Source organism: Chamaea fasciata, unplaced genomic scaffold (assembly GCF_029207755.1).
Source record: "Chamaea fasciata isolate MVZ Bird 193981 ecotype frontalis unplaced genomic scaffold, bChaFas1.0.hap1 SCAF_1, whole genome shotgun sequence".
Taxonomy (NCBI): domain Eukaryota; kingdom Metazoa; phylum Chordata; class Aves; order Passeriformes; family Sylviidae; genus Chamaea; species Chamaea fasciata.
In genome coordinates, this window is record NW_027094086.1 from 132,717,371 (window position 1) to 132,839,266 (window position 121,896).

The 121,896-nt window shown below is 40.6% G+C and overlaps 1 protein-coding gene across 1 annotated transcript; it reads right to left on the reverse strand.

The window, feature by feature from the left end:
• Positions 1 to 15,828: 15,828 nt before the first annotated feature.
• On the reverse strand, positions 15,829 to 119,782 carry RSU1 (Ras suppressor protein 1). Its single transcript, XM_066198404.1, has 9 exons — positions 119,690 to 119,782; positions 119,329 to 119,440; positions 112,357 to 112,407; positions 97,012 to 97,132; positions 93,502 to 93,620; positions 91,934 to 92,016; positions 91,548 to 91,662; positions 78,398 to 78,530; positions 15,829 to 16,284 (listed from the first exon to the last, which is right to left on the reverse strand). Exons 2-9 carry the CDS (start codon positions 119,435 to 119,437, stop codon positions 16,182 to 16,184), a joined length of 834 nt encoding a protein of 277 aa, XP_066054501.1. The 5' UTR covers positions 119,438 to 119,440; positions 119,690 to 119,782; the 3' UTR covers positions 15,829 to 16,181.
• Between the last annotated feature and the right edge of the window lie 2,114 nt (positions 119,783 to 121,896).

The following is a 121,896-nucleotide window of genomic DNA, read 5'->3' on the forward strand; positions in this document are numbered from 1 at the left end:
GTGGGAAGAAATATACTGTTGTGCTGCCAAGCATGGACACTGTGGGATTCAGCCACCTGAGAGACTGAGTTTAAAGACTTTGAGTCAGTTTTCTTTTTATGTATTTAATCATCCCCTTGGGTTTTATATCCCAGATATTTTTTCTTTACACCGGGTAGGTATTTCTTTGGCATTTAACATATAGCTTTTATTAGGTATCTGTTATTAATTATATCCCTATCACACCTCCCCACTCAATCTATTACAGCTTTTTTATTTTAAAGTGCTAATAAACAGCTAGTCTGAAGCCAGAAAGTGGGTATCTCAGTGAGAGCATCACATCTGGGCTTCCCTTCCTCTTGGCATGTTCACTGGGCAGGTGAAAATATGGTTTGGCTTTCTATTTTCCAGTCAAAATAAACTGCTCCACCTCTGTGATTTCAGCATGTCATGTTGGAATAATCTCCTTCATCTGCGCAGTTTCCTTCATCTGTGCAACTTCAGAGGAGGGGCACAAAGAATAAACGGAGCTGCCCTTGCTGTTTCCTTCACAGGGTTCTCTTCCACTTGTACAGAGGTGAGATCTCAGTGCAGAGGAGGCTGCTGCCAGAGGACTGAGGGGATGGCAAATGCAAAACCATCCCCAGAACTCAAGTCACTTAGAAGATTCATGTGCCTCCACTCTGGACAATCACACCTGCTGTGTTCCTGTTTATACAAGTGTTAGTGCCGGGTTTCCAGAGTGAGAGCGCTTTGAATATCAATGAGCCCATGGACATTATCCCGGAGTCAGGTCTTCATTCCCTACAAATGCATTCTCCTTGTGCTGTTTTGTGGTATGAAAATGTAAATAAACTAATTCCTAATTGCTTTAAGGCAGGCTGTAGAACTGTGAAAAATACAGATAAAAGCTCTCTTTTAAAAACCTGCAGACAGATTTGTCACTTGGCCCCACAGCCTTTCCCACTGGCCACCGGCTCAGGGCAGAGGGTGCAGCATTTCTGCACCAAGGGGCATCCACAGTGCCAGCAGAGAGCAACAGAGAAAGAAGGATAAGTATTTGTCCTGATGAGTGCACAATTGCCAGGTGATGCCAACTCTCAGGTAAACTAGATGCTGCAATGGAGGTGCTCTGCTCTGCAAAAAGGCATTTGCCAAGCTCCACATGAGAACTCTGAGAAGTGGAATGGAAAGCAAAAGTCTGTGGCTCATCTTGCTGAATGGGACAGATGGAAACCCTTGCCAAAAATAGATTTGCTAGAAGTAGAACACATGGTAAATTGCATTAATTTTAATAATTGCTTTTTATGCTTTGATAAAAACTGGCAAAGACCTAAAGGATCCTCTACCCAAGATAATTAGCATAGTTCTCCTTGACTGCTCCCCTTTAAAGAGAATGCTGTTTTGAGGCTCTCATGGCTCACAAAATTGAGAAGGATGAGGCTGCCCACTTGTGCCAGGAAAGCAGAGTGCTCAGTAGTATGTGGGGACCTACCAAAAAAACAGTGTAGCTGCTGATGCATCAAGTAGCTTGAGGCCATTAAAGCAGCCTTGAGTCTGCAGCCTGGAAATATCCAATAACTCTCTGGCCACATGGTCTTGCAGAATCACACTCTGAAGGTGAGCAGACCCACAGTCTTTAAAAAAAAGATCAGCAACCGCCTTTTTCCAAAAGGAAGGGCAAATTTTAATTCCTTAATTTTTGTTTTTCAGGACACACAGGATTTCCTAACTGCTGTAGGAGAAAGAGAACAGGCACCTCCTTTGCCCCCTGCAAACAGGATTTTCGACTACCATGGTGCCAGATAGAACTGTCTGTGTGACACATGAAAAGGGATAATGGGAAGAGCATGCCCCCGCTACTGCTTCTTACCCCAGTCACTGGTCAAGATTTAGGGATGCTTGACTTGAAAAGAAATTCTCATATCAAAGTAATCTCCACTGGCAAGGGTGCTGGCTGCAGTGTCAGAGAGCACCAAGCACCCCATTTACTCCAGACAGCTCACCACTTTCTCCAAGCTGGTTTAATCTTCTGCCTATCTACAGTTAAACCAAAACACAGAGCTCCAGCTGCTGGCAGTGTCCAGGCCAGTGACATCAGAATCGGCTTCTAATTGATCTTGTTAATACATGGCATCTGCTCTTCAAACAGCTCTGAAATAACATTTAATTACCTGGGGGATTTTGGAGCCACCAATGCCTGCATTTCTGCCCAGTTCTCGGGAATGCACAATATGCTTCACTCAGGTGCTATACATTTTTGTATGAATGAAATGTATTCTCTTTTACAGCTAAAAAGTGTGCTTGTCAGTCCAGATCCGAGTCAGTCCAAGACACAGTCACAAACCTGTCAGAGTCAGGTATGCAAGAGCACAATATCTAGGAGTGGTATTTGTTTCTATTAGACTGAGGACACTCATTGGAACTGCAGTTTTGTCCCCAAAAGAGCACTCTGGGACTGCAGCTGAATGGGGTTGATTTTCTTCTTCCTGCCAGGGCCAAGCTCAGGCAAAGAGACAGGATTCGTGCCACATGAGGGGAGCCTGGGCAGCACTGAGTATGTGATAGAAATACACAAATACAGAAATATAAACTTGTCTGTGTGCAACTAATGCCCCTAAAGGACACTTGAGCTAAACGTTGGTTGCTTGGGAGTGTGATTTGGATGCACTAAACACTGATTGTTAAAAGTCCTTGGGCAGATAGACTGAAAAATCCTTTTAATTCAGGTCTTCTCCAGCCACAGAAGTTATAGAAGTGAGCAAACTCGTTCCTGTGCAAAGGGCCTGCTCCCTTCACATGTGGCATGGTTTGGCTTTTTCCTTCCCAAGCCAGAAGTGAAGAACATAGGCAGGAGCTCAGCAGGGTCAGAGGGATGCTGTTTCCCAGGTGGGAGGCAGCTGCTGGCTGGCAGGTTTGTGCCGCAAAGCTCAGAGCAGGGATGGCACCAGAAGCAAGAGCTTCTGCACGCTGCTGCACCCTGAAGTGCCTCCCCGCCTTCCCATGCCCTCCCCCTGCACCCCAAGGATCTGGTCCTTGAGCATGTGAGTGCAGATTGTGCTGCTGATGCTATTTGTATCCAGCAATTTTTTAAAGCTCAGTGATTTAGACTGACAAATATATTCTGATTTCCTAATATGTTTTCTTCACATCTTTGCTGTGTTTTTCCATGAGAATTATTCTGTTCAGCAGCTTGAGAAAAAACAATCAACAGCTAGAAGGTATATTCTACTTCAGAATTTTGTAATGCCTCAACTTTTTTTTTTTTTTTTCCCTGAAAAAATGCATTTGTCTCTGTGTTTCCTCCACTGACACTTTTGTGTAGCTCTCTGTTTAACCTGATATTCTGTCACCACTCCTGTTTCTGTCGATGTGTCTCTGTGAGGTTGGTTTGTCATGCTGACATTTTGCTCCCACTTTTCCCCTGCTGCACTGTTGTTTAACAGCCTCCTCACAGAGCACCTCGAAGGCTGATGTTAGTGATGCTGCAAGTGCTCAGTGAAGCCCTCTTCAAACACAGCCCCTAGCTGAGAAACACCATGAGGGGGGCACAGAACTGGGGAGAAGTGGACATACTTGAGCAAACACTGCAAAAGGGATGAGATATTCTGGAGCTGCTGGGTTGAAACATTTGACTGCATCACAGCCAGCAGATGAGGACAAATTTTTGACTTTTCTGCAAACCTGTGGGTTTTGTCTGTAACTGAAGATGAATGTCTCAGTGTGTCAGGAGATGAGAAATCTTAGAAACACCAACAGAATACCAAAAGTGCTGCAAGAAAACAGAGCTGATTCAGTTTCTTGCCTTACTTAGTAATCAAAGAAGTTGCTTTTGATAGCTTGCTCGTGAAAAAGGCTTTGTCATTTTTCTTCCAGAAATTGGCAGAATAAATTCCAGATTTTATTTGAACTACTGTCAGGATGCCAAAACTATGCAGGGAGTGGGACAACTGTAAAAACTGTATTTTGGGGGCTGATTAGGGGAGACCAAGCCCCCAGCTTTCTCATGGTTTAATCAGAGCCACCAACCTGTGCTCATAAGTCCCAGAAATACAGAAATCTAGCTAGGCACTGGTGGGATTTTTGAAGACTGCCCAAGAAAGTGCTATTACACTCATACTGGTTGTGTTGAACAGGTTTGAGTGACAGCAGACAAGTCATTCTACAGTGGCTAATTAAAAGGATTACATACTGGTGTAGAAGGAGTTTGCATGATGAGTGAGCTTAGCTATCTGGGAGCTATTTCCAGCATGATGGATACAAAGTTATCTGAGCATGCTAGACAGAAAATTCCCTTTTTAATCCATTATATGAATAGGCTAGATTGTTTTTTGGGATGGTGCCTAAATTGCTGTTTAGAGCTAAGTTTCTGTACTCTACAGAGGGACAGATTTTACCTGTGAGATCAGGATGGATGTAGACTTTCTGTTTAGGAGGAAAGATACAGAAACAGAGCACTGATTTGTGCTTAATCCCATTCAAAGATTCTTCACAGTCATCCAGGTCTTGTGGCCAATTCAAAAAGCGAAGAGGGGGAAGAAGAGACCAAGGCCTGGTAGAAGGCTCTCTGCTGATATGGCTTGGCTGCAGAAGGAAAGCCTGTTTGTTACCAGTATAAAAAAGTTATTAGGAATTTCTTCTGGACCTGAGTGTTGACACTCCAGTGCCCAACATCCATGAAAGCTAAGATTCTCCATATGTTAAAAATATGCAGAATATGTTTTCATAATATGTTTGTCCATTTTTCTCCCAAAATGTTTTAGGGAGGCCAACCTGCAGAGAACTGAACAAATCCAGATTTAAATCTTCCTTGCCTCAAATGTTCTAATGGTGCTTCTCTGACCTCTGCTCCCTGGTTTATGTGCTAACCTCTGCTCTGAAAAATTACTGACATTCTTTCTGAACTGTGCACACCCACCACAGCTCTGTTCATTTACTGTGCATATCCCACCGGTAACCCCAGGAATGTAGTGGCAGGTGACAGCTGAGTTTGCTTACAACTTGTTTTCATTTCCTATAGCCCATCTGCATGCACAGAAGGGGAAGTCACTTCCCAGGCTGCCTGAAAGGGGCATTGTGACTGATGGAAAGAAGAATACAAGATCCATACCAGAATACCAAATCTCAGATTAAAGCATTTTGTACTGCAGAAGCAGTTTGACATACTTTGCCCAGAAGGAAAGTTCACAAGAAATCTGCCAGGCTTTTGGAATCATGAGGGACATGCTCTGTGAAATAAGGGCAGAGGATTGCCACTGCCATGCTATTAGACCTTTTCAGACATCCACACAAGAGCCCTGGCTTTCAGAAATGTGGAAACACTGCTTTTTGCCACAGACCTTGGATACAGAGGAGTTCATTTTGAGGAGTCCTCAGTGCCCAGACCTTGCAGAGGTAGCAGCAGGCAGGGCACCCACTGGGGTAGGCTGTCCCTCTGCCCCTGCCCAGGGCATCACACTCCCTGTCCTGGCCCTGAAAGTTTATTTCTCTTCATAGTATCTTGCAAGTCCCATCAGATGCATCCACCTTCATCCACTCCCTTCAGAAGTCTGAGCCTTTGCCCTGGGTTTACTAAACCCATTTTTTTGGGGGGATGGTACGACCTGACTCCTAAGCCAGGCTGAGAAACAGCCACTTCTTCAGGTCTCTCAGCAACGTGGTGAGTTCAGTCTTGAAGACAGATGAGCCTTCTTGCTGGCTGAAACACTGAAATGGAAAATGTTGACTGAATGAGACTTACTGTGAACAGAACTTGAGGATTTCCTACTCAATCACACTTGTGGTTTTTGATCATTGATGCTACAGGTTACAAACATATCTTCCATCCGCCTGGAACAGCCACCAGACAACTTGTGAGGCGAGAAGGAGGAAGGTAGGAAGCCCTATCAGTTTAAAAAGCTAAGGCATGAGGCAGAACAAATGTGCTTTGGGTTTCATCAGTAGTTTTGCACCCAAATTGGGCCTGATGGCTGTTACCTGGACAATGGTCTTGCATGATGGTTTCAGTCACTCTTCAACCTAAATTCTGGGTAACCTTTATTAGCAGAGTGAGCTCCTGCAGTGGCTGCTGACATCTGCTTCTGTCTCCCGTAGTGTCACGTTGTGTTCCAGCAAATTGAGGCACTGCAAAACCTTGAAAAAAGGAGTTGTGATCTCTGTGAAAATGTTTAGAATTTGGGCCTAATTTAATTTTCTTTCCTGGTAGGAAAAGTTTGCCATGGCACCTGCAACCAGGAGAGCAGGTCTGAGTGAAAAAGGACATTCCTTTTCTTCCTTTATAGGGTCAATAAAGAAAAATGACATTAAACAACGAGAAGGTAGGAAAACAGCTGATTTGAAATGTGTAATAGATACATGGTCTTCTTAAAAATCCCACAGGAACTGATTATCTCTGTTTACAACTAGTTTAAGGCAAAATGCAAAAAAATGATGAGGCTGGCCCTAACCATCACTTTAGAGGGGTATTATTCTCATTGTTTCATAGGAAGTGGTAAATTACTACCAATTACTGTCACTCACTCTTGTAAGGGATTTCTCTCTGCTGTGTTTGCAGGGGCAGTCTCCTCTTGCTGCTGTCCTCCAGCTCACTGCTGCAGTCCTGGGAATGCTGGGCCTTGGAGCAGGGCTGGGCCACTGGACAGGCTTTGCACAGGTTGGGATGTTTGAAGACGGGTTGGCCCCATCTCCTCTCATGGCTATAACCCACCACATCTAGCCCCTCCTTTGCTTGGCTGAGCCTAATTGCAGTTCTGTCCTTCCATTCCCCACACCAGGGGCCCAGGTAAATGTAGGGAAGGAACCTCAGGAGAGTGGTGGGTGGCACTGAATCCCCCATTATGTGTGCTCTCAATCCTGGCCAGGACTGAATGGCCTATCCCAGGAAAGGCTCTGCATTTGTGAGAGGGGCAAGCTCTGTAGCAGCTCCTCTGCCTTGCATTGCCCTCTCCCCGCTGCCATCTGCTAGTCACCTCCTCCTGTCACAGCTTTTTCCTCCCTTCCCCTGTCGTTGGCTTGAGGAACTCCCATTGACCTGGCTGATTTCAATACCATAAAAAAATTGGCTTGAGACTCATCTAATTATTCACCTTATTATATTTCTTCCAGTGTCCAAAACCCATGGGAAGAGGGGAAAGGAGAGGTTTAAGACTGAGACCAGCTTTTTTCTGTGATTGCTACAATGCACCTCCCTGAAGACTTGCGCTCACAGGGGTGTGAAGACCTTTATGTCCTGCGATACATCACAAGTGGCTGCTGCCACCGAGTCCTCTGTCCCTCTGAGCCAAGCCCAGGTGCCTGCACCCTGGGGACGGCAGCAGCCCTACTTGCTGCCTTTGAATCTCATTTGCCATGGTAGAGGCTTACCCTCTTGCAGACACGGCCCTGTGCCTGGCTCCAGGGCCCCTGCATCACCTCCTTGTCTGCTGGTCATGGGTGGCAACCTCTCACATGTGCCAGTGATGTTCCAGTGCTGGCATTACCTTGGCTAAGCAGGGCATCTCAGGAAGTAGGAGCAGTGCACCATGGAACTGCAAATAACTACTGTGGAGAGGAAACAATATTCTCTTAACTTTTCATCTTTTTCTTCAAAAGCCCAGATCCTGATTCTCTGGACACCCTCCTTAGTTTTGGGAAGATCTGGGCATTGATGAGACAGAAACAGTTTGACTCACCTTTCCCTCATAGATTCAGACTTTTATCACAAGTCTCTTATTAATGACAATAAAACAGCAAACTCTAAGTGTTTGCCATTATTGGGGGATTGTTTTGCACTTACCAATGTGGTCTTTTTAGTAAGGACTATTTCTAAGAAAAATGTGGCACTGACTCACCAGAGAGACCTGTGTGCAGCTCCTAAGGACTTTGGAGCAGCACCTTCCTGCACTGAGAGGAGATGCTGCCCATTGCCTGGTGTGAATTTCTTTTTGCAGTATTTGCCTCTTACCTTTCATTTTCCAGAGGGCTTGTGAGCTTCACAAGCACCCAACGAGTCCCAGAGTTCTTCTTGCTACCCTTGCAATCCCTGCTCCAGAGAAAACCTTTCTCCCTCTACTTGTCACCCTGAAAAGTCCTTACTACTTGCTAAGCTTTCCCTTACTCAAAAGCCCTACACGCCGAGTGTGTTTGTCAACGTGCACTTCCACTCTTGCATTCCCCAGGGTCCTCTGGTCTCATTTCTGCCTTGTAAGCTCTCAGGCTGCTGTAAAAAAAGGTGGTAGCGCCAGGCTGGGATGTCCAGCAGTGTTTGTTTGCAGAGACACCTCATAGGTATTCAGGCTGCTCTCCTCCTTGCTGGTGAGCCTCATCTACAGAGTTTTCCAGCATAAAAAACTGCACATGTCAGAGGGGAAAGACAAATGACGATAGCAATAATGTAGAAGAACATCCTCTGAACATCTGAGAGGGCTGAATCATGAACCACTTTTATCAAGGCGTACAAGAGGCACTTAAATATTAGTTGCTGCTTGTAAATAATATTGGTATGTTAAATACACACAGTTTTTCACAGTTTTATAAAGCGAGTGATCTCTATTTGCTTTCAATTGGAAATCATAAGGTAAAAATCAATGAGCTTATATCAAGCTTGTATTATGGTCCTTGAAGAGCCAACTGACTCTATAAAAATCACTGTTTTTTTCTAACAAAGATATAATTAATTGGATTGAGTTGGCAAAGTTTAAGTGCCTTGTCATATTTTGACTGCTATGCAGTGCTTATTGATTTTATAGAACACCCTGTAGATAAATGTAATGATTAATTTCATTTGGTTTACAAGAACAGAAAACTTCTATGCAAAACTGGATGTACTGCTCTATTTTTTTATAACTGCCTGTACGTGGAGGGAGCATGGGTCTAGCTGTGGAGCTACACCAAGTGGCCTGGCCTTCCCTGGTTTCTTACTTACTCCAAAGAAATTCCATTTTTTTCTCCCAAACCTATGGGGTTTGTCATTTCAAGGATTTCAGAGAGAAAAATTTTCAATATTTATTACTTGTGTGCTTCTGTTTTCTTTCTAAAATAAGGAATGGTAAGTTTTACCCCACGTTTCCTGGTTTGCAAAACCATCAACCCCAGGTCCAAAACCCAGACCCAGCTCATGAACCCACTTCTAAGTCAGGGCTTGCCTCGGGATAGAGAGGGTGGCTCAGGCACCTGGTCCAGAGCCCTTTGTGCCTGGGGGCCCCTGTGCACCTCCCTGCTCTGCCCCAGCAGTCTCAGCCCCACGGCAGCTGGGGGCTCTCCCGGGGAGAGGTGCAGAGGAGCATCACTGCCCTCAAATCCAGCAAGGCCACGACAGCTGGCGGGGGGGGGGGGGTCTGGCTGCCTCCCAAATGGGGCAACCAGGGCTGTGATCCCCTTCACACACACCACAACGGGGTTCGCCTTGGTGCACACTACTTGGAGCTGTTTTTCCCGAGGCTTTGGGGTTATTTTTAGCCATAGCTACAGCAGTCGGTGCCACATGGCTGCCTCTGAATTATTTGGTTGCTTAATTGGCGGAGTTGATGTAAAAGCAAAGTGAGGGGAAAGGAAATACCAGAAGCCTCCCTGGGGACACCCTGCCAAGCCTGGGGGTGACAGTCGTGCTCACTGTGAACTGTCTCGGCATGTTTTTGTACCAGCAACACGGGGGATTGAACAGGATTTCAGGCCCGAGTTTCAGATCCGCTCCGGTGTTCCCTCCCTCTCCTCTCCGGCTGTATTCTTGCCCCCACTGCTGGTACAGGCGGAAAGTGCATCCCGAGGTGCTGCCGGGCATCCTCCCCGGCTGCACGGGCAGCCCGGAGACGCTGGAAGCTGGACCCCAGGCACACACGGTATCTGCAAGGTACCCGGACTGAAATGAAAGCTTTGATTTTTGTCTCTGCCCTCAGAGCGGATTAGTATTGAATGTCTGATCCACAAGGTGTTTAATGAGTCTCTGGGTACAAGCTGGCAGAGCAGAAATCTTTCGAGTAGCCTAAGCTGACCAGAAATGAAAACAGGAAAGTCCCGTTGTACAGTCTGGATGGAAACCACTAAAATCATATCCCAGGAACCTATGCGCTGTATTCCTCCAAATCAGTGCTCTCTTCCATTCCAAACACAAGATGCTCATTTCTGTGTGATGTTGAGAAATCACATGTGCCAGGCGTGTTTGAGTAGCTGCCTAAAATAAAGGATCTGGGTCGATACGAGAGCAAAGTGGCTGAGAATGTTCAAACCAGGCCGACAATACGGTTTCTAAACCCCACCGCTGTGAGGGGGCAGTTGAAAGATCACCAATTCTCCAAGCCACTGCTGTTACACCCTAAACGACACGGTTGGAGGGCAAACAACATCCAGCATTAAGTGAAAATCCACTCTCCTACACAGAATCCGAGCCACCCACCCCCAGCACGACGCACTCCCTCTCCAGCAGCGCTCCATGTTGCAGGTGGAGCCTCAGAGCAGCTCTTCGGCTCTGCTCCCTTGTGGCTGCTCCTTGCCGAGGCACTGCCGTGCTGAGCCCCGCAAGTGGTTCCTTCCCAGCCCCAGTAAGGACGTTTCCTGCGGCACTTAGTTCCCGGGCAGTGGTGCTGACCGAGCTCGGTGTGGCTCCCGTGGGTGTTGGATTTCACGGGAGGATGGCAGGAGCCATCCCCAGGGCAGGAGGTGTTCCTGTTCCTCAGGCTCTGCCTGGCAGTACCTTCTGTCGCTGGGAACTTCAGCGCCAGCAGACCGCAATTTCCATGCGGGCAACGCAAAGATTACCAACCAAAACCACGAGGAGCACAGCATTGCCCGGGCTCAGCTACAGGACAACACTGGCTGGGGACCTGCAGGATGGCTGCCCTGGGAGAGGGCACCCCATTTAGATGATTCCTGAAACAGTGCGGGTAGTTCAGTCCAGTGCTTGCAAAGCACCATCTGCAGCCATGGATCACCCCAGTCTGGATGTGCAGCTTGTCCTCCTGCCAGCACCCAGCTGGACGCAGCCATGCTCCCACATGCTGCTGCTTGCCTTGGGGGCTGCCCCAGCACCAGGCCATTTGAAACATTACTTTTAATAACTGGGATATCAGGAAAATTGTGAATGTACATTCTGCCTGGGGCTCATCCCTGCTTGGAGGAGCACTGGCTGTACATTCAGGGCTGCCAGTGGCACAGGAGCAGGGCGGAGCAGCAGAGAGGCTCTCGCCAGCAGCAAGGGAGCCAAGGTGAGGAGCAAGTGCCCTGGAAAAGCCACCTTCCCCAGTGCTTTGCCCCCAGTCACACCTTCCTGCTAAAGCTCCCTCTGACACGTCCATCAAGCTGCAGGGGTGACTCCTGTGACTGGTACTCGCGCAATTGCCATGCTTCTTGATCTAAAAATATGGTTGAAATTTTGCTCTTGAGACACATTGTAAAAATGTCACTTTTCAGGGCTTTCTCACAGCAGGGACACAGTTCCTTGTGAGCTGTAACTCAGCTCCTACTCCACGGGGGACTGGAGTGGCAGTGCCTTGCCTGAGGCACTCACAGGTGAGCTGGAAGGGGAAGCAAGAGCTCAGCTGTGCCAATGGCAGCAGCTTTGGCAGCAGCGCTGGATGGAAACCAACCACAGAGATTTATAAATCACTGCTCTTTACAGGCAAATTACTTCCCCTTAGGTAAGAGGAAACAAAGTACCCAGGAGAGGAATAAAGTCTAACTTTTGGGAGGTTATCATGGTTTCATTCCAGAACACCTGCCAGCCCTGGTGTCAGTGCAAGGTAACCAACACATGGCATGAATCTGTGAGTGCAAAAGATGTGTCATTACAAGAAGGAGTAGGAGGAAAATAAAGCAAGTTGACAGCTCACATCCTGTGCCATAATCCTAGAAATTGTTAATATTTACAAAATTAACTAATATAACCGATGACAATCTCACTCCTCCTGGTTGTCATGAAGATATTAACAGTTACCACCCGCTACAAACTGGAAATATTCCCCGTCTCTGGAGCTCCTGCTGCTCAGCAAGCGTGGGGATGGCACAGACTTGGCCTCCCAGCTTTTCTTACAAGCCCCAAGCCATGAGCCAGTGTGGAACACCTAAGCACTGCTGGAGCTGGAAGTGCCTCCTGACCTCACTCTGCTCCCTGGGAGCAGAGGGTCAGGCAGAATAGGAGGAAGATTTTTCTCTCCCTGGCTCCTCCAGAAGCCCAGGATCCAGCCACATGTAGTGATGGTGGGGAGAGCCCAGAGGAGGAGGATGAAGAGTACAGACCGTGCTGGAGGGAGGAGAGGTGAGGGCCACACTGGCTTTGGATCATACCTTGAACAAGCTGCCAGTTCAGGAGAAACTCCCATACTACTGCTGTGATTTGCCAGGTGTCAGGATGGAAGCTAATGGATAAGCAGATGCTACTGTCATTACCTTAACATGAAACACCTGACTAAAACCAAAATAAAGGCACTTGAACACCAGGGACTCCACAGAAAACTTATTCCTAGACTAGCAACCATAAAAAGGTGAAACTTTTAAACCAGAGTTGCTGTTCCTCACATATTTTTTAAGTAAAAGAATAAGAGCAGTACTCATTTTCTGAGAAGTGAGGAGGTTTGTTTTTTTTTATAACTGTTACCTGTTCATCGTGAGGACTGCAGGAGGCAATACAAAGTTGACACCATTAAGTACAAGAAAATTGTGAATGGTGCCTGCACAAGCAAGTCTACTGGTTTAATTTTGCTCTACCCTTAGCAAGGAACATTAGTTCCCTAGGCCACTCTTTGCACAGGCACAGCATGTCAGGTTTACAGTAATTTTAAAAGGTTTCCTCTGTCAGGGTGTATAGTACGCAAAAAATTTGCCATACTCTTTCCAGTTCACAGTACGCAAAACAAAACAGAGAATTACCAGCATAACTGTTTTCAAAGAGCTCCCAGGTACAGGAAAGCTGTAAAAAAGCAGATTTTCTCTTCACAGGAATAATTTTCTCCCCTTGTTAGGGGCATGCTGTTGGCTGTATGAGAGGGTGGCTCAAAGAGGCAACCTGAACAAGTGACCCTGAATGAATGAATGAATGGATGGCAAAGATGCCCTCTTGAAGGCAACTTGGGTTCAGGGATCTCATTTTCAATTACGCCAGTGAAAAAGTACTGATCAGTGGAGCAAAGAGCAGCTTTTCCAGAGCTGGCACAACACAAGTGCTCACCTAGGTGCAGCAACCAAGGACTCACTGGAAGGGGCCTCAGTCTGACGGATCCTCTGGAGAAATAACCATGGGGACCATCATGAGCTGCACTGCTCATTAAGTGGTTCACTACAGTAAGATACAGCAACACCTTTCCTTGAGTACAATGGGGAAATATATGTGACCCAGTAAAATATAACATTGTTTTAAAATATTAAAAAAGGAATCACCTTAGAGAACAGATACATAAAATCATCATACTCACATTAAAACTGTTGTGTAGTTTGTTCTAAGAAGTTGGCACAGTTTTAGAAACACTAAAACCGTAGCACATTACATCCCAGATAGTTTGCTTTTCTTTTCCTCATCTTTTATTCTGCCCTGCACCTCTGAAGAGCATTCCTTTACAACCTATTTTTTTGTTTGTTTGTAAAGCTTTATGCATTTCAGGTTTTCATCATCTTCTGAGATCATTATCTTATGTTTTCATCTTTCTTTTCAAGAAACTTCTTTTTCCCCCCATCTGCCAGCATCTTCAGTATAGTACTTCTCCCTTCAGATTTCTTTTATCCTTCTCATCTTTATGCCTTTCACTTACTCTTCCCCAGGCCCTTCATTCCTGCTTTTGCTTGTCAAAACTGTGTTTCTTCCTCCTTCATGAGGGAAGAAGTGGGAAGGTTGGGTGGATTTTTTTGCTATGAGCACACAAGAATGCTCCAATCAATACTTTGCAATCCTGCAGAGGAGAGCTTGCATGACTCTTCCAACACTTTCAAAATTTGCAACTGCAGTTAATGAAAGTCTGACTAATGCTTGAAAACCATAAGCTTATTTTAAAGCAATGCTGTAGCTTCCCACCAATAACAGCACCAGGCCTTCCCCAACAAGCTTTGAATTTTACATTAGAGACACTGCTCCATGCTTTGAAACACTTGTAGGCCTGTAACAACTTCTTTTTGCCTAAACCCCAGGACACAGAGTGGGTGATGGACACAGTATCAGACATCACCTGAACCTTCAGCCCTGGCTGGATTTCTGCTCAAATTAAAGGAAAGCTGTATTGCCACCCCACTCACAGAAAGCCATGTCTGCGTGTACCCAGGGAGGTTTTGGAAGACTAGTGAATCCACTTCAGCTGGAAGTATGTAGAATGTCACCAAGTCTCAAAGCTGGCAGCTGTCTGGAGAGTAGTGGTGCAGCCCTGTGGAAGTGCTCTTGACCAGGGCTGGGGTAGCATACAGTCCTGGGGAAGGATCAAGACCCTCTTCACCCTTCACTCTTTCCTGATAGATGTGCCCTTGCTATTTACTTTGTTCCAAAACCAATCTGCAATAGTAGTTTGGGGAACTTCTGACATTTAATTGACATTTCTTCAGGACTTTTTGTAGCATGATTATTACTGTCAGTAGGCCCTCTCACGTGTTAATACCTACACCACATTTAATTGTGTGCATTCCAGATGGGGCATAGTTTTTGCTGTGAAATCTTAACATGCATCCAACCCAGCACCTTCATGGGCCTGTTTCAGTTGGACCTGTTCCCTAGGCAGATCACTTAAGAGGTCTGGAAAATCCTCTGCAGAGCTTGCAACACATAGAATTGACTGTTCCTGACAAGTCTACCATTTTTACTGTTCTCCATCTGCCTACCAAGACTGCCCCATTCTTCTGAAGTACTGAAGACCACTTAAAGTGTGTCTAAAACTTGATGCCAACTTCTTAGCTCTGCTTGCCAATTCAAAAAAATCTGTTGCAAAACATATGTCAATACATTTATTCACAGACTAAGGCAACCGTGTTACCTAAATGCTGGGGCAATCCTAAACATGCTTGAGAGGCTGGTGCTGATAACAGAAACTTCAGATAGGCTTTTGCAGCAGGCATCACTTCTAGCATGAGATATTTAAAACCTTTTCTTTTCCCACTGAACACAACAGGCCTGTCTTGGCAGTCTGGGCATGCTTCCCAGCTTGCTGTCCGGATGGGATGGCAGCTGACACTCGGCAATGGGTTGCTCGGGTATGAAATTCATTAAGTTGGAAATTAAGGGCAGGAAGGTCTTGACACAAGCAATCCAGGTATGAATATCTGTTCTTTTTCCTTGAGTTCCCTTGTTGCTCTCCTAAGAACAAAGTTCTTTGGGAAACACTGTCTGTAGATTTTAGGTTTTTCTTCTCCTTTGGTAAAACCTGAAATTATTTGAGCTGTTAAACCATTTGCAGCTCCTGAGCCTGGTTGTGGTGCCAGCTTTGTATAGATAAATATAGAACCCGTGGCATTTTCAAAAGCCATTTGGAATAGCTCTTCAATATAAGTACTTTAAGCAGAGATTAAACACATTATTTGGGTTTTCTGCCTAAAGAAAAAAAATCACTTGAAAAATTGGCAGAGGTACCAGTTTCTTCAAATGACAAAGTTCTCTTCCTCAAACTGAGTCTGGCAATTGGCAGCTCTCTACAAAGACAATTTTTTTTCCTCTCTCCCCTTCCCTACTCCTTGATTTCAAAATAACCTTCAAGGCAAAAAGAGCAGTCCACAGCAACATAAAAAAAGAGAAAGAAACTGATTAAAATGTTTCACTCCTTGAACAGAATGCTTTGCATTTTAACTAACTTGGATCAGATAAAATGCTACGACATTCCTACAGAAGAAATCATCATATTACAGGAAACTGGACACATACATTCCTCAAAGAATTTCCTATTCAGAAGTCCTACTGAAGAAACTAAACAACAATACAAATAAGAGTTTTATTAAAATCACTTGGAATATCATATGAAATTTAATATTGTGTAAGTGCAAACTCCCCTATATTAAGAGGATGTGACACGTGTGAAGAGAGGACGTTAATATACATATAAATAGAAAAGCTAAAATATGTTTGACAGTGATATATTAAATGGCTACATCAATGTGACCGTAGTTAGGAGCATATGTAATTTTGTTTCCCTCTATCAGTATCGTCTAAAGCATTATACATTGTAAATTGCATTTAATTCTAATCCCTGCTTTCTTATATGTAATAAGAGATGTGTAGAAATATTGTAGGCACAAGCAAAAACAATGCAACAGAGGCAGAAACCAGGCACTTATTTGTTCTTGGCTGCCAGAGGTTTACGGCTGATCTTCTTTGACTTGTCATTGTTCTTCTTTGGAGGTTCAGGGTTCGCCTGCATATGTCGGCCATAAAGACTGTAAGGAAAGGAGAAAAAAAAAAGTGATACAACCATTAAACACAGACTTTTACTCTGCAGCACATTGAACAATGCATCTAGTTACTAGAAATAAAAAAAACAGGTCTTTATTTTGTTTCAACACACTGAATTTTCTATTAGGTCTCAAGCTGCAGTCATTAACATTTGGTTTTTTGCGACTTTTCAGGGGAGTAACATCAGGGAAGAGCAGGCTTTTGGAGCAGTGAAGGAGCAATCAGTTTTGCCTTCAGAAACTAGCAACCTTTACTCTGCAGTTATGGGACTGAGGCTCGGAAGGCTGCAAGGATGTGTATTCAAGTAGACAATGACAAAAATTGGGTTGAACTGGAGAGATAGAGTGCCTGCTTAGAGCAAAGTGAGCATCATCCCTAACCAGAAAACCCAGGGGCTTGATAATGTGACAGAGAGCAATGGTGTCACAGCTGCCTTTGCTGCTCACACATGATTGATAGCACTGGGACAGATACCAACACATCAATGCCACATTAGTAAGTACCACTGATTAAATGTTGACAAAGTATCCTACAATTAAGACGGCTAGCATTCACTGTGAAGCTAAATGGACTACATGGCTGAGAGGATCTTGCTAAATATCACATAGTAATTAATAGACAATTTATGAGTAATGCTGATTAGAATAAATTAAAAACCTACCCAAAATAAACACAGCTCAAACTTAACTTCCCTTATTGACATAAAGTGCTTTTTGAAAATGTACTTTGTGGGTTTTGCTTGGGGTAATTTTCTTCATAGTAGCCGCATGGGACTGTGGTTTGGATTTGCACTGGAAACAGTGTTGATATTGCAGAGATATTTTAGTTATTGCTGAGCAGGGCTTGCACAGAAGAACCAAGGCCTTTTCTGCTCCTCATCCCACCAGTGAGAGGGCTGGGAGTGCACAAGTTGTTCAGAAGAGATGCAGCCAGGACAGATGACCCCAATCAACCCAAGGCATTTCCCAGACCATACCACATCCTGCTCATCACAGAAAGCTGGGAGAAGAAGGAAGGGGGGATGTTTGGAGTGATGATGTTTGTTTTCCCAAGTAACTGTTACATATGATCTTGGCGGTCTTTTCCAACCTTTGTGACTCTGTGACTCTATTCGATTTACCATTCTAATTCTATGTCAGAAGACTAAAAGCTAACACCTGCTCTGAGCTTTATGATGCTGCATCCAGAAGATACTTGTTGGGGGTTAGGTTTGTTCCTTCTTTCTCTAAAGAATTTTTTCCCCACAAGTTACCAAGGAGACCAAGTGTTGGATACTTGAGAGTACTTAACCGAAACAAAGAGGTGGACAAAAGGTGGAAGGGGGAGATAACGCAGGTAAAAGACAAAGCTTGATGCAGCTGCGGGCTTTTCTTTTTCCGGCGTTCGGGGAGATGCGTGTCTGCCGCTCCTCGAGGAGCTCAGCCGCCGCAAAGCACGCCGAGCAGAGAACGGCTGTTGCTGGCTGGAGGAGTTTCACTGTGGCCAAAGGGATCCAGTCCTGGGAAATCTACTATCACCGGTTCGACCTGAATCCTGAGTTTTCTCTGCCACTCGCGGAAGCTGGGCCGCTTTCTGCCTCGCCTTCGGCTTCTTCAGTGCTGCTCCTCTTGCTGCAGCGTGACCCTGCACCCCCTGCGCTGCCGGGACATCCTGCCCCTGCCTGCCGGGACACCCTGCCATCCCAGCTACCAGCCCGGGACTTTTTCACTGTTTCAGCTTGGTGCTCTGAGGATCCTGCAGGGACACCGAAACCAAACTGCCCTGGGTTTTGTGAAACAAAGCCCTCAAGGTTCTTGGTACTGTTGTCGTTTGTCATTAATGCTGTAGTTGTTTGGGGGGGGGGGGGGGGAGTTTTTTTTTGTGTTTGTTTGCTTTGTATTACATACTAGTAAAGAACTGCTATTCCTATTTCCCAAATCTTTGCCAAAGAGCCTCTGATTGTAATTTTACCTAGCAGATACCTGTCTTCCTAAACCAAGACAATACTTCAACCCTGGCATTCTTGGACTGTGGAGTGGGATTAGAGCTTCTTGTAGGGTGGGGTGGAGAGGAAGTGCTTGCTTTCACCTTTTTAGCAGCTGAAGTTTTACATCATGCTGCTAAGCAGGCTGCTGTCAAGGTGTACTGTAGCCAAACAGCCTTGCTCAAGGAAAATACAACTGTAAACTATGACATTACTTCACCTTACTGAAATTTTATGTGTGCCATCACCTACTGTCAACAAGGGATCAGGTGGCATTTCCTGATGAAAGTAGAGAGCCCTGACCCTCTGCGATAACTACATGCTTCATATTATCTACAATACACATATTTTTCTTTTATTTCTTAAGAGATAAAGCTTCAGCATCACAAGGCTGTATTTTATCCAAGTACACAGTATGTGTATTAATCAAATATACATCCTAAATAACTCCTGTTTCGGAAGGTGTAAAGTGAGTTGAGTGAGGGAGTCTATGGAAGGAGATGGTTCAGTATTATGAAAAGCTATATCACTGCAGAAGAGCACAGAAGTGACATTTAAGGAGACTGTCCCATCAGAAACTGACCCAGGACAGAAGTAGTCAGGGAACAAGCAGCATCTTGTTCTGAATGATATGCAGTGCAGCATTTGAACCACAGTCAGCAGTAATTCTGTAACTCTTAGAAGATAGCACTAGTTAGGTAAATACAAAATCAACTTTCAAGGTGTTTTTTGCCTTTTTAAAGTCTTTATTTGGGACTTTATTTAGGCACTAATTAACAGAGAATCCAGTGATCCACTGTATCTGAGCACAAAAATCCTTTGGGGATAGGAATGGAAAACCCCTATCACTGTCCTGTGTTCCACATCTTGCTGCCCCACAGCTCCTTTGCCCTGTTAGTGCCAACCCAAAGAGGACTGAGACAGCTTAAGTGGTTGTCAAATGTTATATACCCTCCTTTTGCTCAAGTTGGTTTAGGCTCCCCATTTTTGCTTTGGAAACTTTATGTAAGTTCCCCTCTCAGGTGATCCTTTGGGTGTTCATTCCGCCTCTCATCGCCTCCTTTCTCAGAGCAAATGTTCAAGCATGTGGACTGTCAGACCTCAGGTCAGTGAACCTTCCTGAAGAAAAAGGGTGTGGTGAGAATTCTGCTGACTACAGAATGTAGAAATGTAGAAAACCTGAATACTGACAATTTTGAATGAAGTTCAGAATTCTGGTAAAGTCTACTTGGGCAATGCTTTTTGACTATGAAAAGAGGTCCAGAAGCCACTGCGTGCATTAAGCAGTAAAAACACCAACTGACCTGTAGATATCCTTGGGGTTTTTTTGATATTTGCTCCTTACAGTATTCAGTGCTACTGGTGCCTCAGCAACTCCCTTTGCCCCATGCAAATACTACATTAGTAGTAATAGATGTACATGAGTTGAAGACATCTACAGCACTTTCACATTCTTTTTACCTATTTTCACATCCAACCACTTCTATCAGCATGAGCACCAAAGTGTCATCCAGCAAAGTAATTACTGGGTTTGAAACAGGAAAAACAAATATATCTACTTAGGTTTCCTTGGCAAAACGAGAGGGAGTTTCAATGCACATTGCTATCCCAACTGAAGATGAGTGCTTTCATCTGCTAGTCAAAGAGCAAGGATCAGACATATAGAGATTATACTAGCCTTCACACACAGGGTTTCCCTCTTCTGTCTGCATACATCAAATATGAGGAGACATATGGTGTCACAACAATATTTAAATACAATAATGACTGTGATAATGCCTCTGGGACAGAATTTGCCTTCTGTCACACTAGGGAAAAGAAAATTCAAAATTCTCAATGAATTTCTGGTACAGCAACAGACACCACTTTTACAGCACACAGGGGAAAAAAAGCTGCAGGGGAAAAAAAAAGGCAAAATAAAAACACTAATGGAGCTTATCTGCACAGAGAAGCAATTATCTGACCTCCACAAGAACCTATAACCCTTTAGTTTTAATAGATATGAAGTTTGCGTGAAGTCTTTAATAATTACTGGAAAGACACAGCTGTAGCCAAGCTGTACAAGGTAGGTACATACTCCTGTTCTGCACGACCACAGAGTCAGACGTGTTAGGCAGAGACACTTGCACATCATCCTCGGCAGCAGAGGTCAGCTGAAGACATGCACACAGACAGTTCTGCTGCTCAGCTGAAGGATGGTGATGTGCTAGAGGATGGCACCTTGACATAGCTGTTTGCATGACTAGATCCTTAGCCAAGGTAGATTGTCTCCACAAACACACAAAAGAATTTTGACACGATTGTGGCTACGGTCTCAAGGCAGATTTGTGACATAAGTGCTGATAACACATTCACGGCAGTGCCTTCCCACTGAATATTTTGAAATGTCACCTGTTCCCAGCGCTGATACAGCTCTGAGCAGGACACTACATACAGCTTGAAGGTCAAATCCTCTGCTGAAGGACAAAATCTGGAGTGCAAACAAATATTTGAGATGCTTGCAGTTTGCAGTAACAGTCAGGAACTGGTTACTATAACCACAGCTCACAAACTGCAGAACCCCTGTAGACTTCGCAGCTACAGTATTATAGACAGATTTCTCATTACATTAGCATTAAAGGGGAGATTACATGCAAAACTGAAAGTGCAGAAAGCCCTCATACAGACACTCTGAGGAGCTTTCTTTCCTTATATATGTTTTAAAAAGCATCTTTCATGAAAAAAGTGTTTCTTTGTATGCAGATGCAAACATAAACAAAATCTTCCTGCATTCTCCACCTGCTCCGCTGGAAGTAACAAATGACAGCAGCAGGGCTGCTGCAGCAGCAAAACTAACAACATCAAGTGAGAAAGATGCTCATTAAACTTCATCATTCTGTCTACTTTAATGATGCTTTTACTTAATAAAAATTCCCTAAGTAGTTGCAAGGATATTAGGCAAGGTCTCTGGTTATGTATCAGGGGTCTAAGCTGTCACTAGCAAGCATGCAGTTCAGGAGAGGCATTCCCAAGAGGAGAGAGTGAATACAGCTTTCTTGTAATAAATTCAGAGAGAATCAATAACCACAGCTTGCCACATTACTTAAGCATTTAGGAAAGTAGGGGATCCTTCTAAATTAAACCACAAATTGCTAATTGTTGCAATTTACAGCATAAGATCAGGCACGAAACCTTGTAACTTGAAAGCATACAGTATTGCTACCAAAATCTCTGAACTTAAAAACAGAACCATAGTTAAAATTCTTAAATTCATAAAGGTCAGAAGAGTCGCTTCGAAAAACAAATTCACCACAACTACCTTCAATTTTTCTCTCTTGTACAACAAAATGCTCACTAGCCAAGGGCTACATGCTCCCAGAGATAAGAGAGAACTCGTGTAAGCTAGGGAACTAGTGCAAAGTGTTTGAGGCACACATTGATTTTTTTGAGTTTAAGCATTTTGAAAAAGGATTTCAAGACTGAGCCGTGAGAAATACACTGGTCTCACTTTACGTCTCTAACAGATCTATAGGGTGAGAATGCAGTATAAAAAGGACCACATAGTTAAATATGGTCCTGGAGAGATAGCTATCACATTACAGCTATGTACTGTAATCAAGGAAACAAAGGTGAAGCATTCCAGCTCTGCTTGATTTTTCAAAAGCTGAAGTTCAGGGTCAGGCAGATATTTAGGGCTCAGACAAAGCCTCAAAGTGGGTATTCACAGTGACCTCGACAGGATAGTCCTAAGCCCCAGTGATGAAGCAGGAGAAGGGAAGGGCTGAATCAGTGTTGGCATCACTAGAAACCCAAACCTGAAAGAAGTGCTTGCATGACTGATACATGCTGGCTACCCTGCATTAGTTACAATTCACATGCACTTAGAACAAGGTGCTTTTGCCATACCAGTTTTTGCATAGATAATTGTTGCTCTGGTGTCCCCTCTGAGTGACTGGGACTGACCTTTTCTATGTGGGAGCTGCTAACATGTCATCCCCTCAAACCACATATTCTCTCTCCCAGGAAAGGGACACATACTGGGATTTAACTGGTCAGCAACGCACCAGTGAGAGAAAACAGTGGAGGTTAAAATTACTGTGCAAGTATCATATTATGGTGGTAGTTCGCCAATAATGTTTTCAGTCTTTGTGATGTAACTCAGGTGATCTCAATGAAGAGGAACACTGCATGGGTAAGTGAAACCAGTATCTGTTTTCCTTACACCCCAATGGCAAACTGCAGCTTTAGGATTCTTAGTAAGGAAAACCAGACACAAGTGATTCATTTTACTCAGCTGACTTTTTGCCCTTTGTTTTCAAGTGCTCTGAGAGCAGGTGGCAGCAATGTCAGCGATGTTCATCATCTGAAGCTCTCGCAAGTTTTTTCAGAACCACTCAGTTTTGGCCTGTCCCTGTCTGTGCAGCTCTCTCCTGCTCCACGATGGAGGCAGCACTGGCTGGATGAAGGGGTGTGGTGGTGTGTTTTTGGGTTTTCCAGTTTTCTGTATGCAGGTGTTCTTTGTTTTATACTATTTTATATAAGTTACAATGGTTTGTCCCATGTACCCCCATGTTAAACCCTTCTTGATTTCCCCCAAGGGACTGTCAAGTGTCAATCACAATTATGAGTCCTGTCCATCACTTTACAGCCTCGCCCTGATGTCTAGAAGGTTCTAGTGAGGATGTCGAGTGATTGGCAGGGTCCCTGTTCTCCCCTCCCTTGATTGATTGATTTGTTCTATTGACTGTCATTTATGTTCTGGGTCACTCCCTCTTCCTTCTGGATTGGTTCCAAGTTGCCCCCTTTCAATTTCTCCACCCCCATACTTAAGGTGCTGTACAGAGAGGAAACCTGCTTTTGTGGGCTATTTCTCTGGGTGCGAACAAGTCCCACGTGGGCTAATAAACCCCAGTTGAATTTCTCACAAGAGTCCTCCCTTATTCCTCACCACTGTTGACGCTTCTGCTGAAGGCAAGAGCCCACGGGATCGAGGACATATCTCAGAATACAAAACCATACCTCTACTGCGGCATCGGTGCCCGAGCTAGCCAGGAACGGGACACGAGGTCCCCGAGAAGCACCGCACCACCGCAAAGGGGGCAGGTGCTGACAGTGCCACGTGCTGCAAAAGCCTCTGGGCCACTGAACCTGCAGCTCTCAATGTGCTGTGAAACTGCTCCACTATTTTTAGGTTAGCAGCGTGCCTTCCTCTGTAGCCCGTTACCGCTCTGGGATGCTTAATGCTTCAGACTGTCCCAAATCTACACACGCCAGCGCCCAGCCCCAAGACACTCCCAAGTGTAACAACCTGTGTTATTTTTCTGTTCCTTCCACCTGCCTCAATTATCTTCATAACACACAGTTTCTGCAGACTTTGCCTGTCACTATTATCCCTAATTCCCCCTAAGTCCTGCATTTCACCTTTTAATGACACTTTCTGCATCACAAGAAATTACTAATACACTCAAATGCTTTTTTGGGTCTTCACCCCACAGGTACTCATTAGGGGAACTGATTAGCTCTTCCCATCTTGGATTAGTGTTTTTAGCTAGTTTCATTTTTTGGAGCCCAAATTAGATAAGAAGACAAGGATTCAGCACAGTTTTCAAGCCTGTGTCTCCCAGTCAGTGGAGATCTGGGTAATGAAGCAGCCAGTGGAGTAAAGAGCTTTTTGGGTGATCAGGTACAAGTGTCTGCTGTGAGTTGCTTAGCTGCACTGCTCTGTTAAAGATTTTCACCAGCTACAGAGGACAGTGGGTAGCTAGCTGACACGCAGACACTCATGTTTAGCTATTTTAAAATGCTAGATGGAGTCCACCCAACCACTCCCTCTATGTTCCCACTCTGCACTCTCACAAGCTGTTAGCTATCTTACATTAGAGACTCTGCTGAGTCACACAGTCCAAAGTTGACTTACTCAGAATTCCTGCCTAAAAACACTCCACATCTCAACAAGCAAAAAAAAGTATTCTGCCAAAAGTTTCTGGAGCTCACTGTTTCAGCATCTGTGTAGAATGTGCACCCTCCAAAATAAATCCCACGTGTCTCCTACTGGCTACTTCACCATTCAGTTTTCCACAGGGCTCCCTTCTGTTGGACCTCTCTACCCCAGTCTATTTGCTGTTCTGTATACCTGAAGGAAAGAAAGACACAACCTGTACATGCCACATTTCCCACACTCTATCCCTACAGGTTACTGTCAGAGGCAGACCCTGACCAGAGGGACCTGTGGCCTCAGCTCAGAGGTCCCAGACCTGATGTGTCAGTGAGGGGAGATTTGAGCTGAGGTAACTATGATTTACAAACACTCGCTCTACTATTGGACTGGCAATAGATGGGTAATTTTAATTCTGCCAGACACATTTGCTCTTAAAATGGTTAATTTAATCCTTGCTTCTTTGAACTCACCATCTTGCATGTTATGGGGAACTAATGTCCTTTTTTTTCCATAGAGGAATTCCAAGTAGGTGTTAGTATTTCTTTAATTAATACACAGTAATAAAAGAAAGCCTTCTCCTTATATTCTCTGAGGCTAGCAACCTTTTGAAGCAAGTACTTTAAATGTGAGGCTTGTAAGGGAAGCACAGCTGGAAGCCTAACAAAAAAAATCCCATTTTTTTAAAACAGGAAAATGCAGAGGCCAAGATTTGCACAGCTGGCTAACGATTTTGCATACCCAACCTGAAAGACCTTACAAGAAGCATGGCTTTTGGCAGACACAATTTTGAAAGCACAAGGAACACTAACATCTAGTTTCTGAAAGATCTATCTTGATACCCAGGGACCCCAGCACTGAAAATCTTCAGCTGTGCTACAAATCCAGAGAGACACGTAAGGAGGGCCTCCATGGAACTGTCACAAAGATGGAACGGACAGGGCATGCTTATTCTTATTTCTTTCAAAACAGAGACAAACAGGAATTAAGATTTCATCTAGAGAATCTATTATGTTGATAAAACAACCCCCCCGCTAGGCCACTATAATGAAACAGCAGCCTGAGAGGACAAGGGAGAGAACAATTCATTTCTGCATGTGGATAATCCTATCAGACTACTTCAATTATGAAGACTTTCTTACCTGGGACTCAGATTTTCAAGCACATTCAGGCCTGATCTCCTTTCTCATGCTCCATTTTGAATGGAGCAACGAGCTGTTGATCCTACACGTGCAGACCAGTCCCTGAATCCACGCCAGGCATGAAAAAACTGCATAGGCCACATCTCCTAAATAGGAGAGCACTATTTAATCCAATTTAGAACCAGATACAGGCATCAGTTTAAACTCTGAGGGTTGAGGTATCTGCCAGAAAAAATGGCATCTTACAGCTAATTCATGAAAATCAACCAGGAGCCACAGAAACTGCATGGGCATGCTCAGCTTCTCTGGCAGATGCCAGCACAGGTAGCTGCAGATAAAAATGTACCGCTAAGAAGGAAAAAGACAACTCAAGTGAGAAAGAAGTGTGTTCTGTTTACTGAAGTGATCTGTATCATCACAAACCTTATCTTTATGTATTTGTAATTTGTGAGCATGCAATAGGTAAATCAATAGCTGCTCCATTTCCCATGTTGTTGGGACAACATTCAAGGCCACCTGCCTGATCTCAAACTAACCCTGGACAGGCAGCAAACACGGTACAGAAAACATACTGGCATGCAGCACAGACATCCTCCTGGAGACAGCTGAGCACAGTATTCTTCATTCTTATGTTATTTTAATAATGCTGTCCATGTGGAGTCCTTTGGGCTTCAGTAAAACAGTGCTCACTTTCCTTTTTGAATGCTACACTACTGCTCAGATAAAATGCCCTTACATAATCTTTATTATTGATTTATTACACGCATTTTGCTGTGTACCTAATTAACATTTAAAAAAAGGAAAACAGAGGGCAAAAATAGCTAAGTGCAAGCTAAGGAGCTTTCTTTAAGTTATTTTATGTCTGACAGGTATGTATTTCTTCTCCAGTAACTAGACAAAGTGTACCAATAAAATGTACAGAAGGGACTCTGGGGAAATACTGATATGGAGGGTCTCTTTTTTCTTTTTTTTTTTTTTTTTTTAAGCAAAATTGAAGTGTCTGAGTTAATCTGAGCCTGCTCTGCTGCACACTGAAGATGACCAGTTTCACTGGCAGTAGCATGGAGAACATTCAGGAGACTGCAATTCCCCACACACAGGGCTTAATCAGCAGCCCTGCTCTGCTGGGCTGGCTCACACACCTCTCACCTCTCGCAGGGTGTCTGCCTCTAACCATCCCAACTGGCTGCAGGGCCGGCTCTCCAACAGCTCCTTAAATTAAACGTAAGGACTGAGCAGTGACAAGGGACACAGTGATAAGGTGGGGAACTCAACCAAACTAACCCTCTGAATCACGACCTCTGAGACCCTCAAAGGGAAAAGAAAAAGTCCCACTCCTGTCACACAATCAATTTGTGCGACCCAACACAAGAAACTCTGGGAGGCCATCTGAGCTCTGCGGACCACTGTGTAAAGGGGGTATGGGATTTACTGTGGGGTGCTTAGACAGAGTTTTGGGATTGAACAGGAGTATTTAGGGATTATACAGGATTTGTGAGTTCTTATGAGGACAGAGCAGCAGAGTGGAAGTGAGTGACCAAGGATGACAGCAGAGAGCAAGTGCAGGGAAAAAGAGGATGAGGCAGGGAATAAATGAGGTCAACAGTGTGCAAGCACAGGAGGTCATAACACTTGCCTGGCAGAACTCTATGCCAAATCACCTTGACTTTGTCCTGTCTAACCCCTGTTTCTAGCTGTTTTCTGTGTGAATGTGCCTTCTGTTCTGGCAGCATGCATACATGTCCCATCCACAAAGTTCAAGACAGATCAGCTGGTCAACAGCATGGACTGAGTGCCAGATACTGGAGTGGTCAAGGGACTCTAGGATGAGCGCCCAGAAAGACTGAGGGGATGTAGGCTGGTGAGACTCAGTCTGAGGGCCTGATATTTGAAACATCAAGACTGGGGAGCCAGGTATCAGGGGGATCCCTGGCACAGGGTTTTCCCTTAAGCATTGCAGGGAAAGGTGTTGAGGAATGCAGTCAGGCTGTTGTTTGTCTTCTCTGTGTTCATGTGTCCATCTGTCCTCCCATCATGCTAATCTGCCCATGGCTGGCCATGTGTATACACATGTTCTGAGACTGTGGTTAGCCTTGACAAGGACAAGAGAACAGGGATATGGAGCAGTTACTCACTGCCATTAATGAAGGAATTTACTTGGTTCCTCCACGACACTGGATTTAGCTGCTCAAAAGCACTGCCAGGAAGAAGGTGAAGAATAAAGGAAACTCACTTCACTTTATGGCAACACTGCACTGAAAATATTGCTTTTTGACACCAAGGACCACATCTGAAATATTACATATCTCAGACATTCTGATTTCACTTGGCCATACGAATTGGCTTTGTTTAACTCGTGATGGATACACTTTGCAGAAAAGCTGTTCTTGGACAGAGTTTTTTAACGTGCTTTAACAGGTCAATGAAAGTCTTTCCAGTTCCCAAACACAGCCCTTTCAACTACTCTCTGGCCAACACGGGCACAAACATGCCAATTATGTCAATCTTACAGCAGTAAGTTGTGCTCTGACAAATCAACACATGTGTAAAGGAAAAAGGTGATTCAAAGTCAATTTCAAGACCGTTCTCATCATATATGTTAAAATGCTGAAATACTGAAAGCCAAAGACTGAGTAGTTCTATATGGAAACAAAACATATCAATACAATGGTTTTCCAGTTATATAACTTTACTGTGGAAGACCAAAGATGGTCACGCAGAAACCACGTAATAAAATGATACAGTCTATTCACCTAATTTTCCAGCTAGTTTTGAACAATGCATCACAACCTTAATATCTGGCAAACAATTCCCTGGCTTTTAAGCAAATCTTTGGTGATTTTCCATGGCTTTTACTGTGCCAACAAAGCTGTTCCAGAATCGTTTCAGGAGGGACCTATGCTATGTTGCAGCCAATAACCTTTATGGCAACACTGCAATGAAAATGTCGCTTACTGTAATGAGCAGAGATCATAAGTTAAGCCCCCAGCTACCTTTCCATTATTTTTCATTAGAGTTTTTCTGGCTTTGCTGTGCTTCAAAGTACTGAGGGAATTACCCCAAATGAGGCTCACTAGTCAGCTCTTCATTACTCAGACCACACTGAAACTGAGCAATCAGCAAACCAAACTAGCTCCTGAACAACACAAGACAGTAACATTTGCTTGAATGTTTACCATTTCTTTTTTAGTTTGTCCTCTTTCTTAAAGCTCTGTTCTGTAAAACAAACTTGCCCACAGTTGGAGGTGGTTCCAAAACAACAGGAAAATCACATAGTATTTTTTCACGCCATTAACACCTTGAGCAAAAGGTTGGGCTTCCCTTCATCTACCAGAAACAAACTGTGATATAGTCATGTTTTCTTGACAGCAGTGTTTTTCCTAGATTTGTATCCCATAGTGCTAGATGAAGTGGGTGAGATAAGAAGTCTCACTTAGTATGTGAGTCCTCACCCTTTGAAGAATCCCTAATCTATGGCAGATTTTTACACTGGCTTCCTTCCCTCTTGCAAAGCAAGAAGCTGACCAACCTGCTGGAAAAGAGCAGTAAGACTGACATCAGTTAAATTCTGACGTCATACAATCTGCACAACTCCCCAAGTTACTTTCACTGTCTTTCAGGGCCCACAGTGTGAAAAACATAAAGCCTCTTGAAAGGCTTTCTTCTCCCCCAATGTCTGTCAAGATGAAATGGCAATACAGTGTCAGCCTGATTTTGATTTCAACAAAATCAATACAAGTTTTGCTTCTGTTTTCATTGGGTCCAAGGTTTGGCCTTTAAGGTCAATTACCCATGCAAGCTAAAAGGCAATCTGCAGTTGCAGTGTGGCTCACAAACCCCAAACTATGTACAACAACCTACGAACAATATCTAGGCTGGCTATGAACAGTGGAGTGAAAATTATGCTTTCTCATCAAGTGCTCGTACTAGCTAAGGCCAATGAGTCACTCTGTGACTTCTTAATGCACGCATTGACCAAAATAGTTTCTCTTGCAAGGAAGGTGGGATTATGCATACTGATCTGGTTTTGCTCAACATCCTTTTGCTGTGGGTAGGCAGCACTTATCCTAAATTGCTGGTGCTTACAAATGCTCATGAGTTAAAGGAACAAATATGGAACTTTACTGAAAAGGACAAGAACTAGTTTACTCATAAGATATTTGCAAAAGGCACCCACAGGAACCTTCAAGTGTGATGTAAAATAAACCAGTGATTCCACCTTCTTCTGGGCAAGAGGAAAGGGAACATACAGTTGAAAATACTTGTACTGAATCAGTCTAAGTGCCACGGCAACAACAAAGGCAGAAAGAGTGCAACAACAGGGAGCTAAACACAATGCTGCAGCCTTGACGGACAAACTGCAGATCACCTACTTTGCATCTTCTTTGAAACATGTTGGAGAACACATTGCAGGGAGGGAAAACGTGGTCCTCGGTTCTTTCTTTCTGGTTTCTCAACCAATAGGCTATTAACATGTTTTCCAAATTCCAGCCTATGTACACAAGGTAGCAAACAGGCACCCCCTTACTTGTGAAAGATAAGATACTAGATCAGATATTAGGAGAAATTTCTTCACTGGAACGGCAGTCAAGCACTGGAACAGACTGCCCAGGGAAGTGGTGGAATCACCACCTCTGGAAGCATTCAAAATACGTGCAGATGTGGTGCTTAGAGGCATGGTTTAGAGGTAGACTAGCAATGCTGTGCTCACGGTTGGCTCAATGGTCTCAAAGATCTTTTTCAACCTTTGTGATTCTGTGATTCTAATCCCAGCATTCCCCAAGGTTGTGATATGGAGCAGATTTATGAGAAATGCAGGAATGGGAAAAGCAAAGCAAAGTGACAAAAGATTTGTCAACACCTCTCTGTCACTGAGAAAGCACTTCATTAACCTGTCAATTGCAGTGTCTAAGAGACACATTTATTGACAACTTACTGCTAATTGATCCAACATCTATATAAAGCCCTTCTAATGCAATGAGTTAGCTGACTCAGATAATGATGAGATCTGTATAGAATTAATAGCTATACTAAGCCTCAAACTCCTCTAATTTCTAAACAAAATGCAACCAGAAGTGATAAAATCCCACCAACATCTCAGCAGCTAGACCCTTTTCACTGCTTACAGCACATCTGAGAATGAGATTCACTTTGACACACTCCACAGCTGGGGTAAAAGTACGGTATGGGTATGAAGCAGAAGTCCTTATGCAAACACCTTTTTTATTTCTATGGCCATTTGTACTTGCGGGATTACTTTTGAAATACAGGGACTCTGCATTTTCTACTCCCTCAGTTTAGCATGGAAGCACCCAGAGGTGTTCAGGGCTGTGTGGCAACCAAGTCCTCTGTGTGGTCGCATGCCTCAGCCTCTCACCAGGACAGGGTAATGCTGCGAATGGCTAATTGATCCTGCAGTGGCTTTAACAGCTTGACAAGGCAGTCACTTCACACTGCTGGCAGCGTTCCTGCAGTGCACACACTCCCATCCTCTGCCTGCTTTGCTTCGTACTACCTGTTTTATCACTTCATGATAACGCAGCATCAAAGACAGCAGGCATAACCTATTCTGGCATCTCCATCTGGCTTGATATATCAGACTTGTGCTGCTCTGGTGGATTAGTTTCAGATCCCTGTTGGCAGATCAAAGGCAGCAATAATAACCACAAATCAATTCCTCTTTAAGGCCTAAAACATCTTCTCCCTCATAGCATGCCTCATTTCTTTGCCACTCCAGAGCCGTTATAAATACCAGCTTTGCCTAGACACAACAGTTGTATGCTCAGGCCCTGGAGAATTTGACACTGTGTTTTCACCTCCTTTTTTCTGCTCTGTTATGACAATCAAAATGAGCAGCATCAATAGAAAGGTGCTCATGTAGATTAAACATTTGAGTCCCTAAAAGTCAGAAAGCTGCTTGGTGCCAGAGAAAGCATACACAGAAGATGGCTTGCTTCTCTTAGTCTCATCTCAGGTAACATATTTTCTAGCACACATCAGAGCTGTATTTCTACTGAGCTACCTTCAGCTCACTGTTCAGTGCTCTAAGGTGACCAACAGATGTTTTCAGATACAGAAAAGAGGGATCCTCAGTTGAACAACTGCACAGTGGACAGGTTGCTTTCTAATTGTTTCCAGACAGTTTCCCCCTTGATTAGCACATGCTCTAGAAAACAGGACTCAGAAAAGAGATTCATGAGGTTCAAGATCCACACTGTTGCTCCCATAGAGAGGAAACATCTGGATCATTTCACCATGATTGTGCTTGCATTTTTGACATTGCTCTTAATATCCTGATGTTCACCTCCTAGGATTTATCTACAGGCAGTGGAAGTTAAAAAACGACTCAAAGACAAGGTAGCAGCTCACTGCTTGGCTCCCTCTTACTACCAAAATGAGACGTTTACTACAGGAGAAGTAGCTTTTGTTTGCTCCCTCTCCATAACACCTTCACAGGGAAAAATGTGCATTTACCATGATGTAGCTGCAGTTCCCTGGATCTCAAATCACCCAGAGATACTGTGCCCCAAAAAAAATAATAAATCTGTGCCTTGGATTTTACAGGAAAACTGCACTTGTACTGTAAAAGATAGACCTGCATAAGCAGTGAAGACATAAACTCTCCCTCTTACCCTTCTTTAAATCTTTCCATCATGTAACTTAGTTTGAACTACGTCTCTGAAGAGACTCCAACATCAGCTAGATCAGCAATAATTCAATATTCCTACAATATTGACTTATATATCTCTATCTATTTAAAATGAAACCCAGATATAAATAGGAAAAATGAGAGCTGCTTAAAGATCTCCTGAAATTCTTAAGAAAACATTAATCAAAGATAAACATATTCAGATCATCTGGTGCCAACACTGCATTTGTACAGCTTACAACGGCCAGAAAGACCTTGTATTTCAGGACTACCACATAAAGGCTTGAAAAATATTTTCTCCTGAAAGTCTTTTAAATATTAATGTAAAGTACTTTAATCCTGATTTTTTCAGTATTCGATTAGGTTCCACTCCATTGACTGTTTACTCCTTATAATTTTTTACTATACCCATAAAACTAGAACACTGTTTCGACATATGGAAAATGTGGATGATACATACTTCTCATAGCTGCACATAATTTCAAGAACTGTAACTTCTATTTCTAGATAATTTTTAAACTATGAGAAAGACACATGCTATTGAAGAAAAATGGTGAGCTTATAAAAAGCTGTGTGTCTTTGAGTCAATCAAGTAAAGAGGGCATCATTTTCTTCTCACAGTATGATTCTTGTACATGCTAGTGGAAGCAGAAAGTCAGAAAGATTTACTGAAGAGCAAGAAAAAAAGACCATCCTCTTCTTCCCTCTCCAACTACTGAGCTTGGAAAAATGTCCAAAAATGGAAAAAAAAATGACACTGGCAGCTTCTAGGACAGTTTAATAAACCTTGGGGAAGGCCTTAGTGTTGAATTTGCCTTCCCAGTAGAACCTAAAGCACTGCTACTAAAGCAATACAATAAAGTTTATGAACTTGTCTTTACTGCTGCATAATTTATCTTTGAGAAATGATACTATAGTGAACAACTGCTCTCTATGAATCTCTTTGGGCTTTAATGGACCACAAGCTTTATCACAGCAAGTAAACTGGATCAAGATTGAACTCCAAAATGAAATATATATAAAATATTTTGATTAATTAAAAATACTCAATTCAAAAGCTAAATACTAGTACACTCAAGTAGTTTTTTATGCTTCACGTCAACTTCCGAACTAAAAGTCTTTTTGACGTATTTTACACTGAAACTTAAAAGAAACAAATTCCAGAACCACTCATATTTCTTTCTGTTCAAGAAAATTTCCATTGTCTGTTTTATTAGTTTTCTAACAAAAAGCAAGTATTTCCTTTCATTAAAAAAAACAAAAACAAAAACAAAACAAAAAAAAGAACCAACAAAACCAAAACCCAACCAAAGCAGAACGGAAATCACAAATACAAAACCATACTGCAAATTCAAAATAAATGTAACTAAACCTCAGTAACCAAAGACAAAGGCATACAAACTTCACTTCTTTTCCTAGTCTAATGCTCATGGTACAGTTTGCTCAGATCACTTTCCAGCACTGTAGTTACCCTGCTCTAGAAAATGTTTCTGGTTTGGGTGCATACTTTCTGTCAGGTCAGCAAGTTAATGTGTCTATGCAGCTCTTTGATTAGCAGATTCAACATGATGAAGGCATGGGAAACCCTAGGCAGAGGAAAAAAGGAAAAGGCAAGAAAACAGATCAATCCATTTTTAAACACAAAACTCCCCTCACAAATCAGATGGTGGGAATTGGGAGGTGTAACTGCACAGTGGGATGTGCATAGATGCTGTGGAGAAAACTTCATCGTCACTCAAAGCCCACAGGCCCGTGCAATGCTGACAGAAAAAGTGTTAAGGAATGGGAGCAATGGCACAGAGACACACAGAACAATGGGCAGCCTGATTTCTTGCCAAAGACTTATAAGACAAGTCTGTAGAACAGCTTTGTAAGGAAACTGATTTAGCCCAGAAAAAAACCTGTGTTTAAGGACTGTTGACCTATTTGTACATAGGTAGGGTAGCTTTCATCCCTGGGTATGATTGTTGGACAAGTGGCATTTCTCCATAGTTTTGTCTATTACAAGATAATTTCAGGATGATAGATTATTTGATAAATTCCAACATTTTGTGGAATATTCTAGGCACTGGAAAATGTTATATTCATTTTGATGAAAGCAAGAAAATGAGAGGGAAAAGGTATATATATGCACAGGATTTTTGACCTCTTGCAGTGGTTATCATATGCAGCTGTTTCAGCAGCTGTTTCAGCCATCCAGGTCTGGGGGTAATGGCCTACAGACCAAAGAGCCATGGAATGGCTGCCATCTTCTTTGCCAGAGTTAATGAGTCTGGCACAGAAGAACCCCCATTTCCTTCTTTTCCTTAAGGGACTTGCAGTACAGTTTAGGAATGCTGACCCCCAGAAAAAAACTGCCTCAGGAAAAGGAAGGAAGGCCAAGCTAGGGGAAAGATGGAAGAGAGGAAGGAAGAGCTACGAGGTCAAAAGAGGAATAAGAGACACACCAAGCTTCGTGTATGGAAAAGCAAGTGGCCCTGGCAAAAGAAGACAAAGCCGTTATATTGCAGGAAACATGCAGCAACTCTCATTTCAGTGAAGGAAGAGAGCATGGAAGGAATAAAGGAACAGATGAGCAAGCAAACCATGTGAATTCATGAAGCCCTTATGGTATAGGGGGCTCTTGACTGATGTAAGGAGCATACATCCCAGATGCTGTTCTCCTTATTCTATGATTTTCAGTACCATGACTTCAAGAACAAGCACAGTCAGCATGAGCACCCACTGCAGCAGACTGTTCCCCGTTTAAACATACATGGTGCTTGGCACTTCTTCACATCCATCTCTCACTCACATTAGCTCCATTAATGAAAAAATAAATGTTGCAAAAGGGAAGTATTAACACAGCCAATGCCAAGGACATTAATTTTAAAAATGCTATTTACTTTGTATCAGAGCAGTCATATATCTTGATTTTGAACAGTTCTTAGTCTTGTCCAGCTTGATTCCATGCTGTAGAGACAAACTCTGTCCTGACTCTCCTTCCTGCACATAATTAATTTACTCGATGTCTTTAGTACTGTACCCACTTGATGGGCTTCATACATTTGGTAGAAGACAGTAATTCATATTAAAGCAGGAATGAGTTTTTTTAGTGCAAATCCTGGATAGTGACTTACTGTAAAGCAGAGTCGCAATACAGCTAAAACTATCTGCTTGAAGAGAGAAGACATTTGGCCCTATGCACAACTGTTAGCCCAAACAGTTTTGGGAGAAATATGCAGTTCCATGAGGAGTGGGTGGGTCCCCAGTCTTGAGGGGTAAGTGCTAGGTCCAGCCAGCTGCCTATGAGTACACTCAACATCCGTCTATGAAAATCAAGAGCTCAGACACAGGACGTTAATGAAGACAGCTGTGCAGGTTGCACATCTTCCTAAATCTGTTCCACTAACACAAACCAACCACAATGTCAACTCCACATTTTCTCTGAATCAACAGAAAAAAAAACACAGAGAGCACAAAATGACTGCCAAAGCACAAGGAAAAGGTCAGTCTGCATTTTTCTTTATTTGCCAAGAGAACTAGGCAGCCAGAGCAGGAGAGCCTATGTAGCCTCTGGGATGTGTGGGTGGTGATCTCAAGACACTAAGGATTTAGCAATTATCTCCACACCAGTCACTGCTAGAAGTAAACCATATATTTTCAGGGATGGGAGAGGAACCAGAAGCAATTACCCTGTCAGGAAACATGCCTATAGATGACTTGGAAATAACCTGCATATGTGATGCAAGGGGAGTTTATTTCCACCACATCCTCACGTGTCCAAGATGTGAGTTCAGTCGTTCTTTGCAGACGCCAGGTGACCTCAATGCTCTCCTGCTCTGATACCACATTAGTGCCCAGCTCCCCACCAGGGTTCTTTTGCAGATATCACATGCTAGGTTAGCATTACTAAAGCCCCAGCTGATATTCTCTTCAAAACTTCTCTGTTCCCCCTTTCTTGGTCTCTATGGTAACGCCCAGCATCCCACAAACAGCACGAGCCAACTCAGGGCTCACTCTGCACTCATTCATCTCAGATGTTTGAAGAATCTCCTCTTTTCCCTGTACAATATTTCTAAAACCAGAGTTTTACTCCCTGCTGATGTCCCCACATCTCTGACACAGTTCCACTGCTCCATGTCACAAACCATCACAGCTGCCCCAAATGAGGTCCCACTCCAGACTAAGTAAAAGAGCCAAAATCAAACCCAAACATGTTGTCTATCAATGGAGGCAGAGTGCAGACCTTCTCTTGAAAATCCTGGTTCCTGTGAGAGTTTTGCCTTTCAAATGCTATCCCTGCTAAACAAAGGCACTGAGGATCGCCTGTGGATAGCCAAAACAAAAACAGGGAAGGAAGGACAAAAGAGCAGGACTTTACTTTGACCTACATTTTTTCCAGGATACAGCTTCCTTATCTGCTATTTTGTTTAAACGGCTGTTACACTATGTTATATTTATGTTTTATATAGATATACATATATTTATAAAATATATAATACATATAATATGTTATTACTCCTCATTTTACACTCATTCTGTACCTATGTTAATTCTGGCCTGGGAGAATCAAGAAGATTTCATTTAACTTGATTCTGTTCTTATTCTTTACTCTTAAGACATTATTTCAGTACTGGCAACTCTCAATCAGATATTCTCAGAGCCTTTCTGAACATTTTTTTTCTAATTTGGAAATTATTTTTAGGAAGAGGGGGATGTATCTGTGGTGTACTTTTTATTCCTGCCAGAACAATGAAGAACAGGCCAGGAGTTCACGGCTTTAAAATAAAACAATCAACACAGAAAATAAAAACATTTTGAAGAAAGAAAGAAACTTCCTTGAAGGAATTACATTATTTTTGCAAAAATTAGTTTAATAGTACTTCTGTTTATGTGTATGGGGGAAAAAACTACACATGCTACAATGAGAGAACTGTAACTTCTCCCAGTACATGGAAGAAAACATTTTTTTTTCAGAAGAAAGAAGTAATTTTCGTTGAGACAGTATATAATTTTCCACACACAAATGTGTTCATCCAAATCCAACCTACATGTCTCTGTACCTTATGCTCAAATTTTCCCTCACTGCATTCAATACATTAAGTGCTAACTAACTCCCACCTTCTGAATTCAGCAAAAAACCCTTTCTTTTTTTCCTTTAAACCCCCCCCCCCTTTGAAATAGAATGTATTTGTGTTGTTATGGTCTACAACTTAGAGGCTGAAAACAGCCATTAGTTAACAACCTACCTATTACCCTGTGAAGTGCTAACAAGGGTGCACCCCTGCTGTAAAGAAATTGCCCAAAGAAAAGGGCAAGGCACACTCCCTCGTCCACTCTGATCTGGAGAGAAAAAATGTACCAGGGCTTTATCACTCAAAAAGCCTTGCTCTTTTATCGTCCTGCTCTACTTAATCTTTGTTAGCCAGCAGATAGAAGGGTGGGCCACAGCACAGCCATGGGGTTTGGATCCCTGCAGACAGTCATGAATCTTGGCCAGTGTCTAAATCCTGGGAGCTCTTCTGGAGCCACCTCACCACCCTAGGGACAGGGAGATGCTTGAGAATATGTACCACCACTGTATTTACACTGAAGGCTGCACACCCTTATACACTTGAGCTATCAAGTCAGAGTGTTTCCTAGTTACTGGATTAAAACAGGGGAGGGGACATACTGAAACCTGCACTTTTCTAGAAGCAAGAGGAAGAGATGATTCAAAATGGCTCAGAATAATTTTAAAGCCTCTCAGTTCAAGCTATGATCCTAAAATCATAAGATTTATGTAATTCAAAGCAGTCACTGAGTTTAGCAATTCAATGGTATTAAAGGAGTGCAGTTGACTCAAAGTAAACATAGTGAACCAAAATCACAAAAAGGAAAAGCAGAGTCCCAAGAAGAGGACCAGCAAGAAAATACAAGTTAGTTGTGCTTTTGACAATTGTCCATCATACCTCTCTCGCAAATACTGATGGGTGACAGGAGGAAAAGGCAGAAAATACCGTCTTATATCCTATCCTTTGATTATTTGTCCTTGATTTCTGCTTTTACTAAATGCTCAATGTTTCTGCTATTTCACTTCCTCCTATCTCTTCCCTTTGCCTAATCAGCTAATCCTTATCATGTATCTTCCCTGTTCAAGATTTTTGCTCTTCCCATTTCTTTTCTGTTTCCAGCTCATCAGCCTGCATCTTCTTACTAGTCTTCCTTCTGTAGCATTTTTATGCTTTCTTCTTTCCTTTCCTTGTTTCTCATCCTTTTATCACTTCTTTTTTTATATAGGATACTCATCTTTCCATCTGCGCTCTCTTTTTGCCTCTCTGGTGGTTGGATCCGAAGAGGAGTAACTCTGTTTTGAGACACTTAAGTAGGAAATAGAAGGTCCCTTCTTAATATTTTTTACAGCAGATGGGCACACACTGCACAGAGGGGATCTGCTAAAATATGTTTTAAGATATTTTCCTGGAACCCATATAATCACTCAAAAATATTTTAGAAGTCTTTAAAAAGGATTTCCTATGAAACATTTCTTATGAATCTTTATGGGAATTGCACTAAGTTCCATTTTTTTCTTTAAAAAGCAGGCATGAAATAAAAGTTATTACTGTCATCTGTCATATTTTAAATTCCTTTATAAAATTTAGTAGTGGCAGCATAAAACAGATGTAGCATAAAACACTGTGAAACAATATCTCTAACAGTGCATCCTTTAAAGAAAGCAACTTCATCATTGGCAGTCATTTAGTAACACAGAAGGCAGCTTCCCAGGAGATATTTGCTGCTGTTATATTAGAGGTAATTAAACTATAAGGTGATTTATTTCTTTGCAGCCACGTAATTGAACTTTCTAAAGCCATTAATGATACCTTATGAAAGTATCAGCAGATGCAGAACATGATTATCCCCAGCAAAACTGTGTTTACAACACGCACGGCCACAAAAATTCTACAAAATGCCATTTACTGGCAAAACATTAATATATTAACCCACAAAGGAGAGTGCACTGAGGGTAGAAATGCTGTCACTAAATGTACATCTCTCCACTCTTCCCCCAGCTCTCTCTTTCCTATGATTGACAGTGATTTTCAGAGAGCAGGCATTATTTCCAGGCAAGAAAATCTAAGTACATAAAAGACGGTTTTATATTAGTTCTATTGCAGCACTAAAGGAAGCTCTAGACAACAATATATATATATTTTAAAACAATGTGTATTTAAGAGTAAAAAAACCCCTTTGTATAAAAATAGGAGTATCAATGCCTCATATATTTCCCCCACCATATTAACTAATCCAGCAAAAAAATCCTTGATATGTCATTTGCTGATTGATGAGCACAGAGAACTGAGACCTGAGCTCAGAATTTTATTGTGGAAGACATTTTCATCTGCAGCCAAATCACCAGGGAAACACTTTGTCAAACAACTTCACTCTGCAGGGAGACTTTGTGACAATATTGGCAACTTAAGGATTTGTTCTGGTTTTTCCAAGAGCATCTACCTGTCCACGTTGAGAAATATTTACAGCAACACTGCAATTCATGCAGATGACCAGCTTAAAACCTGGGAACAAGTGTTTCACATTTCATTGCAACAATATGTAAAGAATAGATGCTCACAAGCTCTAGTTTCAAAACAATATTTATATCTTAATCTAGATATAAATGATTCAATATATCTTTGGAAGACTTTCATACCAAATCCATGTACTTTCATAATAACTGACATTATATCAGGCATCTACAGGGCTACAAATCAATACTGGTTTTCAAGTGCTCAAGTACGTCTTCTATTTTGTCCCCCTTTTTTTTAACTGAGGGGGGACTGAATCTAACATAAGGCTGCTTTTACATCATTGGGGTAGGTAAGATACTAGGATTCCAGTAGAACACCATGGGTTAATATATTCACACTCCTGCTGCTCCTGAGAAAGGAATCTGAGTCCTGCTGATTGGCTTGAAGCTTCTAATTATTTTCTGTATTGAACAAAATTCCCAGGTTTCACCATTTTTTACTGAGATGGAAGGAAGAGTGACCCACTGTTAAATTTTCTCAGCTGAGAGCAGTCATTTGGTGCTCTCAGTGGCTCAGGTGTGCTGTCCACAGTGGGCTAAACCTGACAAATCCAAAAGTAGTCCCAGTCAGGATTTATGATATATTAAAATTGTATGCACAATTCTTTTGTTCATAGATAAGCATAAAACCCCAAAGAAGTGGCTAAACAAGAGGGCTAAGACTACCTGGCATGTGATGGAGTGAGAGAAATGAGGAGTGCCACTATTTGTCTGCAGTCAAGGTATACTTTCAACCCAGCAGACTGGCAGCAAGGGACTGCCAGCTTCAATTCAAGCTATTGGTAAAACTCCAGTTCCTTGCACTGAAGAGGGTTAATTTCTCCTTTGGATTCTATGCTTAAGCCCTCTAAGCCTAATTGATAACTCTCTATCTAAAAATGAGGAGTTAAGCCGAATAATTAAATTTTTTCTCAGAGAAGTTTCCTTAGGTACATCAATGCCATTTTACTCGGGCAATCTGCCAATGGTGTGGTTCCACCAACTAATTTAAAAGATGTGGGATCAAGTGTTTAGTTCTAGCTGCCAGTCAGCTGGAAAATAAAAAATGTTTTTATCCAGCACTGAGCATCCATTTCCATCATTCCGATCACCACAGGATCCACTCAAATCTCTGCTGCTGCCCATCCTCCTTACACTGGCCTTTGGAAACCCAGAATTATGCTTTACAAAAACGCACATAATGCCACATGTATACTAAGCAAAACTAACAGGCTGAAATATGGTCTGAGCAGGTTACCACCACCTTCATTATCTTTTTTTTAAGCTATGAACATATTTTAACAGTTATCTTTTATGAAATGTTTCTCTATGTCATCTACTCTTACCTAAAATCTCAGATCAAGTCCCACCTCAGAAAAATCATCCTCTCTGTTTACAGATAAATTCTGGCAGGGATGGAAGTTGAATCATTTGGTGTGAGACTTTAAAATTGCAACTCTTCATACTTGCTGTTTCCCATGTTTTGGTTTTGGTTTTGTTTTTTTCATAAAATCCTCCTGAAACAAACTAACAAAATTAAAAAAAAAACAAACAAAAAACCCAGCACATTCCTACACCACCAGCAGCTTAATAAAAACAAGTGTGTGGGTCTCTTTTACAGGCTAAATTACTCTGTGAGAAGAGCAAGGCACCTCATACTCTCTGAGACCATCTACACATCTGTCACAGTGACAGATGCTTTTCTCTTACGAGGGACAAGCCCCCAGCACAGAGTTGCTTCTGCAGTGACTGTCAGGGGGATGCCCAGTACCCTGTTCACTCATCCTTGGTGTGAGAGGTAGAAATGATTCCTCTTAGCTGGGTATCCTCAGTCTGATCCTGTTGATCCTTTCCTAGCAGGTCACTTTTACAATTCCCCCCCCCCCCCCCCACTGTACACTGTTATCTTTGGCTTATTGATCTCTGACTACTACAGTCTGCAGTTCAAATGGCACACAAATAAATATAAACCAGGCAACAATGTCAGAGTTCTGATATTTCATAAAGCAGAGAGCACTAGGACAGGCTGACTGAACACCTCACCTCACATGTGGAAGAGGAAGCGCTTTTTCCTTTCTACCAGAGCGTATGAACACAGCTTGTTACAGGCACTGCTGCGTTAACGTGACAGGTTTACAAGGCCCTGGCTTGCTCAGCAGTAATGATCTTTCAACATCCCTGTCAGATCAATGCACAGCTTTCCTCAGGACCCACTTACTGGAACACTGCTCAGGAGGGAATTTAACTTCGCAAAACCGCGTTCAAATCAGACAGCTCTACCAGGAGCTGCTGTAGTGAGAGACGTGGGGATGCCTGCAAAGTCCTTTGATTTGGGATGCTGGAATAATGCATCCCTGATCCTTTACTGCACACAGCTTTACCTGTGTTACCTGCTCAAGGTAGGTAACTACCTGTGTTACCTATTAAAGATTTTAACTTCATGATTTTGTTTTGTTTCAAGTCCTTTTCCACCACTGGGCTGCAGTTTTTGGCAAATGTCTCACTCCATCCGGTCTTTGTCCCTGGCAAACAGGAGACAGTGGGAGGCAGTTAAGGTATTGTCTTGAACATACTCGGACAAACTGCAAATGTAAAGAAAACATGGGACATTACCACAAAAACATGCTGTTTTTTACTCTCTCCTAAATGAAACTTAGATACACATAGTTTGATCAAGAAGACCTGCCAAAAACCAGACACAAAACAAAACACCCAAGAAACAACAGCTCAGCTATTAGCATTGGGCAATGAGTAATTTCTTACAGAGACCCTACAGCAACTTCCTCTTAGAGACAGAAAGCGCTTGAATGGAGGGGGCAGCTGAGAATGGTTTGATCTTTCCTTTTCAGTATTTTTTAAAAATGCTTCACTATTACAATCTAACCTGGTGAAACTACATTTTAACTTTGTTTTCTAGTTAAACCATTAACTTTTAATCCTCTTGCTGTGAACAGCATTGCTACTATTCCAAACGGAGTTCAGACAGTAATTATTACTGGCACCTTAATAACAGACACAGTACGTATACCTAACAAATAATTTCTCGTTTTGAATGTACTAACTTTTGGACAGTAGAAAGTCTGCCCCACAATTTGGAAGCTATTTCTGAAGGACCTTATTATTCTCTACTAAGAATTACTAACATAAAAACCTTCTTCCAAAGCACCAAACACCAGGCACTAACACTGCATGTGTCTGAGTTTTGAACATAACTTCACTGAAATGACACAGCCTAAATCAAACCTGCCTTCTCTGAGAGGGAAGACATTATTGCCTGACCAAACCATGCCAACATTGCTCCAGCTCAGGAACCCCAGCATCTCAAAGTGATGTCAGGAAACTTTTACTAAGGACTTAATACCTAATAACAAACTTGAGGGCAGAAGGGCAAGTGTCACCCAAAAATGCAACTGTTGAGTCATAAAACAGGGCAGCATTACAGTAACTCAACAGAAACGTATGTCACCATTCAGTGCATATAATCTCTTAGTAAGAATTTATCCTACTGGTCTATTTTAGAAGAAAGCAAAAAACCAGAATACTGGATGGTAGAAGGAGCCAACATCATGAACAACTGAACAAAGTCAGTGTGCTCTCCTTGCTGGGGTCCCATCAGTGGGGGCAGTTACACAGTTAAGGTCATAACGGAGCTACTGCAGATGCTGCATTTTCAATCCTGCTTCAAAACTATTATTTAATTCCTAATATATTGCTGTCTCCATCCGAAGACCAGAAATAGTATGAAATTAGGATTCAGTACTTATTCATGAGATCAAATTTAAGCAATTCTTCTTTTTGGGATTGCAGGCTTGATTCTCCTTCATTTGCTCTCACACAGCAAAGGAGTTACTGCCGAGGTCAATGTCAGTGCAAGAAAGGGATGAGTCATTTCTTAACTGCAAGTCTGTACTGAAAGGGAAGAAGTGACTTCCCAGCCAAGGCAGCACAGACAACAGAAGCAGTGAAGAAGCAGAGCTATGAGTTTCAGCTGCACAGGACTGCTGAGCCGTATGTTGTTGTATCTTTACTGTTATTCGTACTCATTAAAGCCAGCTCCAATGCTTTCCGGCATGCTGGGTATCAGACTTTCTTCTCAAGAACAGACAAAAGCAAGGCAGTAAGCATGCTGTTTTACATCCCGTGGGGCTTGCTAGGTGTAACTTGGAACAGCATGATGGACCTCTTACGTCAGTGGAAAATCACTCTACTTTAATTTTAGAAGTCAGGAGGTTACAGGATATACCTTTTACCCTTTTCTAACATTCCAGGGTAAAAGACCTAGCCTTTCACACCACTGTCAATACTATACTCAAAAAATTCAGTGGGTGAACCAGCCAGCGTGATAAGCAAACAAGCTCACAAATGACTCAGAAATTTTACCTCCTTGCAGTCACACTGGGAACACAAACAGTACACAAAGACACCAGCAAAGTAGATTAAAGTCCTCTGAAATGACTGCAAGGAGGTTTACATTTAATTAACAGGATACAAGATTCAGATGGACAGGCAAAAATAGACAAATGAAACACAACCCTGAAGGTCCTTCCTTTACACAGCAGAAAAGAACTGAAAAAAAAAGTCATGGATACTTTACAGGTATCTGTATTAAGAAAGACCTCTGTATTCCTTTTACTTTCCTGTGAGGGAGCACCTTCTGTTATGACAATCACAATTTCTTTGACAGAGAAAAATGCTCTAACTCCACAAGCTACCAACCTGAACTACCTCTAAGGAAGGCTCAAAGACCAGTGAGTACCACACAGTCTGGGGTACTCAAAACTATGAAGACCCCTTTTAAAATCTTGAGAACAAGCACCACAGCCTCACACCTACTGGAAATCAACCAGAGGAGAAGGAGCCACTATATTTGCAAAAAATTTTATCCAGGAATACAAAGCCAGTACAAAGAAACCAGCCCAGCCAGCCAGTATGTGTCAGAATCAGAAGAGTGACACAGCAGACAAGTCACACCAAGCAGCACAGCAAACAGCAGCAGCTGAATGGCCAAGAGCACCACAGGGATCTGCAAGTGAAATGGCACATAGGTAACAACTCTTCCCCACACCTGCTCTCACTCTCTCCTGGGAATGACTGATTTGTAACTTGATGGGATCTGAAGAAATCCCACCAGAACGGGAGAAACTAAGTTTTGTGAAGTTTAAAACCAATTCCAGCTTTATGGAAAGGACATAATGGTGTGGCTTGGATAATACAATAAAAATGGAGAACTCATATTTACCATTCTCTATTCAGGAAGAATCAGAAACTTTGCAAAACACAGATCAAATGAGCTCTGACCTCACTGGACATGTGCGATCTTGAGTATTAGATCCATCACTAACACACAGTGATGCCACTAGGCAACTTTTTTAAACTAGCCATACACGTCCAGATTATGGGAACTCACCAACCATATGTCAGAAGAAAGTGGGACAGAGAAGGCCACACTGGGCCAGAGGATTTGGCACTGGAAAGACTCCTCTGAGACTGGATTTATGAAGTATGCAAAAGTATGCTGGAGTGCAAATACATCTACCATTTAAGTGGCCAGTGAGTGCCTAAAGAGCTGGGATAGATGTTCTCCTCTGCATTGCATCTGCCTACTGAACTGCTGAACTTTAAAATACCACCCCCCTCTGATGCTGAGCCATCTCCCTCCCCAAAACACCCCAGTAGCTTCACTAAGCATGCCCCCCCCTCCTCTGGGTGCCCATAACATTCTCTTGGAACTGACTTCGGGAATTTCTGTCTGATGCCTTTCATCACTTAAGTTCTCACCCCTTTTAATTTGGCAAGTCTAAGGCATTACACGAAGGGACTCCAAAGGCTGAAAAACTAATAAATTAATAAATTATCTGGATCACGCCTTTGCTGCTTGAAAAGAAGGATTTTTTCTTCCATACGAATTACTACACTTCTTTGCTTGGCTGCTACCTGCATGCAGTAACCATCAGAGATATTTGTTGGGAAAACGAGCAACTGTGTCTCAAAAATGCACTGAAATTATTGACTCCCGCAAAGAGGATTTTCTAAAAGCTGATTATTTTGGCCATGTGAAGTCAGCATGAACAATCTTTTCTGGTAGGAAATACAAGAATTTTTCTATATCAGATTCTCATCTGTTTCTCAGAAATTCCCCAATCACTACTTAAGAACAAGGTAATTTTTTTAATCAAAAGCCTATTCAGTGAGCTGTCTGCCCCCAGGTTCATCTCATTCATCTCTCTGGACATGGGTTTCAGTTTTCTTCTCCAAAGAGGTTAACAGATTGCTGTAATTGGATGGCCCCAAGGAAAGTGCTTAAAGCACCAGAGCAGCTAGAAACAGAACCCAGCCCATGCTCTGAGCAATGAAAGTGTTCCCCCTTATTAAATATTGCTAACAATGTGTTTTAATTACTTCAGGAAGAAGCATGATCTAAGAGTTAACTTACTTGTATACTGCTGTGAAAAGGTCTTCCTTGGCATGCAGGTTAAAACTGTCCATATCCCACTAGTAGTAAGCAATAGAAAAATATTACTCTGACTAGTGGTTGCATCTTTTAAACATCTGTAAACTGTTAAAATTCTGTAACTTCCTTCCCCTACTGACAACTACTACCGCCACAGAAGCACAGTTCCTCATGTCTTCGGCTTTATTTGCAAACATATCTTCTCAATTATTTCCTAAAATTATTTTCTGAAAATGCATAAATAAGAAACGATGTCTTATCTGACCTCTAACCTTGTGAAATCTGAACCGTATTTGTCATCATTTAAAAAGCACACTTGGTTCTGCATTCTTCCTGTGTTTTCATTTGCAGTGGTTTTTATAGGAGGATTTTTAAAAGGTTAGAAGGTAATTTGCTGTAATTACAAAAAAGCAGAAAACCAAAACAATTTTCAACTAATTACACACAGAGAGTTAAAACAGATGTCTGAACAACATACAAAGCTATGTGAAGCATCACCCAAAAAAAAAAAAACCAAACCCCCTAAAACTTATCAAGTCACATAATTCACCGCAATTAAGATTTCCTGAAGTTTTAGTCTGAATATGTCGTGCCTTTTAATTATTGAAAGAGCTGATATATCCACAGAAAATCAGTGAATATTTATTGAGAGTTAGCATAACACTGAATAACCAAACAACAGTAAATATGTGTGCAGTCCTCTGTGAAAAAGAAACTATGTGAAAACCCCTAACTACCAAATCAGATTAGACTTTTCAGCATTACAAGATAAACTGAAGTTTTCCTTAACATTTCATTTTAACAAAACTGAATATATAAACTCTGCACTAACAAAAACTCAATTGTTATCTGTTGATACCACTCACAGATAAAAGCGGTCCCTGGGATGGCTCAGCACCACGTAACAGCAACCTCCAGTATGTGGTGTATGGGGAGTAAGTCCCACAGTACCCAAAACATTGAATCAAAGATGATACATCTGGACAATACCAGTTAAATCCATAAATATGATGACTCACTGGAAAGATAATAAGATACAATCTCTTATTGAATCAGAATGTGCAATGATAGATACTCTGAAGAATGATGTATACGCTTCAGTCAGAGGGAGAATCTCTGCTAGACACAAGGTTGTCAGAGGCAGATCTGAAAAAGAATACTTACAGACTTCAGATGAAACACAAATATTATATCAAAAGCATTTGCTGTATCACTTAACCCAGGCAAAGATATAAACCACTTTTAAAAGCAGGTCTTCCAGAAAAATTCAGTTATCCAAAATACTTTTCTTCTATTTCCTGATGCCAGAATTTTGAAGCAATGCATTAATCAAAATTGCTTCTAAGAACCAGGTTGTTTCTTTTTCCTTTTTGTTATTAGGGTTGGGAGAAAGTAGTGAGGTGAAAAGGACAACAGACTCATTCATTAAATTACACACACATACATATTCTTTTGCACACAGACTTTCAAGAAAGTAAAAAAAGATCACCATCGCCCAAGTGTGAATAATAAAATTCAGTTATATTGAGAGTTCCTGTTTCAAAGGCACTGGGATTACCTGTCACATCAGAGCACTGTTCTGCGGGTCTGAGGGACAACTTTGAAAGGCATTTGTCACTGAACCAATTCACCAAAGCTACTGAACCAATGAGCACAGGAAAACCATTTCAACTGGCAATGCCTAGGAAACAGCTGGACTGAAGGGAAGAAATAAGTGCTCAAAATCTGAACTGTGTAAAGATGTGGGGACAGAAGACGACAAGAAAAGCTTAAAAATATCTGAGCAATCAGCTTGGACTGCTATATGAAACACAAAGGGAGAGTTCTCTGGGAGCAGAAGCCCCAGAGAAGCATTTGTTCCACATTAGGCCCAGCTCCCAGGGACATTCCTGATATTATTTACATGCCCAGGAGTTCTTGCAATGCACCAAACGAAGGCAGCTTACCTGCAAAGAATGACTTGATGACAAATGTTATTTCTGCAAAACACATTCTCCTTAGAAGTACTGTCCTTAAATCGTACTACAGATCTAATATATTTACTAGGAACTCTGCTTCCTGTGATTTCCCAAAGCCTTGCTTTATGATTACTTCTCAATGTTTTTCATCAGGCTCTAAAACAGCCTGCTGACTTCCAACATAAAAACTAAACAGATCTTCCAAAGCATCAAAAAATACAACCAATAGATGAGACCACTTTATCTGACTTTTAAAAATACTGTTGCTGGAGTTATAAATCTAGGAAACATAAATAAGAACTGGGACCACTAGATGTTATTAAAAGAAAACTATTTCATATCATTATATGGTTGCTTTGAAGCTTCTATAACTCTGTCAAAGGGCAGGTGAGATATTTCATGGGTACAAGAAAAATATTTTTTAAGTTCTATGTATTTCAAAACTTGTCCAAACCATATGCATGTTGACCATATGTGAAAATGAGATGGACAAAGATCTCCTATGTAATCTAAGGTGCAGACTGCAGTTTCACAAATGTCATGACTTAACAAACAAGTCACCGTCCCTACACTGGGCTGCGGAGTTACACCTGAGGAGCTGCTCCTGCAGGAGCTGTCTGCACATGTCCTCCAGCCACCCAGTAAATGGCAAGTGACTCCACAGGAGGGGTACAGCACCTTTGCCTCAGGACGTGAAGGTGAGTTCTGGTAGGTCTCAGGGTCTCAGCTGGTGTGCTGGAAGGTGACATGACCCTATGACTGTGCATGTCACCCTTGCTCTGAGCCCCAGTGCTGAAGAAAGGGCAGGGAACCTTGTAACAGCTGAGGTCTTAAAAACAGCTTCCAGCGCCAAAAGCTGAATTGACCCTGAATTAATTGTGGCATCTCAGCAAGTGCAGCTGTGACTCTGTGTAGACCATGGGTCAGCAACCTTGCCCAAGTGTCATGTCAGATTGAGTGTACCCAAACCACAGAAACCCAACAGGTACCAGAAGACACTCTTTCTCAGAGGAAAACTCGGCTCCTTTTATCTTTCCTCTGCAGAGGAAACTACTCCTCCAGCTCTTCGAAGATGGCAGCTTGGTGGGGAGCAGGTGCCAGAGACACTCCTTTTCAGGGACACCTCTCGGCACAGTACAACACCTCAGCTGCTCTTCTGCTAAAGGCACTCGAGGTACGTGACGTGACCCTCTGCAATTCACTGCTGCACTGCCCACACAAAACAGACACTGGCATAACAGGAGGTGCCCACCCAAGTCTCAATGCGTCTCTCTTTAATTTGTATCACTCTGCCCTCCTGTCAACCACAGGTGATTTCTGCATAACCTTCTTTGAACTCCCATTCCTGCATCACTGAACAGTAAGTTCTCCTGCTCAGAGAGCTTTAGGTGGACCCATCTCCAATAACCTGACTATTATGCATTTACCCCTGAACGTGAGTACTCTGGCTGCATTCAAGGAATGTCCAGGAGATGGAAACACAGCTCCTTCCAAAGGCAGAAGTTGCCATCTGGAGAGCAATGGTGTAGCCAGATGGAGTGCCTGAGTTAGGTGATGGCATGTGTTATGGACCACTACTGCTACTACGGAGCAGATTTCTGTCTGGTCCATACTGCCCAATTTCTCTTCTGTGGGAACACTGGAGAAGGGAATATGAAAAGGAGTGATCTGGACTTCAGACAGCAGCAGAATGAGGCTGGAAACAAATGACGTGCTAAACCCCAAACCATCTCCTTTCTTCTGTCCAGATTATCCCTCTTTAAACTCCTGGATTATGACAAGCTTTTGGTAAAGTTCCTTCTTCCACTGGATCATGTCACTGTGTAACAGCACTCTAACCACAACACCATGGTTGATCATTTCCTTCCCAGGGTGGAGAGTTCAGATCTATTTCTGCAGATTTGCATTTTTTATTGTATGAAGTTTTCCAATAGTAATTATTTTAAATAATTTAAGTGCCTTCCCTTCCTAACTGGGTAATGCCACTGAAAACCTGTAAGCTCTGAGTTTGCAACTCCTCAACTTTTTTTGCTGTACACCTAACCTAAAATTATAAATTCTGTTTTATCACCCAACAGACTAATTTTTCACATTTTTTTTTCAATATGATTCCAGGCTGAAGAGATTTTGTTACAGTTTTTTAGATATGGAGTACACAAGTCATTTTTAGATACTTTTGCAGGTATACATAATCTTAAACTAATACATATTTTGAAAGTTACAGAATAAGAAAAATTGTTTTACAGGCTTCAATTGCACAATGAACTCCTAGACAAAACCATTATTTTTATCATGATTGTGCACCTATTTACAATTTCTGCTCAATAAAATCCAAAAGAAAAAAGACAGAATTAAAATTTCTTTTTTGCCTTTATCTAAATTACACAAGTCCTATGTGTCACATTCTCCCTGCTCAGCCCATCTAGGTTGTGTTACCCTTTCATTTAAGAATAGACTCAAGCCTTTGCAGTGAAATAAACAAACAAAAAATATTTCCCAGAGGAATAATTTTATCCTTCTCTAGGTAAGTCTCTCCCCTCCATCTTTACATTCTTGTATTACTCTTGAAAGACACTGACAGCAGACTGAAGGCACTGTCAGACAAAAATTACTTCTGCAGCAGACAGGAATTCAATCTTGTAACACTTCTTTTTGATCAGATAAAATTTTTTGTAGACCCTCTCCTAAAATGGAAAGTATGTTTTTAATCACATTCATCTTCTGGCAAAACAAGCCTCACAATTTGAAAGGAGGATTGCAAACAAGATGGTTTATTGGAGAGGGAAATGATAGCTACTGGCTTTTGGACTGTCAGAAAAGAGGAACATAATTAAAACATTAGCCATCCACTATTGAACAGGAGGCTACAGGAGGCAGGTATTTGTCAGAATATCCCCAACACTAAAACCGTAACTACCTGGTTTGATGTTTCACAAATAAAATGAGAGAAAAGTGAATCTGAAGGAGAAATGGTTTTAGGTGGAAAGCAGTGTTTCAGGCTAGATATAACACACTTGTGATGGTAGAACTGAACTAGTCCCATTGCAAGCAAAACACTTCAGTTAAGGACAAGTAAAAATCCAGCCAGGGCTGTCCCAAAATATTCCTGGTTCTGTAACAAGTAATCCACCACAATATAATACATTTGAACCTCACAGTCTGTACTGTTGCTCTAAGCATGCTTCACTAATGAATAAAACCACTAAAGTTGATGTATTAGCTGCTTTTTTTTTTCCTCAAGGAGAGAAAAATACTATTGAACAATAAAGAAAACCTTAAATAAAAGAAAAACTCAGGAAGATTATCAAAAGAGCATTTTCCTCAGCAACACTGAAAAATAAGAGCAACAAAATATATATAATATACAGTGCACATTATATATGTATATATATTATATACACTGTATATAAACTTTTAATTTCATTTTTTACACATACCTGTTTTACGAAGCATACTTCCGGATTAAATACAACAATGCTATAGGAAAAAGTTTACATCTGAAATATATTTTTACTTTAAAACACTGTGCCATGACAGTCAAGTTTTACAAGCTGATAAAACACCTCTGTTATTGAGCAGAACTACTCTTCAGAGCTTTCCTACCACTTCACCTTTGTGTCCAACAATGCACCCAATGTGGAGTCTGACAAACAATATCTATTTGGCTATCTCTTACTGTTTAAAGGGTTTAATAGTATTTTGTGTAGATAACTACACTGCATGCAAATTCTTTGTCATTTATTTTGGTGGTGATGTATGTAGAGTTTAGTGTTAGCCACAGCAAATGCAATTTTTTAAAGGAAAACTACCATTGCTTATTCTTTAAACCTGCATTTTCCACCTTTTGAGCGTAAGCAGATAAATTTTCAGTGTCACTATTGCTGAGATCTCCTGCTATTTTTATTTTCTACTGACAGAATACTCAAAGCTGACAAATGTTGTAGAACAGACATAGATATTAAAAGCTTCAATTTATAGCAAATAGTGACAGTTTGCTTTTGCTGCTCATAAACCAAAAATCTTAGAGGTGTAAATAGAGGAAAGGTGGCAACAAAACACTTAAATAGATTTTTTAATAATTCTACAAGCAATAATCATACAGAGTAACATATCTGCTTTCACTGGGCATACATAAAATCATCAGGTTTATGGATCCTGAAATAGCCCTTTTAGATGTGGCTTATATATAAAAAAATCAGGTACCATATGTGTAAGTGAACAAGAAGACCAAAAAGATAAAATGTATAGTATATCTAAGCACACCTTTTGAACTGCTGGGCTTTGCTGTGAATATTGCTACTCTACTAAAGTTGTGCTTATGTTTGATGAAGTGGTGTCAGCCACCTCTCCAGCTTCAGTCCCTAAAATGGTTCTTTCTCCTGCCTCACTCCCCTCTCTTCTGCCACCATAAAGCATGGGTAACAAATACCACCGAAGCTTTTCAACACCCAAAAAGTTTATATCTATCTTTCAATAAGCATATCAGATACTTTTATTACAGCACACTGGTCTCTCCATCTGATTAATTTTAAGAACTTTTGTACAACAGTGAGGTAGTTGTCTGAGGTGCTGAGGATCCATACATTCCTGGTATTAAACACTGAATTGCTGGCTGCATGTCCTGTAAATTATTAATATTAAAAAGGAAAGTCTGAAGGATAAGGAAGGAATTTACAGCTGCCACTTCATGATAAAGACTGTGCTACAGACAGCTGAAATACTTGGTATTTATGATATGTGGCATCACTGTGCTTCCTAGTTCCCACATTCTGCCTACCCTCTGCACCTGCAGGAAGGCTGAGGTAGTTGGAGTATGTTGGACCACACCCCACAAAGGACCTAAACACGTCTGTGGATGGGCAGCTTCCCCTGCCTGATGGATCTTAAGGTGTTTGACCTCCTTGCACTGGCAAAGAATACTGGCACAAGAAAACATGATTTACTGAGTGGCAGAAATTAAATATAAAATCATCTTCCCCTGAGATCATAAATAAACACGTTGAGTAACTATTCTGTGACTGCAGTGTCCTGTGCTCCTGACCTGGCTACTATGCACAGACAAACAAGTCTGACACGAAATTTAACTCTTTAAGAGATTTTCCCTTATTTTTTACTCCTGTTCCACGGAGAATTTTTTCCCCCAGGTATTCTACTCTATCTAACAGAAGACCTGCCTGTGCTTGAAAACCTGCATTAGTAAGTCTGCATTCTGCACAGTTGACACTAAGCATTTTTGCATATTTTTTCCTGCCACTGCACTGTGGAAACTCCCATCACATGCAAAGCACAGCACATGCGACTTTGCTCTCCAGTAAGTTAAGAATTTCTAGTAAGAGTAATTGTCAGTACACATCACTCTTCCAGGAAAATATTTTTTACTTTTGTTATAGTACGCACAGCAATTGCCTCAACAAGAGCAATAATCCTAACGTTATATGCTTCATGCATCACTTTTCGGGTTTTTTCTTACCTTTTCCTAGTGATCATCTCTGGGAAAAAAAAAAAAAAAGTAATGCTGAATAACAAAACACTAAACTCTATTTATTTTGTCTTTTCACACTGAAATTTTCAAAGATTATTACAGAAGGCAATTTTTCAGGCTTCACTGCTGCTTCCAAAGTCTCCAAAGGAAAAATCTTTTGAAAGCCAAACTTGACAAGAGCAGAAAACAACCTCATAAGGTAGGCAAAGTATGCTGTGGCACATTTCTCTACTGCAAATTTCTATTTTTGCTTACTAGAGAAAATTGGGAGTTTTATGCTCACATTCTTTCCTGACAAAGTTGTGCTTTCAGCTACACAAGGATATTTTAAAATCTCTTACTTTATTTTTAACTTAACTTTTACTTTACTTTTCAAGTAAACTAACTTCTTTCCCTTCTCCACTCATCTATGTTAAGAGTCTTCAGGGTTGGGACAGAAGATTATTAAAAAAAAATTAGCAAACCTACTTGTAGTGTCTTATCTGTAGTTCACACCTCCCTCCAGCAATACATCCGCTATGAAGAAATATGATGGGTGAAATAAGAGGACTACAAATCCATGACAAAGGCTAAGACAATGGAGGCTATTGTCTTCCAATGAACTCTGCTGAGAAAGCTGAAAGCAAACTGAACCTGCATTCCAGATTTCATATTTCCTTTAGGAGTAGTTAAAGATCTCCAGTGATGAAAGTAGTCAATTTGAGAATTTGAACATTTTTGTCTTATTCTCACTCAAGATCACACTTTTTTCCTTTCTTCTTCAAAGACCAGCTTGAAAATATTTTAACATACTTTTTCAGGGAAGACCCCTAAACTTCATACATCTTTCCTCGTAACTGTTTCCTCGTGAACTGTTTTAACCTTTGACTTTGCTCGTTTCTCTGCTCTGGACTTTCTCTAATTGCTCCTCATCTTTTTGCAGCTGGATACATACCCTAAAATAGGGCTGGCAGAACTGAGCACAGCAGGTACATTACTTCTGCCATGTCCCATGAGGCACCTCTGCAGCCGTGTGGTGGCACATGCTGATCCTCTGTGATGCCAGAGCTCATTCTGCAGATCCAGTGCTTAGCAGTAATTCCCTACCATGTATTCCTTCAGTCAGTATTTTACACTCAGCCCTGCTGAACTGCAGGCTATTCTTTTCAGGACACAGGACTATCTGTATTTGAAATGCTTTTTTATTTTCCAAAATCATCAAGGGTGATTTTTTAATTGTAACTCTGTCTCCTGTCCTGTTATCTTCTCTTCAACCCTGTTAATCACTTTATGCTGTCATGCCTACAGAAAAAATACTTATGAAATATGTAAGTTCCCAGCTTTTCAGAGGAAGACTTTCTATACAAATTAACTGTATGACTGAACAGTCATTAGGCAAGCAATAGAGCAAATAGAAGAAAAAGAAAATCGTCTGATATAAATACTGATAGACCTTGTCTCTGCTATTCATGGTCTCATATACCTTTTATTTTTTTCCCTTTATTCTTAGCTAGCAACTGCTTATACTGCAATGTCAGGACCAAGCAGTAAAAGGGAATGTGCTGTAACCTCTTGTGCAGTAGAGCAGAAACTTCTGCCAAACAAGCAAAAGTGTGGGAAAGACAATCAGACCTGGACTATAATAAGGGGTTAAAAACAGCATCCAGGAAACCTCTGCTTCAAAGATCTACTGAAACATCTGATTCTTCCCACTGCACTGCTGGCTATTCCAGGAAATCAGCCACTGCCTTTGGCTCAAGAAAAAGGCTGAAAACTTGAAAATGTTCTTAAACATTCACAGTCATTCTTAAGAGTTATTTTCCAATGAAGACACCTGCACTCTGATCCAGTAAAGTGCAAAAATTAACACCCAGCAGGAGCAGGCCTGGCAGGTGTAGGAATCTATAGCTATTAAATGAATTATACAACACCTCTATTCATGGGCCTCGAACAACATGCAGAGCAATGACACAGAGGGAGTCAAAGAGGAGGTATAAAGCTGTAAATAGAATATAGATTGGATAATGTGAGTAAGGTCTTGGGTCTTTGCTTCACAATAGTCTGAAGATCTGGCCATTCGCTAATGTCTATATAGCAGAGCATAACTTCCCTCTGCCTATGTCACTCCTGTTCAGAAGTTATTAACAAAAAAAAATCACCCTTCCTCACTGCCTTGTCCTCAATTTTTAATTTTTGATTTCTCTTTAGTTGGCTCTACTCAACTTCAACCTGATAGGAAAAGACCATGTCTTCCCCCCCACCATCAATCCCATTTCCTCTGCCTTATCAAGGATGCTACCTTTATTGCCCCACCCACCTATTTCCCACATTGTCCTGGTTTCAGCTCGGACACAGTTAGCTTTTGTCTTAGTAGGCAGTACTGCATTTAACACAATGCTTACGTTGATAACACACTGCTGTTTTGGTTGTTTTTCAGTAGTGCTTACCCTAATCAAAGATTTTTCAGTGTCTCATGCTCTGACAGTGAGAAGCTGAACAAAAAGGTGGGAGGGAGCACAGCTGGTATAGCTGACCAAACAGGCCAAAGGGATATTCCACACCACAGAACACCATGCCCAATGTAGACACTGGGGAGTCATCTATGAGAGACTGATTGCTGCTCAGGGATGGGCTGAGCGTCAGTCAGTGGGTGGTGAGCAATGGTTATTGTACATCACCTGTTTCTCTTGGGGTTTTACTCTTCTCTCTTTCTCATCGTAATTATTATTGCTATAATAATTATTATTACAATAATTTACTTTGTTTCAAATATTAAACTGTCCTTATCTCAATCCATGAGTGTTTACATTTTTCCTGATCCTCCTCATAATCCCACCTGGGGGTGGGAACTGGAGAATGAGTGGGTGCAAGGTTGCCAGCTGGGGATAAACCACGACACAAATAGAAAACTCCTGATGTGCTTTCACCAACCCATGTATGGACAAATCTCTTCTGGCATACTGTGGCAAGAATTGATCTCATTATAACTCAACATTTTCAATAAGGCCCCATTTATATTGTAAAGCATCTAAACAGTTATCAAAAATAATAATGAAATTATAAAGCACTTTGAAAATGTTTATTCCCTTTGACACTTTGTCTTTCAGACTCCTCAGTTCTCAAGATTAAGAATTGTCTTGTATTTTGAATATAGTCCAGGACATTTTGGTAGCATCCAAAATCTAATAATCGTAACAGAAATAAAAGCAGTAACACATTTCAGACGCTGTCCTTAGAGACTTCATGTTTCAGAGGGTTCAGCCAATTAATGGAAAAATCAATGTTGCCAGTAATTGCTTTTAGAGTCAGTTGGTTCAACTCATTTGAATATGATGGTTATATTTCCACCCACTGGGTAAACAACCATGATGGGAAGCTCATTTGCATGGTTTTTAGAACACACCAGCACAAACTGAAGTGATCTGCATGATTTGCAAGACCTACAACATGATGTTTTTGTCAGTGCATGTGCCAACAATAAAAAAAAGCCTTCTCTTGCAACTCAGTATGGGAAGAGGGTATTAGGAAAAAAAAATCCTAATAGAACCATGTCTTTTTAGTTTTAACACATTTTGAGCTTCTTCCACCACTTAGTCAACAAAATTAGCAATCAGTAGAAATCCTAAAGTGAGACGGATGGTTTAGTTACTGTCAGTAACATATTTCAGAGGTCTGTAACAAATAGCAGCATCAAATGAATAAATAATGTTCAAAGCCTAACAGCCGGCTTCCGTAACAGTGTGAAAATATGTAAATGTTACATCGCTTTACTCTTCAAACTGGCTCTCCTTTCATTCCTCAGAGACTCCTCTGTCAGAATAACAAGCTAAAAACAAAATATGAATGACAAGTGCACATACTGAGCTGATTGAGAACATAGAGTCGAACAGTAACCATATTAATCTCGTCTCTCAAAGAGGCTGTGTGAATTCCAGGCAGAAATATTGATTTTGATCTAGTCTACTGCAGTGTAGATTGCTAATTGGAGTTCAAAATCTATGCGGAGTGCTTTCCTAAAAAATGGCAACTTTCAGCACTTCTCTTAGTTCAATTAGGACACCTAGAATTTTATACTTAAAACTCATTTACATTGTCAAAAGCCTCTGCTATCTCTATACATCTTTTTCAAACATCTGATTTGTGAACTTTCAGTATATAAATAATCATAGCCTGAAGATATAAGAAAACTGTAAATGTTACCAGTGACTTTACCCTTGATCTAGATTTTTTCAGTGAAGCGAGTATGTGGTGGGCAGGTTGAAGGGGGTCATTCTGCCCCTCAGCTCTGCTCTTGTGAGGCACCACCTGGAGCACTGCATCCAGCCCAGGAAGGACATGGACCTTTCGGAGTGAGTCCAAAGGATGGCCAACAAAGTGATTAGCAGGCAGGAACACCAGCCCTATGAGAAAATACTGCAGCCTTTCAGTACTTGAAGGTGGCCTATAAGAAAGATGAGGCCAGACCATTTAGGAGGATCTCTTGCCATAGAACACGAGTAATGGTTTTAAACTAATAGAGGGTAGACTCAGACTTAGATATAAAGAAGGAGTTTTTTACAATGAGGATAGTAAAGCACTGGAGCAGGTTCCCCTGAGAGGCTGTAGATGCCCCATCCTTGGAAACATTCAAGTCAGCTTGGGCAGGGCTCTCTCTCCCTGAACCGTATCTCCTACTGCCTTTTGGGGGAGGCTGCTGGGCTCAATGAGTCTGAGGTTTACCACAGAAAGTCTTTTCCTACCTCCTTAGGATGCCTACTGTTGAACGGGAGCTAAAGCAGTCAAACCACAGGTAAGATTAGCCACAAATGAATGATGTTGTAAAGGTTTTATCAAAAAAAAAAAAACAAACCAACCCCAATATTATTTGTCCAAAAAGGTCAAGAATCATTATTTTATATCTAGCCATGAAAAACTCTCAAGCTACTAAATTAAACTGAAACATTTCATTTAGTAGTTTCATTGTGAAAGGTTAGGGGAACAGTTGCCTAAATTCCAATTAGTGCTGTATCCCGTGATTTTCACACACTAATTCACAAAGGCCCATTTTAATTAAAGGAAAAACGCCAGGTCACTTTTGTTGGCATCATTAGGTGGAAAAAACCTCCATGACACCCAACAAACCAACAGCAAAAAAAAAAAAAAAAAAAAACCAACCCAGCAGGCACAAGCAGCTGTTTACCACTCTCTAATGCTGTAAATAACAATTACATTAAACTGAGGTTCAGCAACAAGGTCCAAAGTTTGAGCTAGTGTTACTCTTTACTGACTCTAAAAGTTTCTGAGATTGTAATAGCAAGAGCATTAAGCATTTCCCCTCAACAGACTAGGTTCACAGGAAACCAAAGGATATAATAAAACTGATGACAGTATTTCCTTGGCTGCTATTACAGAAGGACTGACCAAGGGTAGTTATTGGCCCAAATTGTCCATTATGTTGGTTAAAAAACAAGACTGAAAAACTTCCAGCCTTCCCTGTTGAAATTGATGTCACATTGTTCTGAGAGGGAAAAGGGCTGTCTGCCCTCTGAAGGAGAAAGGAAAGGTTAAGCTTTCCAAGTGGTCCATCTTTCATCCCCAAAACAATTGTGCTGACAGTAAACCATGAGCCTGCCACCACCTGGAGACCCACAGGTAGCAAGAAGTGTCACTGCTTGCAGAGACTTAACAAAGAAATTAATACCACTGGCTTGCTATTAGCCTGTAAATGCAAACCCATCCTGGTCTCTCAGTAGCTTCCAGCCAGCAGTCTGCTTCTTTTTGTGCTGGATATCCATTGAGAGACACCTTCTAATTATAAACTCCCAGAAAGTCCATCAAATATCTTTTATCTACACTGCTTGTGCTGGCAGAACAGATGGGAGAGGCTGTTTGGAGAACCATGTGCTTCTCTCAAACTGCCACCCAGCTAAAGGTGTAAAATGTTGGACTGCACACAGAGAAAATCCCTCTGCTAACCATAGACAAACACTCTTACACAGACAGTTTGAGGGATGTCAACCCTCTCAAATCAGCGCATGGTTTGACACTGGCTTCTACTGAGCTCTAAGGTTTCAGAATCCAGTCACTTCAGGTATTTTTCCTGTTCATCTTTTGCTATAGCAGAAACTTTCAGTAACCACCATCTGAACACTGATTTCTGTTATGACAACACTTCAGAGAAGCACACCAGGATACAAAGCATTATGACAAGCTGGGAAGAGGCACAGGGTTAATCTGTAAGAGGAGCTTTTGTTCTGCCCAAGAGAAAATGAAGTTGGAACAGTGAACTTTAATTATGATCCTGCTGCTCTGAACCACTTTAACACACATTGTGTAAAGGAAAAAGACCTTTCATGGTATCTTGCTGAAAAGTTAAAAGAGAAGGCAGCACCGACAACCTGGCACATCACTCTGAAATATATAAGCACAGGAATTAAATGAATAAACATCAGTGTGGAAAAATATTTTACTTAGTTTATGTAAGGATGAGCTCAGACAGGAGGTGGATAAATAAGCTGGGCAAAAAAGAAATTTTTTGGATTTTCCTTATGGATACTTACACTTGGCCAGCAAATCCAGCCACAAACCTCCCCAGAGAGATAAGGTAAACCAGATGTATCGCACCATCTTTCTCCAGGCTTTCCTTATTTCTCATTTTCCCCCATTTTATTTGCAGAATTACACCTATGTGGAGGACTTCACTCTGGCAACAGTATTTCCTGCTTGGATCTCTTGGAATCTAAATGATTTTGATGCTCTGCAAAATTTTTGATAAACACAAAGATGCTGCACTTCTTAGGGAACAGGGAGTGCACAGCTGGGACTGTCTCTTTTGTTTCAGTGTAAAGCAATTGCTGTGCCTCAGGCCTTCTACAGGCAAACTGTGGTCATGGCTGCAGTGGTCACAAAGCTTTTTGTCATGCTGATTTGCCATGGTTAATTTTCACACTGATCTGTTTGGTTTTTTCATAAAGTGCTTTCTATTTAATTATAAACAGGAATCTTGAGTGTATTTCAGCAAGACATGAAATAACTATCTAAAAAGGGACTGTTCCTTCATTCAACACCAAGACATTTAACAAAGGCAAAGTGTTCATCACAAGGTTTACACCCAATTTCATTAGATTCTAACTGCTTTTGACAAGAAGTGAAAAAAAATCTGCATCAAGAGGCAAATGGCAGCACAGTAACCTGTTTCTAAAGTATTCACAAAGCAAAAGATTTCAGCTGCAGTATCAGAGCCAGCAGATAAGGTAACTGTGACTATCTTACAGTCACTATAACTGCACATCATGTTGGTAAGAAGCCTCCCCATCCTGCTTTTTTTATCTTAGCAGAAGTCCTGTTGCCCTGACAGGCTTGGGGGAGGTGTAAGACACTACACACTCCATAGGTGTATATAATAGATTTTTGTAACTTTGCTAGGACATCTGTGGGTAAGCCATAAAAATGCATTATACACGTTTCACCACCATATGATATTTTTAAAAGAACCAATTTATAGTTGTAAGCTGGAGAATGGATAAGCCCATAGAATTTAATTAAATGCATAGGCCTAATTTTTTCAATGTATATCCCTTTTTTCATCTAAATAAAACATTTTTTAAAAAAAGAACAGCAAACAATTATATATAGAAAATATGTACTGCTACTAAACCTTTTGAAAGTATTCTTAAATGTAAACTGAAAATACACATTTTTAAGAGATGCTGATAGGGGTTTTGGAAAATGCCCCATGGATTATTCTAAAATTCAGAAAAATTTCCAATATAATGTCATGATAAAATGGGTATGAAAATGTATTGAAGCAAGACATAAGAATAGAGCAGTTCATCTAGACTGCAACCAGTTATGAATAATTTTAATAAATATGCAAAGACTACATTCTGCCACATCAAACAGCTAGTCAGTTGTAAACCTACAATACTTTTTAGGCTATAGTATGTGTGTATCTAGAATTACGTAATTAATGATGATCCTCATGAATACAGTAATTTGGATTCTGCAATATCTACATTTGGCATCAGTTCATCCCATGATTCATTTTGATAATCTCAGATATTTTACCTATGAATATTATTTTTACAAATTTATTTTTAACACAACTTTTTTTAAATTTCATGTCAACAGACTTCTGCACTTCAATGCCCATTGTTTTCTACATCTATCCTTCTCCTGGTAAAGAATGAATTGGAACGAGTTAATGGATGCACTTACTGAACAATAGGTAATTTAAGCACTAAACCAAATATATACAGGAAAGTGGGAGAATATTAATAGATGAGTGAGTGTGTAGAGACACATACACCACGAACATATAAACCTTTCAGAAGTCTACCTCTATCCTTTTAACAGGAGGTGTTTCACCTCATCTTAATCCAGACTCCCTACTTTTCCAATACATATATTCTTCAGTGATCATGTATGTTCCCATGCCAATGTACAAATGTTTAAGTGGAAGCAGCATTTCTGAGTCCCAGCTCCATTGTCTGTGAAACATACAGAGAGGCAGATTTGGTGTGAAATACTTCCTAGTATTATCTAACATCACAAATCAATCCTTTACAGGGAAATAAGAATTACGAATGTTCACCCTTGATACACCCTTACACATAAATGCTAATAACTTCTTCAGTGAGGAAATAATGAAAATGACTCACGCTACTTACTTCGTGAACACAGGTAATCCTGACTCTAGCAAACCAAGTTTCAGAGTATTAAAACCAAACATTAAGCTTAATGAAGCAATGAAACTAAGTAGATTAATAATTGTACAGATTAGTGGATACAGGAGTTGCCAAGCAAAGAGAATATGAAGTTTCAATTACCATTCTTAACACCATAAGCCACAGAATACCTGGCATTTTTGCGCTGATAAGCAAATACTACTAAAAAAAAAAATCAAGTAGTGCAATACTTAAAAAGAAGCAACCATCAGTACAGCCATAACTCAGTGGGAATCCCAACACAACACCAATGTGTAAAAGGCCATTGTTTATCTTTGCAAACTGAAGTGTCAAAATATTTGTGATTGCTCAAGTCCCCGTCACTAGTCTAATAAGGTGCATCTGTGGGTTTCAGGCTGGTTGTCAAGAACCTTTACCTGCAAACTCTCCTCCATAAAACAATGTGGGATGTACAGATTATTGCAATGCTTAAATATATATTTGTCCCATCCAAAGTTATGAATCTGTGCGGTAAACCACTTGGAACTGATACACCATTAGCAGTCAGATGTGGACCACAGGCACACCTGAACCTCTAGGGCAATCTAGTTGGTAATATCTCATCATGTGAACAAGACTGTACTTAAGAGGAAAGCAGGAAAAAATTTACGTATCTGGAATAGATTAAAATCTCATTATAGCATGCATCTACAGAATAATCTCAAAACTGAAGCAAAAAGTAAACAAATTAATCAAAACCTAAATTGTGAAATGCCAGACTGAATTCACATGAATTTCACCTGCAGAAAGAAACTCTTTTGTTTCAATTCCCAGAGTGAAACTGCAAATTAAAGTAAACCAACCAACAAAGAAAAAGGAGTCAATATTACTAATTAAAAACAAAACAAAAAACCCAAAATGGCTCAGTGAGGAAATTTGTAGGCAATATAGCATAATTTGATATACCAGTGTGTAAAACTGTTCTTGAACCACCTCTCCTAGTCATAGCAAAAGTATCACACCAGAGGCCACCTCAGATGCATCAGGTCAGGCAGAGCAAGTATCCAAATACACCAAACAGAATTCACCCTCAACAGCTTTCAATAAAAATGCAAGGTACAAGAGACAACCTCATGAAAACAAAAACATCATCTGTTCCTCAAGTTCTCCACATTAGTGATTAGAGCAGTTCTTGACTCTTTCCACCAGTGATAAGTCCCATGGACTGCGGGACCCTGGACCTAAACTCTGCTTGACCTCTGGGTGCTGAAGAGTAGATTTTTATGCCTTTGTCCTGTCCAAGGCACTCAAGAAACTCCTCCTGAAGTTATGGAAAACAAAGCCCTGGCTAGGTAGATTTCACACTGGGAATGAAGTGAACTGAGTTCCCAGTGAAGGGAACTGTATGCTCCAACACTGGTCTGCCTCTGACTGTCTGATTTCTCACCAGCCATCTGACCTGCCAATTCCCCACTGCAAAATCCACGTATGCCTTTGTCTATTGAAACGGTTTTTGGGAGGTTATGGCCCTAAGATGAAGATAGTATGTTTTGGGATCTTTGAAAATTATTAAAGCTACACATGAGATCTGTGACAGACATGGAACTGGGCTCCATCTTACACCTTGTCAGCTTCTGTATACCTCTTCAATTTACAGAAGGACTTGAAACTCAAATGCCCACTTCACTAATCATCCAGCGGATGCTTCCAAATTTACTCCAGGAGTACTCTGAACTACTTAAGTATTTCAAGCAAGCCTCCTTAGCCACTGTCCAAATCACAGCCTTTAATCCACAGAATTTAACAGTTCTTTTAACTGTAGTTTTATATATTCTACCAAAAAGCTGTCCCAAACATGGACCAGTCTGAACCCCAGTCTGCCTTAAAATCAAGACCAGAGAAGATTAGTCCTTTCTACTCTGAATGTAAATACTGCTAAGCAGCCACACAAAAAGTACACAGAGATGGTTAGTTATTTTGATATGTTAATGACAAATACAACAGCTTAGAAATTCCATGTCTCATTATTGATTTGTCCCAAGAATAAAAGGAAGATAAAAATCTACTCTTTAAGAAAGATTCACACAGATCAAACTGTAAGTAGGCCAGCAAAGACAGCTAAAGAAAATGTGCAGCTGCAGTCAGATTTTAGCATTGACTACTGGATGTTCAGAGTATGTTTTAAAAGCACCACAACTTTACAGCTCTATCTAGAAGAGATGTAAGAGGACTGTATCTAGTTCCCTTACATCTTACATCCACACCAAAGTGAACAACACACAGCAACCATTTTCAGCCATAACTCACTTGAACTGGAATCAGACCAGAGAGGCAAACAATAGAGGCTACAAGACAATAGCATTTCTATAAGCAGCTCATCCCACAGGCAGCCTTACTTTCAGTCACACTTAAGACCACAAACACAGAAAAACGTAATGCTGAAGTTAAATATGTTTCTCCTGGAAAAGCATGCATTGGCTGGAATAGGGAACAGTAGGGTTTCTTTTGTATTGTCACAGTTCTGCATCACTTGGTAGCAAACCAGAAACATCCTTTCTGGTTATTAACACAGAATGAATTCAATCTCCGTTCAGTTATTTTTTATTACACAAAACTATGAAAGCTACCTACAATGAGACTTGCGTATTTTCAGCATCACCAGATTCATGTGAAACACAGGCTGTCGGAATTTTCTCCCTCCCCTGTCTTCTGAACACAAGAAAATTCCAGACTTCTGATTAGCTTTCTGATGCTGTGTGGGGTTATCTTTTTAGTTCTTAAAAGCACTTGTGTTCTCCTCATAGGAGGTTTGCCTCACTGGTGGATGAAGCAGACTCAGGTTCTCCTCCTCATGCCTTTGGACACATGGCTGAGGGGCTGATGTAAGCAGCCCATGGAGCTTAACCCTGCTCCAGCTGGGCCACCTCTGCCATGGCTGCACCGCTGCTCTCTGGGCTACTGCTGGCTGTCAGGCACTGAGTTCAAGGAGGTAATTCAGACTGAAACTGCCAAAAAAAGTTTCCTGCTGTATCAGCCCCTGAACATCCTTGTGGCATGGTCACACGAGAGCCAGCACCAGCTGGGGCACACAGGAGCCTGCCATCAGCAACAATGGCGCCCAAGGGCCCAGCCGTTCCCCTCTGCGCCTCAAGAGCAGGGCTTAGTTATTTGCTGAACTGTCTCAGTCCTTGAGGTGTTCAGGTGATCACAGGGACAACCTAAAGTGACTTTTTTTTTCTCATGACTGCTTGACTTATATATATATATATATATATATATGTATGTATGTATGTATGTATGTATGTATGTATGTATATACAAAAAGAAAAAAAAATCCTACACTAAAGGTAGCAATTGTGTCATAGTTATGAGTATTTTAATGAAAATGCAAGCAACACCTCTGACTAGCAGTAAATGCAATACACAAGTGTCAAAAGCATGTAGTTTTGAATGATCTTTTACATGCCACTTTGTTCACCATATTAAGATGCTAGTTGCTTCTTTGATTTATCTGACAATAAATTTTTTATGACTAGTGAGTCTCATAAAAATTGCTCTGGTGCTGACTACTTTGATTAATAAGACCAAAGAATCGAAACTGTCAGAAATTCATGGGCAAGAGTAAATTACTGCCAAACATAGATCTGATATTCCATAAAATATAGACTAAAAAAGGTTGATTTGGTAATTTTATCTTGCATCAATTTGCTTGATATAATTTACATTCCGGATCATCACTGTCATTCTTTGCATACCTTTCCTTTTTTAAAAGTCAACAATAGTGTAAATCTGAATTTTGGAGAAATGAGCAGGAGACAGAACATCCCAATACCCAAAGTTCACACCTGGAATTTAGCTTGGAAACTATATCCAGTTGAAAGGTGACTCGAACCCATGTTCTAAGAGCTGCAGCTTTTTAAAGCAAATTCCCCTTTACATTAAGAATCAAAACTGACACACATATATTCATGCCTAAATTCTATTCTAAAACTATGATCTTTCTTCTTTATAGATAGCAGGTACTTGAAATGCATCTTTGAGGAGTTCTGGATCCCACTTGCATACCTTGGATAATTCCCAAAACATTTAATGTGCAGAAAGTACCACAAAATTGGATGCTGAAGCAGGTCAGAGGTAGCAATCTGGGTACACACGTGACTAGAGATCAAGCATAAACTCTTCCTGCCAAGAGGAACCATACTTACAGCACTGGGTATTTGATTTGCTCCATTTACTTCTGCATATATTTACCATCCCGTGACAGCAATTTGGTGCAAGATGTATCTTTTTAGGATTGAAAATCTACCTGATCAAAAATTTCTGTAAATAATCAAAAGGATCTAGGGAATCACTGTTCCACACTCAGTGAAACAAATGCTACTGTTTACATTCAGCGCTGGAGACAGCTTCTTAAAACATGTGGCAAACTATGAAGAGGGCTAATATTCCTGCATCCATCATTATTGCTTTTGTGAAGCTGGAGAAAATGGAATGGTCAGTATACTATGTAACTCTATTTAGCATTTATGCTCCTGCGCACTTCACTTTAGACTACAATTTCTTTTTCCAATCAAGTATAATAAAGAAGAAAAATTACAAGGTATTCTTTTCCTGGCACATTTGATACTGATTTTCAGTGTATCCGATTTTTCGGGTTCAATAATTAAAATGGTTGGGTACAGAATAGAAGCAAAAAAAGGCATTGCAAAGCTGTAATCAAAAGGTGCTGCCTACACAGGACCTAATTTCGACTATCCCCAGCTTTAACAGTAGGGCACTTCTTGTTTTGTCAGAGGAAAGCATTGAAATGCAGGACTGAGAAATCCTGTGTCATATATAGTGGAAATTCTTGCTTTTCACCTTATACTTTTCAAGAAGTTGTTAATTTTAATGACAAGAATTTAAAGTAAAATCCGATCCTAACCATTTTCAACACTCTGTTTTAGGTGTAAGGGACTGTAAAAGAGCATAAAAATGGGATGACAATGATACCTGCTAAAACAAAATACTGGCTTTTAAGAAGTTTATCAGAGCTTGAATTACAAGTGGCTACAGCAAATTACACCAGAATAATTCCAACCTCAGCCTTCCACTGCATAAATGGTTGATAAAGGCAATCATAAAATCAGGGACGCCTCTCCATCTAGGTGATAGCCCTCACCAGAAGGGTAAAAATATTGCCAAAGATCACACAAAACCCTGAAATAATGTGAAACTGAAGGAAGAAACTGGAGTTCAATAAAAACCAGCATGCAATAAAACAGATACGACTGCATAGAGAATAGAAATTGCAGACAGATCTGCTTGATTATAAAAGCGCCACTTTTTAATTTATTTCTCAAATAAAAACAGCAAATGTGTGCAGTAACTCTTCTTGTTTGGTTATAAAGAACCTATCTGAAGAAGAAAACAAGAAAGCAAATTAACTGAATTTCTGGAAGAGTACAAAGGGTTAAGAGACCACTATCTACTGTTAGCTGCACCACTTTACCAGAAACCCCTTATTATGTGGAAAAATTATGTTTTCCACATTAGTCCTTTCCCAGTATTATTCTGTCTGCTACTTCAAATCTATTCTTTGTCCTTTTGCCATCTCAAGGATTTTCTTTAAAATGCTCTATTCCTTTTTTGTCTACTGTGAAGTCCAAATTCTGTTCCCTCCAATATCTTCTCCAACAGACAAAAAACTCCAAACCCCAGGGACTGAGAAATAACTCACCTTCCCAAAACAAAACAACAACAAAAAAACTCAAACAAAACCCCAAACAAACGAAAACTCATAAACAAAAAAGCAAACAAACAAACAACCTCAAACCCCAAACAAGACTAGGTGAGTTACCCTCAGAGACTATCAGCTGAATTTCTGAATTGCATGTATTGTGGACACAATGCCGTTGGTTAGGAACAACACCCCCCAGAAATGTTGAGAAAATCCCTTTTGGGTTGAGATGATGGACTCACCATGCTCACAGCAGTCAGAGCAGCAGTACACACTACTGGATACAAGGCTGTACAACTGTAGCAGTTCTGGTAAAGTCTAAAATCAGGCAATAGATCATCACCTTAGGATACGACACAGAATGTCTTAAAATCCATCATGGATCATACAATAACCCTCACACTGAGATTTTGCACTAAAATACATTTTCCCATAAAGTATCCTGAGGCAACAGGAGGACAATAAAAGAAAAACGAATATGTTACTTTCCCTGGAAGCTTGCCCTATTAAGTTGTACCTTGCTTTCCTTTCCTTATCTGCTTGACTTCTTATCTCAAATAATTGAGGTGTCTGTATTTAAACACTTTTTCAACATCCCTTTAAAACTACTGACACCAGACAGAATTCAGCATCAGCCCCAGCGGATGTCAGATTAGTGAGTATGGGAGTAAGAATTTACAACTTACCACATCAGCTGGGGCTGCTGCTGAATTCAGTGAAACCTTTCAGATGTAGCACTGAACTGTGAGCTGACAGCGCACTTTGGTTATATTACGCCTCTTGAAATGTTTTTCAGTGCTGACTGCATTCTGCAAAGATGTATTCACTTGTTTTTACCTCCTCCTGTAATCCTAACCACACCATGTGGTATACCTTGCGTATCTTATCCACAGATACGTAAGTCTTCTTTGAGCTGCTTTAAAATACACTGTGTACAGGAACAGTTCATTAAATGACTCAGGACAGCCTGCACCTTCACTGTTATCTTTCATCAACTTCCAGGTCATCAAAAACAACTGTGTATTTGCTTCCAAATACCTGAGAAGAATATTTAATTAATCCTAGGTCAGATATCTGTGGAGCTCACCAGAAACATTCTCTTTGGTAATTGTCTCCCAAGGCTTATCGGGGAGTTGATAATTCTTCTAGGTGTTTTATTGAAATTATGCAGTGCTCATTTTCTAATGACAATGTTTTATAGCTGAACAAGCTAAATGCCTCACAAAATTCTATGGTTCAAGAGTTGCTTTGACCAGCCAAATCTGTAATATTTATAATATGTAATATTTTGTTAGGAAAAAGTTCTCAAAATCACAGTCAAACTTTAAAGTGTATTAATGACATTCATATTACAGTCACTTTTTAAATATTATTACTAGTAGAATCTCATGTCTCTTTCTCACTATTTAACCCAAAACTAATCTCAGAGTAAACTAGTTCATAATAACCCAATTTGGTCCATTCACCTTCCTTGATGCTGGAAAGATACTAGTACTTCTGTCACTTTTTGGGTCTTTCACTGACACAGTAATTTAATTAAGACAGAACTCTGGTGAGCCCAGACTCTGTCAGTCAAGTCTTCTAAACTGTCTGGGTGCGTGCCCAGAGGCTTGGATGTTTAAAACCATTTCTCACAACAAAATGCTGGTCAGGCTTCTACTTGAGGGACTGAGAAATAACTCATCTTCCCTAAATTATCACCCAGCTTGCACTGAACAGAAGCATAACAGAACATTACTTTCCTTCCCTCGTCATTATTAATAATATATCACAGTTCAGAAAAGGGCCCATTTAGTTTCCAAGATTTATCATAATCAGATAGTTATACAATGGCTAAGAGTGTAACAAAATAGATCCCGCTTTGGACTGGCCCTCTTTCCCACTGCAGAAACTTGTTTCCACCTTCTCTATCATTCTTCCTGCCCAAGGTGCCACTTACCTGCAGCTGCACATCTCACTCTTTGCTTGCCTGCTTAGACCCCAAGGTTCTAAGGGAGTCTAAAAACCTGTTCTCTAGGCCAGGTCCTTGATCCTGCTGCATACCAGTTTCTTTTGTACACCTCTACTTATTACTCATTTTGAATTTATCATAATTACCTCATAATTTTTAACTCAGCTACTGATCTTGCCTTGCCCTATAGTTTGATGCAACTTTGTCTTGTTTCCCTACTCAAATCATGTACCCTACTACCGTTTCCCTAGCTTTGGTTTCATTGATTCCTCAGCTTCTGCATTTAACTCACTTCATTCCAATTTCATTTGTAACACAACTCCAGACATCTGCCTCAGTGACATAAACCCTGGGTTATCATCCTTGACATGGTAAATGGATTACTGCATAATATTCTAAATATTATACAAAGTTTGTATCAAAGGGAACGGCAGTATCAGTACAGTAGTTACACCAATATTTATATGTGCAGTATCTATATCTGTCAGATACATCAGTGATAGCTTTGGTTTTATTACATATCCATCTTCGCAATATATAAACAAAAATATACAAGCATAGTGTTTTTATTGTTTATCTTGCGACATGGGTTCCAGTTAGCTCTTCTTTAGGGAAGAGTTACAGATTTGCATGTAAATGTTGTCTAAAGATGTCAGGACTCTGAGTCATCTATTTTCTCTGTTGGAAATAATGTACTAATATATTTATCAATTTTTAAAATACAGCCAATAAATACAACATGTGGTTGGAATACAAATCAGCATTTTCATATAAAATATACAGTACCATGTCTTTAATACAACAGAACCAACGTAAATGACATTTTTATATTTCCCCACATCAGGTTGATAATAGATTTTTATTGGTAAATTTAAATTTTTTTTTACTGGTACGTGATCAAAATCTATGAATCGGGACTATTAACACTTGTTTGCTTCTCAGCTATGATGGATCTTGCTCCTTGCCATCCTTTGAGAGAAGCTTAATTTGTCATGAGTTCATCTTCACAGGAGATGTGGCATCTCAGAGACTCCCACCTAACGCAGATCATTGAGGTCATCCTTTTTCCACTACCTTTACCCAGTCTTTAAAACCACGCTAAAATAAATAAGGTCACAGCTACCACTGGCACAGGTGTTACATCCATGCCAGGGGTCAAATGATAAAGATGATAGTCTAAAAAGTCACTGAAATGTTTAAGTGAGCTCCAGAAACAGAATAATGGACACACACCACCACCTTATTTCTTGTAAAGGCCTAGGACAATCACAGAGTGCAAAGGAGAAGGAAAAAGAAGTACTCACTAATGGTGCATGCTATGAGTGTGTGAACATGAGCAATCCCTCTAGCAACAGTGAGAACACTGGTTCTAGATGTATTTGCAGAGCTACATCTAAGAAGGAACTAATGCATGAAGCCTTCTATCCCATTGTCCTGGTTTTGTCTGGGGATAGTTAATTTTCTCCCTAGTACCTGGAACAGTGCAGTGTTTTGGACGCAAGATGAGAATAATGTTGATTAACACACTGATGGTTTGTTTGTTGCTGAGTAGTGCTTGCACTGAGCCAAGGACTTTTCAGTGTCTCATGCTCTGAAAGTGAGGAGCTGCACAGGAATTTGGGGAAGGGGGGGGAACACATCTGGGACAGCTGATCAAACTGGCCAAAGGGATATTCCACATGAACATCATGCCCAGTGTAGAAACTGGGAGGAACTGGCCAGGAGGGACTGATTGCTGCTCAGGGATGGGCTTGGCCTTGGTCAGTGGGTAGTGAGCAGTCGTACTGTGCAACAACTGTTGTGGTTTATTAGTCTCTTTTTTTATTACTATTATTACTATTATTATTTTAATATCAGTAGTATTATTATATGTACTTTGTTTCAATTACTGATTTGCTCTGAACTCAAGCTTTTTCATTTCTTGATTCTCCTCTCCATCCCATGGATGTAGGGGAAGGAGTGAACAGCTGTGTGCTTCTAAATTGCTGTCTGAGGTTAAACCACTACATCCACAAACTACCAAAGATACTAGAGACAAAAGCAAAGAAAAATAAAGAAGGTAAAAGGCACTAATTGTGGACTGTCTTTTTTAGCAAGGCAGGACAGACACACACTGTCCAAGTTTCTCCAATCTTTACTGACTTCTGCGGATCATACAAACAGCTAAGGTGTCTGACTGAGCTCTGCTGAATCGGATCTATAGATGTTTTAAGCAACTGGTCTGTGCTCTTTTATATGAACTTTATTCCCCCAAAAAGTACAGAATACCAACCATTTGAAATTACATCTGAAACCAACTGTGCCCAATTCTTTTTGGTACCATCATAAGATTAGACAATGACTGGGTAATTTAATTTCACTTAAAGATAGCCAAAGAAAAGCGTTCTCTCTCTCTCTACATATCTCTACAGTCCAAGTGCAAAAAAATGTTAGTAAGATTTTCATAACCCCAAATGATTTTTTCCTAATGAATATATAACTTATATAATAACAATTCTTAGGTTATGAAAAAATTTTAGTAATTACAAACTACTGCTCAAAACTGCCATACATGTTTATTTAAACAGGTCATTAAATGGAGGAATACACATCATACTTCTTCTTCTTCTTAACATAAAATAGAGCCCTGTCTCCTTTAATGTCAGTGGAACTGTGCAGTTATCTTAATATATATGGGGGTGTCATCAGAATTTTTCACTCAAATATCAGGAGATGTGAACGTAACGTTTGCCTACATCACATACATGCTGTCCTCTGTCACAAGTAGTCATGTCATGTACTCCTGCCCAACTGAGCAGTGCTCACTGAAAAGAGACTTTAGCCTTTATTTCTTCTGTTGGAAGACTATTTCTATCAGAGGGTTATTTATGACCTTGCTCCCTTAATAGAGACCTTCCTTCTCCTATACAGCTGAGCAGCTTATATTTGTTCCTATGTCCACCATTTTTTTTATGCCTTAAATGAAGTTTTTTCCTCCCCCCTCCCTTCCAATGACAGCCATGACCCTCTGTCATTAGGTTTGACTTTGCTAAATAAATCAAATACCTTTTAAATTTCCTCTTCTTTCTTCATTCATTTCACTGTCCTATTATATTTCCACACTTGGCCTGTTCCTGCCTGAATTCATCTTTCATGAACATAATGACCACAACTGCAAAATACTTCCTTTTCTGTACTGGAAGATTTCCACTCTTTTAGCCAAGCTCTGGGGATTGCATTTATCTTTCCCTCCCTCTCACTCCAGCATATCACACCGGTGGCTCGCCTGTAACTAATAAACCCAAGCCTTCCTCTTTGTTTGCTAATTCTTACTGTGTAGTATGCTGATTCTTTTCTATGCTGCTAGCTTTGCATCATCAGCAAACATAAATACTTCTTGCTAGCATAAAAAAATCAGATTCTTGGAGGTCCTAGACTGTGCTGTGCAAGTAACACCATTTCAGGAATACCTCCCTTCATTTCAATTCAACCTGATGATGCCTCCAAAATGAACTGTTGGCAATTCCATTTCAGAACGTGCTTCCCAAGAACATAGGGATTTTTTACTTGTTTGATCTCTTTTCCACTCCTTAATAGGTGGTTTTACCGATTATCATCTTTACATCATTGGACAGTACCAACCATGCAGCTGGCTTAACTTAAACAGGCTTAACAACTGTGGAATAAGATCACCAGTAATTTCAAGATACTATTGGTATTCTAGTGCACTACTCTGAGTATCTTGCCAGTCTCCTTGAGTTGTTAAAAATTAATCCTGAAATATTCTTCATGAATGTAACCCAGAAGGGGAATCTGTTCCTTCATGACCTGTATCAGTTGCCCTGGAAGCAGCTGTTGCATAATAGTGGGGTTCAGCACAACTCATTCCCAAGAAGGTGGGGAGATTGTCTCTACACAGAGGGCTGAATCAAGAATGGATTTTTCCACACTGTCACTGCCGATGAAATGGAGTTTTCAATTACAATGCTTAGCACAGATCAACCTGAGCAGGGAAACCTATGTTCCAATGCTGCCAAGCAATATATGCTCAGCACTGCATTTGTCAAACCATTTCCTCCGCTAAGAGTTCATGTGTCAGTCTTGGAAAAGGCTTGCTCTTCTACTACCTTTCCTGATGGAAATGTGAAAAGTGCAACTTACTTCCTTTCAGAAAACATCTTGTTGAACCACTTGACTCAACAAATTGAGTCAAGAGAATCTGCTTTCTAGAGCTCTAAAAATGGTGTGACTGTTCTATCGCAATTCTGCCTCACTGGAATATGGAGGTCAAACAGGGGAACGACAATCATTAGATAAAGTGTTAAAAGGGGATTGCTGGGTTTAAGGGCAGTTTAAAAATGCACTCGGGACCCTGCAATTTCTTTTGTTTTAGCTGGGATTACACGATCAGGTGTTGATGTCTGTGATAGACTGTGCTGTGATAAAATCAAAATCACTGTTCTTTCTGTTACAAGCATGCAAAGAACAAGTTCCACACGAAGATGGATCAAGAGCACAAGAATAATTCTAGAAATGTAGCCAAAGAGCAGCTTTCTGGACTAACTTTAAATGCCAGCAACCAAACCCACCCACAGGTACCAATTGCACATCTCAGTTTTATCTCATCTTAATCAAATCACTAATTATTGTACATAAATCCGAAGGCACATCATAGAATTTTGTTCTTCATAGGTGCTTAATTCATTGTTTTGTTTCAAACATTTAAGTCTGTCTACACTTATCTAAGTACAATGTGACCACTAAATCACACAATACATCATCTCTTTGTCAGTATCCTAGACAGAGAAGATCCTCTGAGAATATGCTTACAACATAAAGGTCACTCTGAAAGTTGACTAAAGGCATGAATAAAAAATAAAACATTTAGTTAAGCCCTTTGAGGAGACAAGGTTGCCATTATCCTTCACTGTTTAAGCCAAGTTCTTCAACTGCTTTTCAACACTATTGTGACATCAGATGGAGAGTTTAATGGCAGCTTCTGAGTATATATAGAATCAAAGCCAATATTCAGCTTACTAAAGTTTCAGAAAGTTACACAGCAGTGAGAGATTAAGAATCATTATATACTTGGCAAACTGACCTATTTCCAAACGATGCTGTCACAAGATGATATGTGCAGTGGGCGTATTTTAGCCAACAAAAGCTAGCAAAGTGCCAAGAGCTGCTGAATTTCCTGTTAAGAATTAAGAGCCCCTCCACACACGTTTTCCAGCACAATATATGGCCCATCTTTTTGTCAGCCCAAGTCTTCCTTGAAAAATTAGGGTGGAAAAAAAATCACCAGGCACCATTTCTCATGAAAGGTAAGGAAATTAAAGGAAATGAAAGAAACTACAAAGTAAGAGGAGCTGATCTGAGGGTCTCACTGGTTAACATGCTTCTGAAGTAAAGTGCAATTCCAGTTTTATACTTGGAGCGTGATTACCATGTAAAACAGGAGTGGGGAAATGTAAAAGTATGCAAGACAAATGACATTTTATCTTTAGACATAATCATCCCTCATGGGTGTCATCCCTACTTATCAATTAATCACTAGAGCATGAATATCCCAAGACAAGGCTAAAAATGGGATGTAATTTTTCACTAAATATGCTTGAAACAGCCAGTACATTTCACAAAGGAAAGAAGAGGTTTGTGATCTATTTGGTAGCTGCTTCCCAAAAGCAGCTCAACCTCACAGAATCTGAATGGAGATCCCTGACACTGACTGCAGTGATGGCTTGTGTCAGTCATCAGCAGAAACCTCAAGGTTTATTTACATGACTGCAAGTGAGTGCATTGCCAGGACTTACTGAGTTATTGCTTTCTGGCTAAGTTAACAGCAACTAAACAAACGAAGTTCTAGCCATTGCAAACACAAAATAAAATGTACTAGCATAACCCACTTAGTGAAAATGTAACTTGGTGAGCCTCTGAAACTTGGCACTTGTGATTGCATGAGCCTACCCTCACTGTCTCAGGTAGTCTAGACAGCATGAAACTTGTAAAAAAAGGAAAAGTCAGTATTTCCAGTCAGCTAGCAAAAACAACAGGCATAGAGAAACGAATGTTTCCGTCTCTCAAGTTCAAAATTCATCTGCTATACAGATGCATAGTTCTGGTTTATGACAGTCTATGTCTTCCAGCACCTGAAAGCAAACTTACTGGTCTGATGGTCAGCTGCTGATGTATGTTCTATCTTCTCAGTATAGCAAGTGAAGTTAGCTAAGCAATCCTATCCAATCATTCATTTAATTGTACTGCTTTGCCTCACAGTAAAAGTTACGATGTTTGGATCTATCAAGTGTCAACTTTTTTTTTTTTTTTTTGTCAGAATGAGCAATAAAACACAAAAACTCAAGCACTTGACTTTCCTTATTTAGATACTGAGAGGGAAAAATTCTTAAATTCACATATCAACCTTGTAATTTGCTGAATAGAAAAAAAGACACACTACCTGTTCAGAAAGGCTTGACACACTACCTGGCTCTGAAAGAAAAAGGCAGTTGAAGAAGCTGTAGAGTCATTAGCAGGAAAAGATCAAAATTCCACCATGAAAAAAGTTTTTGTTTCTTCTGAGTGTACAGCTTATCTGCTTTTGCACACAATAATGCTACCAGGCCTGTTACCTAGACAATGCCACTGCTTTCGAGTTTTAAATCCTAGAACCAAATGCCAACAGAGGAACATCTTTAGGATATGGCATCCCAGCAATTCTCAATCACGTATTTAGAGGAAGCTGGAAATAAAAAGAACAATCTTTTTTCAGTCGGAAAATCCATGAACTCTCTTTTTAGCAGGGGAAACACGAAAAATCAAGACTCAAAAAAAGCTATTACTGGTTTTCTAACAAATTTACCGATACTTTTAATAAATGATTTAAATATAAAATGGTCATATGCCGAAAATCTAAAATTGACACCTAATTATTAACATCTCCATGCATTTCATCACTTAACTTGGAAAATTATGACACATTAATGTAATAAGCTTCTAAGATCAAAGCAGAAACCATGAATAAACCGCAAAAAGATTATATGATTTTGATTTTTCTCCCTATTAACAACCGGAGTATGATTCTGCTTACACTATTAACTATCCAGGTTTCAGTTATTTATTGTGGACAAAATCAAAATTGGCCCATTAGCCAATAAGACACTGCCACACTTAGCAAAGAGTAAGACAACAGACATAATACGGCTAACTTAGAAAAAACAACAGCTGAGCTAACTGATGAATTACAAAATCTTCTCATCAATTCTGATTACACAATGAAAGTCCCCAGAGCAGTTTAATATACCTAGAGTTACACATGTTTAATTTTTTTTTCAAATTATAGGTACATAATAACAGCTTCCCCTCCCACCCCCTTCCCCACAAACCAAATATGGGTCAAATTCTCAAAACTGCACTTCAGCCCTTAAAATTTTGATGTTTTCATGATGCCTAAAGTGGTCCCTGACAGAAGTGCATGACAGTCCCTAACCTACACTGCTCAGCAAACAGAAATGTAAAATTGACAATATAGAACAAAATTACAAAACATTATCAAGAAACCTAGATGCAGGTACACAATGAACAGTGGGGAGGGATGGTCCAAGGAGACAGGCAGCTGCTTCCCTTCAGCATGTCTGTAGTACAGAGTACTACTGCAAGAAGGGTGTTGCAGCCTACTTAAATCTATGAATAAATCTGTCTTGAGAACACGAATTACAGCATAAATATCAGCACCCTTCTGAGACACGCAAGTCTTGCAACCACTCTCCCATCTGTGATTCTTTTCATTTAAAATTCTGTAAACGAAGAACAATAGCCTACAAAAGCCATTGTGGGGTCATTTAGTTTCATATAGAAATTTGCATTTCAGTTACTTAATTGGAATCCCACAGCTGTCACTTGTGAATACTCTTCTCTGGTAATTTTGTTCAGACAGCAACCATAAAAAAGATTGTCAGAAATGCTTCTGAATTATTAAAATACTGTTTTAAAATAAAGGCAAAATGCAAAAACTAACTTTCCAATCCAGGTTGTACTGTTGTTGCACTACCCACTGCTCCTAGGGAGACATCATCAAGATTGTGGCTAGACACTGAAAAATAACTTCCCATCTAAAGAATAACATGGAGATCTTTATTTAAAACAAGTATTACAACTAAGTGAATGATTAAAGACATTATTGCCTAAACCAATGGCCAACATTTGTACATGGAATCTTGCAATAAAATGGAGAAGCCCAGCGTGCCTATTTACACTTTGAACAAAACACTAGTACTTGTATTTGAATTACTATGGTGGTGGACTTTTGCAAATTGGTCCAGATCAAACCAGGTTTCAAGTCCGGATATCTCTCAAAACATAACAACCTGCATCCAAAAACATTAACAAATATCTATTTAAATCTATAAAGCTGTACCAAACATACTGAAAATTAGTACTTCTCAAAAGGACTGTAATGCTTATTCTTTTACATCTCTCGTATTACATAACAACTCTTAGAAATAAACAAAAAATGCAGGACAGTATCAAACAGTCTTTGTGCTTTCTTAACTTGTTTACATGACAGTTACCTTCTTCTTGGCAAAATTCCTTAATATAAATGTACAGGCTTGCACATTTGTCCTGAATACCAAGTTACTGCATGTATTATGAAAGATGTGTGTAGCTGGCAAGACTTTGCCAAACACACTACAGGGGAAAAACCAAATAACACAGCTACAATATATAATGTAATACTTACTATTTATATGTTTCTGAACGAATGTATTCAAAAACATGAGATACTCCCAGCTGGAACTGATCAGCAATAGGGGTAACCCAGGGATTGTTCTCTGCCTTGAAGACCTGTTTTTGACCAGTCAAATCCAAATTGCCTGAAAGAGATTAAACAAAACATCATATGAAAAATATTTGAAACATGAAAAATTTGAAAGAAATACCTTGCTGTGAATGTAAAAACCTTTTATTCGTTTCAGAGAGCGCAAGCATAATAAAACCAAATATTTCAGTCTTATCAAAGAGGAATAGAAGGACACAGTAGTTCCCACCATGACAGATGCAGTTTCACTCTGTTTCAGGGCTGCTACACACTGCAAAGCAGGGTTGAACTCTGTCCACTTACTTATTAAATTAGTTTTAGGTGTGACTTGATAATGCACCTCCACTGTGATCTGCAGGAATGAAAGGAGAATGATTCTCTGGTAGAAGTCTGCTCTGCTGAAGCTTGGAATTGCAAAGCATTCCCTCAATCCCTGCTCCAGGGGCTTTCTGCATTCCCAGTGCCCAGCATGTGGCCTGCACCAAGATCCCGCTGTGATCCGTGGTTAGAGTGACACGCACTCACAAAAGCAGACAGACAACTCCATTCTTGTAACATGGCAGTTTTACCTATTCTGTTGACAGAAGATGTAAGAGATCTATCATGCGCTTGCTTGGGTTTTTTTGTTCATTTTGTAGAAGTTTACCACCCAAGCCCAAAACCAGCACATGCTCTGCTGAAACTCCTCATGACTATGGATACAAAGGCTGAATTCCAGGACAGTCTAGCCATTGAAGAATTTTCTTGTGTTCTATAAGTTAAAAAATCTGTGGCACATTTTCAGTTTATTTTTGTGAAATTTGCACTGAAGAGAGGCCTACCCTTCCCCCATAAATCAACAATAACTAAACCACAATAAGATAAAATAATCTTAACTACAGAGAACAAAACAAAAAATATTTACAGCATTTTGGAGACTGACTGAGCCAAGCTGCTGGTGAAATCTGAAATCAACCTGACGCCACAGCTTTCCAAAATTAGGGGGGCTGTGCAAGTGCAGGCAAGGGGAGCTGCTGCAAGCCCTGTGCTCACCGCTCACTTTGGCTACACACTCTGCACGGCAGCTAATCCTTGGCGTATTCCTCTCTGTAAAAGGGGTTAATACAATTAAAGACAGGCCATTATATGGTGTGAAAAGATGCCAAGCATCTCATACCAGCCTATCACAGAGCCACTGTTACCTTAACAAGCTCATCTGCCAGCTGTCTGCGGCAGGCTGGTCGGAGCCCACAGAGGCAGGAGCAGCCCCCACAGCCGTCAGTCAGGCGGCAGCCGCCCGCCGCCGCACGCTTCAGTGCACCTCGTCTGCTTTATTAAGGGACTCAGCAGCCCTGTTCTAACAAGGATCAGGAAAAAGGATTAAGTACTGTGACAAAGAGGACCTAATAAGCTAGAAGGGAGTGTGTCTAAATCTGCGCCGGCTGAATGCATAGGCTGGCCCTCTCGCCATCCAGATCTCAGGCGGAAGCTGCTGGGGAGGGCGGCCAGAGCGGCGATCAGCCCATACCCTCTGACCAGGCTGCTGGGAAGATCGTGTATCACTCAGGGGCTTGCTTTGCGACTGCAAATTGGATTTCCCATTTTGTTACCGACAAAAAAAATCCTGTATGCTGCTTTTCAAAACAACCAACGTTGCAAACACTCTGTAGGTGGGGCGTAAGGTAAAATGATTAAGGTAAAATGATCAATCAGTGTACTACTAATAAAACCAGTTAAATCTGGGGAGGCAAGCTTGGCCCCATCACAGGCCAAGTTCAATGCTGCTTATAGGAGTAAGTCACATGTGCCCAAAATCTCAATATTTGGGGTCTCAGCTGAATCCTCCTGTCCCAAGCTGTGTCAGAAAATTACCACCCAGGGAAGGCTGCTGCAATGTTTCCATTCCCACAGTACAGTGTGCCCGCTCACTTCCATTTCAAATACCACATGGCCCATTTAAACATAATGAATTGTAATAATTACTACTCTACTATGGCCAAAGGAATCTTACAGCAAAACCAAGACCCCTCAAGCAGAAAAACCTGTAGGCCCCTACGCCAATGTAATAAGTAGTTTTATTTTCCTCTGTCTTCTCTTTTTTCCCAAAACACACTGGAGGCAGGTACAAATATTTCTTTTCACCTTCAGAGGGAAGCAGACGCCCTAATTAATCTAATTACAAAGTGAAACTGGGGTGCACAAAAATACAGCATCCGCACCAAAATGCACTCCTCCCTGCCCAGGACGTCCTTCTGGGAGCCCTGCCAGCAGCAGCTGGCCTGGCAGCCCAATCCCACTGGCCACCTAGAGCTGGAGTGAGAGCCTAGGGATTTTAAGTGAAGAATTTAATCAAGTATGGTAGTGAGAAAAGGAACAATTTGTCTGTCCTCATAGCAAGCATCAGGTTCTCACAGGTGAGTGAAGGAGGGCTGCCCTAGGATGGGACAGGAAGGACAGGGCAACCAGTGCTTTAAAAATCTCCTTGCTGGATACCAAAATTTCCATCTCAAAATGAAGGACAGAAATAGGCAGAAAAATAAGCAGGATAAGAAGTTACAGGGAAAGTGCCCCACCTTACCAGAATTAAGTAAGAAATGGAGTCTAACCCTCCTGACACAAGGCAAGCCACTTGAGCACGAAGAAGCCTCGTAATTAAAAATGAGACCGAAGGGAAACGTGACTCCTCCATCACCGTACAGTGCTTGGGGCCAAATCCTGGTGTTCTTTCTGTGCTAACAGCAAAAAAATCCACAAATCAAGGGCATACCTACCTAATTCTACTCTAGCTGCAGGACATCCAGGAGGCCCAAGCACAAGGCCAAAGTCTCGGTAACATCTCAGGAGTAGTATGTGACAAACACACAGGAGCACTGCACGGACCCTTCTGCTGCCGTGCACAAGACAAATCCAGTAGTGTGGAAGAGATGCTCCCACTTGCCTGAAGCCATGGCTGTGGCACCAGGCTCACCACAGGAGTGCCTAGCAACTGGATACCTCACACATGCATCCCTGTCTCCCAAACAAAAAAGTCTCCTTGCCTAGGTGATTTTTTTTTATGGCAGCACCATGTTAGAAAATGCTGTTATTCTACCCCCCTGTAGCACTAGAGCCAAGGAAAAAGCTACGGCAGATGCACCTTCAAGGATATTGTCTAACAGCAGCATCAGCAGAACACTGCCCCCAGGGGTTTTGGAAATTTATATACTGTTCGATCACATTAAATCCCTCAGATACTTTTAGTAAGCAAAATACAGTATTACCTCCAGTAACACTCCAGCACTGAAGATTCAATCACAAAATATATTAGGATAGGAGACTGCACTGGTCATTGCTGTTTTGTTCTTTCCATGCACATCTACCTATTAAAAAATAATTATCATTTCTGTAGTTTGGCGTAATTGTTTCACTAAAATTATATTTCTTCATTATAGACTTCAAGTTCTTGCTATTTTGTCATTCTGAAAGAGATCAGCTCCACCAAAAGGCATCACAGTCATATGCCTCTAGTAAGTGAGGAGGAACAGGCCACCCTCAAGGGTAGTCAGCACAGTCCCCCTTTCCTAGGGCACAGAAGTGTTATTCAAATTATTTTTGAGTGTTTCTAAAATTATTCTAATAAATCATCAAAACTATACATCCCAAAACCTAGGTTTAACATGCTTAAAGAACCTTCTAAGTCCAATGGGTACTTTTTTTACTCTATCTTGAGTAAATATAGATTTCCAAGTAGGAAGACTGCAAAGCAGACACTGCAGCTACCAGCATGCAGACACTGAAAAGAGAACAGAATCTGGAAAAGGGAAGAGCAGAGATCTAACAGCTGACTGCTGTGGATGACCTGCACAGAATGACCAAAAGCCTTCTAAGAGGAACCATCTGTGTGGTCTTAGAAATGTCTGATCTCAACATTTTTATTTCTGTCTCAGCACTCATTGTATCTAAAGATGATCTTGAACCCTTAAGTTTGACTGGATCCCTGTGATTTCTTTGTATACCCCACCTCGAAACCAAATTGCTCCTAATGCCCAACTGTCTACTGCCCTAATCTCTTGTTAGCTCCCACCTGGGAGCTATAGTAAAGAAATCTACACCAGAACTCTTGAAAACACAAGTGCAAAATCGAAGTGCACATATTTTTAATTTTAACGTGTTCTAACTTAGGTCATCCATTAACAAAAAATACCATTTATCACTTCCTAAACTCAGGGCATCCACAGCCATGGGTGGGCAGAAGGGCCACCTCATATGACAGTGGGCACACCTCATCCTGAGAGACATTTAAAGGATAAGAAGGCAGTTACATTTCCCTGTCTCCATGGATCTATCCTGCCCTTGAGCTAAAACATGATCATTAATGTTTCTTGTTATTTTCCTGCAGTACTGTTGAAATAAAAAGTGGTTTGTGTGAACATTCATGTTTTGCTCAAATTCCTCCAAAGGTCAGAAAAGAGCTCCTAATAGAAAATCAAATGCTGCCTCCCACAGTTGTGTTTGCAGAGGGTGTCAGAGCCAGTAATAATACTACCCATCAATGGCCACGGGTGCCTTCAGACCTCCCAGGCTACTCCTGTCCATTAGACTTAGCTTGCAAGCACCCCTTGCATATACAGCTACAAGCCCCTCGTCCTCTTGTGATGTATGATATACAAAGTGTGTAATATTTACCCAACAGATGCATATTGGAAGTACAGTAAGGTATGACTATTGTACACAGGCATTACTTCAATACACTCAAAAAGTAACAGAATGAGCACAAAACCTGGCTTGTCCTTTTCACTTGAATGCCCCCTGGCAACACTTTAAATACTTTCAAAAATTAAAAGGTGAAATTAAGTAATTAAACAACTCTGACATTTGAGAACTGAACATTGGTATTCAGCATAAGTAACATGATCCTAGCTGTAAAATGCCAGATCAACGCTTCTTTGTAATGGTTTAAATTCATCCCCAGTGGAGCTTCATTAAAATCAATGGATATAATTTTTAGCCTGTATACTGTTGAGTTTCATATCTGTGTCCTGTTGATGCTCCGACTCACCTCCCAGCCTACACTCTGCTTCACTGACCTCAAGGAGAGTCCTCAAGCTGTAACACATCCCTTTAAGCAATTCCTCTTAAGACTGCAATTCAAACGTTCTTTCCCTTTACAACACTAAGGTCTTACTCTCTGTCATACATATAACAGGAGGAACAAAATTAGTTTTAGTAATTTATTTAGATACAAATACCTTTGAATCCTGTTTTATTAAATGTTAAGTAAGGGATCAATCCACTGCACTAAATTTAAACTTAGGTTGTATGTAAAAATATGTCTGTCCTGGCTTGTTTTAGATTTGCTTTACACTACAGGGCTTATAATTTTTATTACTTTTCTGGCATTTGCTTTGTCTCAATAGAGAGAGAGATTGTTTTAAGTGGGGGGAGGGGTGGGAGGGTGGAAGAAATATAATGACTATTATGTCATAAAAAGGATACCAAAGCAATTAATTGGAAATGATGTTTTAATATCTATGTAAAAAAAACGAAAATATATACACATTCCTATGCCACAAAGTATTATCAAAAGCCAATGATTTTTACCCCAGTCTTAAGCACAGGTAAGACTGTGCACCAGTAATTCATATCACTCCTATAAACAAGTAAAATCATCTCTGCTTTGAAGACATAGCACTTTTGAAGGATTAGTAACAGAAGACAGTAGATTTAAACAGTATTATACAGGAACAGTAAGACAACAAAGAGCAAAGTCTTCTTTTATCTAAGTACAGTGTGATTCAATGTTTTTGGAACCGGCAGAAATATTCACAGAAATATTCTGTACGATAAACAAATCTATGCCGCCATAGCATATGTCAAAAACACAAATTTCCTTACTGATGAGCTCCTATGCACTAGGAGAGAACAACTAGATCTAAACCTAGACTGAAATGCCTCCAAAAGATCAATCCCAGCAACACTTCTGCCTTCTCACCCGTTCACCCTCATACTGAAGAAGGTCTAACAGTACCACTTCAAGTCACCAGCACTTCAGAGAACCCTGAAATAGCATTTGTGGTGGTTCTACATAATATAGGAAATGGTTCAAGTCTCAGATAATAAGAAATCAGACTCAGTACATGCAAATAAATGAGATACTCAAGAGCATCCCTCACACAGAAGCAGGCTGGAAGTCTTCCCCTGGCTCCTTTCCTAACTACACAGATGAGAATGCCTGCAATCCCCGCTGTGAGTGCTAGACAGGAACCCCCAGGGTAAAAGAAGGCTGAGGGAGCAATCTGAAAGCCAAACACTGAAGCCGAAGTCCATCCTCCGTTTTACAACTACTTTCACAGAGTTAAAACCGGTTTTGCAACACCACATCTCATTCTTACAACTTCTTAGACGCACATGATGATTTCAATAATGAGTTCAGAGATGAGACCTCAACTTCAGCATTGACCTGAAGACATATACATACAACAGTAGATCTGTGTCAGTTCAATAACTGAAAAGCCTCCAAACACACTTCAAACAGAAAAACATCTGGTCTGAAAAACATCAGGAGATGGAGACTGCCTGTAGCACCTTGTTCTAAGGGTTCACCACTGTCAAAATACAGTCTTTACCTCTGTGCTGAACTAAGTTTAGCTCTAAAACACTGCTGCTCCCTCTGCCCATCTACAAGGGAGAAAGACCACCTGTGCCTTCTTCTCATGGAGTGAGTGAGGATCAGCAGCCAAGTCTTCCCTCACTCTTTACTTAGGCTAAATAGTCTGATTATATTATGATCCCATAGTAGCTACTCCATTTGCTTCAACTCTTAGTAAGAGAAACACAGCTGAAATAAATCAAGGAAAAGCAGACCAACTAAATCTTCAATTCTTTACCCTTGATGTAAATGTGAAGCGTTACAGGGCAAACTGGTATCACCTCAGCTACAGCTATTACAATTGTATGGGAAGAGAATTTCACCCTCTAGCATGTTTCACAGGAGAGAGCTTAAAACAAAGTAAATGTAGTTCTGAGATGTTTATACAAAATTTCAGCATCAAAGCAAAGGTCAGCCAGAATCTTTATACCAAAGTATAATGCAAGTTTGACACTTCAGAATGCGTCAGGACTGAAGATAAACCTTGGGAAAGAGAAGAGGATGGATGAAATGTTGATCTACCACCTTAAACCACACTCCAGGTATTAAATACAGATAGATTATAGCCCTAACCTGGCTGGGCAAATTCACATTTCCATATTCAGGTGACAGGAAGAGAGGTTAACTCTCTGGGAACAAGGGAAGGGACCTCGAAACTTCTAACATCACAATACACAACAAATCAGACCTTACCAGGACAACTAGTAAAAAGAGTAAATAATAATAACCTTCACATATGAAAGCCATAAACCAGGAACTTATTCAAAGCAGCACACAAGGTACTCCACACCTAACAACACTCTGCTAATGGCTTGCATTGCCACATGACAAATCAGGCTGTTTCAACGACTGAACTCCACCACACACAGATCTCAGGTACCAGGGCAACCAGGCCAGCCAGTGCCATTGTCTCGGTAGCTAAGAGGAAAGGCAGAAGAAAGAGCATTTTAACAAAAATCCAAGAAATTACTTCAAGATGTATTTTAGAAATGTATGTTTAAAAATATATTCTAAAATTATTTATTTATTACTTACAACTTGATTAAATTAATTACTCCCACATTCCTCATGTAAGAACAAGACCGTTTACTAGAAGAGCTATGAGTATTGCTAAGTTTCACTGATTTCTTTCTTTGAAAGGTGACATGTTGTGCTGGAAATACCATTTCCTTCACTGTTCTGTGTAACAAATGTCCAGTGCTGACTAGGATCCCAAGGGGCAGACCAACAGTCACCGCTAAGTGTTCCCAGTGAAGAAATCCAAGGAACACACTACGCAGCAGATGGGTTTTGGAACAAAGGAAATTAACGTGATGTCAAAGTAGTTTAACATCAAAGATACTTTAATGGCACAGGAAGTATTACAGGCTTAGAGGATCAGCATCCCAATTTATTTTGGAATATATTGCACATTTTTTCCAGCCTCAGAAACTCCCCTGAGATTCTCAATTACATGGGAATTCAACAGAGCATTCTCTCTTTGAAGGGTCCCTTATCAGACCAAAATCTAGTTAATTTAAAAAAATGACTTCAAAAAAGACTCATTGTATTGCTTTTGCCCTGCACCTTTGAAAGTTCCATTCAAACACAGGTTGCCAAGTGCTCAGAAGAGCGAAACCACTTTTAAGTACTATGAAATACACAAAATGAACGAAATATAACAAGAAATGTAACATTTGCTCAGATTGGCTCTAATTACGGTACTCTTACCTACTCCAGCTCTGACACAACAGATGAAGTATCTGCTGACAGAAACATCATTATTATGTTGATGGTACTTATAATCAGAGTACAGTCAACATGAGGAGAACACACACACACTGTAGTCATCTGAGAAGTGAATGCAAAACTTGCATACTTTAAAAACTAATGCAAGATCAAATCTGAATCTTGGAAATTTTGGCAGAATTACAGCAGTGTCCGTCAAGTACGTTGCATTCAGCCTGGTTTCTAACTACGTAACAAGTGGTGGGATGTAGGGTGTAGGGGTTTTGGATTTTTTTTTCTTTTTTTAACTTAAACCTTAAATGAGAAACACAATTAGAATATGCACAGATTTTCAGAGAAGCTTTTCCATATAATCTCTCCAAAACCCATCTTGTTACATACATGTTTTTTATTGTTTCTTGACTGATAACTGCCACATCAGCAGTCCCAGAAAACTGGTTATTTTGTTCATCCACCTTTACCTTAGTTCCAAAACTAGAAACATGTCTTTTTTTGAAATTGTAAGATATCAATTAGCTGTTCCAGTGCTCAGAATTATTGTCCAAAGAGCCCCAGTATTCAGGCTTCCAACAAGCACCAATGAATGACCTGTATTGCAGGTGTGAGCAGCACTGTACTGTGACACACGCAGGGTGCAGTGACAGTTTATACTAAAATAAGAAAGTTTGGCATTTAAGTCAACTAGTGGAAAGTTTCCAACATTTGGAAAAGAAATATCTTTTGTAAAGTAAGTGATTCTTATGTTTGCACAAGTCTGTTATAACTCCCTGAGCAAATGGCTATTTCGGTTAATATTTACTTGAACAAACAACTGCAGCTATTACTTTGAGTAATACGATATTAATTCACAAATTCTAGAGTCATTTCAAAAGCCTAAATTTTAAGAGGTCTTCCCGAGATAGAAATATTGAGGCTTTTGGCACAATTCCTTGAACTTTGTATTTAAAGCAAATCTTTTATGAGCAAAAGGTAATTTGGCTGTTCAAGACTTAAAAATATACGTAAGAGTTACTTGGTTATTCTGATACACAAATTAAATTTACAAAATGTTTCATGCTCCTTAAAAAGGAACATGGCTAGTTACCTCATCAAGATTTTTTTTACAAGGCTTGAATTTTCCACTTTTCCAGTATGGACTAACTTTATAATTTTGATAGTGTTTCTCTACACCTGAGGAAATTATTTTATAAACTAGAACAGTATTGAACAGCAACTTACTAGTCATTAATGCCAAATTCAATTTTGAGAAAGGAGGATGGTAACTGGGAATGTATTCTTAGAAATCACTGTTCTTCCATATGCATAAACGTGACCGAACTACAAGTGCACACACACGTCAGCAGCAGGGTAGTGCACACAGGCAGCATTAGAATCTGGGCTTTTAAAATCAAACAATTTGCCTTCACATCAAAAATGCAAACATACAGATAAGCTAGTTACATTATCTGGGTGGTTATTTAGCTACATCTTTGTGAGTACTCTGCACCATATACTACTCTTACACTCCTGATTCTCCTGAGAAAATCTTTTATGTGGCACATATGGGTCCACCCAGATCAACAAACAATGAGCTTAAAAGACCATCACTGATGTGACTAATTGCATCTACCATTTTATATGGTTCTTGTTTCTAGTCTACTTTCTTTCCACTCCGTTCTCATTGTTAAATGGTCAGAACACACGAAGCGACAGATTTAGTGCCTCCCTGGCAATTTATATAACTGACTGCAACTCTGTTGTTGCAGTGAATCATGATTTATTTGTCTCGCAATGCAGCACATAACCTTTTAAATGCTAGGGAAAAAAATGCCAGCGCCTCTTTAAAGTTTATATATGACTGCCCACCACCATTTTTCATGAATGGGGTTTTGAGAGACAAATAAAAACAAGCTGCAAATTCCACCCACCTACTCCCAGCCATTTCCTGTGCTCATCACTCACATGCACAGTATTTACAGAAAAGCACCTCACCCAGGGACCAGTGCACTCTTTCAGTCCTCTCTTTTCCTCCTGGGCAGAAATATTTTTCTTAAAATAGCAGAAGGTATTCTCTGCTAAACACGATGAGGATAATAGTGATGTCCCCCAGCCCTGAACTGGTGCCATGCTCAATCACATGGGGTGACATTATAGGCATTACATTAGGGGGTTATTTATTGGTATCTCCACTCCAAAGTTGTGACCCTGAGGCCTGTCTGGCCTTTTTCACACCCTATTCTTCATTCCTTCTTCTGCACTTATTTACATTACCTTTAAAAAAACAGTTTAATGTAACACATACATCCTTCTCATCATTCAGTTGTGCCCATCTCCATGGTAAATGAACATCCAATGACTCACTGCTGTCCACCAGAGCCTGAACTAAGCCAGTCAAAAGCCTTCAGCACCTTTAATTATGAAAGTGATAATGAGAGAGAAAAGATTGTTTACTTTTAATGGAACAGCAGCAGCTCCAATTAAGGCAAATAGGACCAGCTCACTGAAAAGCTATTTATCTGACATTCACACCAAAAAGTATTTGGATAGTTCTGAGTACATTATAATTCAATTTTAAAAATTTAGGAGGGAGAAGTCGGACAACAGACCAAGTTCATTCTCTCTCAGATGGTGACTATGGCATTAGCAGTCCATGCAGTAGGTTGTAACACTCTCATGTCACCTTTCACTGGCAGACATTAAAATCATCTGCAGTGAGGTGCTGCTCCAAACTGCCCTGGTTTACAGGAGGGAAAACTAGGCTGCAGAGATTCACTCTTGCCTATGGCCTGTTCCCTGATCTCAAACAAGCCTTCCAAACCCTAGTCTGGTGTTCCATTCCCTACACACGTGCCCAGATGTTTAATAAACAAGCAGAACACTGTTTTCCACAGTAAATATGCCTGCAAGTTGCACAAATTACCAATCTAGACTTCAGCGTAATGTTCTCTTGTAATATAAGCCAAAATCCATTTTAAAAATTTGAGGTGGTTCTAGCATTATCCATGGCATAGATCACAATAGAAATTATGGCAACTGATCACAAATTAGGATCTTAAGTAAGACCATAAAATGAAACACTAATCAATTAATACATGAAAAGAAAAGTAGAATTTAAAAAAATACCTTTTGCGTAATAAAGAACAGAGGTAACGAGGACTTAGCTGTGTCAGTGAACCTCACCTTTAACAATTGGGGCAAAATTACAAGTCTTTTTTTAACCAGATTGTGATATTGTTCTAAAATGCAAAGAAATGCTTAGAGGAAAAAAAATTCCCTTGGCCATCCTGAATTTTGCAGGTCAATACAAAATAAATATTGAGAATTTTGTTTCAAACATTTCCATTTGCGATGGATTTTGATAGTAAAACCATTTAATGGGGATTTGTTGCTATGCTTGTAAGGCAGCAGCATGTTTACAATATTTAATTAGTCAAAGAAGATGGTTAGACCCAGTGCACCATTCATCTTCCACTTCTGAAAAACCCCCGAAAGCTATAATTCAGGAAGCTACAGAAAAGTACATTTACAGACACTACATGCTTCTGAAACGTTGTTGCTGTTGAGAGAATTGATCAATAAATATGATTTTGACCCTAACCTAAAGAAAGTACACCTGTGTCAAGACATAAACATCTGAAATTGAAGAAAAGGGAACAACTTTCATCCACTAGTGGTGTGGGAAAAAAGTGAAGAAACCCCATAGATGGCAAACAAAACAGAGCCAAAGCAAATACCTTCCCCATTTCACAGAAGCACATTGCTCTATTAAACAAAAAGCATTCATTGCAGACTGTCGCCCTAAAGTATACAGGGTCAATGGGTGAAAGCGAGTTCTTTTGAAAACAAATGATTTTACTTTACCATGCTAACTTCTGTCTCTATCCTTCTGAGTTTTGGGAACTATTATGTGGAAGGTACCAGTAGAAACAAAGACGCTTTCCCATGTAACAGTCCACAATAACAAGAAACAAGGAACAGACCCTGTATAACAGGTGTTTCAACACCAAGTAATTGACACAACTACATTACCCCCAGTGAAAATATTTTTTAAAATTTTGAGATCAGAAACCAACTTCTGGCTTGGGGCAAACAGGAACCATGACCCCCACATAAAAGGGGGTACTGCAATGCAAATTCAGTAAAATCAATATTTAAGTTTCAAAGAAGAATTCTTACTTCATAGGTTGTGAGAAGCCACCTATAACTGTATTCCAATGGATGGTATCACAAATTCAAATTGTATCAGCCAGCTCCATTGCTTTGAGTTAAAGAGCTGTCAGCTCCTTAAGAAAGGTAGGCTATCAAATGGAAAACAAAAAAATCCTCTCACTTAGGTATATTTCACTCTAGTTGATCCAACTTCCACTTTCTATAGGCACAGTCACTAAGAAGCCACTCATGCTATTTTTGCTTAATATAATTTTGGCTAATCTAAATAGTGTTCTCAAAACCCAGTGAAAGATAAAATGGGTTTGCTGACTCAGTATTTATGATACATTATATAAAGTAAGGTGCTATTTACAAATTGGCAATCAGGTGTACTAATACACAAGAAAAATGCAACACGCAATAACATAATAAAACAAATACACGTCATCTTCTGGCTCCTCCTGCATATCCAGGAGGAGTGAAAAGGCAAGTTTTTCTCAGGGGAAAGAAAATATTAGCATATATGATGACTTAAGCATAATAATTTCAGAGGAAATACAGTTCATCATCATCATTATTAGTCAAATAAATAATCATCCATAATCTTACCCAGTTCTGGGGGCAGCACAGTAAGACGATTTCCCTGGATATGCAGTTCCTTAAGCTGGGTGAGCTCACCAATTTCTTTAGGCAGTGATATCAGGTCATTGTCTCTGAGACTCAGCTAAGAGCAAATATAAATTCAGTCAGAACGATTTTCAGTTACCATAAAGCAGCCCAAAAGAGAACTCTACTCCCTCTGCCCCCAGCTTTCTCCTGAATGCTCAATTCTTCCAATTTATTTACAAGTGTCTTCTGGTAAACAAGAAACAGTTCCAGGTGCAGTGGTATAATCCTGCAAACCTACCCTACTACTCCTCAAATTGACTGGATTCTATTCCTACAAGTGTTGCAAAAGTGAATTGATTTTCCAGGAATTTAGATAAATTACTTACTATCTGCAACTTTGTGAGCTTCCCAATATCTGGCGGCAGGATTTCAAAATCGTTGTCACTTAGATAGAGTGCACGAAGGGTGGCTGCAAATTAAACAGCAATATATAAACAGGGTGGCATATAACCCAACCATTTGAGGTCTAATCAATAAAAAGGAGTCAGGTTTGATTAATGACCCTGACTTGGTGAAAAGCCTTTGACATACCCAGGGCTCACAATAATAACAAGCAGGTCAAACTTAGATTTACTGGCTTATTATATTGTTGGTGAGTTCAGGAAAACATCTATATTCAAAAGGACTAGCACAATTAACAATTTCTGCAACAGTAGACTCTGGCAGATTCTGGCAAATAGCCTGAATACTCAGATATGAGAATACAGTCATTACTCTTTATTACCCCCATTCCTATTTATTACATCAATTTGCATCCTAAACAAATATTTTAAAAAAAATCTGAGTTTTTTTGACAAATATACAACTATGTTAAGCTCTATAGAAACCACACTGGGGAAGACATCTGAAATGAAATACACAAGAACTTAAACAGTATAATTTGTAGTTTCCATGCGAAGTCTCAATGAAATTCATCAAAAAAAGATGACCCAGCACAACTATCCAGCTTGCTATTATTGAACAAGCATACATGACAGTTGGAAAAAGGAATTAAAATGGAGACTCACAAAGAACTGTCAGGTGCAGCAGGAGAGAAGGTGGTCAGATCAGCAAAACCTCTCCTTCCCACCAGAGGAGATCCCATTTGTCTTACGTAGTTCACTCCTCCTCTTCTCATTTCACTAAATGTGTCCATTTTTAATAATGCTGACTTAAAGATTTCCCTGTGCCAGGTTACAATCACAACATCCCTCAGAGAGCAGCGCTCCTTCTCTCCCCTCGCCAGTCACTTTGATGCTGAATGCACTGATCCTGAAGCCACTTCAGCACAGTACATGGAAAAACAGAATCACTGAAATCCAGAAAGTGCCAGAATTCAAGTTGCTTAGGCAACCATAATGCAGTCTTTTGCACATATGCATTACAATACCTTTCTGTCAACTCTCTGGGTATGTATTTTTAACATATGCAAAGGTCAGCTTAGCTCTACTGTTCCTCTGCCAAGCTTTGTAACCTTAGCATATGTTTTAATGCACTGAACACCTCAACACCCACATGCTGTTAAAACTATTTTAGTAATGAACCACCAAGAATACATTTATTTTCAGACTCAACTCACAATAAGTTCTGTTGCAAAACAGTTTGCTTTCTCCTGAGGTTTGCAACCCCCCTCCATGACGTTTGAACTGAGTATGGGACCCAAGGAAGTATTACTCAGAAAAGAATTATTATACTATTACTAAGCAAGCCTTCTCGTGTCCAAATGTGTCAGATGACAGTATACCAGTGTTAAATATTGCCGTGCTATGTAGAAATATTCAAGATATATTAAAGAAAACCATAAATATTGGGAAAAAAATCTGTTGTATTTAGGTCTGCATCAAATAAATTTCAACTGCAGAGAGCAAAGCACCATATACTGAAGATTTGTAAAGTTTTTAGAAAAGTTTCTTACTCAGGTAGAAGAAGTTTCCTGGTAAAGAATTTTCGTTTAAGTTGTTGTAAGTCAAGTCAAGAACTTCTAGGGCTGGTAAAGAGCCAAATCCCCTTGGCAAGGTGTTTAACCTGTTCATGCTGTAAGAAAAGAGAAAAAACAGAATATGAGATCAACATTCACTTCATCTAACAGGAATAATACAGGTTCACAAGGGTTTTGTTTAGATTTTTTCCTTTTTTTCCTTAAAAATATAATTTATGCCAAGATTTCCTCTTGTATTGAAAAGGGTTTGATGCTCAAAGATACTGAGCAAATCTTTTGTAATGCAGACCTTTTTATAACCTCTCATTCCCATAAATATACTCAAAACTGATGCACTCTCAAGTGTTATGTCCATCAGCAGCCACACCCGAAACATAAAGCACAAGGGAGAGAGGTGTCACAATGACATGCTCAGCTTTAACAGTGTTCCATGGAGAAAGCTGGTCCTCAGCAGATGAATTCTAGCTAAACTACAAATTACCCTTTTGCACATCATGTTGACCATTTTTCATTCTGCCATGTAGTTCTTCACCATGATACCAAACACAAAGGGGAATACTTCAAGTGCACAGTATTTATGTTCATTGATAACTGCTGCTCAAACCTCTTCTTAAGAACAGCAAATCTGTATCACTAGAGAACTATTGATGCACATGGAGCACAAAGTAAATAAAATGTCAGTCCTGTGACTGATGAGGCTTAATCTAAATATAGCTCAATCAGCCAGTCTTAAGAGGGTTCAGGACAGCAGTTCCCACTGGCAACAGCCAGAACATGAGGACATGCAACAGAAGGAAGAGATTTCTCTGATAACCTGGAGCAGACAAAGTACAGAAAACAGTAACTTTCCTCTGACCTCAAAGAGGTTGAACAGGGTGATCCAGAAAATCACTGGAACTGCTGCAACAATGAAGGCAGGTCCATTGCTGGTTGGAGATCTCTACACAGAACCTTACTATGTATGAACTGTTTGCATATGGCTGTTTATCACATAACAGAAAAAAACTACCTACCAGCTTCTCATTCATACTGTCCCTATTGCATGCACAGAAAATATATACATGGTATGTATGGATCCTGCTTCAGTTGTCACCCAGGTTTGAAAGCAGAACAGAGAAGGGAGACATCTTCAGAAAGAGCCTGTACAGGTAGCTACTGTCAAGAACAGGATTTTTTTCTTAAGTGAAGACTGGAAATAAACATGATTTTTCAGATGTTGTCCCTAAACATACTCTGAATTTGATTCTCTTTTTGGGTGCAAAAGTGACAACAGTCACAACTGAAGTCAAGAGGAGATGCTATGTGAATGTACGAATATCTGACACTTAAAACTATAAAAACTCTAGTCAAAGTACTGACCAAGCTGTGGAACCAAAAATAAGAAAGACCATATAACCATGTGAGCAAAGACAGGAGAAGCACATATACTATTTCTTTCACAAACTCAGAAAATAATCTCACCTTTCCTTATGCTTTTTGCATAAGCTAGCCCAAATAAAACAAGAATCTGTAGAGATCAGCTCTCTGTAGCTAAACCTAGACAAAATCCTTCTTCCTCTTCATCCCCAGTAAGAAGTCCCATCATGGGCATACAATTAATCTTGCTGCTGTAGTATTAGCAATTAAAACACAGAAAGGCATTCTCCATTATTGCTACTGCAGGATTGTCACCGTTTTAAAAAATGGTCTTTATATAAAACAGGACTAAAGAAAGCAGCTCATTTTCTGCTGGTGAAAAGGGTTTTTTACCAAGTTGCCCTAACGGCCTTCCCTTTTGCAAGCAAGGAAGAGGGAGGGAAGGAGTCTTCTCCTACTGACAAGAGGCAGAATGGTATCTATTCTTTGGAGGGACAGAGAACCAGCTCAAAGCTGCTGCCCAGCACTATTCACCCCTGCAAAAGTTCAAACACTGAGCTTGTGCCTCACCTACCTTCCATATGTTACATTTTAAGCTTTCTGTGCAGCAGTACATCTTCCCTCTTCCCACACCACTTGACCCTTTCATGCCAAAACTCTCCCAAAAATAATCTCTGCCCTTATTCAAGGTTCCTCCCTCCCCAAGGGGGCTCTTCTGAAGTCCTCTAATACCTGAACTGCACATGACAAGAGGGTTTCTGGGCTGTCTCCTGAAAAACCTACCAGAGCAAAAAAGTTTCCTCGTCACTGACTCCAAGGATGTCCAAAGCAGAACCCATTTTGCAAAGCTAAGACTGGGTGGTAAATCCTGTGCCTGGAAGACCACATGTAAGGAGAGGATTAAGAAGGAAGAGCATTTAATCTCTAAGATTTTACACCACGTGATATATGAACGTGGTAAATGTGATTCCAGGCCTGAATGTCTGTTGTTCCAAACACCAAGTGGTCTTTTGCATGACGTTTTTTCATTAATGCAGAATAGTATTTGAGCCATATTAACAATGGTCTTTCATATACTGTAACACCTCTATAAGCCATTCCAAAAACATGGCTCTAACCCCAAAATACAAAGAATCCTGATTAATTTTTGCTCTGAAAAGCAATTCAGAGGTTGAAACAAATATGAAGGAAAGCTAGAGATCTAGTGTGACCAAAAAAAAGACCAGGGAACAAAGATCATCATTAAAACTTTCACTGGCATTCCAACAGCTCAAGACACAATTCACTTATCAGCACTTCACAAAAGTATCTAAAGTAGAATACACAGAGCTTATCCAAAATCATCTGGTATTTTGAAGAGTAAAAAACGCTCAGTTTAAGTTGCTCAGAAGTTGGAATTTATAAAATGCAAACATTCTTGCTATGAGAAGCCTATAATGCTAAAGCTTACGCCTACCAGTGCTTTCCTAAATAGTTACACTTTAATATGCCCATTTAATTTTAAGCAGGTCTTATGCTTCACATTTGTTTTCTTAATAATTCAAGAAAGCCCTCTGCCAGTGTAGTTATTATAAAGTATCACCAGCTCTATCAGAATATAGAATCTGAACACTTAACAGAAACACCCCTGGCACAAATTCAGTCAATACTAGCTCTTTGAACTAAATGCACACCACATCTAATACATGCTTTTACAGGTTTAATATAAACTGAAATGTCTATAAACTCAAATTTGAAAATTTGGAATTAAAGTCCTAAATTAACATGGATTTTTTTTTCAAATGAGAACAGGAAACAGAGCTTGATTCTTATGCAGTAACCAGAGAATTAAGAGGCAGTTGCTAGGGAAATAAGTCAGTAATTGTTCAGTTTGACTACAATATTCAATGAATATGAGTTGCTGCTGTCCTTAACTGGTTATCAGTATACCAGAGTAAGTGCTTGATCATTTTAAGTTTCTGTTTATCCAGGACATTAACTGAACACTCTGAAGCCATAATTCCCATGTTATCCTCAAAACCACTTTTAACAAGAAACTTTAATATAAAAAAAAAAAGAAGTTACAGGTTCAGTTGTGATGACATTTGGTAACACCTCTATTACAGCAAAGTTTTGCATTAAGATACGCACCCAAGGTTCAGGTGTTTGAGCTTCTGAAGGCTGCTTATCTGTGTAGGCAGCTCCTCAATCTGGTTGTTGAAAAAGTTGAGCACTTCTATGTTTCTCAGGTCTGCGATGTTTGCTGGCACAGCTGTGGGAAAGTTTTCACAGTGAGAGACTGCAGTCAGAGCAAGCTACCCAGACTACAGATGCTTTTACCAGCACCTGGTGTTTGCACTTTTTGTACAGTGGTTGCAGCACAGAAAGCATCTCATTATTCCAATAAAAGCAAAGTTTACATCCAAAGTCTCCTATCTAGAACATGTTCTCATTGCTGAGAGCACTCATTTTGTACTCTGCAAAAATTACTACCAGAACTGTAAGGTATTTTGACTGACAAAGACCACTGCAGAGAGAGGGAGACAAGGACAAGTGGTCTTACAGACTAAGAGAAGCAGGCTGTCCTCTCAATTCATGTAGCACACACAGGTCTCAAAAGAGCAGAGCCTGAGAGACTTGGATCATGTCATTATTTGAGTGGAAAAAACATTAATGATACAAGTAGTTACACCAAGACAGCAGTTGTACTAAAGGTCTTTAACAATAAACATAAAATAATCCCTCATTTTTAGCAATGGGTCATGCTACTTACTGCTTAAACAATTTATTATCCAAATTGTTGGTCATTTAAGATACAACAAAATTTACAAAAAAATTAAATTCAGCCCTAAAAGAACTCTTTAGCCAAGCCCATTTTCAGCTACCTCCCTGTCTTGGGTTGCAATGCAAGATGTATTCTACTCCCATCTGCTGAAACCAGCTGAAGAGGTGTTTTTCTTTATCTCATAACTCGGGGGGGGGGGGGAGAGGGGAAAGGAACAGGTGTCTTTCTGTTAATGGGCCAACTGTTAAAAACCAGGTGGGGCAGTGTTCTTATTTCTTCCAGGGCCCATCCTCCCTCCAGGAGGATATCTGCTGTTAATGGGCCATTAAAGCTCACCACATGACTGATAAAATGACATCATCCCATTGTGAGATGCTCCACCCAGTGGGAGGAGCCAAGCATTCCTACCTGACTAAAATCTGAGATTCAGAACATCAGGACAGCCTGTTCTCTACTGGATTCCCACAGCAAGACCAGATCCATCTTGCCACCACTGGACCCTTCTACAGGATCATATCTACTCCAACAGAACCACATCAGTCACACCAGGAGGACTTAGCTGGACTGCTCCCAACACCCTGCCCAACAGGGTGTCAGGTTGTGTTCTGACTCTGTCAGAGTTTTTCTCTTTTTTTTTTTTTTTACTATTACATTTTCAGTCTTCCTAGTAAAGAACTGTTATTCCTATTCCCATATCTTTGCCTGAAAGCCCCTTAATTTCAAAATTTTAGTAATTCAGAGAGAGGGGCTTTACATTCTCCATTCCAAGGGACGCTCCGGCTTTTCCCTGGCAGACACCCGTCTTTCCAAAACAAGACACTCCCATGAGTGATAAAGAAACGGATCAATACACATACATGACGACAGTGGATTACCAACAGATCAATAGCAGGTTGTTATTATGTAGAAACATGAACAATAAGGCAGAAACACAGTACAAATGACTGTGCTAATGAGGTTAAAAAGCTATTCAGATTTGCATCTCTTCCCCCCTTAAACTTAGTGACATTTAAGCAGCCAGCTGAGCTGTAAAGGAGGTTGGCAAGTCACCTGCACTGAAGCTTGCACCTGTACTCAATATTCACCGTGGTTCAGTCTCAACTTTGCATCAGGAACCCACAGAGTGATCATCAAAATAATTAGAAGGTTTTATGAAGCCATGATTTTTTTTTTTGTTGGTATGAGGCAATCTCAGTCTTAAAATGGAGTCAATAATGTTTACAAAGCAGAACATCACAGTATGTCACATTTACTAGATTGTAAGTCTAATTACACTGTGAACAATAATGGGATCCCTAACAAAGACTCTAATTACACTACATAAATATTACTGTTGAAGGCCATATTCATTGCAGGAGGGTTTTAGCAGACTTTTATATAAAAGCCATTAAGGTAAATCTGAACATTTAAAAGACCTCCCCTAGAGGTATTTTCCAACTGGTCCATACTGATCTGTCATTCTGTCTTGTTATCATCTGTCAGTGGTAACAAGAATTATCTGCATTCACAAACTAAAGGGTATTTCACTACTACTGTTGTTTTAAATTATTCCCTAACAGAAGTTAATTGAGGATTTTAATTGACATCATCCAGCTGTTTCCAGCCTCAATATTTCACCAGAAAAGTAATTATCACTATTAAAATATTTTCCTTTCAGAAATCAGACTTCATAATTTGACTTTGATGAGATGCAATGGACAGGCAAACCATGTTTCTGATCTTCTCAGATACTGCATTTTATGAAGACTAGGAATCAGAAATACTAGAAAACACAGGTTTTAGTTTAGTCAAAGCTTTAAAAATAGAAAGACAATGCAGATATATCACTGTCTCCTGATAAATCTGTTTAATCCCCAAATACTGTATTTCGTGTTGTGAATGACACTTTGGATCCTTTATATCATTATTTTCTTCAAGATATACTTACTAAAAGCCGCATTGGTAAGCGGCCTGAGAGGAGAAAGAGGCTAGATATTTAGCAAAGGATTTAAATGAAATGCTTTTGTATCCTACCCTGTTAAATCGAAATGAAAAGCCCCAATACACAATTGTCCTTTTTTAGTTTGGATGGAATGCGTGGAGGTATTTCGTGAGAAGGAAAAACAGAAGAGTAAATCAACACCAGGCTTATAGTAGGGAAGAGAGGACTTTTTCCTGTAATAGTTTATTTTCTGGTTTGACAATTCAGATTAATTCGTAATGTAAATGAATTCTCTCTCATATTCAATGAAAATCAGAAGAATGAATTTAACTCCTGTACTGATCTTGTAGCTAAACTGCACAGGATCAGAAGCTTCAGGTCTAAAAGTTCAGTGCTGGTCAAGCAAAGATGACTAGGCATATGATACTCTCTGTTTTGAACTTTACACGACCCACTACCATCCCACTACTATGTTGCAAAACTCTTCCCGGATATATAGTAGACTGTCACATTCCACGACATTCATGTTCTGGCAATAACTGAATTCCACTCGAGTCTCCTTCTCACGATGAGCTGTGAGAGTGAACCATCAGCATCCTGGTTCTATTCACCCACGTATTTACAGTACGATCGGCAGTGTCTTAACAACTCTTCTAAGACCATCTGCTGCCCAGTGCCATTAACAACTCCCCCTCAGCCAATGCTAGTAAAATCTGGCAGCCCAGTGCCTTTGCGTTCTCCTGTGAAGCTTCAGCCACACCAAGAAGCCCCATTCATATTAAGTTCCACTTCACAAAACCATGAACAGCTTCCCCTTGTTCAACACTGGAAACTGCATACAGTGATTCACTATGACATCTGTAAACTTCACCTTGATTTGATTCAGAAGTTGGTAGACAGTGAAAAACAGGGTCTATAGGCTGTCCACAAGGAATAAGAGGACTTTGTTCATGTTTCTGGAAATAAGGACTGGCAACGTGTTATACTTCAAAGCATTTATGCTCTTTTTGCCCTGAAGTTAGTGGCAATTCTTTAGGCATCAAAACATCAAGTTCTCAGCAAGTTCACTTGAGGCAAGTTATTACATTTTATTCCTATACAACCAGCAGCTGTTTAAAAGTTAACAAAATTACTTCCAAAATATAGATAAGGAGGATTAAATGCTACTATCCAATGCCTATGTAACTCCACACCTGGAGTATCCTGGATCTGGGCCTTAGCTCTCTTTCAGCATTGAGAACCAGAAGCCAACGCCAGACACGACGTTTACTAGAGGTCTGATGTTGCCCTCAGCTGGAAAGCAGGCACTGAGTTAGAAGGACCTTTCATTCAGGACAGCTACTTACCCTGCAGAGCAACTCACTAAGAACATCCAGATCAGTGACAGCAGCCTGGAATCACATGTCTCAGATGTAACCCTTTCCCATAAAGTAGGAAGTCAAGAGGTTCTCATACCACTACCTAGAACTGACATGCAAATCCAGCTCCTTTTCTATACCCAACCTCTGACAAAGGATGAAGAGCACAGGAAATGGAAAAGAAGAAAACAAAGTCCATTTTCACTTTAGTTCCACTCCGTAACTCTTCTGCCGTTCAAACAGGTCACAATACAATTCCTCCTGTGGTGACAGGGCCCTTCACATAGCTGAAAATGCACAGGCTTCAAAAAGTCATTATTTCTCAAAATGGCCACCAAAATTATTTCTCTTAAACATCTGTGAAGCCCTGGGAAACAACATCAATCCTCACAATTTCAAAAGTAAACAAACTCAGGTGTTTGTGAAATTAAGTCTCCATTTCCTTTTATCTGAAAAATGAAATCTAGTCTGCTTTTTCATTTGTTTGTTTAGTAAAGACACTAAATTAAAAATTTTTGAAGATACTCTTGGTAAAAAAAAAAAAAATCTGAAAATTTTCTTTAAAAAATTTTTCTGTAAATTTCTGAAAAAAAAAATCTGTATTAAAATTTCCTTTACAGTGTGAAATTAAAATAAAAAAAAATTTAGATAAGGAACGTCAGATGAAAAAAACTAGAAGGGTCAATAAACAACTTAATAAGTGAAATGTTTCAGTAAAAATATAAGTCTCCATGAGAAGAACACACGGCATGTAAACTGCATTAAACATTTCAATTCATTTAAACCTTAACACTGAATATCCAAAATAAACGTTTTCCCGCCGCTGCTTGGAAAATGCCATCTCTAATATCTGATTTTACACAAAATTGTGCATGAATAGGCTTGTGATCTTCTCAATAAATATGACCCATAGGCTACAAAAAACCTCCAACTGAAGCCAATGTTTTTTGGACCAGACATCAAGAGAATTAAGAATTTTAATTTTTTAAAATAAGATTAATTCCTTTGGCAATCACATCCTTAGAAACCAAATTTGAATAGCTGCAGAATCCGTTTTTTCAGAATGTTTCTTTACTTAACAAAGTAATTTTGCATTACCTAGGAACATGATGTACAGTAGTACTCCAAAGCTTTACAGGTTCTAAGGGAATATTTATCCAAAGGAACTATTAAAATAGCAGTTCTCTGACAGAGAAGAGATTTATACGACTATGCCAGTTTCTCATTAAACTGTTCCACTGGAAAGGTGGTCAAGAGTCATAAAGAGTAAAGAGAACTCAATACAGACCTTTCAGAATCCAATCAGTCCACTGTGGATCCCAAGTAGAGACTTCATGCCAAGAGCAAGAACCTACTTTTTAAGACTAAAGTAAAGCCTGAGGACTACACAATATAATAAACTCAGTTCTGTGGATTTGCTAATCCAGTTAGCGTCAACAGGAAGCTTTCATGAGTAAGGATCCCTTAGTGTAAAGGTCATAAAGACATGAAATGTTACTCACATTTCATGGGGGAGGAAGAATTTAGAATACTAAATATATAATGCATTCTGTGCATCCAATATAACTGTACTCATAGAGCTAGAGTCATGTTTAGATTAATTTGACAAGGGTTCTGTTATACAGAAAAAGAAGCAATCAGCTTCACCAAAATGAAAGAGGAATTAGCAGAGGGAGAACACAACAGTTTTCATTTTAAATATTCATAGGCATGCTGATATCATACTTGGCAGCTAACTGGAGAGAATCCTGATCCCAACTGAAGCATACAGTACTTAATTTACACACTGTGTAGTTCAAGTTTCCCCTTTTGCCCCCGCTTCACTCTTCCAAAGATGGATATTAATCTTCCTCACACTGAAAACATTAAAAACAAACTCATCTCCTTAATCTTCTGCTCTTTCCAGAAACCAGCAGGGTTTTTTAATTTCAATTATCCACAGAAGCACCTCAGATATGAAACTGTTCTTATGAACATGTTTAAATTATACTATAGCTCATTGATATGCTACTGTGCTAACAAAGCAATTTGTCAATAAACAGTTTTCATTCAGAAGCCAGAGTCTAAGGAGAAGAGTAGTGAGCACAAGAAAGACTGAGAAGACACTGGGAATCAAGTGACATCTAGTGAAGAAAAGGGACAAATCTGTTCTCTAAGAAGAGAGCTTAAGATGTCACAGTTTGGAGAGAAACACTAGAAGTCAGGGGCTGAGGTTCAGAAGGCATTACTATGTTAAAAATACATCACCTAACTGCAAAGAACTGAAACCATACCAAAATAGCTCACAAAAATCTGATGCTTTTTAGCATTTTTAACAGCATTAAGGAATGGTGTGAATAAGGATGTATATATATATAAATGTGGATATAAAGATGCCCTTCATTTCTGCAAATAATTTTGAAGAGAACAAAGTATTAGCCAAGCTTTTTGAGTTACTGTAGTCAACCCCAGCATCTTCATCTTCAATAACTGCTTTGTGAGAAGTGCACAGTTCAGCCAACACACTTGCTGTCTTATATATAAGCCAGGAGAAAAAAACCCCAAAAACATGAGGTACACCATGCAAAAAGCTGAAGAACACAGGCTACATACCCTTAATACAGGTCAGATTATCTATGTGTGTTGATACTTCCAACAGCAGATGGTTAAGAGAAATAACTTCTGCAGGACAAAAGAACTGTTAGTTGCTAGTGCTGAGATTTAGTATTAGGCTTCCACCAAAGGCAAACGGTAACACTAAATGCCAGTGAGTCTCTTTCAGATGTTTGAACTGTTTAAGCATGATCTTTTCAGAGTTTCACACTACTGCACAGTTGCTGGCTTTAGATAAGTCAATCTGTCTGAAGTTGGTTCATTAAGTTTACCTTTCCCTTCCTCAACATTCTCTTTACTTCAGTCTATGTAACATGTTTTCTGCAGTTTACAAAAGGTACTAACCACAGATGTCCTGCACACCAGGCCTTGAACAATTACTATAGATTACCCTCAAAGGTGAAGATCACTTCAGCCTCTTACTCAGAAATGTTCATCTACCTGTGTGCCTAGCAGTACTTACTTACAAAATTCTGCTTTCAGTGGGTCTAAAAAAATTTTCATGATTTCAGTTTGCCTTATTAGGCAGTATTTGGAGTTTAAAATTTTTACACCGCTGAAATGTTTTTAGAAATGCACACAGGTCTATTTCTCACTGCAACTTGGATCAACTGAGTCTTTCCCCTATTCAGCATCGCAGACTGCTGTGCTGACGCTGCTTAGTGGGGACACCAGCCTGTCCTCTAAACATACTCACAGAAGAGGCTGCAGTAAAAAAGCTCCCTGCTCAAAAGTAGAGTCAGCACATGTGTTTCTTGTTCCAGTTCTCAGAATTGGGAATGAATTAAGCTCCCTCCTAGTTTGGGGCTCCCCAGTACTTAAAGCCACCTCCTTAAGTCTGTATGGCACAGAGTCCTCCCTGTGCCTCTACATTAGCTTCCCCCAGACTTCAGCTGACTGTACATTTCATTTCCAGCTACAGGACATATTACTTCAAGACATGCAACCAGTTACCACATTTCCCATCATCACATCAAGGTCAGGGAATTATTTTACCCCAAAGGTTATGCCATAGGACGTGAATGGAAAAAGTTAAAAGGCCAGATGGTGAGTGGTCTGAAGGAAAATGCTGTGCCGTTACCCACTTCAACACACCTGACTACTAAAAGAACAAAGAGAATACACAGAAAATAAAGTACAAAACAAAGTACATGAAACTAAAATCCAGTTTCTCCTGCATCTACACCAAATCTACCTTCTTGTCTCAGTCCTTCCATATTAGAAGCCAAAAGGTTCTACTTGGCCTTTTGGGACACTAAATTCTGTAATACAAAATTAATGTCTTTAATGAGGTGAGTTCACTTTTGCAATGTTCACTTCCTTTGAAAATGCCAACTGCAAAACAGTCCGTATGTGGCAAGAAGATTTACAATAAGTTTCCATTACAACCAGTATATAATGGAGAATGGTGATTTATGTGGGACTTCCACAAAAAAATTAGAGCTATTTTAAGCCACTGGAAAGCAAGTGAATACACAAGAAATTTGTAGTAACATGTCAGAAAACATTGAGACTTAAAAAGGAGTTAATATGTTAGCAGGTGTCTTTTAATAAGAAAAGAAGAAAAGTTTCTGAAGAATTACGTTCAAGATAAGTGATTTGTATCTAGTGTTGTTTTTAGTATGGTCGCTTTACTTATGGCGCAAAACTGACTTTGGTGCCATACAGCACAAACTTTGACAATTTAATTTATGCATAAATTGGGTACTTTCTGCTTGTATCCTTATACCATTACAGCACAAAACTTTCACACGTTACTCTATTTCATTCCCCCAAAGCTTCTTAGAAGCAAAGCTGATATTATATACATTTAAAATTACAATTCTCTACCGTCTGTATTTTCTAAGAACCAAAGGTTTGGGGTGTTTTTCAGGAAGAAAAGGTTAACAAGGTATTTAATCTAAACATTTGAGTAGAACCCACATCACAAATTTAGTAAGGCAGATGTATAGGGATCTCCTTTTTTCCTCCTTTTCACATCCTCCTGTGTACTGCATTCATAAAGATATTTCCCATTAGATATGCCTGCATCAGAAACAGGAAGTAAAACCAAATCAAAACTTAGCAAAAAAATTAAAGGCTTACAGTTAGCCTGAAGCATCTCTCCCATACACAGCTGACAGATACTGTCAGGCACAAGTCCTGTGCTTTGGACACAGCCCTAGTCTCATCTTGCAAACATCACCTGCCCCATTTTGGGGTATATTGTGTCAGGACAACAGCATGGAATGACTGACCAGAAGGAAAGAGCAGAGGCAGAAGCACAGTAGAGGAGAATACAAGAAGCAACAAAGAGTAAAGAGTACACGGTCATCTAGTTCCTTCCAGAAGTCAGCAGATTTGTTACATAAATAACCTGATACCAGGCAAGATGCAAAGTGTCAGACAATACCAGTGGGAGACACCATCACACATTTCAGCAGACTGGAGAAGACAAAGCAGCTAGACTGGGAAGGAATTCAGGACAGGCAGATGCAGTGTTACTGTCTCTGGACTACCTCCAATAGATCCAGGTACAGACTACAGCCAGAAAGGTGACTCAGAAAGGAGACATCCTAATGTAAAAATTAAACTAAGAGATTTTAGCAGCATGCTAAAAAAGATCAAGGACACAGCCAAGAGGGTTAACAGCAACAAAGGGACAATCTTCTGTGCTGGTCACACACAGAGAGAAAAACAATTTAGGAGATGGCAGAGCAAAGAAGCAAAGAAGTTGTGTGAGCAGAAAAAAAGAAAAGTTTTGAACTGCTCTGCTGAAAGAAGGCAAAATGTACAGTGATGATAAAGGGTGACCACATGGCTGTCAAAAGAACAATGATCAATGAGACACAGCTATTCTGACATGAGCACAAAATGAACTCAAACAAAATTCAGGTCTGGAAATGGGAACCAGCAGCAAAAAACTAATGGATCACCCCACAAAAAGGAAGAGACCAAAGATGAGTAAAGGATTACATGAGAATCAAGGGAGAGGCAGTGGAACGATCACAGAACAGTATAGGACAGCAGATCAGAAGAATGGTAGAGATGGACAGAGAACATGACATCAGGTAACACAGAAGAGGTTTGTGGAAAAAATAGCTGTTCCTGATCTCTCATTTAATCATTTGATAGTACTGCATAAGGAGTCAGAGCACACGAACAAAAGGATATAGAAATCATCAGGAGTGAGCTACGAATAGCAGGAAACTTTTGAGATCATTTACAGGCACCACAAGAATATGTGAAGCCAGTGAGCACAGGATCACCTGAGGTTAAGGAGACTGAGGAGAACAGCAAAAACGAAGTTGCTGTCCACCATCACCCACCAGGCGGGATGAAGAGCTACCAGCTATCAGGAACACAAGCGTCCTCCCAGGAATAAAACTGCCAAATGTACTCCAACAGTGGCCTCTACTGGACAAACCACAGAGTACTGGTACTTCCACTAGCAGCAGGAACACTCCCGGTACAAGCAGATAACGACACAAAAGACAAATCTCTGAATGGATTTCCTCAAATGATTGCAATGTTGATTAATCATCACTGGCAGGTAATACAAATAATTGTCATAGTAGATACAAGCCAAAGACTTACTGCACATCCCAAAATAAGTGAAAATAAAACAGGCTAACAGAGTAATAGTTGCACACATATTGATGACAAGCAGCGCTCACACCTGCTGTCAATGCTGAAGTAACCTTTAATATACCAGCCTGCTTTCCAGTCACATCTTCCCCTCTGTGCCCTTCTGGGTGGGATAACAGACAAACGGAGCATCTGAAACCTCTTTAAACACACTCCCTACTCACAATATAGTACATAGATTTTAATTGTCAAAACTTCTTCAGCATACCAAGTAAGGATTTCCCATCCTATACCAGGATGTGAAATTCTGTGTATGTTTTAAATGGCTGGAGAATACCTTGAGTTGGCCGACCTATCTAAAGTCCAGAAGGTTCAGTATTCCCTTCATACTTTATGTCAAAAGAGTACACAAAAGCTGCTCTGCTAGGAAGAAGCAGACAAGGCCTAAGCCACATTTTTAAGCTCTATCAGTATTCTCTATGAAAGGGAGGTTTTTTTGTTGCTAATTCTACTCCAGTTTTTGTTCACTTACAAATCTAGCAGCACAAGGGGACCCAAAGGTGAAACCTAACCTACCTGCTGACTTCAGCCTGCAACGGTACTTTTTTCCGGTCAAAGGTAGGCATTTGTTGTTTTAGCACAATCAATTTACAAATAAAGTAAATAAATAAAACCCCAAACCCCATGAGCCCTTAAGACATGTGATAGACAAACCCCACCATTAGCTTGGAAAAAATCCTCATCCTGACTCAGATGATCTATTTTACACTGTCTCCCAGAGCTCTACCTTGTTTTGCTTGAAATGATATGGGGCAAGACACAGATTAAAAACAGACAAGCTTGGTGATGTCCCCTCTTCTCCCTGACCTGGGCTCCCCAGAATCTCAGTATTCTGCAATTCCCAGCCTGTTCCCCAGATGCGTTACTGAAGCACAAATTCTAGCCGAAGGACTTTGAACAAAGTAGCTCTAAGTTTGATTTCAAGAACTTCTATGACAAATTCCTTAACACATGACTGGAACTACACCAGCATGAACCACAGAGCAGCAATGTCATAGGAATCATGACAGCTGGTCCTGCAGAACAAGCAGACCTACACCAACACCTGAAGGTCACTTTCATCCTGCACAGTGGCACCAGATGAACAAGTGGCCAAGATTGCTGCAGACTTTCAGTTATGTTCCACTTGAACTTGAGTGAAGCAGCCCTAGAAATACACAAAACAGAAGCATAGATACCCATAAAAATTACCACTGTTGCACAGATGATGCAGAAAGTATTTGTGGCTGATCAGACTGATCAAATGTGCTTTCTATAATAAGATGTCCTGTAGCTCAAACTCCCTCTCCACCCCTCTAGCACAGCTACACTAATTTGCTACCACTATTCATGTGCCAGAAATGATCCTACTGAGCAGGAGGTGAATGTTATCTGTACGTCCCTCAGCTAGCATCCAGTGACATGGAACAAAAACAACTTGGTCACACCTACCCAAATTAATCCACCACACTGAAGGGCAGGTATCTATGGTTCAGCCACTCAGTTCCACCCATTTAAAAAACACTTATTAAGGCTTCTATTGCATTTATTTTGATGGTAGCCAGTGGGTTCAAAAGATATCTGTGTCAGGCTCAGACAACCTATACAGACAATGACTACCTTGAATTTTGCTTCTCAGCTGTATACTGGATAGGTGGCTTTAAAATGACTAAATGATGGAACAAAAAACTGCTAGTACAACATATAGAGACACTGGCCCCTATGTTTACATTATGCAAAGAAAAAGGACAAATATTCACTTTCTCCTTCTCCTTTCTATTGGATTGCCAAAGACCCTACAGAGGAATCTTCCCAGCTTTGTCACTTATGCAGCACCTGGTTCAACAAGACTGCAGAATCACAGCTATTTAGCTTCCCTGAGAGTTTTGAAGCACAAGAAGTTCTCACCAAGCAGCAAAGGACAGACTCAACTGTTTCAGAAGTCACCTAGAACAGAAAAAGCCAGTTCAAGATTCCTCCATGAGCATAGCACCAGATAGCTGAAAAAAAATCAGCCTAATATGCTCCAGAAAAATCAATGTGGACTTGAGTACTTTCGATAATGACTGATTTAGACACGTAAATGAAGTACGAATGGCACACTGGAAATACAAGTAAAATCCGTGACACAAAAATATTCTGAGCAGTACGATGGATTTAATAGAGCAATCCTCATACTCGCTGATGAAACTTTACTTAGCTTTAATATTTTTCCGGCAAAAACATGAAGTATGTTTACATAAAAATATGCATATCCAGTTTTTACATTTATTTATTTTTTTCGACAGACATATTTACTCTAAACACCAAAAAAAAAACCCTAGCAAAACACTCATTTAAATGGCAGAAAACTAGTAGAAGATGCTAATATGACCTTAGTGCAGCATGTCAAGTGTCACTGCCATCAGCTTCCTAGTCATTTTAAGAACAATCTGCTATGACAATTAATTACATAGCTTAAAAGATTAGGTCAACAGTGTCAAATATGAGAATATGAACTTGAAATTTAGCCTTTTAAAAATGTGTGCTGTCTATTTAAGTGTCTACATCCATTTGTGAAAGAAGAGTAAGTTTCAGACTCGATGAGCTACTTCTCAGGACAAGCAGTGGTCCTACCTTCCCATGAAAGAAACCCAAACACAGCAATTAGAAAGGCTGACAGAATCCCTTGGCTGAGAGAGGGCATGTACTTGCAGCCTGCTGATCTGATAGCTACTTTAGGAGAAAGCAGTTAATTGAAGGCTGAGATTTAATGTAATGTAACACAAACTTACAGTCATGGCAATCTTGAAATTGGTATTTTGAAAACTAAAACTATTTTAAGCAAATGGTACACTCTGTATTTTTCTTGAATAGTTAAAGTCAACCTGAACACATCCTTCTTGGACATTTCTTATTACTGCATCTTTCCTCCCCCAGTCAGGTCTGCAGCTAAGACTCACTTAGGACATAGGTTAGTTACTCAGCTTTTCAGGGTGGAGTTCATGCTGAAGCACATACCCTCCCCAAGCTCAGACCTGAGACAGCCAAGTTTGCCATGATTCAAGCCTTCATGCAGGAGCTTCAGCCTACCTCCTCTTCCTCAGAGCAAGGCAGAGACACCTGCTACCCGTCCAGCCAACTGTGTGCTCAGCCGAGATCATCCTGTAGCTACCTTAAAATTTGTAAGACATCAGGTGAAAGAGCTCATTCACTGTCAGCCTAAAAGTGTCAGATTTCAAAAGTTCTAGGAATCTTACAAATCTCAGACAAAGAATACTGAAGTTTACAAAGAGTAACATTTCCAACTCATTTCATCCTTGTGCCAGGTAAGCAGCCATTCAGACAGAGACACCAGAGTAAATAATCAGCACCAGAGAGAAGCTTTGCCTGTCAGCACTAAGGTACCCAACCCTGGATGAGCTGTCTGATCAAAAGAATTAGACAGAGGTGCACAGAATGAATTGCTATCTCAAGGTGCCTGCAACCCTCCAAAGGCTGCAGAGAAAACTGCAGTGGCTGAGTACCATTAACTGCCTAGCTTCCAGAAGCTCAAGTTCAGAGATAGCCATCTCCTTGGAGTACCTGAGGGAACACACAAGTCACTAGCTGGGTGGCCCCACAGCCCAGCTCCACCAGTGGCTGATAACAGATGCCAGATGGCAATATGCCTAAAGATAATTTACCATAATCTTTCTCAAAACATTCTCCCAGCTTCAAGCTATTTGTAACTTTGTGGCCCTCTAAACCATGGACAGAGCGGCATGTTTAACAGTGATACACTTTGGATTTTCCCTCTCTTAACAGGCCCATTAACTTACCCATCAGTCATCATTTATATGCCAGATGGCTGGAAACTGTTGGTCACATTTGTTATTAAATTGAGATTCCTTTGAAAACTACAATGTGTTAAAAACAAATAGCAAGATGACATTCTAGAGGGCACTACACTATCAAAAGAAGGGTCCTGAATATCCAATTCATCGTTCTCAAAGCCAGTCACAGAGTGCCCATAAAGTTTTCTATTTACTACTACAAACCCTTTAAGCTACATATTAGTACCCCATAAACTGCATCCAGAGAAGGGTTTATGTGCTAAAATATAAGGATATTTATATTTTCCTCATGCTTAATCCTCGGCAAATGCACAGAGACTACAGCGACACTTTTGCATTAATTCACACATTTTAAATAACACATACTACCTTACAGCTCATGCAGCAAGTAGTGCAGAGCTCAACAGGTTGAGTTTTATTAGTTTGTTTGTGTTTTTTAAGACCCATCTCAATCTGCAAAGATTTCCTTGGATACACCCTAATGCACCTCGTGTCAACACACACCCACTTCATTGGTTTCATTCCCCTCCCCATTTCATCTCCCCGGTTGACTTTCAAAAAGAGGACTGGTTTAGAGAGAAATCCACTGGCACATGTGAAGAGTAGACAAGAACATCAACAAGAGCAGCACTTCTCTTTAGAAGCTGCACAGAAACAGGGGTGAGACAAAATTCACTGCTTAATTTCAACAACCAAGAAGCAGGAATGTTTGCACAAGATACTGGTGGATAAACCACAAAAACAAAAACCCCACACCCACAAAAACTTTTGCCTTGCAAAAGTCAGTCTAGTATCTCCCTCCACCGATTTAAGTCTCATATTTATGTTGTTCTCGATATGCTATTCACCAACACCTGACTTAGGGGCTTCTTTACTGTGGGAAGCAGGATCCACACCCTGAATGTGGTATGTGCAGTATGACCAAGAGACAACCTTTTTTTGGACAGAAATAGGCTACTTGACTTCCATGCCTGATGCTTACATTCAGTTGGCCTTGCTCATAGATGTTTGGTTATAGATGTAATGCAGTGGAGTTGTAATTTGCTTTGCTTCAGTCAAATTCATTATCCCATCACTAAAATGCAAACTGTTTTGTTTTTGATACAGTTAAAAACTTCAAAAATCCTCACCTTAACATAAGGACTTCAGAGCCATGGTAGAAATTGGATTTCAGGCTGAACTGGTTACAAGACTGAGAATTACAGATCTTCCAGTACATTGTAGGTATGTATTGAAGCTGGAAAGGCATGTTGAAAATGGCTGCTTAGTCACACCCTCAGTCTCTTCACTTCTAATGAAATACTAACTAAGAAGCACCACTCCAACAGTGTCATTGCACTCTGTATCAAACTAGCAGCGTCAGCTTCTTAATGTCACTCAACTGCCTGCAATGAAGCCCAAAACCAGGAACACACTTACTTGTAAGCTTGTTGTGACTCAGAACCAGCTGTGTGATGTGAGACAGCGTAACTGCAAATGAAGAGAGAGAGAAGTTAGTTTATGGACATGGCAACTGAGAACTTGTATATATTTCAGTTGAAAAAAAATTAGGAAAGTTATTCTTTCCACTCCAGTACCTTGATTCATGTGCATTGTCACAAATAAACGAGAGAAGCTCAGGACTGAAGGACACATCCACCTACTCTGCCCTTTTACTTCACAGTTCTGTTACTGCATCAGACACAACATGGAGAGTTTTACTCACTGATACTGCAACCATTCCAGCTAATCCTTGAAAAAGTTCATGACTTAACACAAGCAGATATAACCTGTCAGCAGAATGAAAGCAGTCACTCAAAGGCACCATAAGATCTGAAAGTTCAGTGTTTAAAAAAAAAAAATCATCACCACAGCTCCCTGTGCAATTGTAGGTTGTGAAGGAAGGAAGGGCAAGAAGGAGAAAAGAGGAAACAGTGCACCCACCCTGAATTTCTCCCAAAATTTGAGCACTTTAAGTACTGCCTGCACCACCTTGCTATGTAGAGCAAGGGGACAGGGAAAGAAACCCATAGAAATCGTCTGTAAGTATTGTAGGAAAATCATCACTAAAGGGGAGACAGGAGCAGCAGCCTCCACAAAGAGCTCTTTCTTTAAAACATAAAAGGCATATTGGTATCTGAACCCTAAGCAACCATTTAACACTGCTTGCCCATATAGATAAATATAGGATTGCAATTTACACAGCAAAATCAGAGAAGATTCTGGAGACAGTCACAAGTTGCGACCAAATGCACTGCCTAAGTACGCTTTACACATTTTTTTCTCTTGGTTTAGCTATTTTAATAACTGTGACAATCAGTAAAAATCAACATTTCATGGGCCCTTGATACTCAAGCCTGACTAGTAAAGAACAAAACCACCAGAAGTGCAGCCCTTCTGATGTCTTCAGTTCCAAGGCAACTGAACCTAGACCATAGCCAGATCGAAACTGACATCATCAATGCCAGAGAAAAAACTTTTTTTTCCTTCATTTTACTTCAGAAACAAGTCATTCTGGAGCTCTAAGGCTTTACCTAGACCCAACAGCATCAACAACAGCATCAACAACAACAACAACAACAACAACAACAACAAAAAAATCTGCTTTTCTTTAAAAAAAAAGGAAAAAACCACATTATTGCTTTTGATACTGTACAAAGTTGCTTCCATTTCACTTTGCTTTTAAAGCAGAGAAGTTAAACAATGTCATCACATCTGTACAAAGGAAGCATGGATGCATAATCACGGGCAATGAAGCTTTGGGGCTGCAGACTTTGGTGTTCTGAACGTTAAACTCCTGATGAATTTAAATGCCTTAAGTTCTGTGCATGTTTAAAGGTAAGCCTTTTGACTACACCATCAAGCCATGCGCACCATGGGCCTTTACCAACACAAGGTAAGAAGCATTATTCTCACTACTCCCTCTCCTTTTTTGTCCCATCGCTGTGTTCTTCAACTGAGACTTTTCAGAAAGGTTTCTTCTCTCACATCTATACAAAACAGAACAAAGTCCACATTAAAAATTTCAGGGCAAAATCCCTAGAGCAAAGGCATTTGAAACTGTGTTTTACTGTCCAAATTTGACTGAAGCCTAGACACCTTGTCTGAAACTTCACTATCTCAGTCAATCCTGATGCATGACAAAAAGTCCCATGGCATCTTCGACCAGCAACAGCAGGCTGACATCCCCCAAAGGAACAAGAAAGGCTATACTCCAATTCTATTTTGAAAAGAGCAAAGGTTTTAGGTGTCTGTGCTCTGGACTACTTCCAGCAGCACTTTAGACATACCAAGACAAAGAGATTCTTCAGTCTTGAAAGGTCCAAAGCTACTACCAGTTCAGAGAGAAGTTTAGAAGCATTTTAAGAAAGGAAGCCAAGCAGGCGGTACTTGCTCACTCCTTACACAGAGGGAAATTTGCTCACTTCCATTAAACTGACCTGTGCCAAACAACCAACCCCTGGAAGTAACATGTTTTCCTTATGCTCCCACACACCTACTCCTGTGAAAAGGACTGTGTTGTGGGATGTCAAGCTGACTGAGATTTACCTCACCCTATACATAAAGTCATTCTTTAGGACAATTTAACTATCAAGTCTGACAAAGCCGACATCTGTCTTAACTGATTAACATCCCCAAGTAACATCTAGAAGGCTAAAGGGGGCCTGGTGGGGCAATTTTGATTTGCATGTGCACAGTCCAGGTAAGTATAACATACTTGTGTTATGGTCATGATGGACATGGGCAGATGACTCAGCCCACGTTCCATCCTCCCGAGAATGGAAGGGACTGAGATTCCCCTGGGAAATTGTTATAACCTCCCTGTGATGCCATTGCAGGAGCTTCTGGACACTACCTCAGTAACATTATAATCACTAGTGTACAAGCACTAAGTTACTGTGATTTCATCAATGCTTTCAGATATTCACACTGAAGTCTGAGGGTCAGGATAATACCTACTTGCACAGTAATCACAGATTCTCATTATGGTCCCAGTCCCACTATTACTTCAAAAAGGAGTGAGTCTGAGTCAAGGGAAGAATATTTAGGTTCTTCCATTTTGGCTCTATTATCAAATCTTTTCATATACTGCTGCCATGCACTGCAAGCTAGCTTTACATAAAATATCTGGATAACAAGAGTCAACCTTAAGGAAAATATAAAACAAATAAAAGTCATCCCCATTAAAAAAAAAAAAAAAGAACAAAAAAAACACCAGCCTGACAACACAACCAAACCAAAGTAAAATAAATTAGAAAAATAAAACCAAACCCACACCCACAAAACAGGAAGACCCCAGTGACTTTGCTGAGCCAAGATAAGACACTGCCTGTCCCACTGGAGGAAGTTAATGCAGGATGAGCATTACAGTATTTGTTACAAGTGGCCTGCCTCTCCATCTTCTGTGCTTTCATTATTTTAGGAATGAACAATTTTATCAACACTAACTTTCTGATAAAAAATTCTAGTCATGTTAATTCCTACCACACAAGTATGTACTTTATGCAAAATATGAATAGCTTACAGATGGAATGATAATGAGAACAAATTAACACATAAATAGGATTGCATCCAATATTTCTTCCCTGACAACAGAGCAGATGTCGCAAGTTATTTGGGCAAAATAATTCCTTTACTTGTGGCTTCTCCATATGAACTGCTTAAAAGACACATAAATGAGACTGGTCCATTCTCCAAGAACAATCCCATAGTTGTTGATGGCTGTTCAAAGTCCTATCAATAAGTGCCTTTCTATTTATTTTTCCTATGCTAAGGAAAGGGCACATCACTCCCTTCTTGCTGGACCTGCTCGTTCAGCCTACAGGATGTCTATTACTGCTCTCTACCATAACCTGTCCATAGTGGGTGCTTTATTAATAAATATAATCTATTTACTTCACAATATGAAGGCAAAAAAACCCCCCAAACCAATACAATAGAAGACTTCCATGGGACAAGACATTTTTTACACTATTTATGTATGGAGAATGCACAACTGTAGTAGAGATGTGCACACAAATGGTGTAATTGCTGTTTCATCATATGCTGGAATAAAAAAAAAGTCAATAAAAAACAATTAAAACTGTTTCCCACAGTATTTGCATGACAAGCTGAAGCACAAAACACTTAGATCAAGGGAATTTTTTTTGTCTCAAATGAAAACTCTTTTCTACAGAACATGTCTGAAAAAGGGTTCTCATATTACAGTGCTGAAAGGATCAAAAATTCACATGCTCTGAAGGTCTGTAACACAATTCTAATTTGTACTTTAAGTCATTATGAGAAAACATGGAAGTGCCTGGATTTGAGGAATATTCCAAAAATTGAAGTCTCTTTCTAATGACATTAGTGAACTCCTGAGTCAGAAGTGCTTCAGGACCACTTAACCTTTTTTTGTCAATCTGAACATCCCGTTGTCTATAAGCTGGTAACCATACTCTTTCTTTGCTAAACATGAAAGTGGGAAGAGATGTAAAGGTTGCCAAGCTTATGGGTGTAAGCTAGCTTGTCAATCTCGTTCCAGATAGAAGTATTTCATCCTTAATTGGAAAGAGACACGGGTATTTGACAGAGGCAAGTTCAGTCTCCTTTGTCTCTCCTGCAGCTACTACAGAAGGTGGAAAACAATGCAAAAGAAAGTATTAGTGACTGCCCTATACTGCAGCAAGCCATTCACTAGACTGAAAAGAGAAGCCAGAAGAGAACTGTATCCAAGACAGGGCATATATTCCTTTCCTCCTCTTTGTCCTCACATAACACCAGCTTTCTCTATCACTTTCTTTTTTTTTGTTTTTTTTTTTTTCTAAACACATATGAAAAGAACAGGGTGACACCTAAGGAAAAGGACTGGCCCAGTGAACAGATGTCACATGGCACACTACTTCCAAATCCTTGTGTCTGTATTAACCCTAAGTAAGTTAAGAAAGGTTAAATACAAGCTCATTAGCCACTCTGCAGCAAGTACTCAAACATGCAGTGAGACAAGGCTTGGTCCTTTCCTTGAAGGACTACAGGGAGCAGTTTACCTTTAAGGGATACTTGGCATCTCTGGTAGGGGCATTCACAACCACTGAATAATTACATGAGACAAAATACTGAACACAGTAACTCAGGCATACCTTCCAACCTCCAAAACTCAAATAGCCAAAAATGTTCCCTGCAATCATTATCTAAACTTACCTTAACTCTCAACGTCTACTAGTGGCCCTCCTTAAAGATGAAAAGCTGTGCAAGAAGAGTCACTGGGCATGAATATTGATGATTGCTTCTAACAGAGATCTTTACTTCATGGAAGGGAAAACTAAAAATAGCTCAAAAGGCAAAAAATAGCTAAATAACTAAAAAAAAAATAGCTAAATAACTAAAAATAACTAAAAATAACTAAAAATAACTAAAAATAACTAAAAATAACTAAAAATAACTAAAAATAACTAAAAATAGCTCAAAGGTATGCAACACACTGAGAAGAAAAGGTACCAAGCTGTCATCTCTAGCTTACATGCCAGTTCTGAGAGCCAGAGAAAACCAGAACACCCAATCTACATTAGAGAAGACCATCCATTTGGAGTCCGATGACAGGGGTTTGAAAACAAATTTAACACTTCCTCAAGCCATTACTAAAAATTCAGAAATAATTTGCATTCATTATTTTTATCTGGTGAAAGGTATTCCTTCTCCAGAAGGCAAATACTTCCACGGTAAAAAAAAACCCAAACCAACTTATGTATTCTGCCAGTGAACGTAACAACTGAAAAAGCAATTAATTTAATAGAAACCACTCATCACTTCCCCCTTCCCTAACTTTAATCTCAAATTGAAGAAGGCCCCAAATGCTCATGCTAGATCAAATCACACCACGTGCACCAAGAGTTATCTGCACAGAGACTCCTCTGATGCAGTCCAACTAGGGTACCACAAGTCTATACTTCATGTAGGCAACTCCCTGCCAAAGACATTTCAGATGCTTAATTAGCAACTTGCTATCAGGGGAGCATCCGGGGACCACAGTGTCCCACCCACCCTGGTCCCTGGCTCTGCCTGAACAACAAATCCCAAAGAGTCTTTGTGCAAGAAAAGCTTCTTTTTTGAGGATTATCCTTTTTCCATGCTTGAACAATCAATGATGGTTAATTAATTAATTAATCAATCATGTATCTAGGGTTGATAGCAGGCACTAAGTCTACTTACCAAAAGCAACAGCACTCTCAGGCTACCCATATACCTGACAGATCTAAGCATGGTTTTCAAAACTGATCTCTAACTAATGTGAGATAAGCACCCCTTTATCTCAAATAACTGCCTATCCAAGAGAAATGCAGCGAAGCTTTCTATTTAATGTGACATATATTGTCCTTACAACACCATCTTCACAAAGTCTCATGCACCACCCAGAAGCAGGAAAAAAGTCCAGAATGAAGACTTAAGTACAGAACCTAGTTCTGCAAAACTGTACTTAAGACTTCATCCTTTACTGATGTGGTTGAAGACACCTTGATGGTGTTCCCAGCTCTGCAGATATTGGTGAGCGGGTAGCGAGCCATACCTTATCCCAGGCTCATATCTATCTTGTGAGAAGTTCCGTGTGCTTGATCCTGGCTGCTCTCAAGTTTAACAAACATAGTAAAGAGCTAAGCCAGGACACAGTCAAGAGTTTTAAGTACATTGGTTAGTTGAGATTTTGCTTTTTTTCCCTCACTGCATCACGCATTCAGAAAAAATTCAGCCTGTGGCAGACAGTCACAACTTTAACTCCTTGAGTACTGGCTACGTCATAACATCATGTGCACTTTAACAAGGCAAAGATACCTACCTTGCTCTTCATTTATGTGCTCTCCAGAACTGTAACAGCATGCTGTTATTGGTATGCTGTATTTACTGTAAATTTAACTACAGCAAATGCACCATACTAACAGCAGCACCCTGTCAAGTTTCAGGAAGCATGTGCAATCCTATAATATCCAAAGCATGATGCTGCTGTATCTGTGATACGGTACTACTGTCCTCTCCTTCAAAGATCAGTCACGCATAATTGCAGGTTGATGTCACCTTATCCCTTTCAAAAACCTCTTTCAGTGGAGATGCTACTCGGCTGGTGTTTTTGTTTCAGTAGCAGGACGGAGAAGAGGGAAAGTCTCCCCATCAGTCGAGTGCCACAGCAGCGCGACAGGGAACGCTGAGCCCCGGTGCGAGGCTCCCCCGGACTCGCGCACGGCTCCTTGCGGTGCTGCCGGCAGTCTGCTACGGCGCGTTTCGCCCAGCCCACGGACCCCTCCCCAAGCCCCTCACGCCCAAAGGGCCTCGGGCGGCCCCAGCAGCGCAGCGGGGCCGGGACAGAGTCCGGGCCGGCCCCCGCTCGCCCGGGACAAATAAGGAAGTTTCGCGCTGTGCCCGCCCGCCGCCGCCGGTACCTACAGAGGCCGGGCACGTCCAGCATGCTGGAGATGCCGCGGTCGCACATGTCCACCTCGGGCTGGTTCTTCTCCCTGCTCTCCTCCACGATCTTCTTCAGGGACTTGGACATGGTCTAGGCGGAGCAGAAATGGACACCGTGAGCCTGCCGGCGTGGGAAACCCGCCGAGGCCTCCAACCGGGAACGACAGCGCCGGGACAGCCCCGGCCCCGAGGAGGGGCGAGGGCAGAGAGCCCCGCTGCCGGGCGCAGCCAGGGGCCCCGTCCCATCCCGACCCGCCCCATCCGCCCATGCCAGCGGAGCACTGCCCGGGATGCCGGGCGGACGGACAGGCCCGGCGCGGCCCTGCCCGAGGGCACTCACCGCGCGGCGCTGCACGGGAACGCGGTGGGACACAGCGGGAAGCAGCGGGACGCGGCGGGAAGCGGCGGGAGGGCGGGCGGATCCCACGGCGGGCGGATCCCGCGGGCGCCGCCCCGCCTCGCCCCCGCGCGCAGGCGCAGCGCCGCCCCGCCCGCACTGACAGCCGGGGGCCGGGCCGGGGCTGGCGGAGCGCCGCCGGCTTTGGAGAGTGCCGGAGACCCGGTTATCGTCAAAGTAACCCACACACAGAAAAAAAAACGGTGCATTTAAACCGCAGTTTCCATTCGTTCAGGTGCCTTCATGGATTTTCCAGTCGGCTCTAGCAGCAAGCCAGTCGAAAGACCGGTTCTGAGCACTTGTAACTGGTCTGGACGCACCATGGCGTTGGAGTACAGCTTTCTGCCCAGAATGTAGTTATGCATGTAACCTCTTCCATGGGAGTTAAGAAGTTCCTACTTCCTGTCATTCAACAGATATGGAAGCTCAGAGCAATTAATGACTAAATCTATACAGTTATCTAAGGCCAGGCTACCCACTGAGAACCACAGCTTTGAATTTTGCATATGTACTCCATGGTATTACTTAGTTGCCTAAAAATGGTATCCACAGAAACCAAGATGATGAACGTTTGCCCAGCCAGCAAATACAAAACTTCCTGGAGGCACGATTTCAACTTTTCCTTTTCTAGGAATGTAAGGATTTAATACTGGGCTGCAGAATTGTCGCATGTTTATTCCTAATTGGAGTTTCCTACCTTGAGCACTTCCTGAAGTTACTGTCTGCTTTCAGGTCTTTCTTACAAGATAATACTGGAAGAGTATCTTCCTTTTAGCTGGATTTCTCAGCAGAACCCACTGTCACTCAGATGTACAGGACAATGATATACAGGGGGTTTTTTTGTCTGCCAGAAGCATGAATCTGGATCCCTTTCCCGTCTAAAATGCTCTAACTGCCACCAGTCAGTTGCCCCAAACACCTAAGTTCTAGCATGTCTGCTGTTCTTACTTCATGGCGAATGATTGCAGGTGTCATTTAGTTACAAAGGTCAGGCAGATTAGTTGTCTGTAAGTATGGTCCTGCTTCCTTATTCCAACGAACTGCACATGTGAGTCTAACAAGACACTCACAAAACAGTCTTCATGGCTAATGCAAAGCTCACCTGGCTTCTCTCTGCCCCATTTATGCAGTGATCAAAACATTGCATGTGGCCTAGATATTCACATTCTACCCCTACCATATTTCATTACTCCCCACTTAGTAAACGTATTGTCATTACTCCCTTTCATCAAGATTGTGGGGGGTTTTTGCCATCTACCTAATTTCATTATCCTGTTTGTGTAAAGGGTTCATCTATCATTCACACTTTCTATGTGACCTTTGAGTCCTGCTTGAGCAAACCTTTTGTCTGAGCATGAATCTATACCCCATCAGGGGTATTGGCATTGGATTTGGCAAAGGGGAATTGCTGTCAAGCCTTCCTTTAAAAGTTTTGCAGTCCCTCATTGAGCACTGAGTACCAATTATCTGAGAAGGAGTGGGAAGGAAGATACACAAGCTACTCTATCCAAAGGTCTTTGATCACGAACACTGATTTTTCAGATTGTCCCTTCAGCAGTCATGGAGAGTAATTTCCTGCAGAGGGTCTAGTCACAGCAGTTACCCAGTCTCCTCTCTCTTAGCCCCCCCTCCTCTTCCCAGTACATGCAGACATTCCAAAACCCCTTTGGCCCCAGATATCCTTAGCTCCCTCTATCCCCCCAGCTAGAGGCTGGCCAGCCTGTTCCTGGGGACCGGCCAGTAGAGCCCTCCCCACACGTACAGTGCTTGAGCTCACAGTAGAGACTTTTCCAATTTAAGTCTTGCTGTACCTTCCAGCTACTGATTTTTTGCTTATGAAACAATTACAAAATATCTTTGCTATCTGTCAGATCTGTTCTAAATCTGTCACTTGTCTTAAACGTTTTTAGAGCAGATGCCTGAATTTGTTGCAGAGGCTGGCATATGCCTTCTGTCCGTAGGACTGCAGGCTAAAGCAGGTGACTGTGAGGTAGATGAATGCCATGACTGAGTGGCAGAACTGCAGTTTCCCTTGTGCTGGTCAGAGGAGGCAGAAGTTGTCCCTGCAGTGGTGCTCCCAGCCTGCTCTGCCCAGGCAGTGATGGCTGGACCTGCCTCCTGTTGTTTCCTCTCACTGTGCAGGGGAATGA

Coding starts and splice junctions, on each gene's coding strand:
- RSU1 (XM_066198404.1), bottom strand. CDS start 119,437: ATGTCCAAGTCCCTGAAGAAGATCGTGGAGGAGAGCAGGGAGAAGAAC. Junction 112,408..119,328: donor GCTGGACGTGCCCGGCCTCT/GTAGGTACCGGC, acceptor CTTCATTTGCAG/TTACGCTGTCTCACATCACA. Junction 97,133..112,356: donor GAGTCACAACAAGCTTACAA/GTAAGTGTGTTC, acceptor ACTTTCCCACAG/CTGTGCCAGCAAACATCGCA.